This window comes from Nelusetta ayraudi, unplaced genomic scaffold (assembly GCF_046127955.1).
Source record: "Nelusetta ayraudi isolate G7.1 ecotype Tasmania unplaced genomic scaffold, CSIRO-AGI_Nayr_v1 ptg000060l, whole genome shotgun sequence".
Lineage (NCBI taxonomy): Eukaryota > Metazoa > Chordata > Actinopteri > Tetraodontiformes > Monacanthidae > Nelusetta > Nelusetta ayraudi.
The window spans coordinates 6,720,610-6,864,788 of record NW_027466110.1 but is presented as its reverse complement, the minus strand read 5'-3'; the positions used below and the strand labels follow the sequence as shown (position 1 = coordinate 6,864,788).

Sequence of the window (144,179 nt, the reverse complement as noted above, 5' to 3'; positions counted from 1 at the left end):
TAAAAAATCATTATGATTGTTTCATAAACATCTATTGTCATCTTCTGATTTTGATATGTTCACAATACAGCTGTAATAAACAAATGCCCAGATTGGAGTTTATTACTTCCCTTTATATTTTGTCCTTTTGTCTCAAAGAATGTTATCGTGCACGCTCATGACTGTCGATGGCCCGATTTTACTGAATGAAAAACCAAATATAAAGGAAAGCAGTGTTACATTTGCGATATACATATACTTTCAGGGTCGTGTGTGTGTGTGTGTGTGTGTGTGTATATAAATATATGTATATATGTATATATATATATATATATATATATATATATATATATATATATATATATATATATAGATATATATATATATATATACATATATGTATATATATATACGTATATATATATATATATATGTATATATATATATATATATGTACATATATATATATATATATATATATATATATATATATATATATATATATATATATGTATGTATATATATATATACATATATGTATATATATATATATATGTATGTATATATATATATACATATATGTATATATATATATATATATATATGTATATATATATATATATGTATGTATATATATATATACATATATGTATATATATATATATATATATATATATATATATATGTATACATATATGTATATATATATACATATATTTATATATACATAATTTGCAATATAGCATATCTGTTATAATAAATTGTCTCGTGCAGCGCAGCAGTCAAACCTTCTGTCATCCAAAAAAATGTTTTCCAAACCCTGTCATGGTCCAAGAGTGAGTCCATACATCAAACAGGGGTCAGCTCTCTGTGAGAGGTCAATTGGATGTTCAGTAGGTGTTAGTAGACAGCAGCGTATCTAAGACGTAATGACACTGAGAGAAAGCCCGGGGCTTTATCGTGAACAATTAGAAGGGGACCAAGTCTTTCTTTAACTCAATTAACAACTCAGTAATGTGTTCAGCAGAAAGTGCTTTTTTCCAAATCTAGAGTTAATGTACTGAGATAATTTGGCCGGGCATCTTAAATTAGATTTAATAAAGAATTTCTCCACGTCAGTGCAGGTTATTTCAAACATAATTAGTAATTCATTCAACAAATAAATACCGCAGATTTATTTCTGCTTGCAGAATGTCAAAGGTATCTGGTCTACATACTGTAATGTGATCACAATGTCATGACTATAGGGGAAAACTCAGGGTGCTCAAAGGGCATTAAGGTCGTGCTCCACATCCTTTAAAGTTGAGAGTGGAAGCCACTGGATTTCTTAGCTGCTGCTTTTGGGAGCAGCAGCTGAGGAACTGCCAGCGTGCGAAAATGACACTGTACAGAGCTATTACGACAAAGAAAAGTGAGTACTGATTTGCTGTCAGTGTTGATATTAACTGCCAGTGTTGGAAATGATTTGATAATGCTGCTTTTGATTGGACTTGGACAACCTCAGCTATGTAATGTGATTTTGCTTAGGGACGGAACCTCAATCAGAGAGCCAGAATTGTAGTAAAATGAAGCACATGAAGTCGCACGTCACAGGTGAACCGACTGAATGTGAAGTGACTAGCACAGAAGAACTATATTAAGTGTGCCATTGCCATTTCCATGTTTATTTTGGCCTAATCGGATGGATCTTTACTGCGCTATCTTGTTGGCACCCATGGAGAGGCTCGCGGCTCAGATCAGTAACGGCGACTTTAAGCGCATGCAGGTTAGCGTCAAGAGTAAAAAGTCAGCATGATGGTCGGTGGAAAGAGGGGAAGAAAAAATGTTTTTGGAGACATTAAAGTGCTGTGTTCTTCGTTGTCAAAACACATAACGTTAGCGAGGTGGTTTTCTCTCAGCGAAATCATTGTTGCCTGAATGGAAATAAGGTCGGCCTTATCAAGTCATTCCCTGCGGTCTACAGTGTTAGTCTGGAGCAGAGAACTGAGAGCAAAAAGCAATCAGCATTGTCTTATTAAGTATCTCTGTATTAGCCACAGGTCCTATTTGCATTGGCAACATTCCACATGGCAAATTGCATGTTTTCTAATACCCTGTGGCCTTAGTCCGAACCTTATATTGGATTTGCAAATTGACCCTTTACGTGACGCCCTACAAATGCTGCGTCGTAAGAAGGTCTCTGATTTCTTGTCCTCAATGCGACGGAGACAGAATGATTTTGTCATTACGATGAATCATTGTGAATTACTGATTGTGTTTGTTTTTGCCACTGCACTTTCATTAAAATACACTTTAAAATTAAAGTAATTGCTGATGAATCGACATTTGTTGCATTTTTCTTTTGCATCAGGACCAGTGAGAAGAATGACTCACCAAAACTAGGAAAGTTTGTATTAACATAACGGGCATTTGCATTTATTGTTCATGCTCATTTTTTCCCCTTCAAATAGTTGCAAAGATATGAATGGGCTTTTTCTTTTTTGGTGACAGTGATTGATGTTATGGATAGAGATTGGCTGTTTCAGCCTTTTCAGCCAGCACAGCAGTTTCACCTCATCATCATACTTCACCAAAGATGTCTTCAAAGAAGACCATGGCGCACCTCTACATAGTCTATTATAAATTCTCTCAGAAAGTTTCTCTTACTGACACATAGAACGTCCAGGGGGCAGTTCACACATCTGCAGAGAAAACATCATAAGTCCCATGTGGAAGGTAAATGTGCTAAGTTTCGAATACCTCCAACGCTAAAGTACCCGGTACCCTGCCGTGCCCAGTTTGACTGGAAAAGAGTGCATGATCGTTGAGCTCCGCGCCTTTGGGACATGGTGAAGTCTTGTTGCTGCACGGCTGCAGACTTTTAGTCTGTGAGTAATTTTCTCGCTTGCCTTTGAACTTAATCCTTTCTGCAGAGGTTCTGGCCTTAAGGTTCTCACAATTGTATGGGAGATATGAATAAACCAAGAAATATGCATATAAACCACTCTATATTGAAGAATCAAAGGCTTCCTTCTTTTCTCTATTTCTCACCTTTTCTGAGTGTGATTGGTTTTACAGCAGATGTACAGTTGGGGTTTTTTGTGCGTGCACCCATTTCGCTCAAGATCATAAGGACTATTGAAACTATGAAGACAGTTCGAAAAACTAAAAAAAATCGGACAGAAATTCTATCAATACATGCATTTCTGTAATACCTTTATATAAATGAATGAGTACAGACAATTTTGATTAAAATTGTTTTACTGCAGATCTTAATTATTTGGTGATAAACTTGCTGCTTAAATTGTAATAATCATGTTGGTCTGATCATCTCTGACACTCTTGACTGCTTGAACGACTGCTTACAGTTGCCGACACGCTTCTCTTCTCCCTGTGCCTCTGCAGGAGGAGAAAACATTATTACGTTTGTATTTGACAGTAAAAAAACAACCAATCGTTTGTTTTAGGAATATTGACATGCACTTCATGAACTATTAAAAATGAACTTTTTTAAAACACACACTAACTTTTAATAAACCCATGTTATACATTGGCCTTGCGATGCCTCCGTTGTCAGCGCTTGAGTTTTAATTTAGTCAAAAAGGAACCTGATGGCCTTTCAATTTGAGGGCCTTATTTATTTGTTCCTGTTAAGGTTTAATTTACAATAACCTCTTTCTGAAATATGTCCTTGTAGTGAGTTGGAGTGTGCTCTGCTCTGGACCGATTGCCTCCACTTATGTTTCGCATTGCTCACTCACATCTTCTGTGCTCGCAATCAGATTGCTTCTGCATGCTTACATAGTGCCGTTGCAGCCTTGCAGAAACTCCTTCAGCCAGATTTCTGCGCCGGCTCTCAGAATATTGTGAAGAAATCTTGTCAGGATTCACATATGACTGAACAACCAGCCAACTCTTCATTGCTTTGAAGAGTTGGCTGGTTTTTATGCAACTGAATGCATAAAGATGACTGTATTTGTGGGACATTTTGTGAGTTGTGCAGTGCTGACCATGTACGTACGTACGTGCGTGCATAAATTCTGCATGTCATCACTCTTTGCCACAAGAGTTGGGTGGATTAATCGGTGGCATTTTACAATCTCTTTCTATTTGATTAGAGATCTAAGAGCATCAACGCAGATTAACTCTGCCGCTGTGGTGTAAATAACCCCACCAATCCCTTCATGTCCATGGCAGCAACTCACAAGGCATTAAGTTGTGAAGTCTTTATCGATGGCTCTTGTGTTTGGGGGTTTAATTAAAAAACTTGCTCCCCGAGAAGGCAATGATGCTGCGCTGAGATGTTTTTACACCAAAAAAAAGGTCAGGTTTTATCGCCGTGTTCATCACAACCTTGCGTTGATATCAGACGAACTGCCATGCTGGTAAGTCATATTGATGACTGCCATATCTAAATCGTGCACTGACAAGTAATGAATAAACTGCCGGAGAGGCATCAGAATCTTGTTACGACCTCGGTTACTCCCTGGTTTCCTTTGAGGTAACATGGAGTTTGATTTTAAATGTGTTCATTAAAAACTTTATGAGTCAGAATGTGGCAGGAGTAGATTGTCAATTTCTCTTTCTCCTTCGTCTGACTGCTATAATGCAAAGTTTACTCTGGAATCCTTTTTTCCCCTCAACCTATTGCTTTCTTGGGATGGATGTTGTAGGTTTACAAAACGTCTCTCTCTCTCTGCAATTAATGCATATATATGTTATCATATCACTCTCACCATTGATGGTATACGTGAATGTTATGAATGTTATTCAGGTTAATAATACAATTACACAGGCCAATAATAGAGGGAAGGGAATGATATTAATGGAATGTCATGTTGTAGGATAAGCTCACTGAGATGCTTTTGTGGGTTTTTTCTGTATATGTATATGTTTGCACGTTTGAACGTTTCAGGCATCCACTGGAAATCCAGCTTTGCCTCAAAGTAAACAGAAAAGAGTAATGAATTTGTTTCAGATGTTGTCATGTGCACCAACTATTACCGTTTCCTGCTGAGCAAGTAGCCATAGCAACCCTAATTCTGCAGGTGGAGCCAGAAAACCATCGGTAATTGTTTCAAACTGATGCATTCTTTTACCAAATTGACCTTTATCAAAACCTTGAAGCATATTAATCATCAGTTTAGTCTCCATTAAGGATGTGTTCCGTCTTTGTAGAATCATATTGATGTAGCAGCCTGCAGGGAGCCACCAGACAATGGCTTCTCAGATCATGCTAAATGGGGCCATTATATCTTGCATGGCAGGGTGAACGTACAGGTAAATACACGAGAAACATCATAAAAGACTCAACTGCAAAGGCTTTGCTCTTTCCTAGGTTAAATGCATTCTAATAATGGCCATTTCGGTTCAGTTCCATCTTTATTTTTGAGACATTATCGGCTCAGAGCAGTGTTGAATCATCAAAGGCTGCAAGAGAAAACCATCAGAAAAAAATATCCTAATGTCCCTTCTGGCCAGATATTTTATGGTTGACATACACAGTAAATGGTTATTTTGAAGGATGAATTGCATCATTTAGTTTACATAAACACATTGATGGGTGAATGCTCAGCTAATAAAAATAATGCTTTTGTATAAAATGTGTGGGTCAGACTTATTTTCACCCCAGACTAGATCACAGACTGGATACATAAAGTGTCTGCTGTGTGACCATAAAAATCTTTTTATGATAACTTTAGAACACGCATTCACCCTGTCAATTTTATGGCAACTAACCTTGCCCGTTACCTTCAAAGGACTGTCTTTCATTTTTTTCCCTAACAGTAATTAGCTACTTATTCAACTAAGTGTCAAAATTATAGTCCGCCCCCCTCTTCATCTTCTCCATTTTTTCTCTCTTGCGTTCTCTTAAAAAGGCTAGATTAATTTTACGGTTATGTAACCATTTTAACTGACCCATAAATTTGTCATTTACATCCTAATGCGAACTGCTGTCCCGTGTTACGCAGCTCACTGCATGTTCAAACTTAGTAATTCAGGTTCTTTTTTTTCCGGAACGGCATATTCTCATCGACTCGGAACAGACTGTGTTACATCCACCGCTCCTCCCAGTGTGTAATTAGATTCAAATCCTGGTCTCAGATCGTTGACAGCACATTATCCCCTGCGTCAGTCCCACAAGAACCATTAGGGTGAGTGGCCCTGCTTCAGTTCCCTGTTTTTTTTTCTCTCCCTGTGTTTAGCTGTGACCCCAGAGCTGTTTGCAAAGCAAAGCAATGGAGAAAGGATTCACTCAGATGAGATGACAGGCTAATAGCATTTAATGAGCTGTTTTGGCATTGTGTTGTCCTCCTGAGCTTGTTTGCAGATCAGAGTTATCTGACTCTGCCCATCTGCAGTCTCCAACTGGGTCTACGTTCATCTCTAGCGTGCATCTGCGCCTCTGTGGAAAACCTGTGTGTGTGTGTGTGCATTTACCCTTGCTTGTGTGCGTGTGTGTGTGCGTCTGTGAGTGTGTGTGCTTTGTGTGATCACAGAGGCAGGCAGGCAGGCTGACACAACTAATGGAGAGCGATGTACAGTGCAGAGCACAAGAAGCTTTCAGCTCCTTAGCTGTGATTCAGACATTCAGGAAGAGTGATGGTCTGAGAAGATCCCGGCTCTTCGAAAAATGACAGGCAGGAAAAGAACCTTGTTTCAAAGAGAGGGGACATTATTCAACGGAGGGCCGTTATAAACCAAGATGAGACGTGGACATCCAACAAGTCTCAGCGAAAACTATCCGGGCTCCAGATGACTCTGGATTCAGAAGTGTATTTGTCTACCTCAGACTGATGGAGTGGGAGAAGGATCATCCACCCCAATAAGCGCAAATCAATCATTAACGACAACTGGTTAAACATGTAATTTTAAACAATTCCAATTTGTTGATTTTTTCCCTCATCCTCATCATTTCACTCAGTTTAATTGCGTCCACCCTTGTCCCTCTTTTCCTCGAAACCCTGGGTGTTTTGCATTTTAAAATCAATATATTCCCACTGAGACCAAAAAGAGAAGAAAGAAAAAACAGGCATCTGTGAAAAGTGCCCACAGGTCAAAGCTTTCAATTTCCTTTGCCTCCTGACTTCGTGATATATTGACAGAAGGAAGGCCCACATCATAATTCAGTTCACTGATTTTTTTTTAACCTTTGCTTTTATCACCAGTTTGCCATAAACACTGTTGTTATTAAATGGTTCTAAATAGATTTTTGTGCTCACTACTCCATCCATGATTGGCCATTTGATTTGTTTTAACGAGCAAAAAAGGGGGGTAAAAAGGTGTTTCTATATATGGAAGGAAAATGTAGTTTCTTACTGCGTAGCCCAATCAGATTGCTTTATCTGATGTTAATTTTCAAGAACCACTCATCTATTTTTTGAGGCTATTGGACTTGTCCGAGTCCTCAGAAATACACACCTCCGTGTATTAAAAATGTCTGTATTCCCACCAGAGGAAGGAAGACTCGAGTTTTCTGTTTACACTGAAAATACATCAACTTTGTTCTTTTAGACGTACCGCTTTTCCAGAAAAAAGCTTTCTCACTAGGGCACCAAGTAGTTACTGGTTTCAAATAGAGCTATGTTTTTGAGTCATGCGTAAACATTTGTTAGAGACCAAATTCTGGACATTTACTACATTTTAAACAAATAAGTGTGCAAAAAACAAACAACAAAAATAACGTTAGATCTTTTAGAAGTTTAAACCCCGTAAAAGTACATTCCAACTGACGCCATTTGTAGGCTGAAAATGAACTCTTTAAAAAAAACAACGAACTTCCTATTAAATCTTGGAGAAGACAAGAAATAGCATGCAATGGAGATTTTTCCATCGAATACAAATGAGTTTCTAATCTCCAGTAAATCTTCACTGATTATTTTGAGATGCTGTGATTGTTCCTTATTGTTATTTCTAAGAGCCTCTCTCGGTGTTACAGTTCATAAATGAAATAGTCATAATTCAAGGCTTGTATTTTCAATTAGCGTCTATGAATGAGTTATTCTCTTCCGCGCAATTAAGAAAGAGTTACATACCTAAATGCCTGAGAGAGAGGAAGCCCACTGCTTGAAAATTAATTTAGACAGCCACCGTGAATTTTAAATTTAATAAGTCATTATCTCATAATCTGCATCACAGTTAAGTGCAATAACTACTGCAGCGACATACTGGCAAACGGTTGGTCTAATGAGGTTTGCACAACTTATTGTCTGTCTTGCACTCGGCCTCATTTGTTGCCATGGTAAATTGATTTGGAAAATATCATCAAACCTACTCAACCATTCCATCTCTAATTATTACAGAACAACCTCAGCATTTATATTCCTATATATCTGTATCTGTATGTAATACACACACACATAGCATGCATGTGCACACAGTGAAGTCGTTTCATTCTGCAGCCCAACCTAAATCTTTTGAGCCCCCCTCTCTCATCTCTGTGCTGCTACATGCCCAGAATGTTAAACGGCTAAAGAATACAGCCTATTTCTAAGGCCTCCTTCCTCTCCCCTGGTGTTTAAACTGGAAAATCGCCATACACTGGCCTTTAGTTGATGTCTAAGTGTGTGCTGAGCAGCTAAAGGGATAAGGTTCTAACAGCTTAAGCATACACAGCCATTGTGAAAGTTTCCTTCTTTCAAAAATGCTGTCAAAATGACCCCCGGAAAACTGAATGGTAAAATCCTTAGATTAACCAGCACCTTCAGTGAGATCATTGTTTACAATTTGTGTCGTAGCAAGTTGACCTTAACCTTTGATGTTGCACACTCTTGTAAATTAAAATGTAAATGTATATACTGTTACTAAAATACTCCCAACCAAGGTATGTGACGTATGTTAATGTGCCTTTATACTCCGATGTCAATACAAATATATTCACATGGTTACTTACAGTATGTGACATTGCTGGAAAGCAGTGAGGTAGTGGGATTTCTGCTATTTAAATTCTCATACCTTGAAGATCTAAAGAGACAGAAGGTTTATTCAATTACCAGCTGCGCTTTTTTTTTTTTTTTGTGGGACCTCCCTTTTCCAAACCTTCAGTATCGACTGCTTCCCAGATAGATGTGTGAAACATTCCCTCTGAAGTCAGTGATTTGTGCCAATTCCATAATTGCTTTCCAAGCAGTGTCTTCAAAGAAAATATCACCAACCTGTTTTGATGCTGGTCCAATTGTATTCCATTGCTTGAACTGAGCTGGACCTGATGTTGATGTGTGGTGATAGTGGCTGATAAGGCCAAGGTTGGCATGGTAATTTAAGGGGATGGACATTAATTTACACTGAGAGACACTGGCTGTGACTTGTTTCTCTAATCACTAAATTTGGTGTGCACTATAACTGGATCTGGCCATCATTACTGCTGCCATGGAGACAGTAGGGCAAGGTCTCATCCAAATCCGTCAGTGAGTCTGAGTTATACAGTCCTGCCCTGCTGGGAACAGGCTCATACGTACCAAACAAGGGCGTGAGGGCTTCTAAATCATTTTAAATCAGATGGCAGCTTTAGAAAATCAATGCTTCTTTTTTTAATTTTGTCCCCACCTGAAGGTAGAAGAGCATAGGGTGAGGATTTGTGGATACAAATCTGGGAGAAGATGTGGTCTGTCTCAGGGGAGTGGGTGGATGTCATTTTAATTTTAATGAAGATGAAGTGGTCATGAAGGCAGCAGCGTCAGTAAGCAAGAGCCAAGTACAGGTGGCCGAGCCCTCTTTAGCTGCAGTAGTAGCAAGCTTCATGTGGTATATAGCGGTCAGTTACAAGAGAGGGGTCACTCGGATAAAATCTGATCTCCATGACCTCGGGTAAGCAATACAGGCTGTTGGAGAGCTGCAAACACCCACATGACCACATCTGTTAACCTGCTAAAGGGATAAAAACAGATGCCTGTAATACTGGAGCTCAATCTTGTTTCATCCTTGAGTTGAAAATTGACTCTGCAGTAAAGCAGGAACATCCTGCATTTGAAAATGTGAGCAGCCGAGCACAAGAAATGTAAATAAACAACGTTTGATCTGATCCTAAATGTAGTTTCCTGGCATTTTTTTCTCCTCCCTGTAAAAATTGGATCGTATTGTACTGTATTGAGTCTCTAGTGTTAAGTTTAAATGAATCAGCAGAACAGTTTCCCTGGTTGTAATATGAAGCCAGGATTGCATGTGTTTGGAAGGGGTTTTTGATTTAAATTCTGTGTGCTGCCGTGGCTGGATGTACCGTGGGACAGGACTACATGTTTGTTCAACAATTGAGATGTATTGGATCTGGAGCAATGGAGGAGACTGGAATTTTAGCTGTCCATTCTGCAGGACTGCATCACCAGCATCTGTAAGCAGATTGGATTCAGGCTTTGTCCAATCCTTTGTGGGTATTTTTATTTATTTATAAACATTACTAGTCTGTTTGATTTTGCTGTGGATCCTCACATAAATGTACAACTAGGACTCACTGTGCCGTATGAAGCCATGTCTTTCCTGCAAAATGTAAAAGAAACAAAACCTTGAGCTCTGATATCATTGTGTGCCACCACATAAATGAACAGTGGAAAGAATACACTAGTAGTTAATGTCATTAAGTTATAAATTCCGAACAGCTTACAAACAACACATTGAGAATTTATTCTATGAGCATCTGATCAGTGACAAAACGGAGTAAAATGTATTTGTTTGATTATAACCACTGTTATTGCTTATAGATGTAAGTAAATTTGGTTTGTTCAGCTTTTGTGACTAATGTTTTTATCTTTCTATGAATCACCGATACCTTGTGTATAAAACATTGTTTGCTGTTTCTGGACAGTTTCGTGAGATCCATAAAATTGCAAAAGTTTATTGCAGGTCAATGTTTCCCATAAACTCAAAGTAAGACTGCTGTAAGCCAAGTGTTGGGAACGATTCCCACCACTTCCTGTTGCTGTGTTTTTCGGAATCACATTGCTCACTGTGTCCGCTGGAGCCCAGCAGTAGATTTATATCACTGGCCGGCACTCGGTTCTTCTCAGGTGACTAAAGGTAGAATCTATAGCCCTGATAGCCAGGGGAGTAAGCAAGAGAAATACAGGACGGGAAATGGTTTTCTGCATCAGAACATGACTGATAGTAGTTATTCACTGCAAAGACAGGCCTCTACAGTGCCTCTCATACAAATTGTTTTTGCTGTTAAGTTAAAATCTTGGAAAAGGTTGTGGACCAAATCAGCAAAGCCATCCTTCTGAATTGTCTGTGTGATCTAAAGGAGTGTCTTAAGTGCATGCTACTCTAACCTAATAAAAACATTTTGATTGAAGAGCTACAGGCGCCTATTAAACGTACTCCTAAAAGAGCCAGTGGGTTGACTGTTAAATTTGCACCGCATTTCTAGAAGTAAACAGACATCCACTTGGCTTACGCTATGCCAGCAATGCTCTATTATATTTTACCAGGGTCAAAAGATGAACAAGCAGGGCTTTCACAGAGCACTGGATCAGGCGAGTCAACACCATAAACTGTGTCTGTTAATGACATAAATAGGACAAACACATTTGTCAATGCTCCATCAAAGCCATATTCCAAAATCGTGCTGTCATTTTCACAACTTTGAACAAGATCAAATTTTTGATGTTTTTTTTTTTATATAATATATTATCTGGACAAACTGCCACACACCCCATTATTATTATTATTTTTTTTACCATTGAACTCCTGCCTTTGTGAATTTGTATTACTGTTGGTATGCCTGTATAATACGTAAAGGATATTTGCAGAGATACATGATGTTTAATGTGGAATACATGTACACGATACATGTTGACTCCTCACCTCGCTTGGATGTCTTTTTTATTGTTTGCCTGTTGGATGGTTCTTTCCCCAGATGCATAACATGCGTTCACCTCCTCCCCTGTGTTGTCTTAAAAGCTGCACTTGCAGCACAGGTGAATAAATAATTCTCCAAGATCAGACTGCAAAAGATACAGACAAAAAAAAATCACATAATGTAGGGAGTTAATTCATTTTTACTTTATACAAGGAAAACACAGTAATACAACAATCAATGTACTACTTCTCTGTATGCTACATACATATTAAACCTGATAATGTGTACAGGCAACCGACATTGTGGTGAAGTTAGGTGCAGTGTCTGTATCGAGATGAATATCTCTTGTTGTGGTTCTATTTGGAGACCTGGTGTGGTGGTGATATACTGTATATCTAAAGGAAGAACATGACATCATTCTGAGTACGAGCTTCCTTGACCTGTGAGCTTCGTAAACCCTTTGACACACGCTTACAGGAGTTAAATGGGGGCTTCTCGGAGGCGAGAAAACCCTCCTGTCAGCTGCACACATGCCACCATCATAACCTAATTCACAGCCTGATTGATGGCAGCCATCTCATTACGGCCGCAGTGGTCCAACGCCTCCTAAGGTGTTTGAGAAGCACGTATTTCTAGGCTGTTGCACTCCAATTAAATGTGCCATAGAAAGCAACAAGAGACAGAGCAACAGAACAATGTCACGTTTGATGTTTTCATGTGAAGAAGGAGATGGGGGGGGCAAAAGGGGGAAAGGTGGTGGTGGTGGTGGTGGGGGGGGCAGTGGGAAGTAAAGCACATGGCAAATGAGAGAGGTTGGAAGAAATGGTGTTTCCATTATGTGAATGATTTATAGTTAAGCTGGACCCCTAATAATTACTCTGCACATGCACACACATAGATCACTTTTACAATATTTCTGTTAGGTGACGGCCCAAGAATAGAAATGATATGTGATTGATACCAGGAAGCATAGGCCAGGGGGAACTGAGTGCAAGGTCTTACTTATAAAAACATCAATCAGAGAGCACAGTCTGCGAAGCCATGAAAGACCCGGGTCCCCCACCCCCGCCCCCACCCTCAGCTCACAACAAGACTTGCCTCAGAAGGGAAGTGGGATTTCTTCACTTAGCAAATGAACACATGGATGCCACGCTGCTACACGCATCATGCAAGGCAGAGCAACTGCAGTCTGGAGTGGACCCAATACAAGTGTGGCTAAAACAAACAGCTCTTTAAACGTCAGCATTAATGCTAAATTGGGAATGAAAGGGTCTGATCATTAGTTTCAAAGCTAATCTTCCCTCTGTGGTAATGCTCCTTGGTCACACCAGAGGACATTTTATCTGAGGCAGGATGGACGACAGTTCATTAGGCCAATTTTAAATGGGATTGAAGTGAAGTAAATACACCTGCAATGACCCCAGATTTCAACAAAGAAATAAACTCACCGTGTAGTTAGGTTAAATATTTAGACTTTCCAAATGAAGAACCCAAAATCATATACTCAAACGGAAGGTCATGAATTATAGCCTGACACTGGCAATTACATTTTCAAAGAGGGGCGAAAATGATAGTGTTGGATCGGCTGCATTTAAATAAAGAAGGTAGTTCCAGACGATAACGTTTTTCGTTTTTGTGAGTGGGCTCAAAGAAATGTTTGAATTCTTCAAGGCTTTGTACAAGGAATGAATGCATTACAGATCCTTGACTCTGTATTTGGCAACGTTGACAATGCAATCAGCAATATAATTAAAACTGCTGACAGACGACGCTGCGTTCACATCAATCTGAAGCTGCGTCGCAAGCACGGTTGTGCAGAGATTGTGTTACGGGGGTCTCGTGTAATTAAGATAAAGGTACATTAACATAATAGTTGAGTCCAGTAGTTCGCCTGGTGTCAGATTGCGAAGGGAGCGATTGGCAGGCGCTCTGCAACATGGGCCGTGGACCTGAGCAACGCTGAAGTCGTGCAGCCGAAGTGGTGAAAAGTTTTGACTGTGGCTTGAACGCAGTGTGTATCTTCCTCTACAAGGATGTGGGCAATCTACACTTCAAGGTGAACGTTCAGTTTTAGCCTTGGCCTGGACACACCCGAAATCATTAAACTTTTTACTTGTTATTTTTATCACAGCAACTGTTTGGTGGGCAGTCTCCCCCTCATTATTTTTACCCCAAGAAAGGTCATTTATCAAGACTCTTTTAATTGGGTTATTCTTCATCAGACAAATAACCTCTGGACAGAATTCCATTTGTTGTTCCTGTCCATCATTTGTCTGATATTATAGCCATGCAGCTGAAACTCTTAAAATATATACATTTATACACACACGAGTTTTCTTTAAATGTATAAAGAACATTTATATATGTTCTGTTATATATATATATATATACACACACACACACACACCACACACACACACACACACACACACACACACACACACATCTATATGTATATATACATATACATATACAGTATACATGTGTGTGTGTATATATATGTATGCGTGTGTATATATACGTATATGATAATCTGCAATTTAATAATCCATACACATCATTGTTCATGTTGTTCACAAAATACCATAAACTAACTCACTATTGTGTGTGAATCCTAAATCTATTTTAGTTCCCTTATTTCTGCAGCGGTCATTCCATTGGAGACTTGTGCAAGGGAAGTGTGAAAGCACTTGAGTTTCGATGTGCTGCCTATTTGCATCGCATTATAGTGCAGGTGGGAAGGGTCTGGAACCATGCTAATGAACAACCCTGTTTTAATTAACTTCAAGTTAAAATGCCGTGAAATTGAAAATGATTATTGCCAAAGTAAACATGCCTAATTAGGATATAAGGGGTGTGAGTAAATTATTTGATAAGTATTGTTTATTCGGAGCTGTGCATCACCTGGCCTGAGTTGGGAAATAATCTCCCTGCCACATGCATGGTGGCAGACAAACAAGTTTAGTTTAATTTTTTTTTGTGACTGGCAGATGAATTGTCATCTTTGCAGCTCAGTTATTAAAGGTTTTCGGGAACAGTTTGAATCTTCATGAACATTCTCCCCCCTCCTCTCCACGCTGCTGTTTGTAAGGAGTGTTCACAAAAACGTATTTGAGTAAAAATGTAATGTAGAAATGTGAAGTAGCCTTGCAAGAGATAACAGTACGTGCTTATTAACATCAATAGTCTATTTACTCTGAAGGGACATTCAAGGCAGTGAATGGCATTCGTAAACATGTTAGTACTACGGAATAAAACACAAACCCATGACCTTTCTTCACAATCCAACCCAGTGGAAGTCTGTGTTATCCAAGCATGGAGACTGTTTAGAAACAAAAACTCACCTTTCTCATCCAACCATGTCAACTTTTAAAAGTTGCCAGAAAGTATTCGTAGGGAATGCATTTAAGTACGTCTGAGTATGTGGCACTGGGCAGAATTATTTATTTTCCAGACAGTCTCATCACATCCTATTATTGACAACATGGTGACTGCTGAAATGTAAAATATTTAGAGTATGTGTGTGCCTCAGGCTTACTTTTTGAGCCTGTAAAAAAATAAATAAAAAAAAATCTGTGCACCTGCACAAAACAATACTTTTATATTTCAATCAGCGCATCTCCACGGAACAGGTTGAGCAGCTGGCTCTGACAAGGAAGGAATCTGTCATCGGGTGATGAATGAGCCTGTCAGATTAGAGACGGTCTGATCGTGTCTATTGACTCCAGGTTTAATCTCATTGATTGAATCACGAGCAGCGATGCATGAACAGACATATGCTCACTCGTTACAACTTGGTCTGGCATGTCCCTTTTTGTTTGTTTGCACTTTTCATTACGGACAGTAATTACTATTGACGGCGTAGCAGAAAAGCAAGATTCAAAGAATAATGATAAAAGAACGTGTTAACTAAAAATCTAATTTCACTACAGAAAGGTAAGCATTTAGTTGCTATAATATACAATGATTATGTAGTTGCTGTTGCACTGCCCTTTTACTAATCTGATCTGTATGAATTATTATTTTTTTTTTTTAACATTTGGACCCCCGTTCTTGATGTTTCATTTGGTTATTAGCCTCTGTGATTGTCAACATAAACAACTTTGAGTCACAAGTTGTCACTCAAGTTGTCACCTTCGCCGAACAACACATGACGACTGCCTTAAGTACCTGCCGTGGTTTAAAAACAAGCTAACGTATTGTCTCGAGGTCAGGATCCATATTCGAAATGAAATGTTTGTCAGAGCAAAGAAAAAAAACCCAAATACATATTTATACATCAGCACTCAAGTGTTTTAGTCTAATTGGTGGCGCGCAACAGAATGCATTAGAGCGACCTTACAACTATTGTCACGTCAGTGGCACAAAAAAGCTTTTATCACAGGAAAGTAAAGAAGCTGCAAATAGACCGCACTTGAATGGCAACAAGAGGGAAATATGTTGATGGATAAAAAGCTGGATTGCTGTCCTATTAGTTTGAACATCTTCGACAGAAATTCCCCATACATTTTTTCCGTTCCATTGTGAATCTCTTTGAAGATTTGCATTGCAGATCAGCAATACCTTTTTGCAAAGTCCTTGGTGCGTTCGAGCCATTTCACCACTTCAGTTAACGAAATACATTAATTGTGTAATGTTTTTGTACTTTGGATTTCCTTTGAAGCTATTTTTTATTTATTGAATATATATAAACACATGCACGCACATTTATCTATCTATATATCTATATATCTATATGTATGCACATACACATGTACATGTGTATATATATATATGTGTGTGTTTTATTTTTATTTTTCTCTTTATACTCTTAATTCAAAAGTGGATTGAAAGGAATGAAGTGACCTTGAGTTATTATCGATCTTGTCAATCTGGGATGGGCCACATACAATACCTAGTGAACTACCAGGGTATTCAGAATGCTATCTTTACTTAATTGCTCTCTTTACTTGCATTACTTTATTTTGTCAGAGGGAACAGCATTCATAGGCTCACAAACATATAAAAGGGGCAACTGAGTACAAGGAACCATTTGGAGCTCACCAAATGATAAAAATAAATCACAATGGGTTTCAGAAGAGGCCATTACAGAATGTCTCATGGTAGAGACCAGATTGTTATTTCTCTGGCCCAGTAGGAACTATGCAGTCAGTGTTTGTCTCAAATGTAAGGCTAAAAGCTTTTGGACTGTCCATCTTGTCGAGGTTTCACTGCAGCGCTGTGTTGCTGTTTGATAATCCGCAGGTGTTTGTGGGACCTCATAAAGGGCAGACCTCTGTAGAAAATGCTTCAGCAAAATACAAAGACCACTGACCCACAGGAGGAAGTACCTCCAATGTGCAGTAAATTGGGAGAGAGCAAGCCTTCTAATGTTGTTTTTTTTCCCGTGGCACAGGACTATTCTTCAGATAGCAAACTATTTTTGATCAAAAATAGTTAAATACTTGAGCCCAATGTATGTAATGTAATGTAATGTGATCTGTAAGCAAGACACAGTTGCACATCATAATCTCAAGTCCTGCACATTCGACACATCAACCGTATTTGGGCCAATGAAATGGCTGTGAGAACTCCTGCTAGAATTACATTGGGTTTTCAATCCCTAAAATACCTCTTGAGTTTCCGTCTCAAAAATAAACGTTAACAGTGCTTACAAACCCAAAGTGAGAGAAGGGGAAGAATGTCCCATAATGACTTTGCTTGTCTTTTCAAGCAGACATTAGTAATTCATTTATAAACAAATAAATCATTCACAAAGTTGAATCCTCCAGAACCACAAGAACATCTCGTTGGATGCAACCCAGAAGAGATCAGTGGAGCATCCAAAATAGGATCAACTCTAACTCAACTGTTTTGTGCAGAGACTTTTTTCGCCGAGAGAATCTGCTTTGTGTTGTTTGTTTTTCTCCACCCCCAACCCAAACTGATTAGCACTGTACAATATCACACTGTGCTCAAATCAATGATCCCAGTGCCACTGTTAGGAAACAAATCAATTATTGTTAAAACACGTGGTTGTGATGTCCAAGAATCAATAGATTAGATGTATTACATTTCACCCTATAGAAGTCGGGCCTTTTTGTTATTTTCCTCCTATGATGGAGCTCTTTGTCATCTGTGACCCAGTTAGAGTCACTGCTGTTATTTGCTCTCCCATAGAACATAGTCATCAGAAGTGTAAATCATGTTTGGTTAAAGAAAAACACACTGCTTTGTAAGCACTCAGCTTTCCTGGTCTAAAAAGAACAAGATCAGATCCCAAAACAAGTTCAAGTTTATTGAATTTATGATTAAGTTGATCCCAGAGTTTTCCTTTCTCTCATAAGTTGCAGTATTTGAATGATACAATAAAAAGGAAAAGGAAAAATATGTGGTATTATTCCTTCCATGTCTTTGGTGACTGTTGCAGTCAAGTGTAATTTATATATTCCTCATTAGTAATGTATTACATTACTCATCCGCATTCCATCTGCTGTTAATCAAAATGATAATTCATTATGACCTAATCCATAAACTGCAATCTGTTCAGTAACACACAGGGTCTTTCCACAGCCCTTCTTATCCTCAAGTTAATCTTTACCACATTTTTTTCATGCAAAGATGCATGTTGGGTTTTTTTTTTGTGGAAGTTGCGCTCCAATTTTTAGCATGCGTTTTTCAGAATTATTCTTCATAGAAACAATTTTTCATGTTGAACTATTAGGGGAAAATCTGACCTTTCTCAGGACGGTAGATGTTCCATCATACGTCGCGAGTACCGTTACAATTTCTCCACCTCATAGTCTCAGCCATCTACACGACTCTTTCTTCAATCCTGATCTTGCATTGAACCACAGAATTTCATTCGTAGTTACAAGCTGGCCTGGATCAGTGTGAAACATTGTAGGCCTGAGCCTGAAAAGTATCTGCTGATAGGTAAAGTTTTCTTTATATTTTTTTCCTCAACAGTAATTGGACAGTTTTTGTGACGTGTTTGTGTCCAATACCCCGGCCTTATTGCCCCAAACCACAAATTAGATGGCGTTAAACCACCACCTACCTGCACTCACCCACCTGCTAGGGTGAGACTGCAGCACCAGCGGTATCATTTTTGCCACTTCATCTTGAGTTTCTGTGTTGCTGAGTGTGAGCAGGGACTGGTCATCAGCACCGCTGAAAACTCTCTCTCCAACGTGCCGGTCCCTTTAGTCGAGCCTGCTGGGACAGAGGTCTCAGCGCCCTAAGAGCAAATCAGTTTTTGCAACCTCAGCCATCCATAGAAGTGCTACAGCTGCCTCAAGTCTCTGAGACACCACAAGCTAGTGCTTCTCTCATTTCATTCATTATGTCTTGACTTTTCTAGCGCACGCCATGTCACCTTGCTGAAGTTCTGTAGTGGTGAGAAACAATGGCAACATCATGAATTATTTTTTGTCAGTTTGGTGGATTCATTCCTCATGCAGGGCCACTGGGAGACCAAGTATCCTCAGTCATCTTTACTTAGTCCTTCCTATCTGTTGGCCACTGCAGCCAAGATGTGTTTAACTTTGCTCCCTATATTTTCCTTAAACTTCGAGCTATTGACCTTCTCTTTGAAGTCTTTCCAAACTGCCGCGTTGCCACAATGGATAAATCACAAAATTGCCCTTCATGGTATGGTCTGTTAATACTATTAACTTTTCCTCCTATAAATCTGTCTGTTTGCTCAAACTGCTAACACAAACAAGATGAGGACTATCTGGTTCAAACGCAGACTCATTTTGGAAACTGCATTAAAAGCAAGGAAAGGAATGTCCAATTTCAATTTCGTTCAACTAGACTTGAATAAAATGCACAACCAAAATTTCCGATAGCTTCAGTCTGAGTTTTTTTTGCTTTATCGTGCATTACATTTTTGAATACAACGAGATGATGAGCTGCACTTTTGCAGTTATTACTCCACTGTCAGGCTGTCATTCAAATAAATTGCAGCAGAATTATCCATGATTGCATTTGAAATGCAAAACAAGTAAAGCGTATAAAGCAGTTGGCAAGATAGCAGTTGGCAAGGTGTTGCAAATCTTCCAAAGGTCTTGTTTATTTATTTATTTATTTATTTATTTATTTATTCTTGAAAGTATCATCAAATATGAACAGTAGGCAGCCTTCTTTTGTTAACTCCTTATTCCAATCAGAACAAATTTAGTCATACCCTTCATTCCTTTTTTATACATCGATTTTTATAACCAGGGGGTCCACAGCTCAATTGTGATTTATTACACTAAATGAAGGAAGGCACTGAATTATTTTTTTTGCCTTTGGTTCCAGGATTTGTGCGTCGTCATTTATTAAACAGCTGCTACCTGAGATGTAATGTTCCCCGGGAACACAGCAGGAGATGCGGTTGACACCCCGCAACCTCGGTTGAGTCATGCAATGGTGCAGCTGCCCTTCAGCAATTATGGTTATGAAGCCATAAATCAGCCTTAATACAGGGGAGAGCACGGAGTGAATCTAAAAGACATGCACCTCCCCAGTAGGAATGTCGCTCTGTGTATATTATCAGTTCATTTATAAAAACCGCCAGTTCCTTTATTCTCAAAACGCTTTTCTGTTGACCGTTTTTTTTTTTTTTGGCTCTGTTTTAACATTGTGTGCATCCACATCATTAAAAAGTTGTTTGTTTGCTTTTACGCTTGTAATGCGTATTTCAGTCCATTCTTCTAATTTCTAAAGAGTTCTCCTTCTCAACCACTGCACAGTAAGTAGCAAACAGGCTGCAATATTCTGTGTATTGTGGTAATTTACAGTTCTCCTTCCATCTGTGGCTAGTACTTCTCACTGCCAGACAATTATACATTTTCCTTATCGGAGTCTTCATTGACATAGCATTGGTTAATCTGTGATACTTCACCCACCTGAACTGGCCCTACTCCCACTGGAGTGAGACTCAAACACATATGACAGTTGTTTACTGTGGAGGCATTCTAGTCAAATGTGTTGATCTTTTAGGTTCAGCGTTTGTTCTAGTAAGCATTATTCCGTTTCACACCTTCTATTTCAATACGGTGGATGTTTTGCATAAGTTGTCTTGCCTTTCGATTTGAACCTTCATTATGATGATGGTTATCAGTAAAACTACTCTTAGCACTTAGCACTACTTTCACTCACAGCACTGTAGCACAAACATTAAAAGCAACAACACTAATGAAGGTGACGTCTTGGAGATTATATGAGGTGGTTGAAGGTGTGCGGATGAGATACTCAGGGACCTGGTTGGTGATGGAAGATTTCAGGGTGAAGGCAGAGATAAACAAAGGTTAATCCTCTCAGACAGGCAAAGTAGAGCAGCTCTGGTGTGACAGCGCTCCTGTTCATTCAATGCCTCGGATACCTGGAGGCAAAGCCCCGCTTCTCTCTCCATAACGGCTGAAACACAGCGAGACACTTGCTTGACTTGATTAAAACGTGTCGTTGAATTTTACTCTGAAATTTGGGTATTTGTTTTTCTTCAGCTTTTCTCCCTCCACACTATTGTTAGAAAAGGCCTCGCAAGTTTTAAAGTGAGATCACACTGTGTGTGGAATAACTGTCTTCAAATGTCAGTGCTGACTGGTCTGTGCAAAGGGCACTTTGTGGATATGTTTGCCTTATTTTGTTGAAGTTGGGCCACCTTGTTGTCCTTGTGCTTTATTAATGACGGTGGTAGATTAACAAGGTTTAGCAATGGGGCCAGTATGTTGGGTGTAAAATTACTAATGTAAACTGTTTATTCTGAATACAATACATGTTGTTTTATTGCAGCAGCCTGTAAAATATTTTTTTATGTGAGCTTTAAGTTTACAAGAAAGAACAGATATCAAAGATCTCTTTCAAATAAATAAAAAGCAAATTCATATCCTCAATAAAAAAGAAAGGAAGGGGATTTTTGTCATTTATTGGTTCAACAATATATTATAAGTAAAACTGAAATTTATTTATCTCGTCTAAGAACATAAGAAGAATTATTATAAAGACGTTCCTCCATGTTGCTGTGAGCCAAGCTTTTCAAGAAGTGATCATTTGCATTTATTGTGACTCGTCAGCTTGCCAGGAATCAGATGTGTGTATGTGACTTTGAAAATTTTTGCAAACGTGTGAAGAAGCCGTGAGCCAAATCCCAATAGGGTGACTATGAGGTAATGGGAATGATGCTCCCTCACCCCTCCAGGGTGGCAGGAGCAGGTCAAGGGCTCTTATTGTCACTGTTTATTAATGGGCCCTGTGGAGGGGAGTGACAGCAGGGTGATCGCTGTGATGATGATGTCTTATCGCCTTCCATGGGCGCCTCAGGTACATACATATTTATGATTTGCTGCCACCTCGGCGCTGGCCAGAAAATATCTGTTTAACACTGGGCCAGTCAGATGCTTACCAAACCGGAGCTGGAACAGAAATGATGCTTAGGCACTAATAATGCCTGTGGCACAATAACCTTCACCGATCTCAGAGGAATTTTTTTCCACCGTCATTTACATTTAATGGGCAGAAATATGAGAAACGGCCCGGCGGTGTGCAGTCAGGGCATTAAAGTGAAAATGCCATCCTCAAGAAGCCACTGGGACAACATCAACCTTACTGTAGATCCTCCCGTTTTTTCACTGTCAGCACTTCATGTTAATCAAGAGGCTTTTGACCAGCAATTGAATTAATTTGGACTAATTTGTATGACAGATTGATTTTTGACACATACATGTGTTTGAATTAAATATTAATACGAAGCACTTCCCTGGAGACAGCTTGGATTTTAAAGGGCAACTCAAACGTGGTCCTTTAGTTAATTAATAGACAGGGTTTTTTTTTTTTCTCTCTCTCTCTCTCCCTGTCTCTACTTACCTCCCCTTGTATGTTGTGCAGAACACTTTATTTCCTCAGCAACTTGGCATTGTAGTCATCAGAATTCCCTCAGGACAACAAACTGGTGTCACTTCGTGGATCAATTTACCGCCAATACGGCAAGAGTCTTGTTGTCACATGGCTTCCGCACGTAAATTGTAATCAATGAACAGTCATCACGAGCTGGCCCAACAAAAAGGCATCCAGGGAGAGAGGCGGCTGAGACTCTCGGTTGATAAGGTTCACCAGAGCACGAGCAGACACACATCTGTGAGAGCTGCATGACATTCAGTCTGCAAAGCTTCTTGTTTTTTTTGTTCAGGCATTGTAGATATGTTTCTTGGAAAATAGTAATTGAACACAATTATGTTGTGTTGTGAGTGAAATTTAACATCAGCTGCTGCATTGTACTGTTGATGACGCCTACCACACCTGACCACATGTCACATCTGAAAACACAAGACTCACCTTGCAAAACCAATATTTCTTTGGTGAAATGGCAGAAAGTCAGATTGTGCTGCTTCTCTCTCGTGCAGTCCGCAGGGCACTTGGTGCTCTTATCTGTCTGAGGTGGCTTTTTATCTTTTCAAAGTTCCCCTCACAGAGATGTAGGATTTATCCAGGGCGTAGGACCCTGTGATTCATGGTGGCAGGAGTTGAAAATTATGCTGATACTGTATGGCACTGTAAATCCACCGCTTCGTCTCCGCTGCCGCTGTCAAGTGTATTTAAGATACGTTTTAGCCGTGTCCCCTCAGCACCAAGTCCGCTGCATGAAGAAAAAAAAAAAAAAAAAAAAAGAACGCCGTCGAGAGACAATGTCACTTTTACTTTCCATCTTACAATTCTCTCTGTATTATTTTTTTCTCTTGGAGGTTTCTTCTCCACCTCTTCCAATCCCCACTCTCCTCTGCGTCTCTTCTGCCGTCCCCTCAAAGCAGAATCACGCCACACTCTCTGATTTGATTTGCTCGTCTTTACTCCTCTTCCTCCTCTTTCCTAAGCTGCAGCAATGGCATCCTGGGGTTTCTATAGATGGTGTTTTTAGATATATTAGATGAAGTGACATCAACAGCCACGCAGGGAGCACCCAACACGCCGTCTGGGAGTGTTATTTTTTGGAGTTTGTTTCCAGAAATGAATTGATGACTAATCACCGTCTAAGAAATTCTTTGTTGGCACATTTCAAAGCCCGTTCTCTCAGAGAATACACTGACAATCCTGTTGAAAATATGGGAAAAAATACGGTATTCCAAATCTGCAAATCTTCATTCATCAATACCTAGTTAGGGAAGTTAAAAAACAAACAAAAGAAACCGAAACTAAGCACATGTGAAAATCAATTCAATATATTTTTTCTTTTCTTTTATTGAGTTCTTGAGTGCTTCAGTTTGCTCTCTGCGTCTCCTTTGTCTCTATGTCTTCATGCCTTGCTCCATCCGGCTTTCTCCTTTACATCAATAATATTGTACTTGGCTGCTTGCACAAAGCCGCAGCACAGCAGTTTTTCTGGTTTGAACATGCTGACTCATACACTGGCAAGTCCTGCAATCCTTTTTTTTTTTTTTTTTTTTTTTGTTGGTTCCCTTCAAACATTCTCCTTCTGGGGAATATGTAGGTATATGTATATGTGCGCATGCAAGTTTGTTTTTGTGTATTTATACTGCCTATACTGAAACAAAATGGGACATTGATATGAAAATAATAACTTTCCTCCCCCTTCTTCCTCTTTTTCTTCTTATTTTATAAAATTACTTCCCATAGTATTTTTTTAATCTCTCTCGCCGTGGCCTCAAGTTCATTACAGTTGCTCGGAATCATACATGAGGTGGCCTGAAGGCAAATATCTGACTAGATGCTGCCTGTATGGATTTTATAACAAATACAGTTTGTCAAATACGCTGCTACTTCAGCAAGGGATCCAACCAAGTAAAACTTAGCATAAAGCACCTGAGGGTCTCAGTTACTTGGAAAGGGAATATTACATTATTTAGATGCTGTTTTTTGTAGGGTAAAATATAATTTCCTTTTTGAAAGCACTGTGGGTTTTAAAACAAGTGTAAATAAGTCTTCAATGCTTTTCACAATTCATGCTTCCCATCAAACATAGTAGAAATCAGAGTTTGTAACAGACTGGTGGCTGACAACAGTGCTGCACTTGTTTTCTTTCTACATGGTACAATGTACACACTCACATACAGCATACATACATACAAACAATGAACTGGTAATTCTATTCACAAAGCGTGCTCTCAAACAATGACGAGGCCATCGTCTTTCTATGCACTGTGTAAATGCGAGTGAGTGATAACATTCAGAGGCACAAACAAAGGTAATTTAGTTCCTGGCTTATTTTGCTTGTTTTAGTGTAACCCAAGGCTACATGGAAGGGATCCATCCACGGCTCCTAACTTAATCTGCCATTTATAGGCTGAGAGGTTGGGGGTGTGTGAAGACAAGCAGCAAGCTTTGTGATTGGACAAAAAAGTAACCAAGGAAACCGTGCTGCTTTAAGTGTTGTAAATTGGTTCAAACTCATTTATCCGTAATGCGAGTTTCCAGATTGGTGAGATAAACATGATCAATCAGCAACTGTGTCACAACTCAATTTGCTTGGGTGCCGCTGACTGTTCCCACCGTTTTCTGAGCGCTCGCTGCTCCCGTTGTGTGCTTTTAGGATGTTTTGCAGCCTACTGCGGGAGTTTTGTATGCAAATTTGGAACGTAATTAAGAAAAGCATTTCAATGTAGCCTCATAAATAATGCAAATTCTGTGTTAAACATCCCTGACAGCCAGTGCTGGCTCTGCAAAACGTGAGGCACAAGAAAGGCTGAGCTGGTCTATCTACTCATCAGTAGCCCTCCCAGGGTGTGTTGTACATGGACAGAGATGGAATACAGAATAAATGAGACTCTTCGGATGAAATGTGTTCCCATTATGTAGGTGTTTATAGCACAGTGCAAAAAATACTGCATTACTTTCACTTGTACTTTTTTGCACCAAACGATTTAGGATGTCCATCAATGCTTTAATGGCGCAAAACTCACATTCAGCATTGTGCTATTACACTAAACACCATCGCACACTGCATCACACCGTGATGACATTGCGTATAATAGCATAACCTTGAATGCAATATTGCTGTTATTGAAGTGTCTTACAAACTCTACTGAGGGCGAGCAGTGAGCGGTGAGAAAATACATTGTGATTTGGGTGATCATTTAATAATTTGCCAAATGAAATAAATCAGCCTCCGTCCTTTTTAATTGAAAAGTTATATGAAGGGCACGTCTTGCTTTGTTTCTTTGTTAATAAAAACAAAGATGTTTATCGTATGAATATTTTTCTAATTACATGAAAATCATCCTCGAGCCACTGATTTCAATTTTTTTTTAAGCTCCCCCCAACTTCTGAATATGATTCTTTTGAGTGGCGCCTCACTACTGAATGCTCACAGACCAGCAGTCACTGATTACTTAATTACCCGCTGCCTTACTTAATCAGACAGTCATTTCATGCAGTCGGGGAGCACAAGTTAAATGAAAGAGAGTGGCAGAATATTTTTTCCCCCCGGTATGCATAAATCTTGGCCTGGTGTGAAGGGATGGTATCCTCACAAACAGGAACAAAAGGAAATCTTTTCTCTTGCAGTTTTGAATGGTTAAGTCAAGGTAAAGCCCACTGTTAGGTACAAACATGACACGCAGAGTTTATACTCTCATTTAGGTTGTGTAGTTTTCGGCCGAACAATAACAGAAAACCTTGCATTCTACACCACCAGGTGGGATGATAAGGCGGTAATTCTGAGTTTTGGCTTTCGGACTAGATTGATGAGGATTGATTGATGGGTGGGTGTGGCCTCATGACCGGCGACTCTTGAATTTCAAAACACCACAGGGTTTTTCTTCTGCTTCATGAATTTTAAGATTTATTTTCTTCTTCTAAGATGGCTGTGATACCAGCAGGCGTGAGATCTACGGGGTTCGGGAAGCATATTTCATTTCCACTTGACTTGAAGTTAGCTAAAAGTCAAAAAATGTTAGCTAGAGTGCGGCTCAGCTTCTCTAAGTAGTGATTTTTGCCCAGAGGTCTGTGACAGATGTGGCTGATGTCTCTGCCCCAGATCTCCAAGACTGTGTCCCCTTTGATATTCTTTAACTGCAGGGCTCGCATAAGCACATTGAGAGAGAAGTCAAGGTCACTCCCACTCTGTCGCTCAAGCCTCATGAATATTATGATTAATCAGAGTCTTTTGGCTCAGATTATTAACAAACCACGCATTGTTGTGCTCAGCCCATAGATTCAAGGCTGCAGGTTTTGACGCCCTGTTTGTGTTGCCTTCCTCAACGAGCACGCACGCACACACACACACACGCATACACACACCGTCCTTTATTTACCCACCCACTCACCCAGCTAAAGCTCTCCAAAGACTCCTGTTACTCTAAACATTAAAAAAGATTTAACAGTAGCTTTGCCCGATGGCTATGAATAACGCAGCGAGAGGCGAGACGCATCAACTCTTGAAGCTTCATCAAAAGTCGAGTAGTCCTTTTTGAAATACTGTTTTTTAACTTGAAGCAGGCATCACATTGACTCCGCCATCTCATTACTGCTTAACTATCATCTTTATTTTCAAAATTTGACGGCACAGTGATATTCTAGAAGTTTTAGAAACAAACTAGCTGAACAAAACCAGAAACATTCAGATTTAATAACGAGAAACTACAAAAGTCCTTCCCAATTGTTGATTATAACTTGCAAATACAAATGTTTGTTTTTCACGCTTCAAACTTTTACGAATGTTTGAACTAAATGTTGCCCTTTTGTAGAACCGGTGTTGTGATTGAATGAACATGTAAATTTATTTTTGTTTTGGAAGTCGGCAGATCGCTTTGTCCGTCTCAGTTGGGGAAATCTGAGAAGGTCGTGCTCTGCATCTGGTGCCCAACCCCCTCTTTTTTTTTAACTGAATATATTTCTGCATCTTGCACATAGTGCTTTCAAATTGAGTTGTTCCTCCCACTGGTACTCTCTGCTGAGTGGTTGACAGCTCCTGGGATGTCTGGGGAAAAACTTGATGGGCGGCAGACAGACACACACACAGCAGACACATTAATCTACTCAAAAGGTCACTGCTGTAAACAGTTCAAGTAGCTCACCCGCTGGTTTTTGGTGTTAATGCACAAGGTGAGAGCGTAGTAAAATACTGTGGTTTCACACCCAGCGTCTTCCTGCATGCCAGGGTGCCGTATACAGTAAAGTGTCCAGTGAGCGTAAAAATACACACGGTGCTTCAAGGTTGGAGGTGTTGTGCCTTCAGAGATGCTATTTTGCAGATCTTGGTTGAGACCGAGGGTAATGTGGGTAATGTGAGTTCCTGTTTCCAAAAACACTCCAACCAGTCTGCCGATCCTGACTTCCAACCCCTGACATCGACAAGGCTTCTTCCTTCCCGCTCAGTGGATATTTTCCCTTTACTTGTGAACCCCAGAGATGGTTGCGGTGTCATGAAAATCCCAGTAGATCAGCAGCAGATTGTGACCTGCAGCCTGTCTGGAGCCAACAACCACATTCAAAGTCACTTAAATTCCAATTCCTCCCTGATTCTGATGCTCAGCTTGAACTTGAAAGTCTTCTTCACCACATCTAAGTGTGTTTAGTTGTTGCGATGTGATTCTCTGTTTGTGTTTACAAGCAATTGGACTTGAAGAAGTGGCTGGTGATCATTAATATACAGTGATATTTATTCTGTGGTAACCCTCCAGTAACATTTATCTAATCTTGCGCCCTGTCAGCACTGCTCGAGGAGAAACCGCTGATAAACCATCTTTACACTCTAGAAGTCACATCTTTCCCAGTCCCACTAGAACTTTTCCAGCCTTGTTGTGATGCAGACCTTTACCTCCAGTCTTGGACTGTTTTTAGCCCTTTCCCTCAATGCTGAAAAGAAAATGGAAAAGAAAAAAGTTGGTAGGAAGAAACAACAGCTTATCACAAATGCTGACCTTTAATTACAAAACGGTGGCAGCCTTAGACCTCAGCTTTTACTTAAGTTGACATTTATAAATACCGAAATGTCCCTTAGAATTGCTTTTTCTTGAAGTCAGAGTATTGTTGGGCAAGATAGCATCAGTCCATTTGTCAAATAATGTAACTGTTGGCTCAAAGGGCTGGCAGGGTAGAGGACAATCTATAGCTGCCCCGAACTGTCCATGTATGTATAGGACTGACCTGTTAGCAAAGAGGCCGCTCCTATCAGTCACGGCCCTGATGGAAAGTCAAGATAAAGATGGTACTCTGGCCCGCTGCTGTGTTTGTGTGCCCGGGACAAGAAATCGATGCAGCTGGTTTCACAGACTGTTTTACAGTCGAGGCAGCTCTCAGCTTAAATGTTTGTCTCTTTTATTCAATGACACTTCTCGGCAAACTATTACCCATGGGGGGGGGGGGCGTAGAACAAACGCGAAACAAATAAACTAGCCGTCGAGCCATCGCAGTGTTGTTTGCGCTTACAGATGAAACCTGCATGGTGCGGAATTTTCCTTTACTCCGTGTCAAAGCCAAATCTATCACAGCTAAGATCCGTGCCATCATATTACAGCCTCGGAGGAAATATTACTTCTCTGGCTGGCTTGTTTTATCCCTGATCTTTCTGTCCACCCATCATTACAGGGATATGGAGGCAATGGGGACACGCGCCTCCCATTGCCTCTCCTCTGATGAAAGAGGATTTCCTGTCTGATATGCAGTAAAGGTTATCTGGATGGAGTCATGTTTCTGTATAACATGCACTGCCAAGCAAAAACAGGAAAAGCATTTCTCCCCTAAAACTCATTTCAGCCTTTCTTTTCATTATTACCACCACAACAGACCGCACTTATGTGACCATAATTCTCTTTTCAGGGAGCAAAACACAACTCCAGTCCTTTTGGTCTGAAATGAAAGCTGAGCTTCTTGGTTATTCCAAGGAACCTTTAGGGTACCCTTGTACGACTGTATAGAGGAGCATTAACTGGGGAAAAGGCTAATAATTGGAAGCCTGCACAAACCTTCACTTTGATGCTTTTCACAACAGGATTCTCACAGATTTACTGAGGCGAGAGCGGAGCAGCATAAATAGAACAAAAAATCAGGCCGGATTATTTTTCCCTATAATCTGAGCTGATATTTTTCAAGTCGTTTTGCACTTATACATATTATTTTTTGCGAAATTATTGGAGGCAACATCTCACTCCAAAGCTTTTACTTGTGACCGTAGTGCTCGTTTGACAATTTTGTGTAAAGAAAGAGGGGGGACAGGGGGAGAGAAGGGTGCCCACGGCTGAGTCGAGCAGACAAGCAACAGCTTCACATCACTCACCTGAATTCAAAGAGGACAAAAATAGCACTAAAAGCACCCACTCTCACTTTGTAACTGTTCCTTTGTCTGCCTGTCTGCCATGTTAGGTGACTATCCTGGATGCCTGCACGCCCTCATCTCCCAGAGGAACACTTACTGGCACCTTTTAAAGTTGGAGGTCATTCAAACTGTTGCAATTTGCAATCATTTTAAAAGAGTTCATTGTACAAAAAACAATCCTGCCTTTCCCCACACCAAGAAAAAAAGCAAAAACATTTTCTCTATCTTCCAAGTGTAAGATAGGGCCCTTAATCTTTTAGGACTGTCTAATGTTCTCACCTTTTGAATTTCACAGGACAAAATCTGCACGCCATCATTTTATACAAGTAGTAAAAAAAAAAAAAAAAAGATACAATTCTGTAATTGGTCATTTGAACTTTTGGCTGAAAGTTACTACTGCAAGCAGATGGGAACTTCGGGCAACACCTGAATAATTCATCAACATTAGTATGTCTACGTAAGATGAGGTGCAACCAAATGTCATGTATGAAATGTCATATTTTCCCTCAAGGAACACAAGCTTACCTCGTCAGAAGTGACACAACGATGTCGCCTCTGGATGCTTACTAATAATATTAATTGCTACGTGGTTTGCCTTGCTCAGTGTCTTACCACCATTGTTATTTTCAAATGTCAGATAACTTCATTTTGACTCCGGGGTTCGACCTATCCATCAGCCCTTCTAGCTTTCACATTAATAAATGTGTAAACACAGCCGGGGGGCCTCTCAAAAAACCCCAAAACACTTCCGTGAATAAATAAAGTTTTGATGAATAAGACAGCGTGACTCGCTGCTTTTGTGCACTCAGACTTCACTGAGCCATTCGATTTTTAGCTCCTGACAAAAAACAAAGATACGTTTTGTGTGCTGATAGACAACCAGCGTTCTCCAAGGTGATGTACGGCCACCACCCCCCAAAACCTTTTAGCGCAAAGAAATCGCACAGTGTTGTCAAAGACCCAGTGATAATGCAAGCGATCTTTTTCATTCAACACCACACCTACATCTGCTAAGACGTTTTTTGTCAGGTAAGGATGATTATGAGCTGTGAAGAGCCTGACATTCCGCTGGTATTGCAGCTGAGGCAATCACTTGTTGTGACAGGGACACAGAGGCTTCCTTCTCCCTGCAGGAGGCTGATTGATTGGGCAGTCAGGAAGAGGGAAACGCCCTTGACAGTGGGCAGCGAAGGACAAGCGTGCCCAGGATACTTTTGCCCCCCCGCACAAGAACTTTGCGTCTTGCGAAATGAATCACGACTGTTTTGCGTTCCTCAGAAAATACACACTTTCACAAGGAGTTTGCTCTATTCTTCCCACGGACAAAACCCATTCAGGTGTGCTTAATCAACAGCTTGGTACATCCTGTTTTGGGGAAGGAGAGGGAGAGGGGTTAGAACTCGTCAAATACAGCCAAACAGAGGACAGAATGTAATTTTAGAAATTAAAAGAGAGCGAGAGAGAGCAACAGAGCGTGCGTTGCATGTGCCACCGAGTGGATCAGCAACACGGTCACTCCATAAATCTTCTCTGTTCATAATTTGTCACAACCCTGGTTTTGCAGAAGGTATTCCTTCTCACATCCTTCTTCTACCCTTCATTTTTATGACAGGGGAGCAGGTAACTCTCATTTAATTCAGGTTGGGAGGAAAATTGTAGCCTTTCAACATTCTTACATTTAACATATGGATTAGTGTCACTGTGAGTGTGTCTTTGATGTCACTATTGCCTTCATAAAAAGTATCGATTGCTTATTCTGCTTTTCTGTAAACTTAAGAAATTCTTTAAAAAATAACACTAGCTGTAAAACTTGTAGTTACATTGTTTGCAACAAAAACTTGAGGTTGGAGCTTTGTATCACATTCAATTTTTTTTAATGCTCATTTTCATTTTCTATTGCAGTGGGGCCTTACGGTGGATGATATACTCTGTAGTTATTGCAAATCGAAAAGCTCTGGTTTTAAATGTTAATTGTCATCTCTCACATTCTTTCTTTACATTTATTCTTGTCATAATGAGCCTGGAGCGTAGCTGAGATCGTTCACACACATCTACTGCACGTAAGATATATTAGGAAGATAGAACTATAGGTGATTCTGTGTCTATACCGCTGAAGGAGGATGGAGGGGCATAATTTTGTCAGGTTTCACCAGTGACTCAACAATATCTTGCCTTTGGAGTTTCACATTTCATACTTTTTATTTTTTCAGGTCTCAATTTAAGTCTCAGAACCAAGAACTGTATTCAGTATTTAGATTTACAACTCAATCACCTTCTCCCAATACCCAATAATGGTTAAAACATTTTAATATTATCCTAGACCAGCCTCCACGTATGTTACATACCCAGCTCATGGAGGGGAAAGGGAAGTAACACACAGCAACCTGGTGGTTGCAGATTGAATTTAAGTCTGTCAATACAAAAAACTATATTCACGTATTTAGATTTACAACTCAGTCAACAACATCAGATTACAGTTTTTTTCTTCACAACATACATCACCTATGCTTAATGCCGTTAATTTGTAGGCAGAAGAAATGACTGAAATCAAGGTTTTGTTCACATGGACCATGGCCAAACATTATTAACATATTAAGATTGTCGCAATAGACCATTAACTCTTGAGGAGCAAGTACAGAGAGGATGCATCCGTGGTCTGTTAAAGGCACATTTTCTATGCCTTCCAGACTCTGCAATTATAACGCTTTTAATGGCGCCTCTTAATAACCTCTCAGTATTTTAATTGTGTGAGTGGGGTTGGTGTTTCTCCAATCGTCTATCTTAAACAGCCAGACTGGAAAACGCATCTTTGTCGGGATCAGCGCGAGTCTCGCCATGTGTCAGAGTCTTTTCAGGGCAGGCGATTAGTCTGTCAGTCAGTGGAGGCTGAGGCCAGGCGCACTCGTCTTGAAGGGTGGTTGTGACTCTGAGTTGTATGTGCTAACTGACAAGCGGAAGAAGCCTTTACTGTTTTGCTGTGCTTGTGCTCTTTACCTCTCATCGTTTAATTTATGCACGTACGAAAGGGAAGTTTGGTTTTTCGTCTATTTAAAATTGCAAAATTGATTATCCATCAAGACAGAGTTTCGGCCTGCAAAATCTTGGAGTCAATTCGAGTCAGAACTGCAGTTAGAGGCTCGACGGGATCCGTGCCCGGCGGTCGTCTGTTTGTTTGCCGCTCGACTAATGCCAGTCTGCGTCATCCCGGAGCGTTGCCGCTCTGAATGAGCCATCTGAAGATCCCTTGCCTGAGGGGGATCAGCACACTTTCACTTCAGTCAGAACCACTGCAACTGTTCCGGACTGACACCTCCTGTGATCTCTCAGATGTGGCATGGTGGCAGCTTTGATTGGACATAGTGCCTGCCAGGTAGCATACAGTCAAGTGGTTGCCGCATGCATATTTATGGGGCACACCCTCTGTGCCTCTGCATCAGGGCGCAGAGTGCAAGCTAAGAATAATGAGGCTCATTATTGGAATCTCCCCACTTGGCACCGCATACCTTGAGCGTGGTTGTGTGCACTTTTTAAATCTTCGGTAAGTAATTAACCTGGCCGAAATGCTAAAGTTGAAGTGGCAAACACGCAGCATCCTCCTTGTTGCCTTGGAAACATTACATTGAAAGCGCAAAGCAGCAAGCAGCGGAAAACATCATGCAGTAAGAAGCATCGGCTCAACAAGGGGAGAAAGGGAGCAGTTAATTGGTTCTGAGAGTAAACCAAGACTGACCAACAGCAGCTTTTCGAAACGCAGATTAGCGATGCAATATGTGGGGAATGAACATTTTAGAATCTGCATTCACCAGAAAAATGACGACTGGTCGATAGGAATGTGCTGTCTGAGCTTGTGAGGGCTATTCCGAGTGGAAGCTAAAGCCGGCCGCAACGTTCCCACACAATGGCTGGATCTGAGGTCTTGGGGATCTGCTGAGGGAAGCTCTGTCATAACAGAAATCCCCACTACAAAGGAGAGGAGGTGAAAAGGCAGTTATTTAACCAGATGCCCCACTCAGCAGAGAGAGGATTAAAATGCACTACTGCTTATCTGGCATAAAGACTTGACTTTAAAACTGCAGGTTCCCCTTAAAAACATGTTGTGAAGGTCAGTCTTTCATTAGAGGCCCTTGGTGTGCTAATGAGAATGCAGGGGGATTTACGTGTCATTCCTCTGTTCTTCCACTCAAGTCAAGCTTTAATGGGGGGGATAAAGTAAAGAATCACAAGGCTAGGAACAAGTGCTTTTTTGTTTAGCCTGTTAAGGGGGAAAGTGAATTTTGATTGCGAAGGAAACACTCTCAAAGCCAAAGTAGCTCTGCAAGGTTCAACATTTTCAAATGGAAGATATTAGCTGTACCAGAATAAAAGGAAATAAATGAAACATAAGGGCAGATATTTCAACAAACCATATTTGTTGATTTATTTTTTTCCCATTCAACGTCTAACTGTTTTTCGCTTTTACTGTTTCTTTGGGATCAAAGAAAATGTTTGAACTTTAAGCAGAATAACACAGAAGGAGCAGAATCAGTCTCAACTGATTTTGTCACCATTTACAAGGTGCAATATCTTTGCCTTTGTTTTAAAAAGTAAATAGAGATATGATAATTTACTTTATTAATTTAATTTCTCCCTTGCAATGAATTTATTTTGCACGTGTCATCATTAATGCACTGAATCCTCCCTGTGTGCCAAATCTCTAAAACGTCAGCAGACACTGTGTAGAAGTTATATACCCACACATTGTGCAGCTATGGGGACTTTTTTTTCTCCATGCCTTTAATAATGAAATGCATAGGCGTTATTGAACCAGGTGACATTTGGAACAAAGAACCATGAAAGTGTCACCCACCATTACGGCCTTCATGTCAGTGAGCATGGCAAGCCCTTTTCTTTTGTTCTGTGTTGAAGTCATCTCACCTGTCACTCAACACCTTTACATTCTTACCAGCAAAAGCACAGTGCATCAGTCGAATAAGCAGGAGACAAATGATTGAGTTTCCAAAAGTATAAATAACCAAAACGAGCTGCTAATGCCGCAGCTCTGTTTGTGAGGAAGCACAGCGTACCTCCGCTGTGAAAATCGACCATAACATGAATTGCTTACATTTTCTTCCGGCAATGAGAGTGCACGAGAGACAATGTTTACATACTGCATTTATTTAAATACTTATCATTATTTTAGATTTGCCAAAAACGTGGCTAATGGCAGTTTCGGTCCTAATGAAGCATTTGCACTTTTCCCCTCATCACACTTCAAAGCTATCAGGTCCTTGGAGTGACATTAGTATTCCGCTCGCATGCACAATAGCCTGTAAGCAATGGACATTCAATTAGGGGAGAGGTTTATGCTGAAGGTATCGCCATAGAAGACATTAATCTTTAATATTTAGTCGATAACATGTCACAGCTAATGATGAGGGAGATATTAAGCCACAGTAAACACAGCATGTTGAGCAGTCTATAGTGGGACAAGTCTGACAAGGAAACACGACTGTGTTAGTAGGAGTATTAGCAATTGTAGGTTGTGTATTATTATTACTTAAAGTTTGCTGCGGATGCTTTATCAAATTCCAGTGTTAAAGAAATGTGCAGACGTCAGATACTCGCGGTTCATAATTATAGTCTCTGTATGAGTTCCTTTTGTATTCGCAAATCATTATACCTTCCTCTGTTTTGGCGGGAAAGCAATAACCGTTGCAACATTATATTTCGGTACATGGCTATGGGATACTGACGCCTCTCAAGGGGCAGGAAATGAAAAAAAGTCCATGCTCAGGGTCATTTCGGCCTGCTTTGGTTCCCGTATGCTGTGGCATTAGGGTGAAAAAAACATGAGGTTTTCCCACTGGGGCACCCACATATGCCACTGCATAAAGGTTTAAAAATAAGGTACTTAATGCCTCATACAGCACAAATAGCATGAAGACTTTATTCTCATGCCACAGATGGAAAAAAAATATTCCACCAGTCTGGGAGTCTTTGTCTTGCAGAAGTGATGCTACCATTACCAGCACCAGCAGTACGGAGTATTACAGTTTACAGCCACTGGCTGAAAGAAAAGAAATAAGAGCAGCCACACATTTCTTGGTACACATTTAAGTCATTATGAACATCAACACATCAACAGCTCTTATTATTGTTATCATTGTTGATAGATTTTAGATTGAGTGGATAATAACTTCATGTGCAACAACTTAACTGTATGCTGCACCAGCCTTCACCTGCTGCACATTATTCCCATTATACCCATTCTTGAATACTTTTGCATTCTAAGCTGACTTTTTTTTCCTTTTTTTCCCATTGAGACTGATGTTATTTGGAAAATGCCTAAACAATATAAATCCACAAATGTTCAGCTTGGCTAAGAGTAGACAAGATATCAAAGGGGTTTTCTTGACAAACAAGAATAAAACTCAAGCATGGCCAAAAGAAAAACAAATGACTCAAAGCCTACAAATGTTATATAAAAGTATGAAACCAAAGCAATAAATCAAAATTGTTATTTTTGTTGACTTTAATTGGCCGAGCCACCAGCTGCAAGTCGCATCAACTGAGTGAGATGGACCTCACCGCAGTGTATCTGTTTCCCTGTGTTGACATCTGCACACCTGCTTTCAGCCAACTCGCCCTGCATTGATGTCAGTGACGGTTATCTCTTTCCATACAGACCCTCGTGCACTTGACGGCCTTTTATCTTCTCAAAGCTGTGACTTTTAATCAGCATCTACAAGTTAGAGCAAAGCCTTTAATGCTGCACGAGTCACTTCAAAAAGGTTCCACCAGAAATGACAAGACAGGAGACTTGTAATGCCGCGTTAATGCCGTTGACGATAATGAAAACGCTTGTTTGTGATTACACATTTATGTATTTAAAAGAGTCGAGACCTGCCTTTGCGTTACCCCAGGAACCTAATTGAAATTCATTAGAATCTGTGCACTGGCTGTCATCAATGTCAGCCCCCGGGATGGGGAATTTATTTATAAACGTGTTTACAGTTGGTATTTTACGCTTTGTTCTGCAGTATAATGTTCACTGCCCTCAGGTCAGAGTACAGTTTACCTCAGCACATTGGGAAGGGATCCGTGCACATTATTAGGGTAAATGTTGAAATTTGACAAGGCCAAGTGCAGCGACTGAAGCATTTTTTTTTTTTTTTTTAATTTTCTTATTTTTTTATTTCTTATTTATTCTTGCTTTGTTCATCTGTTTTTATCGTTATGGTTCTACAGAACTCTAGTCCCTGGTTCTGAAAAATGTGCCCTGCTGGTGCGCTTGCCCTGTATTTCTTGCCTCCTGAGCACAGAGCATATGGGTGAATATGAGAGGCCGCCTGTGGATGGGGAGAAAATTGGCCATTCATCTGTCACATCCAGGCCATTTTGCCATTACCTGTACAGAGCCATTATAAGTGGGAGCTGTGATTTGTGATTAATGTGGCAAACATGGAGTAAGACAAGTCAACCCTCCGCAGGTGTTGCATTTTCCTCTCTGTGTAAATATCTCTGTGTGGATTTTAAAACTTTATATTGACTACGAAAAAACACAGTCTGTTTTCAAATGTAGAGTTCTCCTGAGATCATAATGCCACAACATATTCACAAACCCCAGAACTCATTCCTTCCGCCCGGCAGTTTCCATCCCCTTTCAAGTGGCGGCCACAGAAGGGGAGCTCATGCAGAAAGGATTTGCCCTATCCACATATTGTACCTTCTGTAAATGATAGATTTAGAGAGAGAGGCCGGAAAATGGGTGGAAAAAAAAATATCTCTTTGACGCGAGACATGACAAGTGAATAGACAGAGAAAAAGAAACTAAGCACACAGAAAATTGGATTTTCAAGAGCGCCTTGTCTCAAAAAAAAATGACCAGTCAGTGGGTGTTAGCGAGGCAGCCTGACTTTCATTAGCCTCGTCATTTGGCGGCGCTGAACCATGAAGATGGTTAAGTGATATTATGTTAACCCTCTGTTTTACATCTGCAGTTAAGATTAAATGTAATTAGGTGGCTTTTGTGCCTCTCACACAGTCTTCAGGGTAAATGATGACTGATTAAAGTCATTTACTGGCTGTCTGCGCCATTGTTCAGATCTCTGCTCTTCTGTCTGCCACTCTCACATGATTAACCAGGACCATATACATCAGCTAGTTTGCCCAGGATTTGACTTTAACTGTGGCCACATTAAAAGGGAAATGGTCCGTCCTGTTCAGCAGTTTATGGTATCGCTGCCCTATTTTTAGCCACGGATTGGCTGAAAAGATGTGATGAATGCTGAAATCCTCCATGCGAGAGAAAATGATCAAATGCATACAGAGAAAAGTGGAGCCGCAAACGGAGGGAATGCACTCTGTGGGTTTGACCTTTTATAAAAAAAAGAAAAGCAACAAAACAAAAAAACCAAAGCTAATCATGACAGCTTTTTCCACAAAGATGGATATTTTCTAAACTTTTCTTGTTGTTATTCATGAATTACCATGAATCTTATAGACGTGTCCAGGGTAAGACAGCTGGGATAGGCTTTAGCAAACCCCCCTGACCCTGACTGCAGGAGAAGGCAAGTATAGAAGTTGGATGAATCTTACATAGATTTCACTACCTATTTAGCGCACGCCATTCAAACGTTACCATTGAGTTTCTCTTGGTGCTACAAAGATGACAAATGTATCGCCAACAAAACAATGTTTTGTTCGAATGCCAGTCAAACATTTTTCGATACTCAGCCATTGTATAGCCTTTGAAGCCTTGTCTTTACTGTAACCTCGCCGCTGTTGCATCAGAAGTCTTTTAATTGCCCGTTAGGCAGTCCGAGTTCACGACTGTGCCGTCAAAGTCAACAGACATTGCAGATACGGTGTTGGCTATGTGTAGTGTTCCAGAAGCTGCAGGCTAATTTCCTCCAATGTTCCTGCCATGCTGGATGATGATGACTGACTTTAAGGGCCAGGCACAGATGGACCCTCATCAGTCCGCTGCTGGTCTGACCTCCACACCCCGTGAAAGCACGATACCTGTGAATACCCCGAATAAGGGCAGGCCTGGCTGCACGGGCCCGCGACCCACGCTGTGCGGGTGAGTGTTGGGAGTGGAGAGAGCATGATTGACTCTCCGAGCAAACCACGCTGGAGAGCTGCATTCCAACTGGGAAAGTCAAAGAGACAGAGGAGAGAGGAGAGAGTGTCTGCCCTGCATTCTCCGGCTAATTAAGTCTTATTATCCCGCACAGCAGGGGGTACCTGCGAAATAATTGGCCGCAGCGATCGCTAAATGTTCCAATCTGGAGGTGAAGCAGAAAGCACTGTAAAAGGTCACATGCCATTATGCATTTTGCTGATCCTATTAGTGGCCAAAAAAAAAGGTTCGGCATTAATTCACAGGGACAGCACCTCCCAGATTAAAACGTTCCCCTTTCCCTTTGATTTTGACGGTGTATTCTATAAGTGCAGGAAATCATTTTTGGTGTGTCTGTTTCTGACCTGCTGATCAGTGGTGGCGCACGACAACTCTGACTTTCAAGCCCACCCACCTGAAAGATGTTGCCTCTTTTTTCTCGTAATGCAGAACTTTCAGGTCTTAATAGAAAAAAAAAAAAAAATCTATGAAAAGTAATTGGGACATTTAAGAACGCAACATTATAGGAATGCTAATTTTCTGTCCATTCAATGTGATGTCCATCCTTTATTAAACAGCTTGCAGTTTCTTATTTTGGGTTTTCTAAAAAGAAAAAAATGCAGCTACCCAACTCCACCATCCAATGAGCACCGTCCGCACTGATGACTCCCAGGTCATTGTGTGTTTTTCTTTATTTTGTCTTTACTTTTCTGTCATTTTGGTGTCTGGTTTTCCATCCGTCTGTTTCGTTCTCTATCTGCTCATGTGTCTTTAGAAGAACTGTCACCAAGGACAAACCCATTAAATTAAAGAGAGGATCAAACAATCCATTACTACTTTGCAGTTCACCTGCTGGGCCAGAGACCACTCAATCGATCCAGAGGAGAATATGTGCTGCTCGGTCCTCCGTGTAGTTCGAAGTAAGGGATATTTATCAATCCCTTTGAACATATCTGGGGCTTTATTTTGAAAATGTGCAAGCCCAGATGATAAATCTAAATTCAACCCACATATTTATCATCCTCAGCTCGCTATCGCTGTCCACGCATGCCGAGTGCGGAGGAAGGAGGGAAACTATGAGGAAATTAAATGACGAGCCATTGTCCGGTGTCCCTCCACCGGTCAAAACAACACGGGATGGCAAGAAATGAAAGAATGCCAGAATGCTGCCACGGAGCTTTTATTTGCTCCTAATGGATTTCCTGTTGAAGCTAATATAAAAAATGCTCTGTTGAAAACGCCTTTAATGTACGATGAGCAGACATCCGGTTGGCAGCAGCAACACATTGCAGCGGATAGTTATCTGCCTCTCCAGTGCCTTTTATTTGTAGCAATGTGCTGAGATCAGTGAGCTCAATCTATAAGAGCATGTAAGATGAGATATGGATTTAATGTAAGGAACCAGCCTACAAACACAACATTTTATAGATACACAGGTGTTAACACCCAAAAAATTGTGTTTATCCAGTGTGGCTTTTTTTTTACATACATATGTATGAATACATTCAATTTAAATCACACACATGAACTGTAATGGAACAAAAAAGTGGAGCCTGGTGATGAAATGTTGCAACTTCAGTTTGATAAATAATGAATCAATAAATTCCTTGGAGTCCCAGGAGTGTCGTTTACCAGTTGAAAGTTTCTTTTTAGTGCGGAAAAGATGCATCAAAGAATATAGATGGAAACATGCAGCTATAGAAGAAAAGACAATCACACATATTTTAAACCCGGGACACTCGGACGAGCTGCTTTGCCAGGCATACAGCTGTTTGGAATTATTACGCTCGGTGACACTGAGGCTCTGCAAACGGAACAAGCCAGCCCACACTGACACCGAACGCCCACACTCAAGTTAAGATACTCAGTCGACTTCTGTGTCTGATGGGAAATTGAAGAAGTTTTAAGAAGTGGAAAGATGTTAATGTTTAGCCAGATAAATTGGCATGGTTTTTGAAAATATTTTCCCTGTGAGAACTGCGCTGGAAGGCGCAGATCAGAGAACTGATTTTTCTTAGTAATGAAATGTTCATGAATTCAGAAACCCAAACAAATGCAGCTGAGGGGTTGAATGATAAAAATAAAAAAAAAACAATGAGCTGTGACCTTGTGACTATCTGCTTGTAGTATAATTTTTTCTTTTTAATTATGCACCCACTTTCTGCCCATACATACGATTAGAGTTGGGCTTAAGTACACACATCTCATGTGTAAGTACAAGACAATAAATTCCACATTTTGTGATATGTTTTTTATGCACTTATTATGCAAAGATACACAAGGCCTATGACTCCTGACTTTATCTTACAAAAGAAAGAGTGCGAAAGTGAAATGTAAATGAAAAAGGGAGTGTGATAATTGGCCAATTCCACTCTGTTTTGACAGCAGTGTTTGACCTGTCAGCAGTATACTACAGCAATTATTGGAATTGCTAAAACTTGTTGTTTTTTGTAGTTTTATCGTGATCTCAGGCCTCTGATGTACATAACCACTCTTGTTTTTCAGGCAGTCCTTCAATGCAAGGGGGAAGGAGGGCATCATGTCACTTGAACAGGATTCCATCCAACTTTACTTAAGGAGAAAGGTTAGTTTATCTACTTTTTATGATCCACCCGTGCCTCTTTTACTTGTTTGTTTATTTCAAAAGTTTACAAATGCTTCTCATTCTACCGTTATCATCACATTTCTTCTGCGCTATCTTTCATGTGAAGCACTCCAACTGGCAGCCCTCCTCTTTTCCAAAAACACTGTGAGTCCTCAGGCGAGAAAATAAAACAAAAAAACAACACAAACAATGAACTCCCGTTTTCATTTGGTTTTTCAGACTTAAAGAAAGGAGAAACAGAATAGAACAGGATCGACCCCACTTGTGCTAATACCTGCTATTATGCATAGAAACACACGTCTTTTGTGCCCCCTTTGAGGTGAGCGCTCATAGAACATGCAGCACCGTATGTTTAATGCATGCTATTGTGAAAACACATTCGCAAAGAGAGGTTCAAGGTCAGGATGTTCCGGCGTGCATGCTGATTTATTCTGAAGCGACTGTTGCATTCTTATAACCCGTCAGACTTGAAGTGGTAAGTAAACGGCGTAAGACTGACTTTTAATAACCAGTACGATAAATAGTATGCCATGGACACAGGACTCCCCCTCAGTCTTTTACACAAACATGCGGCAAAACAAACCAGTGCAGGGGCCTTATTTGCCACCTCTGATTCCCCAGTGACCTCCGTTGTAGCGAGCAGAGGAGAACCGTTTAATGAGTGTCAAACGATGAGGTAAGACCGATATTTTAAAAGATGTTCCTGCCCTTGGCATTTTTTCTGCTGCAAATGAGAATTTAGGCTGCAGTTTTAGGCAGGGAACGTTATCAGGATGCCTATTTGTTGCTTTGTGACACAGTGTCAGGAGTGGGAGGGGCTTAAAATTGCAGGGAAGATGACGAGTATTGCGAACCAATAGAAAGGACTCATAACTGGCGGCTGATTGGTTGGCTTTAATATGACAGAAGGATCCACCCTTCCTAAACACTTTCAAAGGGCTGTTTTCCAGATGGACATGTTCGAGAAAAACAAAGTACTTAATAAAACTTTCCACCCTCCTGTGGCGCCAGAATAACAATTACCTGTAAATAACACCATGTTGCGCAGCCAATTTTCCATGTAATTTAATGTGTATGTGTGCACATTGTGCTGAAGTTGCTCCGTTCTTTTCCATCTGACCTTAAAGGCGCCCAGGACAGAATCTTGACAAATGAAGATGTAAAGATACTTGAGGAACGGAGGCAGTCTGGCGCAGTTAACGTTGTAGCTTTGCTTCGCTTTCATCTTTGCCTTGTCGATCTTGTCTCACTTAGACGATGAAGACGAGAGCACTTTGTGTTGATGCTCGGACAGTTTTGAGGCGCCCATACGCACGTTTCTGAATGCCTCATAGAGAGTCAAAGGGTGACCAACCATCCAATCACTTTCGCATTCATCGCGGCCCTCATGCATTCTTTTTCATTGAGGCAAACAGACACGTTCTCATATCAAAGGATTCTAAACTGGATCTTTCAGAGATGAAATGAAATAAAATGTGAAGAGCAAAGTCTTTGATGCTGCAGCTTGATGAATGTAATGCCGGTCAGTGGTCTGACGTGGTTGTGTTGATGTTTCTATGTAGGACTGTTGGGTGGGCGGGGGAGCTTTCAGCAGTGTGGAAGCTAGACTGAAAAGCACTTCATTGCAATATGAATAAACAAAAATCTGGCAACCGCCTCGAAGGCTTTTGCACCGCTGTGCACACAGGCTTAGTTCCTGGTAACGGTCAATAACGCTGTTTCTTACACTCCACAGCTGTTTGTGTGCACCCAGAAAGCCTTAATAATAAAAGATTCCGTCCTGTTTCCGCTTTTTACGTCATAATCAAAATTTTAAAGTTTAATCCTCCGGCTGCCGGCTGAAAAAAGCTGGGTGTATTTTTCTATGGGTCATTCGTCTCTGTGCTCCGTTACACAGTTTTTGCAGTGGATGGTTATGATTCACTGTTATTAGTCATCCAAGAGCCCAGAAGTGTTAATCACAACGTTAAATATGTCTGAGTTTGTCTTGTGTCATTTCTCTTTTCTCCCACTACATCCCAGAAAGCCACGGCAGTAAGGCTGCATAAGCAATCAGCCGTACAATGAAGCCTGTATTTAAACCCTTTTGTCCACATACGTGTTATCCAGAGTATAAGAGTCGCCGACAATTTCCGGAGAATTAAAAACAAACATCCAATATGTCGTGCATGTGGAAATACATAAAGCTCTGCATGCAGAAACGATGAACCACTGTTTAATTAAAATGTTACCTATTATGGGAGGTGAAATATTCCTGTTGAGCATTTATAGTGGGACTCGCCCCCCCCACTCCCGCTGTGTGGAAGTGTGAGCAGGAATTAATCAGCGAGTCACAGCACAGTATGTTGTTATTTCACAAAGCGCTTTGATGAACTGAAGGAGCCGCAGCAACACTTTTAATGCTGAGGATTATTGCTTTCTTTATCTTTTGCTGCGTGGAACAGCTGAAATGGACGTGGTTTCATAAGTCGAGTGAATAATATCAGGTGCCGTCAGATAGCCCGGCGTCAAGCTGCGACGAGCCAGATTTTGTTTTGAACAGCTGATGTGAAGGATTGTTTGCCTGTGTGCTAAATGATAGCAGTGAGTTCACAATTTGTCTCTCAAAGTACCAGTTGCTTTTGAGAGTGGTTGTTTTTTCAGTTTTTTGTTTCTTTTTTTTTTTGCATGTTATCTAACATGCACACCTGTACGTTGTCTTGATATCTGTGTCATCTGGCGAACCTGTCGGTGCCCCCGAGGTTTCACCTGATGCAAAAGGTCACTGAAAAACTTTGGCACAAAGGTCAGTCACTGGCCAAAACTTGATTTGGCTCAGGAGGGGAAGCACAATGCATCATTGGTTATCAAAAGATTAAAGAAGTTCTTTTCCCCTCTTGTTCAAGTTTGACCTGTCACACAATCCTGGCCCTTTCAGAACTTTCCTCTAATATTTACACTGAAGCCTGGACATTGTCACTCCTCCCTCCCCCCCACCAGCTTCTGGATAAGCTTGGGTGGGGGCGTGGGGAGGGCGGCGTTGACAAATTGTCGATAAGTGACGAGCTGGGCCCGCTCTTCTTTCCCTCTTTTGTCAGCCGATAATTCACCTGATGCTAATGACCAGGTAGCACCTCTACTGTCCCTCACATATCATGCCAGGAGACTGATGTATTGATTTGGGGAAATTGAGCAGCAAAGGGATGATACAGCAACATCAGGTGATTAATTCAAGACCTAATACAGCTGGTCGCGACTACCTTGCGGGACTCGGGCTTGTAGACTCTGTTTGCTCATCATCATTGTAGTGTCTTAAAAATAATTGTAGTAAAATAAGACCACAAAGGGAATGGTTCATGGTTCTTTACTGAAACAAACTTAGAACTGGCCAGCTCGTGACGTAGCACGTACCTATAACAATAAAGTGTGCACAGAGACTCTTAAAGGGACATGCACCATAACAATCATCATCATCATCATCATCACCATCATCATCGTCACCATAACCACCACCACCACCATCATCATCATCATCATCGTCACCATCATCCTTTCAGACCATTTCTCCTTAAACGAAGAGGTAGTGTCAGCTGCTGCTGTGGCCATACTAATAGATCCAACAACAACTTGAAAACTTGTTTTTCTGATTGGGCTGTCAGCAGAAGTCTATTTTTCCCTCCCTTGGATCGCGCTCCGCTGATGGAAAATGCCAGAAGCAATTGAACGAGCTCCAACTCCCCTAAAACAAGCCAATTTTGCTAAATACCTAAATTACATTAGATCACACAGAGCACAAAAATTATAATCCACATGCACATGGTAATTGTGCCATTTGTGTGCAAACTCGCACAAAGTATACAGTGCATAAAAGTAAACTCTCCAAAAGTAACCAGGCTTCAGGGGAGTGGCGAGGCAGTGCTGCTCGCTCACTGGAAAGTTTCCGATGTACCGTCCATCCACGATCTCGTGGTCGTCGTCTCACAAGTGTGAGTGTTTTACTCTTCACAGGATTTGTTAATGCAGTTTTTTTATTCTATCAAGTAAATCACAGGGCTTTCACATGGACTTTATCAATGAGGATTTAATATCAAACATTTAAAAAAAAAAAAAAAAAAGCCCAATTAAGAATCGCTGAATTATTAATCAGTCAAAAGAGTTGTAAATCCTTCACTGCCTGTGGAAACCGTTGTTTTACGTCATCAATAATATCGGTGCTGGTGTCTCTGATATTCTGCCACTTCAAACGCCTCAACACCATCAGGGTACTAACTAAGCGTAAAGACTGCACTTTGAGTAAACGAGCTGCGAGTCTCCATGGTGTGCGACCCAGCGGGGCAGCGTGCGGTGCTGTTTCACCCCGCGCCGCCTGCAGGCAGAGTGGGCGTGCCGGCTCTTTACGCTCATGCAGTTTTTATAGACAAAAACAGAGGCAAGAGTGTGTGTTTGAGTCCTCTCTGCTGCCGCTGTTGTCAAAATGTGCCGTTGTTTATTCTTACATAAGTGAGGTTGGGGTGAAACCTGAGGAAAAAAGCAGCGTGTCCAGACAGAAGCCCTGCTTTGCTAATAACGGCACAACACGCCTCCAGTTTGTCTGGACGTCGGAGGTTCTCTCTAAAATGAACTGAGCGAAAAAAGAAAACACCTCCCCTGCCGTATGAGACTTGAAAACCATTTGCCCTTGAATCAGGGTCGTACCTGACACCTCAGTGGGGAACTACAGTCCCCCTCCACGCAAACAGCTCCCTCCATCTGTTGCTCTAATTATGACTCGATCCATACAACAACAAAAACAAAAGGTGGACTAATTCTCAATCCTCACCACAAGGTTCAGCCCTGCTTTATTTATCCGTGCGTCCATTCATTTTCTGTCACCGCGCATCCTGCACGAGGGCTTGCAGTGGGTGCCGCAGCCAATCCCAGCCTGGCTCGAGGGGAAAGGTGCTACTCAGGTCAGTTTTATTTGTTCGTCAAGTTATTATTATTATTTTTTTAATGCGAGTAATGCTGTCAGCAAAGTTTAAGTTTCAAATTTATTCACATATAAAGAGAAAACATTATGAGGAGTCAGACATACAAAGGACGTGTAAAATGGGGTCACCCCACAAAGCTAATGAAAGCTTATAAGAGGGGATCCCTACATAAAACAAGTCACAACACGGATACACAAAGAACAAACAATACAACACAACATAGTCCCCCAAAAAATCTCACAACAGTCATTTCAGAGTCGGAAATAATAAAATAAAAGCCCTGCACTACAGGCTGTGATATACTATATATACTGTGTGATTAACTAGCAAAACTTGGGCTTTGCAGTGAGATCATCTCACCGCCGCTCACTCTGAAGTAGGATCGCTACTCCGGTGCCTTGTTTTCAAAAGCGTTTTTTGTTAAATTTATCCCACCCCAGCCCCCTAAGCAACAGTCATCTGTGCTGCCTTTGTCGGGTGGGAGGCGGGGGCGAACAGGAAAGGTCCCTTTGGCTTGGGGAAATTGTGGATGCTCCAGGGAGCCAGCGGTGGAGGGCTGACACATCTGGCAGGGGCAGAGCGGCCTGTCGTACCAGGAGGTCTGGACCGAGGGCAGCTGAGGCTCTGTCACAGGAGGGGATGGCTGAGGCCCCCTGATGCATGTGGCATGTTGTTGGTGCAGCTGATGGGGAGGGGAAGAGGGTCAATGGTACCTCCTAGCACCCACCCCCCACCCTCACAAATACAATCACACACACACACACACGCACGCACCCCATCTGTCAGCCGCTGAGTGATGAGGATGTGCGCGGAATAACAAATCAGCATCTGTCCACTAACGAGGAGACCGTTCGGCATCAAGATATCAAATGTTAGCAGGTGCAGGAGGCTGATGCTAAAGTCCCGTCTGTAGTCAGTGGACATGGCGATGTGGCGGCGATGTGGTTGTATTTTGATGACGAGCGTTCCAAATATATTCACAAAGTAGCCTTTACAATTTGAAGTTCAGGCTTGTCATCTGGCTCTGAGTCACCGCTTCATTCGCTCATTATTTGCCCTTTTTTTTATGTGTGACCTGTGCGAGGTCGGAGCAGGCTAAAGTCTCACTTTCCACCTCCGTGAGGCTTTTCTGAGGATAAAAACGGCCCAGCCAAAGTTCTGCCTCCAGCTAATTAAAGTCAGTCTTCTTTGTAAAGGAGTAAAAAAAAAATGGAGCATTCTTAGATTGTCCATCGCTTTGCGACAGGTTGAACACCAACACTCGGCAGCTACACACGCTGCCCAAATAATCTATATTCCACGTCAGTAATCATCACAATCACAGGCCAGCGTCGTGCACCACGATTACACAACTCAGACATCGCTGAGTGATCCTCACCGACAGCTCCACAGGCTTTCTCTGTCGCCTTTATCAAATTCATTTTAAACTAAATAAAAAAAAAAAAACCCAACAGATTAATGAATGGCTCACTGTGCAAATTAAGTGCTTGTGTCAAAGCTCATTACGTCAGCAGAATTTATAATTAAGACATTGTTTTACCTCAATGCAGCAATATGCAACGGCTGCCTCAGCTGAGATGAAATAAACAGTAGCAAGAAGCAATTTCTAGAATATTGATACACGTGATTGCTCAGTTTACTGTCACATCAAGTTGTGAAACTCTATTGTCTGACTCTAGCGTAGTCCTCTCTTTTGAAAAAAAACAAAATCAAAAACAACTCAACAATATGAACTCTTGAAAGAGAGAATAACTGTGCGTTTCTGTCAGCAGCGGCCGCCAAAGTGAACGTATTATTTAAAGCAGTTGTTGATGTTTGTTATCCGAAGGGGAATGAGTCGGTGACATTTAGCTTTTGTTCCACTCGCTGATGGAAAAGAGGGGGAGTTTCTTTTATTTTTCACACAGGGGTCACTTGAAAGGACCAGAAATGCACTTTAGACGGAGAAAGCAAAGGCTCGGCTCAGTCACCTGCTTTGCCGCTATGACCTTCAGCCACAAAGGCAGATCCCTGCTATTTTGCAAGTCGATTATCGGGTGCCCTTTGTCAACAGCCAACTTTTTTTTCTTTTTTAAAAAAATTCAGCCTTCAGATCAATAATTTTACATTTGTCCCCATTTCTTTTGTTTGTATGGGACGATGGCGGTCGCCAGTCATTTGGGAGAAAGCGCTGCCGTACATCTGCTGACTGGAAGTCGGGGCCAAAAATCTGTTCTCGTCGTGTTTTTAATCTGAAGCCTTTTATGCTCTCTGCAAAAATTTTTGACCTTGCGGCGAACGACATATTGGCCACACCAACTGTTTTTGCCTATGTTGAGCATGCTTAAGGGTAATATATTGAACGTCCTCAGAAGCCAAAGTGCTGTGTGTTGACCTGGAGAGTCCTCAGGGCTTTGGGAAAAAAAAAAAAAAAAGGAAAAGAAGGGAACTGTGCCCTGCTCTTTTCACTCTCCTGCTCATGTGCAGAGCATGGCAATTCCTCAGTCCGCTGCACAAGCGTCCCATCTTTTTTTTTCTGTTTCCTTTGAGCAATGCGTTCCCATAGAGAAAAACGACGGGGGCCGCGCTGCCCTTCAAAAGATAGCACAACTTTAATAATAAGCTCCCATTGAGTCCCGGGACCTCACACTTTCATCTACTGTTCCATCCCACTAGCTGAATTTTCTGCTCACAAAGGCTGAACTAAGCCAGTGAACCTCACCATGTCCAATGGTGGCGCTAATGCATGCTAATATGTTACCTAGCAGGTTACACCAGCCAGTTCAGCATTTTCATGGTGATTAAAGCCACGTCAAGTCTTGAAAGTCAAGCCTTCCTGTCTCCCTCTGCGTTTTCACAGCGCAGTCGAGTGAATCTAAATTCACAAATGACCCGGTGTTTTCGACACTGCGGATTCACTTTAGCACAGTGGGCCCATCGTTGTGTTTTGCGATGCAGTCAAATGGCTTCAGCTAGCCCTCTCATTCAGTGCCATTTTTCCCCCCCAAGTTCTTCTAATACCATTTCTGTTCGCCTGCTGCCTCAGACTGAAAACATGCTGCGTTTCTGCCAAAAGGACCTTTTTATGTACTGTATACCTTGCCACCTTGTGCACTTAACTCAGTAGTTTATTTGTTCTGCATCTATCTTTTTGGGCTGAAATGCTTATTATATCGCACATTGTACAATACTGTGTGCATTGCAGGTTTCTTTTACATATGTTGTGGTTGACTCACATCGGTAGTTTATTGATGTTATTTCTGTGTTGCTGCTGCTGCAGTATGTGAATAGAAAGGGACAAATCTTCTGCCTGAGTCAGCTCTGCACTGCACTTGTACGGTAAGGCCACAGCAGAGCTGACAACCTCAGTGGGTTACAGCTACATGCTCTCTGTGTGCAATAAATGCATACTGGAAGAGAGTTTAATGTACCATTACCGCAGCGATGCTGTGATCGGCCAGCGGTTTGGGGAAACAGAAGAAAAGACACTATACTGGATGAAACTGGACACAGCTGCTGCCTCTCGCCCGGATGCGGTGTTATCATTACCCCGCCGGGTCCTTTTCTTATTTTTGCGTGGGCGTAATATGACCGTCAAATAGACCACTGAGAAAAATAGAAGGGTAAAGGGAAGGTTGGCACTGCAGCTCAGAGATGAATAATATAACAAATGGGCACCTTTTGGCAAGTGTCCTCCATAAATTAATATTACAAACGGCATCGGGTTGAAGGTGAGTGTTTTTTTGCAGGTGCACGGCGCCCTGTAATTCCTTGTTTGATGTGCAGCGATACACAACAAACAATTTACGGTAAATGTGTAATTACATTTAGAACTTACAGGTGTTTAAAAACAAACATCTTGCAGGATGAATACATTTTTGTGCGCCCGCTCGATAGAGTTCTGGATTACTTTCTGACAGTTTATTGCAACAGCCGACTGCTATCGAGCCAAGAGGAAGAAAAAAGCAGCGCAAATATTGGCCTGCTGTCTGCAGCCTCCCCAGCTCCACACCTTCAAACACCAGGCATCAAGAAAAAACTAGAAATACAATATTTAGTGGCTTTTATGCAAATATGACATTTTCCCCCACCGGTTCCGGGGAGCCAGGTTCTCTGTTGACCACAGATACCTGCCTGCGTTACTGCTGAGGCAGCAGCAGCAGCAGCAGCGGCAGCAGCAGCCGCTGCCTCTGTTGCATCGACTCTTCGTTATTTGTTATCAACAAGCAAGCAAGTCTAAAAGTTGAGCTGCGCCTCTACCAAATCTACCGCAGCCGTGCCAGATGTCAAACCCATCAGCGCGCAGGCCTATCTCCTGGCTGCACCTTCGGGATTGAATTGTAGTGCATAGCTGGGTTTTTTTTTTGTTATTAGTATTACTCGGTGTTACTGAAGAGAGAGATTAAGAGCAAGATACAACAATTCCAGTATACAAAACAGAACATTTCTGTGTTTTTTCCCCCCGCTTGAACTTTCCACTTTGTATACAGAGAGCGTGTTGATTTTTCTTCTTCTGTTTTATTGATGCCAGCAAATCAGTCAAATCCATAAAAAAAAAAACAACTGCTGATTTAATTCTCGGTTTTGATTTAAATTCAGAGCAGAAGCTCAGCCAACAGATGCAGCCTCATACGTCTTTCATCAGCTGCGTAAATGCCTTCAACGGCACAATATACATGGTACAGATTCAATTCTTGATGTTTTCCTGCATGACTCAAAAAAGCACATTAACACTATGAAATCAGCCGCATATTAAAATGTGGTGTGAATACATCACCATCCTTATTTGCTATGTAATAATCAAAACAGTTTTTTCATGCAGCAGCATGATAATAATAATGATGATAGGATGAGCCACCTAGTTTTGGTGTCCACATTCCACTGTGTAAGAAATGTTGTGGACTCCTGAGTTAAGGCTGCTGCTATTAAGTCTAAAAAGATCAGCAAGAGAAAGTGTTGCTAATGCATACTAAGTATCTCCAACTATCTTCTTTTTCCTTCTTAAACTTCCTGACAAGTTAGTTCTCTTCTGTGCTCTCAAGTGTGTTAACCCATTTGCTTTTTAAACATCCCATTTTTGCTGGATCCAAGTTTTATTGTGTGTTATGAGGAGTTTAGCCCCTAGAGGCTGCTATTGAGGCTTTCTTAAAATTGCTGTATTAGTATTATTATTGTACTTAGTTTATGTAATTGGAATACCAGTATCTGTTCCCCTTCCTCTACTTATAATTTTTAAGGTGTCCTTTCTGTTTAAATGTTTTTTTTTTTTTTTTTTTAAAGACCATTCACTTGTATTTTGTCTTCTTATAAACATGGACAAATAGTGACCTGTAGTTTGGGATCGGGTTAGATTGGGAGGATTATTCCTCCATTTCTACTCTCTAATGTTTCCAGTCAAGTCCAGAACAGTGGTACAGCGATACGTCACATCTAGTCGTTGCTTTTTTTCTTTATAACACAGACTTGAGTGAAGCAGATTCCCTGATTGGGAAAAGATAACAAAAACATACAGCTCTCAGTTGTGTTCATGATCAAATGCGCATTGTCAGGTGTGATTTGCACTCCACATTTCAGTTTAAGGTTGCTTTTCTGACTTAAAATAGTGGCTAGAAGCTCCTTTTCTGGTGCAGTTCCTGATGAAGAGCAAAGAGACTTTACGAATCAAGCAACTCAACTTGCTGTGCAAATGGAGTGAAAATCTGGAATAATTTGTGAGGCTGTGAAGGCGTGTCGGTGGAGCGCAGTGAAACAGAGATCTCCTGGGGAAAACGCAACCCAAAGCGAGCTGCGATGCTGGAAGGGTCGGCATGTGCATGAGGGGGAAGAGGAACCTTCCAGTTCCTCTGGGTGCTTTTTTTTCTTTTCTTTTTTTGTAATTCCATGTACAATTTAAAACATTGCAAGTCAACCGAGTTAGGAAAGCGCAGGTGCACTCGTGAACCCGAGTGTCCACACAGCCGTGTGACAGACTGGAGACCTGTCCACAGGGCGTTTGACTGATGTCAGCTGCAGCCCCCCAGGCGTGGAACAAGCTGTGATATACGGTCGGATGATAAAAACGTCAGTCTGTTCTGTCACAAATTGCATCATGTAGCCACACCCTTCTATTTTTTCTTACAAGCACCGCTGAAATTGAGCGAATAGACTCAATTTATGGCAATAATAGTAAAGGATTTTCCACTGCCTTGGATCTCTAAGCCTTTTTAAAGAGCATTGAGCCAGTTGCATTTCCAACATATGGAAACTCCAAATTTGAAGCCAGATTTGTGAACTAAAAGCTCCATCTATTCTTTTTTTTCTTTCTTTTTCTTCATGTCTGTTATCCAGTTGCAGGACTGATTTTATTTCTGCAACTACAAACAGAGTCCTGCCGCCTCTCGACAGTCTGTATTGAAAAACCCTGAGTGTCTGTCAGAGCTTAATATCACAAAAATCTCCGTTTATCCCTCCGTCCAAGTCTGACCAAAACTGAGATTTGCTTTGCTGGCTAGAGATTACTTCCATAGCCTTAATCTGATTAAAATCAGATTTCTCTTAACCTTTAGTGTTTGCCGGTGATTGATTTCTCCCATTTTTCCCATAGAAACAGCCTTACTCCATCGTTTAATATTAGCTAAACGGATGCATTGAAAGATAAGGAGAGGCACATTTATTTTGCCCCTTTATTCATCCCTCGTCTTTTAATAATCCCTTCCCGTGTGATGCTCCCTTGGAGTCCCTCGGCTTGGCTCCTTGTGTTTTGTAGCAGCTGAATTCACTTTTAAATATGCCTTTTCTCCCGAGGTCCCAGCACCCCCCTACCCCCACCCCACCCCACCCCCCCCATGATGTGACCTGCATGACTAATTCCATTTAAAGGGGAATAACAAGCATTAGGACTCACTTTTCCGCCTGGTATTTGCATAATTTTGTTTGGCAACTTGGAAAAGGGCCATTAACGGCGCACAGACACCCCATGTGAAGCGCCGGGACGGCGCCCCGATCGATACCCGGTTTCAACATCTTAAGCTGCGCCCGGGTCTCGCAGATCAGGACGACGTCCGCTAATTCAGATTCGTGCAGGAGTCTTGTGATGCTCCCATTAGTTCCTGATAAGAGAGCACTGTCGCACCCTAATCTCTGACGGACACGTCCGCTCGATCGATAGTCTGTTACTTTTTTGTTGCGGGGGGACAAGATTGATCACCGGCAAACTCGCTCGTGCTCAATTCCACTTCTTACTGCTCCTCATTACTGTTTCAATTAGGCACTCTCCGGAGAGCGCGCGTCGCATCAGGGCACAGCGGCTGCTGAACAGAAGAAAAAGCCGCTGACCCTCCCACCGTCCTCTCCCACCCGCTGATTTAAATCAAGCGTTGAAATGTTTCGGCAGGGCAACCTTTGACACCAACTTTATGCAGGTCAAGAAGTCGAAGCGTGGTCCAGACAAGTGGATGAAGCAGGCGGTGGGGGGCGAGGAAGGAAGGGGGGGAGGGGGGGGGGGTGGAGCGAGCGGGGTGAGTGGGGGAGGAGGGGGGCAGTTACGGCTCGCGCCAGTGAGGAGGAAATAATCACAATGTTACCTTCTCATGAATTATTAAGCACCCTGTGCCTATTTTAGTCTGACTCAAAAAAATGCTGCATTTTCATGTGTGAGTCTGAAGCAGCCCTGCGATGCTGTGGTTTTTTCCCCCGCCTCCCGTTTGTTTTGTTTGTTTAGTTTTTTTTTTTTTTGACGGCTGTATTACCACTGATAAGCGAGGCAGCGTGAGCCGATCAAGTAGGGAGACAAGCGTTCAGAGCAGCGGCGGCACGGCAGCAGCGCTCTCAGTCAGTAGGAGCCGCGGCGGCAGAGAGCAGCAGAGGAAGCAGCAGCAGCAGCAGGAGCAGCTTCACTCTCAGTCACGGCGCAGGCAGCAGCAGCAGCAGTAGCAACAGAAAACTCTCCCGTCTTTTCCTCTCTCTCTCTCTTTCTCGCTCTCTCTCTCTCTCCTCTCTTCCGGAGTTGTTCGCCGCTCGCAGGACTAAAGCCGGGGAAGTAGGTGGGAAGTGATCCAGGGCTGAGAGCTGCCTGCCGTCAAGGGAACAAAACCAAACAAACAAACAACAACAACAACAAAAAGAACTAAACGCAGACCTGGCTGCCCCCATGCCTATCGAATTTGTTTGCAAAATCAAATTTGCAGAGGAGGACGAGAAGCGGAAGAGCCAGCAGGATGGGGACAAGGAGAGCCTGATCGAGGAGAGCTGCACACCTCCGGCCAAGGACCTGGCCGCCTTCGCCGACTCCTGCTCCCTCCATGGGATTAACCACATCTTCGTCTCGGGTCGCCTGGGCATCCGGCAGACTCTGTGGGCTCTCGCCTTCCTGACGTCGCTGGCGCTCTTCCTGTACCAGGCGGCCAAGTGTGCCATCTCCTACCTGGAGCACCCACACGTCACAGCGCTGAACGAGGAGGCCACGCCGGAGATGGTTTTCCCCGCCGTCACCATCTGCAACATCAACCGCTTCCGCTTCTCGGCGCTCACCGATGCCGACATCTACCACCTGGCTAACTTGACGGGTCTGCCGCCCAAAAACCGGGACGGGCACAAGCCCACTGATTTGATGTACCCCGCCCCCGACATGCAGGACATCTTCAACAGGACCGGCCACCAGTTGGAGGAGATGCTCATGAGCTGCAACTTCAGCGGGCAGAACTGCTCAGTCGAGGACTTTTCTGTGGTAAGTAAATGAGAACAAAAAGTTTCTTAAAGTTGTGTCCGTGCGCAAGTCTGTGCCAGTTCCAATCTGTCTCCCCTGTGTGGGTATTAAAAAAATAAATAAATAAAAAAAGACCTCATGAGTAAGGAGAAAGTAAAACTCTGCTCTGCTCCACAAATCACAGAGTGGCTGAAACTGAACTTGTTTGTGCAAAAGTAGTTGAAAAGAATCACAGAGAAAACGCTTGTACTCATCGCGGGGCGGCCACGCGGTTCCCACGATGCATTTCTGCATGCAAGATTTATGGCTGGGACTCAGTCATTGAGCCGCTCATCCGTCAGTCTGAGTTTGGGAGCAGCAGCGGCGTTTCCCCTGCAGCCGGGCGTCTGAGCCGTGGCCGGGAGCCGCCTTATCGCGGATCAGAGTAGGGGAGAGGAGCATCAGCGCTCGTATGTGGTTGCACTCTTTTCTTTTTTGTCAACAAACTGCGCTTTAATGCTGCCTTCAACTCCAGCAGCAGAGTGCATGGCAACAAAACTGTCATCCGAAATAGCGAGAGTCTCTTTTGGCTCTCTCCCTTCCATCTCTCGCTGTCGCTCCGCATCGCTCCTCCTGACATCGCTGTGCGGTCGCAGCGTCTCTCTCACCCTTTTTCTTTTTTTCCCACTCTTCCTCCCTTCCTCTCTCTCTCTCTCTCGCTCGCTCGCTCGCTCGCTCACTCTTTCTTTTCGCTCTTCACTCTCTTTCTCTCTGCGAGCTCTTGTACCTTTCAGGAGGGAAGGGGGTAATGCTTCTCCAGCGTTGTATTTCAATCTTGCCGCTGTTGAGATTAAATATTTAAAGACAGACATACATGATTCTTGCATTAGCCAGATTGACTAAAAGGAATGAAACAATTTCCATCAGAGGAGGGGAAAGAGGGCGCGTGAGAGAGAGAGCAAAAAGAGAGAAAGGGAGAGAGGGCAAAAGAATGAGAGAGAGAGAGAGAGAGAGAGAGAGAGAGAGAGAGAGAGAGAGAGATATCAGGTGAAATGGGGAGTTTGTGCCGTGGTTCTATGCACTATTTATTAAAGGCACTGCCCTTGTAGGAGATGGATATCTCCATCTCTTTGGCAGCAATAGGAATATGCAATTTCTTTAGCGATGATAAAGTGCAGGTGTCAAGTCTTAATAGGTGATGTTGAACATTGATGGGCTCACCTTCCTGAGACCTGGAGATTGTGTCTTATTGCGACAGCGAGCTCTGACGTGCCGAATTACTGACGGGAAAATAATCACGTTTCAGCGCTCGTGCTTTAGATTGTCTCTCCTGCTCAGTTATCTTTATGACATATCTTCACACTTATAAATAACTCATAATTAAAAAATTAAAAATAGGCCATCTGTCTTTTTTTAAAAATTAAGAAAAGGCAGGCAGAGTAAAATAATAATGTCGGGCTCCTCACGGACGCTGACAAGTAGCATTCTACCAATACAGACTAAAGTATCAACACGGCTTTTAAAGTTTATAAGTAGCTCTCGGCTGGTTCGGCGGTGATGCGGTCTGACATTTCACGCTCGCTCCTCACACGCTGCATTCATTTGCAGACAATCCCGGCGTCCAGGAACACTCGCCCGTCCTCCGACTTCTTATCCTCCAGGTCTCTTTGGACGTTTTGAGGTGACTTCATCACAGATTAAGATCCCGGGTGAAAGTTCCCTAAGCTGCTGTTTCCTCTCTGTCGGCTATGCGATCTGCATTTTCCGGGGCCTGTCAGTTAGATTTGTTACAGGCTACTTGCTGCCTCCACGCATGACAGATCTCTTACTCGCAGTCCTGGCGGGGGAGTGCGAACGGCGAGGAAGGACACGCCGCTGTGGGACTGAGTGCAAATGAAACGTACGTGCGAGCTCCCGTTGGTGTGTGTGAACCAGGGAGTGTTTTGTCCAAAGAAACAAAAAAAAACAATTGCAACGTCATTTATTACAAAGAAGAAGCCATTATTACAGGTGGCTCGCATACAAAAGTCCCTAGCACGCTCTCGTGGGGACCCCTTCAGGATCGACTCCTCCTTATGTGTTTGCTCCCGATTGATCATCCGGGAGCTCCATGCGTTTCATTTTGGTAATAGCTGCCTCGATGAGTGTAGGACTCTGGGGAAAATTGCACGATGAAGTGTAATTCCAATATTTTTCTCACATTAAACACGAACGTCGTCAGTCCAATCTCTGCTTACTTTTTTTATAAAGTCGGCCAGCAAATGACCGCAAATAGATGGATTTAAATGGTTTTGCATTAAGTGGTGAGGTTGCTGCAAACACACACTGTGGCGTTGGTGTGCGTTTAGATCTACAATAAACTGCGAGAAAAGTGATTTTTTTTCTCCCTGTTTAAAGACGATCCGTCGCTGCATTAAATAATCTTAAATGAACCTGCTTTTATGCGTTCCCAACAGAACGGTTCTATAAGTGAATCCTCTGGCTGCTCTGATTTGTCGCTGGAAAATGCATCATAACGAGGCAGAGAAATGATGTTTTCTGCTCTCTGGGGCTGTGGACTGGCACAACGATTTGACGTAGGGAATAAGTCCATCCTTTATAATTAAAGATTACATTATTGACTGGGATTAATTTTAGACGATGAAACTGATTCAACAAGCCATGAATAAATAGATTTTTTTTTTTCTTTCAGCTCGGCACCAAATAATTGTTTGTCTATTGTCTGATGCTGTTGTTGCCGAGATGAGTTGAAGCCCTTTGGCTTTTTTTTCCCTTTTCTTTTCTGTTGTTGTTGTTGTTTTTTTCCGGTAAACTGAGGTCTGAATTGGTTCTCTCTCACTCTCAGCTTTGTTTGCCGCTGAATTATCAGATTTTGCTCTCAGCAAGGACGGGGCCCTTTTGCATATATTCATGGAGATAACTAAACAGCTATAGGGTGGCGTGTGCAGTGATCTATAAAAACCCAGTGTTTGCAGGGTGGCCGCTGAAGAGCTTCTCCTCCTGCAATCTATCACCGGTCTGACTGAGGCCCCTATTGTGTGTTTTATAGATAATTGAATGTTTAATAGTGCCGGCCACAGATGGCGCTCCCCTCTCTTGGCCTATCCTTCACTGGGTTCCTGGAGACCAGGCCATGTAAAGAAATGGCAGGAGGGAAAAAAATACATTAAAGTGAGATGAAAATTCTGATCTGATCAGCATCTCCTTCGCATGGTGATAGGACCGATTATACTGGTGACAAAAAGAAAATCATAAACATGTGATGGGAAAATTGTAATTGCCGTTCGTTTCTCTCGGACTCCCCTCTTCACTTCGCCGCCACCATTATGGTCTCAGACTCGGCCGGGTATTGAGCCGCTGTAATAGGCAGCCACGTCGTCCTTGGCTCATATTCACTGTGAGTGCATTCAGCGCACTGGTGAAGTGTGACGATGCGGTCTGGTGGCAATGCCTCGGTCTTGAACCACAACAAGCCTGGACAAAAAAAGGCCTAACTTCTTCCCCCTGAGCGACTAAACCAGGATCAGGGAGACGTGAGAGCGCAGCAGCCTCGTTCGGCGCCGGCCCACTTGCGGTTCTGGTCGCTCCAGCCCGAGTCTGCGATGCTGTGACAGTGAAATAAAGCCGCTAATGGGCGGCGGCGGTGAGAACTGACCGCCACTCACAGGATGACGACTTCATTGCCCCGAGTAGCCTCGAGGAGCGGCCGCCACCGCTGCCATCAACAGCACAACGCGCTATGAGTGACACTTTAACAGGATTCCACAAAGGTGCCACAGAAGAGCATCTTTTGTGTTGGGCTCCCTTTATCCCCAAACTAATTTTCAAGCACTGTGAGCAACAACCATTGAAAGAAAAGAGAGTTTTTCCCTTTACATGGATCGTTCCAAGCGTCATTTATCTGGAAGGTTGCTGGTGCTGAAGCTGGCGTCGTCTCTCCGATCCCACTCATTTACTGGAAGATCGTATTCAAATGTCTGCGCTTCAATCGGAAGCCTTGTCCCCGTCGTCCAGGGATGGAGGAGGAGCGGCGGCCGATCCACCTGCTCACGCTCACTCTTTGACAGTGAAGTTCACCCCCGGTAGTGGCGGTGTCTCGGTGCCTCACCTCTTCGGTCTAAGCAGAGTTGGTTTGCAGCCGTGCGCTTCGTCCAAATGTCAGACCAAAACGCAGAGTTGCTGGGTTCCTCGGAGGGAAAAGTCACTTGGCTGGTGGCTCCCGCTGCTCTGACAGTCGCGTCCAGCCCCCCTTCCTGACACACAGACAAGCTCTTTGTCTGCTCCACCGAGGACGGCCAGGCTGAAGACCTTATCAAAGGGCGCCTGGACAACGGCTGAGTGCACCTGTAAAGAACACGGCTGTCCTGAGAGGGAAAGAAGTTGCTCCAGTTGATGCACTGGCACCTGAAAAAACCCCCAACATTTTTCTTGTCTTTTTGTCTCTATTGCCGGGATGTCACATCGTGTGTGTGCGTCTCCCGGGTGACTTTGCGTTGGGTCCAACGACACTGTGTCCTCATGTTGACGGCCCGGTTGCCAAGCCCAGGTAATTACGCCTGGGCTGTAATTTTCTCCCATTTACCTTAAGCGATGATTGAAATGAAAGGTAAGTGAGTCGCAGCGGTGACCTCTGGCGCTTCACTCGAGATCGAGGTCGGCACACGTCTGTAACTACAGAGCGCAAATCTACCGGCTCGTCTCAGCCGTGACGTCGGTGTCGCTGTGTCTTCAGCAGCGTAACACGGCTTGGAGTGCACGTCTCTATAGAATCAAAATGCACGGTAATAACAGTGTCATGGAGGAGTGGCTGCAGCTTCCTTTTCTCTCTGTCCCACTATTAATATTGTATTTTGTAAATATTTGTTAATCATTATAATTTGTGTGTCACAGAAATCCCCCTGGCATTGTCTGCAAAATCCCTCTATTCATATATATATATATGTGTGTATATATATTTATATATGTGTGTGTGTGTGTGTACAAATATATTTCTAGATATATATGTATTTATATGTTAATGTATTTGTGTGAACGTGTGCTGTCTGCATGTGCGGACGGGTGTGACAGTGACAACCACTTTCCGCGAGTTGATCGAGCGACCCCCACTTCTCCAAACTCGTACACACGCTCACGCGCACACACGCTGCAACTCTGGACTCTCATCCCCATACACACGCGTCCACGCATCAGCACGCCACCCACCTTCCCCCTGCTGGAGAGCCAGCAGAGGAGAGGAGAGGAGAGGAGAGGAGTGTGGGAGCGTGAAAGTGACTGACTATCTGGACCGGCTTTGGTCTCCCAACAGCCTGTCAATTAGCAGTCTCCGGTTCCACTGCTGTGGGTGTCCCGGCAGCTTAGCATGCCGTCTGATATCTGATCCACACCCAGCACCTTGGAGGCCACCCCCAGACAAACAGACACGCAGGCACACACACACACACACTACTGCATTTCCATTACATTTCTTCGCAAAATAAAAAAGGACATTTCTAAAATTTTGACAAAGTACAATTGCGATTTGGCGGTGTTTCCAATGAATGGTGCAAAGCCCATAAGCCGTAATTCCCTTAAAATCTGGTCCTGCGAGAACATTCGTAATTCTCGTGAGACGAGATTCTCGTAAAATCTCGTACGGCAAAATTTACGAGAATTAGGTTTGCTTTTGTTTGTTTATGGTCGTTTGCCGTCTCCTCCAACGTCCAAACAAAACGCACCATTTGCACTTGTAGTGAACTGGTCACGTGACGCCGTACGTCACGTCCGCTGACGTGTAACTTCGAAAAAGTGTTTCCATAACACTTTTGCAATATACCCCTTATATCAATATGTCTGAAAAACCTCCTCATGAGAGCGTCAAAACCTTTTAGCCATACTTGAGAGGTTTTTGGAACTTTAGGTGTTTCCATTACCAGTTTTTTATTGCAATATTTAGGTGTTTTTTTTTTTGCAATTTTAGGGGTAATGGAAACACAGTAAGTCACACACACACACACACACACACACACACACACACACACACATCTGCATGCACAAGTGTGTGTGCGCAATTCATAAACAAAACAACTTCTTGCACTTTCTTTTTTTTTTTTTGTCGTGTACTGCTGTTACCCAAAATGCAAATGATCTGGTAGTGGCTGGGAATGACTGGACACTGATTTCATATCCTCCCAGGCTGAAGAGGAGGACTGCTGCTTGTGCAAGCCGCTACAGTCCCACAGCGCCCCCTCCCTCCCCACCTCCTGCCACCCCACTCCCCACCGTCCCTGGCGTATGAGAGCAAGATGAATTACAGTGCAATCGGTCGGCTGCTCCTCCCGAGCCGCACCACCACTGTATAATAAGTTTGAATCGGCCCACCTGCGACCAGCTCCTGGGTAACGTCATTATGCAAACAGTTTATGTTTGTGAGGATTTACATTTTCTATCATAACCCGCCCCAAATCGGGTTTAAAAAACAAACTAACAAAAATAAAACGACCTTTGGTCGTGGCCGCGGTTTGGAGCGGCGCCGTGTCGATGAGGGCGAAGCGGCTCTGAAGCGGCTGATAAAGGCTTCCTATGTCGGTGCACCTCTGAAGCCCTTCCTCCAACCCCAGGGAGTCTTTTAGCCACACGGACATTTGTCTCCTTCTGACAAGTCATACGCCAAGCCGTTGCCAGTGTTAATGTGGTTGTGTGCGCACACACATACACACACGCGCATGCACGCTCGCTCACACTCACACCTACGTGTATGGTGCAGATAGAACGCTTCCCTGTACAAACACTCGCAGGCTCCGCTGCAGATCGAGGGAGTTGGCTGGCAAGATTGATCATGACTCCTGACTGGACGCCCCTCCCCTCCGCCCCCCAGTCCCCATACCCCCCCCCTCACCGCTCACCCCCCACCCCCACCCCCCAGCAGATCAATACATCCTTCAGTCAGATTGCTTCCCTGGCCTTCCTACTCCAAGCCTGGTGTGACTAATTATCTCGTGCCTGTGTTTTGGGCCCAGTCCGAGTCGCATTTGTTAATGCCACCAGAGTTGGTAGAGAATTTGATCTTCCGAGCAAGATGTATGTTTGTCTTAGTATGCAGCCGGGGCCGGAATCAATCAGCGCTCACTGTCTCACACTTCCCCAAAGGCACGTGAATGATCGGGGCGCAGGATGAGAATGAGAATTTGTGCATCTTTAAGCTTACAGCTAATACAGGTCAAATCAAATAGTCAAAGTGGAAGTAATCAGAAGATTTGTCTGCTCAGGCTCAGTTAGCAAATGTCTATTATAGAGCAGGAGGTAACTTTGCACCTATGGGCCTGATTTCATTACTTTCTTTTAACTTGCAGATAAGTCAGTTTGAATCATAGTGTAAATGTAAAGAGGGTGTCATTACCTTTTGAGATTTGTGAGGGAGTTGGGGTTCTGTTTTTAAACGAGACAGCAGACAAAAAATTATGATCCCAAAAAATAATAAACGAGAAACACCTTTGTCTGAGTAAATTCTTTGTACCCTGCAGCTTTTCATCAAGTTAACAATTTTAGATTCACTTTTGTTTTAATCGGCGACATTCTGTCACAGCATTTCAATTGTAAATTCAGAATTTAATTAGATAATCCAGCATTAGCACACAGCCATCATTATAAAGCTTTTATTTTATTTTCAGTTCAGTTTTTTATGGTTTCCCAGTAATGGGAAAATAATTTAGTTTCTAGATAGCTATGAAATTAAAAGCCTGCGGCCGAGGATGCTTTAAATGCACCCATTTCTTCTCGGCTGCCAATGTAAGCTTTTTATTTTGTCATGTCTCAGAGTCTCTGAATACATCAGTGGGAATTCCACTGAAAAATTAACCAAGCTTGCTTTTAGGCACCCGCCACATAATGGGTTTGTGCTTCTTCATTTTCCTCACTGGTGCGGTTCAAATGCTTGGCCACAGTTGGCTCATGCAGGAGGTGAACAGGAAAATCCAGACGCCTCACAATAAAACCCAGTTTAATGTAAATGGGTTTAATTGGAGGCTGAACGTGCATGAAAACACTGACAGCTGCAGCGTTTGCAGGGCTACAGTGGTCTCTTCTCACTATCGCATATTTACTGCTTGGCTCCGGCTAATATGACTCACATTTTGAGGTTGTGGAGCGAAGCCACAAAATTAAAGCTTTTTCAATGTGAGTGAGGCAAGTGTGTGGGATCGGTTTGGAGTACGGAGCAGAAAGTGTCAGCAACCTCAGCGCTTGAAAAGTTCTGGCAGTGGGTTGGGCTCGAGGTCAGCTGGGTCTCTCGGCCTTTAGTCAGACAACATCAATACACAACTGTGGACAAAAAGATGTGCTAAAACATTTTTAGGACCAGCGTTTCAGAAAATGTGGGGTGGGGTCTGGAGGGAGACAGAGGGTGGGGGGCATCATCCAATAGCGTCACGCCATGCTTCAGCGAGTCGGAACTGATCTCTGCAGAATGAAAAGCAGGAGAAGCAGACTTCCCATGTTAAATCAGAGCAGAGCTACAGCATGTGAAGCACTTGCCTCATAGAGTACTAAGTGGAATATTGTACAGGCCTGCAGTGTTATGACTCACAGTGGACAAATTAGCTAAAATCCAAAACATGCATATCTGTTTTACAAACGTGCTCTCTCATTTCACTTACTGTGGACACATCTAATACGTATACATATATATATATATATATATACATATATACATTTTTTTTTTTTTACATGAATTAAAATGAAGGCCAGCCCAGTGTGACTTGTATAAAAATGCCAGTTGGCTGTAATTCAGCCGATGAAAATAGCAAACAGCAGAAATGTCACAGTGGATATTTACCCCTGGCGCAGTCCAAACATGAGGGGCTCATCTGTGCGCTTGGCTGGACATTTGGCCCTTATTCTGAACGATGTCTAATGTCATACACTTGCCTGCGCCCCTCTGCGCCTTTTTCTTGTCTTTTTCTTTTATTTTCTTTTTTTCAAGCGTTAACGCACACATTTCACATGACATTGGCTCAGCGAAGGCGCTTTTTAACCTCCCTATTCCGTCTGGTTTCTTCGCCGGGCCGGGAACGTTACTTCAGGCTTCAGTTAGTCAAACTGGCTCTCAGCTGCGGGGCGCAAACGCTAAGGTGGCGTGACAGGTGTGATATTGTCTGCGTGAGGTTTATTGCTCCATATGACTGTGCGGGGGTGCTGCACCTGAACAGGCCTCTCTGTGTTCTGGTATTTGGCATACCTCACAGACTCCTCCTGGGACACGTAGGCAGTGATTTAATTTGATTTGATTTTTTTTTTTCCAAACGACTCCGACATTGGGTCAGCTGCAGTAAATGCCTGTTTTGTTTTCTCTACCCCCACTTACCCCTCACACACACACACACACACACACAGTATAGCGTTCATACTGTGCAGCATTGTGTATGCTTAATAATGTAGGACCACTGTGTAGTTCTGCAACAGTAAGCTATCATATAGAATGCTGAATTATTCAGGTAAATGCCTCCTTATTGGTCGTTCTGACTTGCCTTCAACATGAACATTTGCAGCCGCACCTGTTTGTGTCTCTGTGGTAAAGGTTAAAGGCTGAAGGGTGCAAAAGAAATATCTCTTTATCGCCTGAGTGCAGGTGAATTAGTGATGGATGGATGGGTGGGTGAATGGATCGATGGGTCGAATAACAAAAACAATTTTATGCTGTTTTTGCGTTTAACAATCGGTTTTTGCTGATGAGAGGAAGCAGTTTAGCAAGTAGCTTTTTATGAAAACTGCAAGTTTTTTTTTCAGCCAATTCCAACACAATTAATTGCTTTACCGTTCTACCTCTAAACTCACGTGAACGTTTGCCGTTCACCTTCTAAACACTTCAGTGAGCAGTGGTGCAGAGCTTCCTTTTTCCCTTCTGCACGCGACAAACACTTATTTATCATTTGTGCTCCTCTCTACTTTGTTCACATCTTGTTTGGCCATCTCACCTTGTAAATCTCTCAGCCGACGTTTGCCACCTCACTCAGCCGCCGTCCACGTTGACAAAACACTTGACCTTCAGGCGCGGTGAAATGCCATCTGATTTAACGCACCCACTTGGAATTGCCACCACTCATTTTGTCACCGCAGCGATGCGTTTTGGTTAGGAAATTGTCAGGCAAAAACGCATTAAAGGATAATGGGCTCGCCTAAAGCGTCAAATCATACACGTAATGGCTCCTATAATAGCCTTTTTTTTTTGCATGTGCCTGTCCATGTGCAGGCGTGAGCTGTGCAAAGCTGCTCTTTAGCCTTCATCGTAGTTTGTTGCTCAGGTGTATTGGAAACATCGAGACCTACATTTTAATCTCAAAAGACAGAGTTACAGACTCGTATGCAATAATAAATGATGAGTCCCAGCAACAACAAAAAAAACAATAGCGGATTGCTTTCTCTTCTCATCCCTCTTTCTCTTCCCGCACAGAAGCGTCTGTCAGACCGTGTTTACTTGAACCTGCCCCCACGTACATGCCCTCACGTCCTGTTAGGCTAAGCCACGGTTAGGCGTGTTTGTTTAAACAGCCGTGTAACCCGAGCCATGTTCCCCGATGGTGTTGTCGGAATTAATTCCTTGTTTTTCTAATGCATGCTAATGAGAAAGTTGTGCGCATTTGATTGTCAGCAACGTGAAATACGGCCCTGCTCCCTAAATGCTGGCCGCCGCTCAATAACCTATTAAAGTTGAATCACAGATAACTTGGCGCGCATCAGGAAAGCAATCTGAAATTTGTGCTGACATTGATCCAGCAGGAAGGAGACCTATTGCTCCGATTAACACCGCTGCCCTGGGAGAGGAGTCCCTTGGCCATTAACAGCCCACTGTCCCAGATTCTACTTAGACCATATAAAATGCTATTATTTATGAGACACACAGGGGTTCAGAGCATCATGAGCATGGACCACTGCCAACTCTCCCTGAGCAGCTTGGACGATGGCACGGTTTGATTTCCACCTTATTTTCTCCCCTGCATGTTTGTAGTTCTCTCTGCAAAAAAATAATTCATCTTTTTGCTTTATTGTTTTGGTCCTGCTGCAACCATTGCAGTCTAATTCTCTGGAGAATTTCTGACTTACAAGAGCAAATATGTTTCTTTTGCACAACCCTCCTCCCTCACCCCGGCACCACCAACCCCCTCCGCATTAATTTTGGGGCAGAAAATATCATACACATAGGCATATTTCTCTTGTTTTATATCCTCTCTTGTACAATAGAAACATAACTACTTGCAGGAACAAACGCCTAATTAAAGTTTTTATTGGTACACCGAGGCAGCACAAGTACTTAGACGAGGGTTGGGGAGAGATTGTGGCTCTGATTAAATGTTATTAAGGTAAACATCATGGGTCTCACGTCTTTCTTGATTTAATAATATTCAATAAACCTGGCGAGGAGTCGAGATAAAAAATCCATGTGTAGCGTCGACGGTCTTGTAACCACTTTCATCTCTGCTGCCGGAGTAGCCTGTGGCTTTGTTTTTTCGCACCTTTTAACAGAATCTCTTTTTGAGACATGTTTTTTGGCCAAGCAACCTTGCAGAACATAATTTGTAATTATACTCTTCACGTGACAGTCTTAATGACACAGCAATAGCGTCTGATCTCCAGTCGGCTCTTTCAGATGTTACTTTCCAAGCTCAAACTGTCTTCTTCGCTGCTGGTGCGTCATATTTTCTGAACCATTTGATAATTTGAAATCTGTGTTGGGTGGTAGTGGGGGCTGCTGTACTTGTGGCACCTCTGACAACATGATTCATCATCCCAAGTCGCGACATTCAAAGATTCGCAGTTATATCTTCTTCTGGCACTTTGGGTGCCATCTTAGATCCGGCTAATGGGTGTTGCGGCACGTTTTGCACAGTGCACGGGAACATCTGTAAAATGCCATGGACGCCTTTCCAAGCGCGCCAATTATTCCAATAACAGATGCCTCGGCACCGCTTTGGTTTAATGCCAGCTCATGGAAGGTGGCTATAATTAGACCCAGTAAAAACTGCGACGGTCTGATCTTACAACAAGATGAAAAGCACATAACATGCATCACGGCTGGATGAGACAAAACGCTCATCTATTAAACAGCCCTCGCAGGATCTTGAAGGGGGCGGGAAAAAAAGTGACAGATCTTTTCAAAAGCGCGGTCTCATCCATTTAATTACAAACCCTGTGATAAGGGCATCTCCTCAGAATAAATATGGCTAGTAATGAGCTGTGGCATCTCTGTTTATGTGTGTCCTTGACATTCTCTGTGAGAAGAGGGAAACGGGATAACCACATCCTTCTAAACAGATCTTAAAAGTGCAGGGGAGGGGATAAATGCCAGCAGGCTTCCCCTCACAAATGAGTGCCCTCCTCTTTTCTTCCCGTCTGACCGTAACTGTGTCGATTCCAAAAAGGCCGTAGCTGGATTTTAACAAGTGGAAAATGCATAAAATGATGAAAGTTATCCCCCGAGCCTCTTTCATAAAAGCACACCCCTGAACCAACAATTAATTAGTGTGCTTAGGTGATGATAAATAATTAATTAGCCTGACATTGAGGAACTTCAGTGGCCACCGGCCTGATGAGACCGCCGCCTCACCTCCAGTCCGCTGTGTGTTTGGAGTCTCTGCGCTATCTAATTGCTGTCATTGTATCCGCCCAGGCAAGTACTCTGCCTGAGGAAACCATTTGGCCCACCTCAGCGCAAGTGTTGTTAACAGATCAATAGACGTCGTGGGCACGATTATGTTATGATTCTACACTGGAGTGGGATCATCATGGAACTCAGAGAGAAAAGGTGATTTGCGGAGTTCTTGGCAGGCTTCCGTCGCTGGAATAAGCTCGGCGGGGAGGCAGAGCGGACGGTGGGATCGGCTGAAGCCCGTCTTCTGGACCAGCTGGCTGGAGGAGCAGCACTAGGAGCTCCCTCCTCCCCCTCCATGTTTCCATCTGCGCTTAGCGCTGTTCAAGTCTTCCAAATCGAGCCATTATTTGCCTCATTTCCTTGCTGACTGACTCAGCTTTGCCTGTACTGGAGAGGAAGATGGTCCACGGCTCCAAAATGATACATTGCTGTCGCTCGAGCCAATAGGCTCTTCGGATGAGACAAATTGCGGGCAGATGCGGATTAGCGAGAGCAAAACCAAAACGAGAGCAGAGTCAACAAAATTTCAAAACGTGCTTTCGAACGCATCGTAGGAAACAAACCCAGAGCTTTCAGGGCTTCTGATGATGCTCCTCCATCCAGGTCACCTTTAACTGCACGGCTTTGTCACGCGGGCTACCCAGGCCTTTGACCTGATTGCTACAGACGTCGCCTGTGTCGAGCGAGGATGTCGCTGAATAAATAAAAACCCTCAACCCTCCCAAACGCCGGAGCAAGACGCCGGGATTAGCATCTCATTAGATCATTGCAGCTCGCACCGGTGGTGGCGCCCGGACGACAGGGCAAGAGGCCGAGTAAAAAAAAACATGGCCGGTCCTTTGACTGCATGTTGGAGAGATTAAGCTGTCGCTCTCCCGAGAGTTTATTTGCATGCAGAAAACACGGCTGTCTCCTTAATAGAAAAGCAGCACACACTGATATTTTGTGGAGGGACTCGTCGGTCGCTCTGCTCCTGACCGCAGAACAACGTGGAGGATGTCGGCCTCGGATCAGCACCGGCTTATAGGCAGATTCACCCGTTCGATTTCTTTCCTTTTTCATCACCACACGCGGGCCGACCCGTAATCCAGGTATCTGGTACTCCTCTGGAGAACTCGCGCTGACAGTTCGGCTCCCGGGACAAATTGAACTCGGCAAAAAGGGTCTCTCGCCGGCTGGCCAGCCACCATGTCGTCCGTGCCACAAGCATGCAATTTGCTCCCTGATTGTGCTCCCCCGCGGTTAAGTAAATACATGGCGCAGAGCGGCAAACTGCAAAAGACAAGAGCCCAAAAGACAGTAGTAATAATCTGTCTGAAGAGACAAATTCAAAGCTTAATCCGAGGGGATCCCGAGGATTTCAGATATTTAGATTGTCAGCCTGCGGTAAGCATGTGATCTCTTTGCAGAGGACCCATTTATTGAGATAAAACTTGAATGTCAGCTCGTTGTTTTTTTTTTGTCTCTCTCTATTTTTCCATTGCATGCTTCCAGAATACAAAACAGGTACCTTGTACATCCGCTTGGATTTCCATGCCGTCTGTGGGGGACTGAACCAAAACTGACACACCTGAATGAAATACGGAGTGTCTGGCCAGCGTTCGCTCCCAGGAGACTCATGTCGTTTGCAGCACTTTTCCACGTCGGACGGCCGAGCTAATGTTATGGACACGGAGCAAATTTCACAATATGTGATGGTGATAGTGGTGTGTCAGTAGTGTGTCCAGGGTGCCTCAGACAGGTGAGACTTCACCGGGCTCGGGATGCATTATGATCAGGCTCCATGAAACTTTTCTGAGGGTCTGGCCGGGCGATTGAAATGCAAGTTGTGTGTTTATTCCGAGCCGCCGATAGCAACATTATCTGTCCGTGAGCTCAGGAGTGATTCTCGTTAGCGCGCTGCGCTATCTTGAGCATCTCCAACGCAGCCACAGGCATCGCCAGAAATCGGGCTGGAAATGCTTCTTGGAGTCGAGCTGTGCCTCGTCACCGCGTCATGTTGGCAGCATCTGAAATTAACGTTCTTAGCTCGCTGCCAAGGGCTCTAAACGCAAAAAAAAAAATGACTTGCCAAGAATGCCAAACCTTATCAGTCCAAATAATTAATATATTTTCACAGGCATATGTAATGCTACACGCTCAGCCCTTTTTCTTTTTTTTTTTCCTGGACTTGAGTTGAGTGAGCTGCTGCATGTGGATGAGGCTCAATACTTACCTGATTATGTTCCTGTGCTCTTTTAATCTTTTAGGCCCCGGTGTGTGCAGAATAATGACTGTGGGCAGGATTTCACTGCAAGAAATATTATGCCTCTCTCTCCACTTAGAGGTGCAAAGTGAGCAATTCAATAAAGCTTCTGCAAACCAATGAGGCCCATAAAACCACCATGTGCATTGATTGAGTGAGGAGATTTAGATAAAATGAACTTTCTTAAGTTGACTCATCATTGTTTACTGTTTTTAATTAGTAAATTGAGCAAAGCAAGACGCAAAGCCTTGTGTTTGTAAAATGTTAAACGGGAGTGTTGGATTTTTTGTTGTTCCCCTGCAGTCAGTGCATGGGACAGAACACAAAGAGAGAACTGGTTGTCCTTGAGGCCTTTTTTCCCCCATTGTTAGGTTACTGTGACCTATCAGAAATCGAGAAAAGGTGAACTTGCATGGACCGGTAGGGCCATTCTCATCAGCACCGCACCGACCTGCAGGGAGGGGGCGGGGTCAGAATGCTGTTTGTTTTGGTGACAGATTGAAGGTCAAGGAGCACTTTGCTGTGCCCCGAGTCGTTATCCATCTTCTGTAATGTCACAAAGTACTCATGAAAAGGTGGTCATGGGTGTTATTAATGGACACTGCAGCCAGACTGCACAAATCAAAAATAATGATGGCCGTTTAAAAACAACCGTGTCCTCAACTGATGGGGGCAAATGATTTTATTCTTATTAATTCTCTCACACGCACTGCAACATTTGATCCTTTGGTGGCATCCAAAAGAGTGGTGGTTGGTGGTTGAGAGGGGATTCCTCATCAGTGAAATAACAGATCTTGTCTTAAATGTCAACCCGCAGCCATTGGTATCACACAGCGGGAGGAGGAGACATCCACATAGGAGCGCACAGCTGAAAGAGAAGCACTGTGGGAGGTGGAGACTGGGACAGGAAGTTGGCCCTGGCATTTTAGCCCTTGTGTGCAATGGTCTTGCAAGCTCTGTGGAGATAGGCCCAGGCACCTGCACTCTACTGTTGTCGGTGTTTATACACTGTTTGTGAGCTCAGACGGGGGAGACGAAAGTCAGGGACTGACCTTAAAACCTAGTGTGTCTTTTCCAAGTGCTCAAAGGTCACCTATTATACAAATTTCCAGGCCTTTGTATTTGATTTCTGGCCCCTCCAGAGTAGCAACACACGGTTACCCGCACTAAAAGCTTTGTAGATCTGTGTATCTCGCTGCTCGTTTCCTCGTGTTTCCTGCATCCCGCGAAAACGGTCTGGTTTACTTCACTCCACCCCCCGCCACCTCCGTGTACGCCTCCCGCCCAGCCCACTCCGCTGTGATTGGTCACACTCTTCATCGCTGCTGAGCCTCACTTCCTCAGTGTGCCGGTGCGGGAATTGAGAGTAAACGGCAAACTTTACGAAACCGGCACAATTTAAACACTTACCGTCGTGAAGGCTTCACTCTTTAGCAGCTGTTTACCGGCTAATCCAGCTTCGTACGGACCCAGCGCAGGCTGAGTTACGGCCGCAAGGCGGACCCTTTTGTGCCTTCCGTGTCCCCGGAAATATATTTTACTTTGTGTACTGACCGTGTTTTTTTATTGTATTTTTGTGAGACATTTTAATAGGGCTTAGAATGATTTGGTTTCATACTGTTGACTTGTATCAAAACACTGTCCTAGCAGAGAAAATATGTACGCTGAAACAATCACTTCAGTCATAGAGTCGTTGATTATTAGACAAGAATATCTGCACAACTTAAGTCCACACCAAGCACAAAGCAGGAAGAGCTCTATACAACCGATGTTACCATGCTGGCAGCGTGAACATCGCTATAAGGAGTGAAACTTGCCGTGGCCGTCGAGCCCGTCTCACTCCCGTTGCCGACCAGACCGACCGGTCCATCGCATCCGCATTAGGCTGAACAAACCTCCGACATTTTCTCTGTTCGTTCCACTCTGACCGTTGTGGTCCTTGGTGCTTCGGTAGTCGTTCAGTATTTTTTTTATTTTAGATTTTTTTATTTCCCTGACACCGAAAAACATTTTCTTGGAGCAGCGGGGAAGGAGATCCGGAACCCAGTGTTAAAAAAAAAACTCTGTGAACTGAGCGTTTAGAACCATACCCAACAACTTGCAGGGCTCACATCCAAACGCATGAACCTTATTATTTGACGATTTCGGATCGTTTGGCGATAGGGTTCAACATTATAACAGTATTTAGAGCTCAGAAAAGTGGAAAAGCATCATAGGTGCCCTTTAACAAAACCTAAGAAAACTCAGTCATTTCTTATGGAGGGTTATTGTTTACTTTCTTTTTTCCAAAGGTATCCTCGGTGGTTATATGACAGGGAAGTCACATAAAATATCATCTAACACCAAAAGGTAGAAATGCTCAGACAGCTGAAACTGGTCTCAAAATGTAAAGTGCTTCCAAGCGACATTCAGTCTGAATGTGTTGATTTTAGTTCCGGATTGACGACTTCACTGCAGTGTGACAACAGTGTGCTGTTGACTCTTTCTCAGTCAGATCTGTCCCTGCTGCTGTTTTTTGTTTTGACAAATGGCAGCAGAATGCATAAGTTATTTGTCAGATTGAACAAAATGACTCATGCTGGTGGTGAGTGGTCAAAGTCGCGCAGCAGATAACTGAGACCATGATCACTTGGTACCAGGACCGAGCTGCTTCAAACGCCGGCTGTCTTTCTTTTGCAGCAGTTGTCCTGCGCTCGGTCCGCCCAGACGCAGAAGGAAACTGTTCTTTTGATTATTTTGATTACCAGTCCTGGCGAAATGCTTGATCATCCTGAACCATTGTCCCTTTTACCCGCGATGGCGGCTGCCGTTAGCGCCTCCGACATGAGCGCTTTTTCATGCGACGCTTTTTTTGAAAATTGTTTTTCATCTTTTGGCACAATGCGGAAGAGTTTGAACGGTTGCCAGTCACTTTGATTTTCTGTACATGGGAAACCCCGGCGAAGAAGACACAGCATTGATTTTCGTGTTTGCGGCCGAGGCTGGAGAATGATGCTGCTGTTTCATCACTGTGCGAGGCGAGATGTAATAATTGCTGTTTGGGGTTGTAAACAAGAAGGCTGCCACCCTTCCGAATCATTTTGTTCTTTCAGCGTTCGTTCATTCGCTTGTGGAAATGGAGACAACGTTTTTGTTAGCATCTTAAAAGAAAAAAAAAAACTTGGCTGCCACAGAATGCATTGTATTTGAAAAAAAAAAAAAAAAAAAGGAAGGGGAAGGACGTGGAGTCCGATGCGGCCGCGGTGGTGGTGAGCACTCTCCCTTTTTTTTCCCGAGGCTGGTCGTGTAATTTCTTTTTTAGATTCACAGACACCGAGAAGAAATGATCAAACAGAGCAGAACTGAAGCTGAGGGGAGGAGGAAAAAAAAGCCACAATCGCTCAGCACAGCCTCGCAGTGCAAAAAGCACAGAGGTTTTAATGCCGCGGCTTTGTGTAGGCTGAATAATGCGGCGACTCTCCGGGCCGTTGTATCACTTTGATGTAAATGACGGACGGTGCATGAAAACCTGCAGAAGGAAAGAGTGAGAACTTGTTGCGACTTTATATTGATTGTCTGAGCAATTGATGTCTTTCAGAAATCTTTTGCAACTCGTGGGCATGAAGTGTGTGTTGTCGTCAATGTTGTCTTGCACTTGGTGTGGCATCTCAGACAAAACAATAAGTTGCAAATAATCATTGGTCTTAAAATCTGAACATTGTTGTTTCAAATTAAAGCACTTAAAGCCAGCACATTACTGTTTCTTTTAGACGTACACTGAAATGAATAATGCCTGGAACTCGGGTTGCCGCGAGGACTCTCGAAACGTGTTTCAAACCGTCTCACAAGCTCGCAACTCCTGCGAAATGCAGATAAGTGTGTCTGGGAACGGAACCGCTCCAGCCGTCCTCCTGCGCTGCAGAGTTAAGACCATTTGATCACCTGCCTCAGAGACATCTGCGGCGCTGATTCATTCGCTGCATTTCACTTTTATATTTCATCGAGCCGACCATCAGGCTCGGCCCTGGCACCACAGGCAGGATTTTTGCCCCGTGTCCCCCCCCCCCCCCCCCCCCCACGGCTTCTTCTTTCCTTTTTTTTCCTCCTTCCACATTACAAGAGGTTCGTCAACCTGTCCGCCCTCAGCCGGAACCTTTTGTTAGGGCCTGCGAGACACGACTCAGTGCCCCACCGTCCCGAGATGTTGCTGCTGGTTTAATCCTCACTCGCTGAGAAATGAGCTTCCCCTGCGCTCCCTCTTGCTTTTTGTGCAACTTTGATCAAGCCCTAATGTGATTAGGCAGTGACCCTGACATGACCGGCCCAGGAACGCAAAAGTGTGTGTGTGTGTGTGTGTGAGCGCGTGCATGCATACACAGTGTGTGGGCACATATGTGTGTGTGTGTGTGTGTGTGTGTGTGTTTGAGCGGGGGGGTACAGGGAGGGGAGGAAGCACCAGCGGAGACTCCTGATCTGACCAGTAAACCCGAAGAAGAAAGGAATTATTCTGGAGGTGTCTTCCCTCTGTTGCTCCCACTGCCTTGTGGGTAATAAAGGTTTCATGTATTCGTTTTACCCCGGCAAATACCGCGATCTATAATGACCTGACATTTCTTTTTTAAAACTAGCCAAGAGGCTCATGATTTGAATGTTAACCAGGACGCTCTCTACTTGGTGTTAAGCAGGACGCTCTCTTCTACCCCCCCCCCACCACCCCCTACCACCCCCCACCGGCCCACTCCACCCACCCCCACCCTCGACTTTCCGCGGGATCTCAGCGGCTCAGTTCAGCGATCGTGCTAAATTAACGGACGTCTTTCACGGAGGAGGAAACAATTTCCGCACGCATCCCATCCCAGCTGCAGATCAACATAGAAATCACCCACTATATATGTTTCTTCACATGGGGCTGTTGTCCCTCACAAGCGCTGGTACGACACACACACACACACACACACACACACACACACACACACACACACTCTGGACGGCACATTTTTCTCGGCGTCAGCCGGCCGAAAGATGTGTGGGGTGAAAGGCAGCGCTTTAACTTCAGAGGCCAAACGTGTCGACTCTCGACACTTCACTCTAATGGACTTTATCAGCCACAGTGCAGAGAGTCACGGAGATTAGAGCAGGAGGGAGCGGATGTTTGATTATTTTTGCATTCCGTTTGGTTCCCAGCGCCGCGCCAGCTGCTGCTGCTGCTGCGGATACTTTGAATGGCCTTTTCAGAGCCGTCGAGGGCGGCGTCATATTTCAGGGTCCGCTACCTGCATTTGTCACGGACTGCGCTCCTAAACTTCCGCTCACAAACAAAGAAATAAAAAAAAAAGCGAGGCATTAATTGACTTGAACTTTTACAATTTTCCCCACTGACATGGTCTCAGCCTTGTAATCCTCAGGTGTAATGACTTTGTGTCGTTTTGTGAGGGTTTTTTCCTTCCCTCTCCCGCTGCACTGAGATTTATTTCCTGCTTTCAACAATAAATGATGTTCAGGCATCGGGGAGAAAATACAAATATGTCTGCACCCAGAATTGAGCAATTATTTAGATACTCATGTTGTGTTTCTCAGTCCGAGGCTGCCGTCTGAAGCTCACCTACTTACTTTGTATTTCTGGGGCCCGCTCCGGCGGCCCAGAAGGGACAGTGTCAAAGCAGAGACGGAATGTGAAAGATGTCCTGTCCAATTGGCAGCGAGATGGAAAAAGACGCCGCCCCACAAGGGATCCCTCGCCATTAGTCTGGAATGAGGGAGACGGTGTAGAATGAAAATGGACTGATTTACACGCATGACGGGCCTTGGTAGTGCGCAAAGTTGTGAATGGCACTCGTTCAAACGAAAAAAAACTGTGAACGTTTGTGATTAAATCAACGTTTGGTTCAGTCAGCGGTACATTACGCAGCAGCAGACATTGAACGTGTTCGTATAGACATAATTAGACAGGGTACAGTAACAGCAAGTACAAACACATTGCATCTGAGTTCCTCAAGTGGTGGAGTAGCACTCAGTGTGTCTTTCCTTCATAACCTTCCTTTCACATTGATTTTGAAAAGTACTATTTCATTTATCTGTGTGGAATTGAGAGGAAACAAATGAAAGGCCATGCATGAAACTCCTTTGTATTCTTTACATGCTTTTTTTCTCATCTTTTTTCCTCCCAGTACTTAGCGAAGCAGCTTGGAAGTGCTAATCATCAAAAATAAAAACAAGGTTAGCCCTCTGTTTACTGTTACCCCCCGAAGAGCTGGAGACACATTTCATTGTTGCTGAAGTGAATTTTACTCAAGGTGGGACCTTTAAAGGTGAACAGCCCCCTTTACTGATCAACAATCTTGTGTTGTAAAGGCAGGACACAGATATTGATGCTGTGTTCGAGTTCAGATGCAAATTCTTTCTTCGCACAAGGCGTCCTACTTTTATGTGTTTTTCACTCAATACACATTTTCAGGAAAACTTTGAGCTTGGTTCAAACTACGAGCTCTGTATTATTATCTTCCTGTAATAGCAAAGCTCCAACACACTCAGTCAACTGGCAGCCACAGCGTAATGTCTTTAATCCTTCCCCATCTCAGGGTGTCATTCCGGGCAGTTCAAGAGCGGGCAGGGACATAAAGTGAGTTGCTGGCGCGGTGGCCCTGATAGATCAGTCAATAACTACCACCATCCTGAGGCCTCATTTATTTTTCTCTGCTATATTACAATTGTTGTTGTCCCCTCATCAGTAAATGTGAGTGCCATGGATCGAGTCGATTCTAATGAACGCCGCCGCCGGCTTCACGGAGGTAGTGCTGAAGTCATCACGCTGCGAGGCGATGGCCGAGCATTTTTCAGAATGATCTCATCGTCTAGCACTCCCTGTATTGGCTGTTTGCTCCTGACTCTGGATGAATGGCCAAACAGGAGAAAAAGGGAACATAATGGCAAAAACCAACAGAAGACGAGGAACATGAGAGTGGTTAAGATCATATCACAAGATGCAACTGACAAATTACCAAAAGACTGCCAGCTGAAGCTGATCTCAATCTGCTGTCAGACCATTATCTACTCTGCAAAAATCATTCGGAGATGCAAACCAGAGAAGGAGAAGCGCAGAGTGACCGGATAAAACAGATTTCTTCTTCAAAATTGGTCAGACTTGTGCGTCAGTGACAGCCTTCCTTCTTTGTACCCCGTGCACAACTCACTACACCACAACTGCAACTGCAACGTTTCCACCGTTCACGTTGGAGTCCTCGCCTCGAAAAACAAGCCGCAGCTACTTTCCACTTTCCTCCCCTAAAATAGAAAACAACCCACACAGAGTGGGCCAGACATCCCAACTTTGCCTTTGTTGACCATTTATTACTCCTGTTCCTCTGTATCGCACACACTTGCGCACAGGAGTGCGATCATGCTGGAGTGCATCAACAGAAACTGCGAGGTAGAGCTTTTCCTCCCTCCCACCCTCTCCCACCAGCCCCCCCCTGGGGGAAGTCCATCAGAGCCTCCCCAGCGGCGGGCCATCTCTCCGGGGCCCAAGCTGATCATTTTCCCTCTGATATCCACCGTCCCGCCGGCTCCCAGGCTGATCAATGCTGTTGACGACAGGAAAGGGCCTGTTCTCTCCGGGAGCAGCCGAGCAAGTGGAAGACACACTGACTTGATGACTTTGTGAGAGGAGGCCTGTGCAGATTTCCTAACAGCCCCCCCCCCACGCTGCCCGGCCCCCAAACACATGCCCTGTCGCTCTCATCACGCGCGAATTAGCAATTCAGAGCGCGGCCTGGCTGTTGCTGAATGTTTACGTGGACGCCCGGCGCGATGAAGGCTCGCATTTGTCTCCTGTCAGCCGGGGCCGTCACTCACTGACCATTACAGCCCAGGGAAGTGTTGATTTCAGCCTCAAACATTGGAAATTGGCTGCGACCGTTGAGGGGAGAGCGGAGGGAGGGGGCAAACGGAGGTGGCGGGGGGGCTTTTCTGAAGCATCAATAGCAACGTCAAACAAAGCCGGCGTTAATGCGTCAAAGCTTTCGGGGGGGTAAATGTCCTTCACAAAAGTGGTGCGCGGCCGTGCTCAATTCTCACATTCGATTATGTGGTGGAAGACAGGTCGCTGTTTTTTGGTTGGTTTTTTTTTTTAACATCATTATATGGGATCAGTGTGTGTAATTAACATTTCTAAAGCGGTCGAGTACCAGGTTCCTGGAGTGATTTCCAAAATGTGGCTCAATTAGCCGTGCCGGGTGTCGCCCTCCCTCGCTCCTGCTGTAATTTTCACACTGCGGCCGTCACAGACTGGGGGGGGGGGGGGCGCCACCTTCTCCGGGTTGAACCGAGTCGGACTGAGATGCAATTTACAGTCAATGTGAAAAGCTGAAAGAGATTTTCTCAACCCCCCCCACCCCCACCCCCCAAAAAGAAAAAAAAACACACCTCAACATTCTGTAATGCAGATTAGCAGCAAATCTCATTACATTTAAATGATGTTTAGCGCTGCACATCGTGGCGGAACCAAAATACCGACAGCAGGTGTTGAATGAGATTCAGTGCGAGGAATTCTAGCAGCTTGATTAAGACAGGCGAGAGAGGCAGGGGTTTGTCATACTCCTCAGCAGACTGTGCAACGCGGATGCTGCTGTTGGAGTTTGTCGCTGTTTTCTTTTCATTCTTTTTATATAGATTTCTGTGTGTGAGAGAGAGACAGAAATCCGCCATGTCAACACATCTGCGATGTGTCTTTTGTCCTCTACCTCCGAACAATAGCAAAGCGGGGAGTTATCTGTAATTTCAAACATTTTTTTGGTAGTTGGAGCTTCTACATTACACACAAGAATTCTGTCCTTAAAAGGAGAAGCAGACACACTGCTTTAACACACTGCTAATTCACATTTGTGCCCAGCAGAGTATTGCTGAGCCCCGACTCGCACATTCTAACATGAGACACACATAAACTGGCGCTCTGCCTTTCAAAAGTGCCTGACAAACAAGAGCCGATATGTTTTGGAGAATTACTGTCAGACTGTTTACCAGCTGCTGAATTCACAATGGTTAGGAAGACCCACATTAACGGCACGCAGCGCATCTAGATTTTAATAAGAGAGACAAGCTCCCTAAATGAAACTAATCATCGTGTTATTTCCAGCCTCATTTTTATCCGCCGGCTCCACATTGCTGCATTGTGGCTGCGCAGCCTTATTAAATGCAACAAGCCGGCATGTCGGCGTAGGTTTTTATATATGTGCTGTTTGTCCACCGCTGACCCTAATTATTTAAACGTCGCATTAATCCTGGGAATCCAGGGGATTGTGCAGCTGAATTAGGGTCAGCCAGAGGTTAATGACGGTCAGAATCGTCTGGGTGCTTCGCCGCCGTCTTTCAAATGCTTGAATTGAATGTGGCCGCTGTGTAATTATAGTGTGCTGACAAAACTTTTGCATTTTTTTTTTTTTTAATTAGAATATGAAACCTTCACATTTTCATTTTTTTTTTTCCTTTTGTTGTTTTTTTTTCCCTCATTTTTGCATTTGACATGAATGTCATCTACAGAATTTCCCGTCACATTGAGTTGTTTGAAGGTTGGGAAGCCAGTGGGATCCGTGTCAAGGCAGGGCTGCTTTTCATTCCTTTCAACGGATCGCAGCCATCTGTTCCTCCAGAGCGCCGTCGCCTGATCAATACCGGCTCGGGTGGCCACTTACATGTTCTGCATGAAAACATTCAGCCGGGCACGGTTTCTACACAAGCACAGCGGAGAGGCGATTGAGTCAGCGGAAGGATTATCGAAGGGCTTCTGGTGAAAAATGTTTCCAGTCCGCGAGAAAACACACCGCTGACTCTCTGTTGTTCTGCAGAAAGAGATCTCGTGGGTTGGGGCTTTTGTGCTTATTTGTTGACTTGCTGATGAAGTGCAGATGTGAGGTTAGTAGCATTAAAACAATTCATGTTTAGCAATGCAGTAAAACTCTTGAAGACTCGAGTTTTATCCCCGGCAGGGTCGTACTCAGGAGAAAAAGAAGCTCAACTCACAAGCAGGAGCAGAATACTGGGACTTTAACCTTTAAAGTGTGTAAAGGGTGCTGTTTTTTCTTAGAATTCATAGTTTTAAAGATGCTTGTTTTATATTATATTCATCATTTTATTATTCCAGGAAAAAACGTTCACAACAGCATATTAACAGTAGAAGGATCCTTGAAATTAGATGTCGGTCAACTGCCCAGAACGTAGTCCTTTGCTGGTTGTGCACTGATGGATCCTGCCGCCTCACCCGCTCGTGAGTCCAGGCTGCCTGACAAGAAGGGCCTCGACCTAATTAACAGCGCGTCACGTCTGCGCCGCCGTACATTCAGTCAACGGACGGCCAGCAGCTCCGGTCAGGTCCGACACGACTGCGCTGGCCGTCCGTGATTTGGCATAAAGCAGCATCTAAAGGGAGCGCCCGGGGACCCGGGGGTGCACTTGATTTGGTCTTCAACATAATGAGGTAATTTTAAACAGATTGCCGCTGAGACACATAATAGGCACATCATCAGTGCGCCGCGCTGACCTTTACTAACAAAGCATAACTGCCGTGCGTGGCCTCCGTGTTTCACACTCTCCAGGAATCACCGCGTTGAGCAGTCACATTAGGTAATGAATTTTCTAGACACTTTTTATTTGTTTAAACTGCAGCGGCGGCGCTGAAATTATGCTAATGTGCCGGCGTGTTTATTAAGTCGCAGCCCCGGTTGATCACTGCCGTCCTTTTTTTTGTTCCTTTTTTTTTTTTTTTTCATTTTGCACAAATAATTTTCTGGAACGCCGACGTCTGAACCAAATGTAATCAGACCGCTGTGCACCAGCTCACTCACCAGTAATACACTCCAAAGTGCCACTGTGACTTCTCCAGCTGGGCTTCTGAAACAGTGACTAAGACGTCAGTGACTAAGTCGGATGTCATAAAAGTAAAACTGCGTGCAGAGTATATCCAAAAATATATTATATATTAAGTTAGATACGAAAGGCTCTGTTGTGTTGTTTCCTAGTGTACGACAAAGATTAGCAGCAATGAAACAAATTAGTGCAGCTACTCGGAAAATTGCAAAAATGAAACAAAACAAAAATATTGAAAAATGACTCAAAAAACCCAGACATCCTGATTTTTGTCAAACCTGTGTGCGCTGCGAGTGTCCACAGTAGGTCTTGGAGGAGGAATCCACTTTACATTAACCAGCTGCACCTTCAATGGAGGGACTGGCTGTGCACGCTCGCTATTTACTTGGCACAAAGTGACAGCCCTGAACAGGAGCTGCGGTCAGACTGATGTTCTCATCTTCCTGTGCCGCTCAGTGAGAGGCGCTCGCTTCATCCTCACTCTGTGAGAAATTGCGAGATGCTCTTGAGTAGATACGACGACTTGTATGCAGCGCAGGACCCGGACTGATCTGTGGTGCCAGCTTTAATTTTGAGCTGCGTGCGTGCGCGCATGTGTGTGTGAGAGAGAGAGAGGGAGAGGGAGAAGGAGTCTCTACTGCTGGTGAGATGAACCTCTAGATATGCTCTACTAAAAAGAAATGTCACCCTGAGTTTATGTGTGAAAAGTGCAACAATCTAAAGATTCTGCTCAGCTCTCAGTTTGCCCTCATTCTGCTTTTATTTTGGTGTGATTTATGGAAATTGGCTGACTTCAGTTTGATCCTGTTTTCCCGCCTTGCTTTAACACTGTGACAGCTTGTATTTTCCATATTTTCCAGCGTGCAAGAAGAGTTGGCCCTGGATGATGCCCAAGTCGTGAAATAATCCACGTATAAGGAGGAAATGTATTTTAGCAGTGGTTTCTTAGAGGCAGTGTTTTTTCCTGTGGTGTTGACACATCGTCATCCTCCTGAAAAGAGACATAACAGATCTAAACCCTCGAGATGCACAGACATGAATGCAGTGCTTATACAGATATTCCCATATCCATCTCTATCCATTGACGTCCCTTTGAACTTCAGTACATTTGTGTTTGCGGTGCATTTTTCTGTCTTCCGAGTTCTAATTGTTTGCGATGTGTTTGGCAGCGCGTGTTAAATCCTCCTTTCCCCTGCTCGGTTCCCTTACCCCACAGATCGCAGCCCCGGATTTTTCTATTTGTTTGTGTCAGAGATGTTTGCGGCAAACACTGCCTACCTAATTTGGTTTTGTTAGTATGCATTTGATTTTTTTTTTTTTTTTTTGCTTTGTTTTGTTTTTCCGCTGCAGCGCATCGAGCTGACTGTCTGACAATCAGCCTTGACTTGGAGAGTAAATGTGGAGTATTTTGCATCGCAAAAACAAGAGAAAGAGCTCTTTTCTCAAGAACAAATGTATGTCTTCACAATGCAGCGGGGCTGGTCACACGTATCGGCGGCCGTTAGTCATCGTGGAAAAACACTCGCTGGCACCAGACGTGAGAGAGGAGAGTGGCACTGACGGCCGACGCGTCATCCATTCTCCTCCCACAGCCAAATTCTGTGAGGGTCATGTGTCTCGTTTGTCTGGCTTGTGCCCATTTGAGCCTCCTGCAAATTCAATGAGCTAAAAACCTTTATTTTCCCATCTTATTCTGGTATTTGAACAGAACAAAACGTCTCCGGTGCCGGTGCTGGTGCAGTGGGTGCACGCAGGATTCAAAGAGTCTCTCCTGCTGAATGTCAGAGAGAAAACACCCGCCCGAACATCTCACACACACACACACACACACACACACACACACACACACACACACACAGAGCGTACGTGACTGTGTTGCCTCGGCTCCTGACATGACGATACACTCTAATCTCTGCCGGGGTTCGGCCGTCACGCAGCGCGCTGCGCTCTTAAATACGGTTCCTCCGGAGCCTCGCCGACCTTTGACTTGTTTACACAGATTAGAGATGTGATGCAGAAACGTGGGCGAGACAAAAACGCCGCTCCGCCGCTCGCGTAATAAACGTCGACGCGATCAGGGCGAGGAGGACACCCGATGCCGCGTCGTCAGGCGGACAGTGGGGGGGACGCAGAGACAGACACGCGTTCAGACATTCCCACCTGTCTGCACCTGTGTGTTTGGGCCAGTTGGGGGGTGGGGGTGCAATGTGTTTAGCCGGGAGGGTGTGTGGGGATGAGTCAGGCAATCCAATCTGAGGATGTTTGCCGGGGTGACGAGGTGGAAGCGGTGAGTGGACGTGGCAACGCTCAGTTTGGCCCCCAGAGGGGTTTTTTTTTTTCCTTCTACCTGCCGCCGCCGCGGCTGCTGCCAGGGAGGATCTGCAGGAGCATGCTGGGTGGGGGGAGGGGTGTCTGGGTGGGGGTGGGGTTGCTGGGGAGGTCACTAGCACAGGAGGGGACAGGTGTCACCAGGTGTATCATGGGTTAAGAGTCGCCAAATGATGTTGACATCAGCGAGCACAATGGGAATGTATCTACAGAACAGGAGTGTCGTGCACACACACACACACACACACACACACACACACGCACCCTCCTCCTCGCCCCTCTGGGGGCTGCAGAGGTGATGTCATGTCTCGGTTCGTCCACTTGAGGCTTGTTTCCTATTTCAGTTTTGAAACTCTGGCCGTTTAGATGCTAATTTTTCCTGCTGGACTTGGAATCAGCAAATTGAAACAAGTCGCCGGTCGGTTAAATACTCGCACTACATACTACATACTCAACTAAAAATACAGGTTTACTGCATGTGCAGGATCTTCCTTCTGCTATTTGCAACACCAGCAGTTTGTGTTTGGTTGTGAAGAATACGTTGTTTTTTTTTTATAGAATGACTGATTTTGGATATTTTGCTAAAGGCCGTCCGTCGTGCTGTTGTCGACCCATTCGATCATAAACATTTAGAAATGAAACGTTGCGTCTAATTCAAATTGCGTGTAATTTTTACTTCCCTCTGAAGTTCTTATGCCTTTATCTACGTTCAAGTGCTTTTTCTCCCGATCAGTTTAGTTCAGTAACCGATTTAAACTGGTAAAATATCATGACTGAGCGGCAGGGTGCAGGAAGTTGAGACCGCAGCTGCGGGTCCGTTTGCTCTTGTTCAGCATCTGAATGCATGTCAACAATGTAAGATGGCAAAGGCTTGTGTGAGATATTTCGTCTTTTCTCTTGGTCCAGTGGGAAGAACTGGAGCGACATCGTTTGTCTTCATTCCCGCCTGTCGGGAAGTCTTAGTATAGAAAGGACGAGAGCAATGCAAGTGAACTATTAAATCATAGAATCCATGAATATCAGTTTTCCCATCTAACATGTCTGTAAAAGTCATCCGTCAGAAAGGACTCTGAGTCAACAACAATTACATTGACGCTGGGATTTAGAAAAATGGATCACATGGTTTTATCAATAGTGATCGAGGTTGAAGACCTTTGCTGTGCTGCGGACCAGCAAATACCACCGTGGATGGAGAGGAGGGGGAAAAAAACAAAAGATCATTGGATCATGTCAGTCTCACATTTCTAAGAGGATGACGGGCTCTGGTTTAAAGATGTAAAATAATTACAATACAGCACGCTGACCTTTTCTCTGACCCCTTTTTAAAGGCTGCTGCGCTGACAGGCTCTAATTAACATTAGCCCGCAGCAGCTGTCGGCTGTCTTCTGGGAGGCACAGAACAATCATTGCCGGGGCTGCAGTCCTGTAAAGCAAGGCGAAAGGCCATCAGTTCATCTGTTAAACACCCTCCCCTCCATGTCAACACACTCTCGTCTCCATGGCCTCCGCCCCTGGCTCCGCCCACCTCCATCCAGAGGAAGCCGCTGCGATTCCAGCCGCTAAAGCTGCTACAGACAATATTCACCGTATTAGTGTGTGTGTGTGTGTGTGTGTGTGTGTGTGTGTGTGTGTGTGTGTGTGTGTGTGTGTGTGTGTGTGTGTTCTCCAGCTTTCTGTTTGATGACATTGAGGACCTTTTAATGTTGAAATTAGAAATACACCATTACAAAAGTGAAATAACCCACATATTAGCATGGCTGAAATGTTTAAATTGACATTGACATTACAGGCACCCTGATATCCAGACATGTACTGTATAGTCATGCAAATTTTAAACACGCCCGGTCAAATGAACAGTGTGTTCATTGTAGGCCCTCAGTTTTTACTTCAGTTTGGCTTGGAAATTGTTTCTTTATCAGTCCTTTGCGTCACTACACACTTAAAATGTGCACCACCATCGTCATGGAACGTTTGTAATGTCTCGGTTAGTTTTAGTGAAAATCTTTTTTCTGTCAGGACCACGCGTGGTGAATCCCCGGTGAAATTCAGGGTCTTTTCTCGACTTGTTTTTTTCTTCAGTGTCACTCAGGAGTGATGTTCAGTGGGATTATTAGCTGCCTGGCAACACCACACTTGTTAGCCAATCGATTTGAAGATAAGGGATCCTATTACACGGTGGTCGTGTTGAAAATGCAGAAGTCGTTCAAAATAATCTTCATTAATTATAGTTTTTTTTTTGTTGTTGTTATTTTTTTTTACAGGCTGCAGGTCGGTTAAAAAAAAAAAAAAAACATTTTCGTTGCAAATGTTTTTCGCTGCATTTTATTCCCCGCTATCACAATCCTACAGGGGGCAGATTTTAATGACTGCACATCACCCAGCTGCTGCTTTGCTGTTGAATTCATTTAGACCTTTTAACCGTTTTGTTGGCTGCAATATTTATTGATCTCATGTGGTCAATCTTTGCAGGAGCTGCGTGGCTGCCTGTCGCGCTCCTCTGCAGCACCTCCATTAATTTATTTTTTTTTCTAATCTGCCAGAACTCATGATTTTCTGACATTTTATTTACTTATTTTGCAAGGGAAAATGGATATCGTAATCTTCGTCTGAAAAAAAAAAAGTTTGCAACAAGGTCAAATCACTTCTTGGTTTTTTTTGGAACTTACTTTTTATTTATCATTTATATTAACACAGGCAAACACTCAGGAGATGCTTTCATACATACACATACATACATTCTCCAGTCCTTATGTATCCGGTGGAAGTTGCACACACCGACATACAAAAATTCAGGGAACAGGTGTGTGTGAGATTGACAAACAAAAAAAAAGACTCAAAATCCAACCACTTCATATAATGTAGAAACATGTTTCAATAAATAAAAGAAAATAGCTCACACTGACTGGACTGAAATCACTTGCTGAGATGCTCGATCCACTCGACACAGTCACCTTTAACTGAAATATTGTCCACACTCTTAATGTGTGATATTCAGTTTCGCGCTTGGCTTCGGCGATCAGCCGTTTTAGCATTCATACACGTGGCTAACGCACGCTCACTCGTACACACTGGAACCTTTACATTTAACGTTTCACCCCACCTCATGGTGGGTGTAATGGCTTTACTCTAATTCCTCACGACTTGGCGAACGCATGGCATAACTCCGCACGTCCATGACCGAAGTCTTTCTCTTGCTTATGTGTAAAGAAAAACATAGAAGAAGAACAAAAAGAAGCAGAAGAACTCCGTGACTCAGACCCGGCGGAACAATAGACTGCCGCCTGGTGGCAGCCGTCCATCCACAATGACACAATAAAATATAACGGAGAAGAATAGGTTTACCACCCGGTTACACTTACAACTCTACCATGGCGTTATTGTTCACTAGTTCAGCACAAAAATTCTTAAATCAGCTATGTCTGTTACCTTTAAACAATACTACATCAACTGCGTCAAAAATATAGCTGCACATACTTACATAATCCCAACACTACGCAGTTGTTACCAAAACAGTATCTTCAAGAAGGTCAAATCCCTTTGAGTGGCCACGCCCTCCCAGGTGAATCACAGAAAGCGTGAAAACGATTCTCGCCACCCACCACCACGACCCACCGTTTGTGTAACGTCGACTAGTATTCCCAGCGCACCTGCCATTTTTCACCGGGAAAAAAAAATCAATCAGCTGCATCGAGGGAAGGCTCATTTTCATCATCACTTCATTGACTTCCTCCCCGGCTAAATGTTCTTTACAAGCACCTCGTGATGCAGCCGCAGGCCTGGCGAATCACAGGAAGTCCTAATGAGCTTGTGCGTCTGCGCCCCTCGTCTCCCCGCGACCTTGTTACCTGACATTTTGGTAAAAGTGCTCGCACGCCGCTCGTCAAGCACGTCCCCCCCTCACCACCACCACCACCACCCGCCGTAATGCTTTTTGACAGCGAGTGACTTTTTTCCCTTGTTCTTTGCTGCGGGATCGTCACAGTCTGAGGGCTGAACACGGGGCGACAAAGGCGCACGCTGGTGTGACTCGACATTGATTTTTCCAAATTCATGAGCAACTCCCGTGGTCCCGTCGGTACCCAGGATGGGTGGAGCTGCACAAAGAGTCGAGATAACCTTGCAGCGGAGAGGAGAATCTGCAAGCGTGTGTTTGTTGCAGCAGTGTGTGTATTGTTGGTCCCTGTGAGCAATATAAATATGTTGCGTTTAAAAAATGTTGTTTGTGTTTGACCGTACTTTAAAAAATCTCGAGTTTAATCCACGCATCCAACTTTCCAACCTACCACTGAAAATGACGAATCAATGAAGTTAATACGGAACAGCGATATGAAGGTAACACACACACGTTTTACAATATTTAGTCAATGTGTTACGGCAGAAGGTGTGGAATTGCATCAGTTTGACATTCTGGGAGGCTACTAGTGAGAAAACAACCTGATCATTTTCAATGAGGAGAGACTTTCCCTCGGTGAGAGGCAGCTGCGCTTCTCTACAAACTCTGGCGTCCTCGTAGCCACGAAGGTCTGACGTGCGTTTTCAGAAGCTGACCTTATTCCCACTATGCTTGACGTGATCCAACATGGCATTCAAGTGCTGTGTGCCGTCTTAAGAGGCCCGGCTGGCTGGTTCCTCCCACCGTCCTACAGGGGGATGTTCTGCTCCTCACTCCCTTTTTTTCTAAATGGACCTTCGATTCTGCTGTGAGGCAGTAAGAGCTCCCTGAGTTTTCTGGAAAGGAAAAAAAAAAGAATGTCAGAAAGAGCGCACCCGTTTTGCATTCCTCCTTGTTCAGTACCCAGTGCCGGATAGCGCCGCTCGGATAAAGAAACCCGGCCTGAGCTGCTCCAGAAGGCCACGGTAGCCGCAATCATGTGTAAATGCGCTGAAGTGTGTTCAACACTCTTGGTGTTTCAAGTGTTCTGACCCACACAGCTCGCCGCTCGCAGCACACGGCCTGCTCCCAGGAGGTATGAGCCGCTGTAATGGAAATCAATGGAACTACTGGCATTTCAAATGTTACTTGATGAGATTTGTGCGTTTGGCGACAGAAAAGGGGACTCAAAAAATAAAAATATTTTAAAGAATAAATAAAATGCGGGCCGGAATGATGTTCAGCGTATTGTAAAAGAAAATATTTCTCAAGGAGATAGAAAATGAGCCAAACATCAGTCTAAAAAAAAAAAACGCTCTGTCTTCCTTTATATATAAATATTACTGTAAACAGTAGTAGTGCTGAGGCCCAGGGGCCGATCGCCGGCACTCGCTAGTCTAAACAAAGCTTTGGGGCGGGAAGTGAGAAACGTTTGCAGTGTTCGTGGATGAGGTGCAGGTTATGTGGAGTTATGTGGGAGTTGGCTGTGTTTTAAAACAATCCCCCACTGGAGTCACACACAGCAGCTGTTGGTTGCCAAAAGGAAGAGGGAGAGCTGAGATGCGTTCTTACCTCTTTTCTCTGCGGTTCAAAGGTGCTGCGCCAGCCTCCTCATCTCCCCATCTCATTATTTCTGAACAGAACTGCCTCCTCGCCGTGTCAAACGCAACAAAAAAAAAGAGACATGTTTCCGCTGCAAAGCAAAGCTGCCGATCCAAATGCAGAAAAAAAAACGACAATAAAAAAAAGCAGAGGCCGCTTCCTGTTTATCCACCTCGTTTCAGGAGATTACCAGGACCATTTACAGCCATTTGTTGTTCATATGTTGACTCGAGAGACGCACGCATGGATCCCAAATGTAAATATTTAATATGTGCGTCGGCACATTAGAGAACTGTAATCTTGCTGTCTGATGGCTTATTAGGGGCAGTCATTTGATAAAGGTGACTGTTATCAGCGGGTTCCCTCTGAATCAGACTCTCGTTGATTATTAAGGGAGTTAATAGATGATATTAGCTTAATGACTGAATGATCTTCCCTTTGTCTTTCATCCATGCGCCATGCTTCTTGAGCTATTCACAGTGGGATGTGGGAGCTCAGAGTCAAAGTCAAGAAATCCCTCAGGGGAATTTCCTACTTTTCCTTTTTTTTTCTTTTTTCTTTTTTCTTTTCTTAGTCATTGTTCAAAAACCAAAACAAAAGCTATCATTCAAGTCGGTGAGGAAAAAAAAAAAAATTATTCCCAAACAGATTTATTCCATCTCCGGGGAGAGAGAGCAAGACGATACGATTCCGTTAAATTTGTGTGCCGATTTCAAAGAAGAACCCCCGTGGACGGGGACGCAGATGTACTCGGTTAAAGCAGTACGTAGTTCAGTCGCAAAAATTGAAAGAAAGAAGTCAAAGAGAGAGCGGGGCGAGCGTTGACGGCAGAAAGCTGTCCATTTGGCAGACGGGCAGCTGCGGCAGCTCCCAGCAGCTTTTCAGCAGTCTGCCTTTGACAGCCAGGGATAAGTGGCCATTAAAATCCCATGATCACTTAATACAGCGGTCATTAGCCGTCAACTGTGCATTAAAACTGCTAGCTGGGACTCGGCGCTGAAGGAGGAGGAGGAGCACAGCACTGCTACATAGCAAACGTATGTATTGAAATGGAGGAATTTCTTTTCATTGGGGAGGCAGAAGGGGGTCGGAAGAAATCTTCACAGGCAAACCCTCCAGAAATCACAGCCAGTTTGCTGGAGAGATTATCTTTGTTGGTCGCCATTCGCTAATACAAACCATCAGTTTTCAGGCTCGGAAATGGACGGAAAATTGTTGTTGTTGAAAAATTACTAAATGATTTTATCAAATAAAAACATCCCTATGAATACGCATCAATGTTTTATGTTTTATTTATCAGTGCTGAAAGGACTTCCTTTTGACTGCTGAAGGCAGAGTCCATGTTCATGCATGTTCTGTCTGTCAACAACTTATTAAAATGCTCAGCCCAAATAGAATAAATAGATAATTGAATAATACATTTGCTGAATACCAGAGAGGAACATTTCAAGACTGTTTTGCCCTGTTGGAGTTTGTTGAAAGAAAAAAAAAATCAATCTACCAAAGTGAAAAAATAAAGGAACAGCTGTGTGCTGAGTGGTGAGTGGCTCGAGCTGCTGTTGAAGGAACCTGAGCCGCCGTCACAGCTTGTTGAACATGTTCTGATGTTCACGTCAGTGTAGATAAACAGTCTACAACACTGTGTGTGTAAACAGCCATGAGTGGAGTTCACTCATATCGCCATGTTGCTTGGATTTATTAGACCGTTTCGATGGCTAATAACTACGTGTGTGATGTAACATAGAAACAAAGAAAAAAAAAACATTGTTGACTAAATCTGCAAAGCAACACATCAGAAAACAGCGGAGGCAACGGCGAAAGGAGCTCAAATTAGCGGGAGGATCACACACTCCGAGACCTCCGGTGTCGATATCACTGACTTTGAGGCGGCTGCCGCCCACCTTGACCTGCCTGCTAAGATGTTTTATGGACGTGTCAATACTTCAGACGCCCGCTGCTGTCGCAGCTTGAAAGAGAGCGGTGGTGTAATTTCGCCGATAAGGACGGCCCTTCCTCCGGAGGCAGCTGTCCCCGCTTCCCCTCCGTCTTTCATCTTGCTCGGCCACCTGCAGGGTTTTCCCGTCCCCAGAGCCATTAAAAAAAATGTTGTTTAGCCGGCGCCACCGTGACATTTGGCTGCTTTTAAATCCGACGTCAGTCTAGTTTGGACAATCTCAGATCAGTAGGAAGCGAACTAATGGACTGGAGTTCCGTGTCCACGTGGTCCTCGTGTTCCTGGAGATATTTTCTGAGGTTGATGACAGTAGATTCCCAGAGAGAATAAGATTGTGGAAGGGAAACCTCTGGCTTTTTAAACATGTTTCGATTCACGTTTTCACCAAAATCTGTATGAACTTGTCTTTGTAAAATTTCCTGATATTTAGATGTTGTCGATGAAACCTCACTAAAGTTAAAGTCCCAGTGATTGTCACATCCCGAAGGATGCAAAATTTTCCCATCCCCTGATGGAGCAGCGGTGGGCAGCAGCGGTGCCGCAACTGGAAATCATTGTGTGGTCTTACCCCCGAATTCCAACGCTGAATACTGAGTGCCAAGCAGGGAGGCAATGGGTGCCATTTGTACAGTCTTTGGTATAACCCGGCCGGGGATCAAACCCACAACCTACCAGTCTCAGCATGGACACTCTACCGCTAGACCACTAAGCTGCTCTGTCAAGGTTAGAGGTTGCAACCTTTGTCTTTTTGCCGGATAAGAGGGAAAAGAAAGGTGGTGAACTTGACCATTCAGCGTTGTCATTAATAGAGTCATTAAAAGAGTAGGAAGCTGTGTATGTATAAATGGATTTTCTGGTAATTGTTTTTGTAGCCTGAGGCTTGTGATGCCAATTTGTTTTGTTGGCCTGCTGATTTTTTTTTATTTATTTATCTTCCTTTTTTTGTCACTATCATGGCGAGCGGCCGCTCATTTTCTGCAAGAAAAGTGCAGCTGCGGGGTCATTATAATCTGGTCCAACGGTCCGGAACAGGCCAACGTGTCTCCGGACAGCACTTGCGAGTCTTTATCGCGCGTCATCGAAAACCAAACATGACTAAGACAAACTGCCATCGAGCATCTTTGGGGGGGTAAGAGGCTCCGACTAGCAGGGGGATCAGGTGCTCCAGTTGACTCCTAGAAATCAAATGTTCCAGACTCTTATGTTGCTTGGAACACGAAATTATCACAATTTATTTTTGCTTTTGGCAAATTCTTTTTTTCCATGTTTGCTTCCATGTAATCAGCTGATCGCCCTCCACTTCAGTTCCAGTCAAGGCTCTCCTTGAACGGAGCCCTTCAGAAACACTTGCTGTCTTCAAGGCTGGTGGCAGGAAGGTCAAGTTGAAGTCATTAAACAATATTTTAAGGGTTTTTTTTACACTCACTCTGGTAGTGGGTTGTTTATTTTGTGCTTCGTGCTCCGCAGGCCTGTGTGTACACACCGCCATCCAGTCATCCGCCATGAGCTCTCAGGAAGAAGCGGCTTCTCCAAACACGTGAATATCAGGGTTTCTGCTTCGCAATGAATTAGGAAAAAATGAAAAGGCAAAGCTAAAACTTATGCCCATATGGGATTTTCCTCATTTCCTAGCTGCCAGAGGCTAGTTGAAAGCTGTTCTGTTTGCCAACAGACTTGTCTGATTGGAGTCCAATGAGTTCCGGGATTTCTTCCCTCATCAAATTGAACCCAAACAGATATGCAAATTCCGTTTCTCAGCACGAACTCCCAGCGTTGCTGCTGCAGTGTTGCTGTCACCAAGTGTCTCGACAGCACGCGCATGTGTGTGTGTGTGTGTTTGTTTGTTCGTGCGTGTGTGTGTGTGTTGGTGCGCTGAACTTTTCCCGGATAGCAGCGGCACCTCGCGTAGTGCAGCTAACTTGCCTCCGCTCCCGCCTTTCACCTCCACGCACTCCCCCACCACCGCCGCCTTCAGCCCGGACCTGAGTGATGTCAGGCGGACCGGCTGCTGAAGGAGAGCAGCAGGCAGCGGAGATAAGAGCCACCACACCTCCACAGATTAAACAGCAGGATTAACCTCTCTACTCCACCACTGCCACCACGGTGTCTTTCACCCCCTTATCTGCTACCGCGCCCCCCCCACACACACCCACACCCCCTTTTTCTCTTCCAACATTCGCTGCTATACATTTGTGCCGTTGACATGCTGTGGGAAATTGCTTTTTAACCCTATGAGGCTTAGCTCTGTCCTTGGCAATTGAAACATAAGAAAATTGTGCAGCGATGGGCCGGCAAGAGAACAAAATAAGATAATAATAAAATAATAAATAAAGGCAGAGCTGTTTATCAAAACATGCTTTCTGCTCTCGTCCCAAACCAGCATCCATTGACTGAGCATGTCCTCACGCATCAGAAGAAAATGGAAAATTTTTGTCTTTGTGTGTGTGTGTGTGTGTGTGTACGTGCGTGTGTGCGTGCATGCGTGCATTCGTGCATATGTGTGTGCGTGTTTGTGTGTCTTTCCGGTTTGATTTGTTGTGCTTGCAAGATTTAACTTAAAGATTTGGTTTGACTATGGGACGTACTGTGGTTGTGTTGTCATGTTAAAAAGTGTCAGGTAGCGCAGGCACTAATTAATAGTCCGAACAGATAATGTCCCTGACTCTGCCACCGTGGAGCCGCGGCATGGGAAAGGACTTGTGGTTCTGTGATTTTCACCGCAACCACAGTGGGAATGTTCTCTTCTTTGTGTTCTCAGCAATAATATAGCCATAAAAGAAATGTGTTTAGTAAGTGAGTTGCAATGCAGAATGTATGTGCTCCCACATAGTGTATATTTGCATACATTGGAATGATGCAACATTGCCACAGTCCACAGCCTCAGTTAAGAAGTTGGCCCAGGGCTCACAAAACCTCCTGTTACTCAAACTACATTTTAAACCAGTGTGTAAGTGCTGTGTAAATTGTAAGATTTCAGCCTCTTTTTTTTACATCCCGGTTAAATTTTATTGGCAATATAAAAGTTGAAACATTGCTTTTTTTTCTTCCTGTGCCCAGAATAGATTTCTCTGCCTCACCAATAATTGCCCTTACAAGGATAGTTTATCCGAAATTCCCATTTCTGCCATGTAGCTCCTCACCCATGTGCCAGTGGAGTCTCTGGTGACATTTTGTGATCCACTGAAGGGCTCTAAAGTTTAGAAGGCAGAAAGACGCCCACCCAATGGGAACAGGAAAAAGGTAAAAAGCGTAGCACGCCACCGCAGTGCACGTGTGGAGTCACTGGAGCGTCTGGAAGTCGTGGCATTTTGACAGCGAAGTTAACATCCTGTTCAGTTTCTCTGCCGTCCACGGCCTTTCAGGCCGGGGAGGGGTCAGCGAGCCTGCAGCCCGGACGGCACTTCTCTCCTGTGTTGAAGTTGTCTGACATTTACTTACTTTACTTTCTTGGCCACTGTAGCGTGCGAAACAACTTCCTGTCTCTCTGAAGTAGTCGATGCACACTTGACCAGAAGGCTGCAGTGAATAATTTGGCTAAAAATGTGGAGTTGACGTTCCAAGATTCAGACTGTCTTGCCTTGAGCAAGCTATATCTGTGTTGTAGAAACAGCTTAAATTCATAATGAATGTGTTTTGTCGTAAAAAAGTGTTGTGCAGTAAATAGGGGAAATATACATTTTCATCTTCCCCTGGGATTTCAATGCGACTCGATAACGGTTTGTCTCGGCGTGTAGCAGCCAAGTTTAGTTCGGGCCACGAGGCTGAGATGCACTAAGATCCTCAGGCAATTAGCGTAGCATTTCCTTTCCCCCCCCCCGCGTGTTCGGCACTCATGATAAGAGGGCTAGTGACCAAGTGAGCTATGACATTCCATTGATCCAGAAAATTGCTGCAGAGCCAGCCTTGAAATTAGTTTAAATTGCTGAATCAAAAAATGTTATCCAGGATTCTGGCAAGGCCAGCGTAAACCTTATGCGTCTAATCCCCAGCCTGATGCGGAAGGTTGTCAGGGATCGTGTCCACCCTTCCACCCTCCAACCCTCCAACCCTCCACCCGTCCTGGATTGATGGGGAGGGGGTCAGACTGCGTGTGGCACAGAGAGAGAGAGAGACGCATGTGACCAGCATGGATTTGACTTGGATGATGCTTACAGGCGACCGGGGTCGTGACTTGATTTCAAATGTTTAGGCTCTGGGCTTTTTCCGGCCAATCTACCAGTGGCTTTGTGCTTTTCAATTCAATTACAAGCTGAGTCTTTTTCTCCCTGACAACGTCAGATGTTGGGATCTCTCATATGTGAGCCGAGTCGTAAATCTGAGCTTTGACACGCCGTCGAGAATCGTCAGGGGGAAAATAATTCACCGTCAGTCAGGTGCCTCGTGCCTTATCCTCTTTGGATCCTCGCGAAAGAAAAAAGAAAAAATAGCAACAAATAGTTTGGAGATGGATGGCGGGGGAGGGGAGAGCGGGCAGGAATATGTCAACCTAAATACCCTTAATGTGAAATAAGTTCCAGTAAGAAGATCAGTGAAGCGAGCGCGGCGGTGGATTAAAGTCAAATATAGTCCATTACGAGCAGAATCACTGCTCTGTCTCAGAGTTCTGCTCCAGCGCCTTGATAGTTTGTGGGCCACGTCTCGGCTGTTTGGACAAGAAATTGAAAATGGCTTCTTCTTCTTCTTCTTCTTCTTCTTCTTCTTCTTCTTCTTCTTCTTCTTCTTCTTCTTCTTCTTCTTCTTCCTCCTCCTCCTCTTTTTCTTCTTCTTCTTCTCCTTCTTCTTCTTCTTCTTCTTCTTCCTCCTCCTCTTTTTCTTCTTCTTCTTCCTCCTCTGTGACCTAAACAACAGCGTGTCCAACTCACGCAGAGGTTTGTAATATGACCTTTAAGCACATCCACGTGCACCAGCCACCGCATCACGTCTGATGGCAATTGAAAAGCAGCAACAGATCCGACACCTCTGAGCCACTGAGCCTGTGTGAGCTGAGCAGACTGCTGCTGCTGCTGCTGCGGCTCAGTAATGAACAGATGAAATATGGGTTTTAGCGCTGGCGCCCAGCGGTGTGCCGCCACCAGTGCCGTCGGAGCCGCCGATGACGCTTCCACCTGTTCAAAGAGCCGCAAGGTGACTGTTGAAACCTGCTCGGCGAGTGGTGTTTACGCTACCACATCGGCCGGCCCCACCCCCTCTGACCTAGTCCACGTCCTCGCCGCCTAGTTTTCGCTGTCATCTTCAAAGACTTTCCTCTGTCCTTGGCTCAGTGTTGGGTGGAGTGTCAACGAGTGGCAGCAGCAGAAAACAGGAGGAGGAAAATCCTCCAGAAAGTCTTCCAGGTCTTCCAGTTTGACGGTGAAAGCAAACTTTGCAAGGAATAAAAAACCTTTTTTTAAGTTGTTGTGCCACAACGTTGGCACCCATTTAAATTGAGTCTGCTTTCTGCTTTCTCCTTTTGCCTCGCGTGGCAAAAAAAGTTCATAAGTGTGTGAAACTTTTAAGTACGTAACATAATCCCCTCCTGCTACTGACAGGAATAACGAACTTGCCCCGAAGACCACTCGACGGATTTTTAAGTTAGTGTGTGAAAATCCAGCCGGATAAGAGGAGCCCCACTGGATAGGCCGGGATTAGTCCATCTATTGATTTGTGTCATCGGCGGGAAGACACAGTATATTACAAGCGCATTAGAAGACAGTATCTCTCCAAATTAGAATGTGGTGAAGCGGCGGATGGACGGAGACGATGCACTTCAAACAGCTGCTTAGCTGCCCCGGCTGATTTGTTGAGTCCCCCCCCCCCCCCCCTCCCCGCCACCAATAGGTACATTATGCAAAAATAAAGTACTCATTAGAGCAGAAACACCAGAGACATTAAGAAAAAAAATCGACAGCGGCTTCACTATAGGTTCAAATCAACAACGTGTCCCCCCCCGACGGTCGTCACTGCTTTGTCTGCTGAAGGTCCTTGGTCGACCAGCCGCAAGAGAAAAACCACCCGGCCTGACAGTGTGTTGACACTCTGTGTCACACCTGCACAGATGTTGAAGCGGGGCAAAAATAGCCGACCGTGGCACAGCCGCCGTCCAGCAAAGCTAAATCATTTCTATCCTCATCACAGCGTTTCCTACAGCTTAACGTGCAGGTTAAAGGAAGCGCACAGCGCACAGGGGGACCTGCATTTACAAATCCAACGCCCCCTGACCCCCCTGCGCACACACTTCCACTGGTCCCCCCCGGTCCCCCCCCCCCACCGCAGATTCACCGCACTGAATCAAGCCAGGAGAGAATACACACTTTGTGCAGAGACGAGGCGTCATTTATTTGAATTCCAGTCACTCTGACGCACTTTCACTCACATGACTAAGTGGTGGGAGACTGCTGACGCCAGCCAGCTCAGTATTATTAAACTCACATCCGAGGTGCATTCAGCCTCTTCCTTTATAGCCGTGCCTGATTTGTAGTGCATCTTCGCCATAAACCACAAGGATAAAATCAGAGATGCTCACAAGTGGAAGTCAGCGGCGCTATTAGCAGCAGCGCTAATTATTATTTTCTTTGCGGAACTGTACGTGCAGATAAACAGTGGCGCGATACGACATTACACACTTTAGCACCGTTCCCGTATAGAATCCCATATGTGCCTCCGTTTGCACAGCAGAGGGGGAATATTTATTGTGGGACACCACGAAGCGCACCGCTGTGTGATGAAGAGGACGCGTCCCCACTCGCTCTCGGTCCAGGAAAGAACAGAGGACAACCGGAGTGGAAATGGAAGAGTGAGGAGCCCGGTCACGGCCAGATGGACATACAACAGTGAGTTTAACAAGAGATCGCACTGTTAAAAGTCAATGGAAGAGCAGGTGAAGTACGAGATGAGGGGTGGTGAGTGGTGGGGGCTACGTTTTATAAACTGAGTGACTTGAACGATCTTGAAACTCAGAAACACTTTAGCCATACAAATAAACTGTAATTAAGCTCTTTGTTAAAAGGCCTTGACAAAAGAACAATGCTGAATCGAGTCACTGCTCCCTTTGGGGACGGGTTTACTGCAAAAGTTTGTCATCGTGTGGAGCTTTTATCCACACTCTACTGCGTTTTGGGAGCCAGAACATAAACATTTTTGAAACTGGATCCCAGAGTGATAAAGTCTCTCGTCTTTCCATAGACAATGACATCATAGCCAACCTTAACCAGGATGCACTATGTCCCGCTAGGCTAGCCACTGTTTGAAGATTATTTCTGTGGCTGCCTTGGCATTGGTGGACCACTTTTTCAAAGTAACAAGTGTTCTGCTCTCCTTCACTTCACAGCTGATTAACAGGAACATTGCTCACTAGCCCCTAGAAAGCTTTTGGATGCTACTGGTCAGACCTAAACCAATTAGGAGAACGAAGCATGTGCGTCATCTAAAGTGGCATGCAAATGTCAACAGACTACAGGCAACAAAAAGGATGGGGAGATGCAAAGGGATGATTAGGCACAGCTGCGGATGGCTTTTTTCTGTTTAGTCCGTCATTTTTTTTTTAGGCAGCGTATAGCCAAAAACTGTGTTTGAACCATGTTAAAAAAGACCTCAGAACATTCTGGCTGAGCGGAAATAATTCTGAGCAGGAGAGGGACCAGACGTACGTGCTGGAGCAAATGCAATAAGCTAGCAGATTGCTCTGGGTCTGCGGCTCATCAAAAGTAAAATCCAAGAAAGTCTGGAGCCCAACCAATCACTTTTATAGCCATCAGATCTACAGACGATACACGCGCTACTCCCCGGCACTGTGAGAACAGACAGACTGAAGACAACTCAGCTTCTCAAGGAAATTCAAGACAGAAAAAAATCCCATGCAATGTTGTTTGTCAACTTCTAAAAAGATGTGAAATACATTTGCATACATATGTATATGTATGTATGTATGTATATATGTGTGTGTGTGTACATATACATACATATATGTATATATGCATATATATGTATACACACATTAAAATATTGGAACGATATGCGAGACGTGATAACTAGAGCAACAGGAGTGCACGTCTACACACTGCAGCTCAATCAGTGGGTTGTCTGTGCATGAGTCATGAGGTCCGGATCTTCTGCTGCCACACAGCTCCACGTTCAGCTGCTTAATGTCGACATGCATATAACCACCAATTCTACAAAATGAACCATTTATTATGACCACAACCATTGCGTGGTAAAAAAAAAAAAGTAAAAAAAAAAAAGTAAAAGCAATCACACAAGGTTTAAAGGGCCGGTGTTTAAGATTTAGCTGCACCGTGTGGCAAGAAAGCAGATTGCAAACAAATGAATAGCTGTTAATTTGCCAGGGGGAAAGATTGTCAGACAATCAAACAGACTGCACCCTTACTCGTTGGCCCAACCCGCCGCTCTTGCAGAAAGCAGGTGGTTTCAATGTGATTTTGCAAACTTGTTTATCATCTGCAAACTGTTTGAGGAAGGACCAGTCTTTTTTTAATGCCCCAGTTGTTGTCACATCTTTCTTCGACCAGCTCTGCTGTCAGAGTAAAGTTACAAAACCCTGAGCAGCCTCATGCACCCGGCCCGCCTCATGGCTGCATGATCGAAGATGTGGTCATGATGCCACATTCTTTACTCTTATTATTGGTGAATGGAAACACATTTGGACGATTTGTACTTAGCTAGACAATATAATTAAACACATACATATAATTTATATTTCTTTCTATGCCGCTAAATCCTTGTAAATTGTTGCTTTGTTACAAAGAATGCCCTATTGAATTCCCACACTGGAATTAATAAAATTCCATTTCTCAGTCTGTTTTCATTAGCAAAGTGACAGACTTGTGTCAAGGAGGGCGTTGCTCTCTTTTGTACCACGTAGACATGAGACTAGTGGCAAAACAGGGAACTCGGCAAGTTGAGCCCCTTTTTGAGCGACACTGACAGGGCATCTGTTAAACTGGAGCCCGCCGGGGGGCTGCAGGAGCCCGGTTCCCGTCGGATGCAGGAACAGCTGATGGATGCCTCCTGTGACCGGAGAAGATGAAGTGTGCAGACTGAAGCAACACTGGTGCAGTGACCATGCTGGGGGAAATATGTCCGTAATGAAGCCTCATCCGCCGGATAGAAGTTCCTCTGTGAAGCGTTGGCCTCAGCTCTGGCCCAGACGGAGACGCAGCAGGATTATTGCTGAGGAAGGGCTGAAGTAAAGCTGCGGTTGGAGATAAACAAACAAATCACTCTCATTAATCTGTGACCTTTATATTGAAGGATGCAAACCTATTAGTTTAAGAAATATGTCACCGTTGCATTTGCAACTGAGCAGGTAAAGTGATTTTCTTTAAGTCAAAGACTTTGACTTGACGTTATTATTAAAGTATTTGATGTTAATAGGAAGGCCTCTGGAACATACCAACAATATAAACCAACACTCTCACACGCACACACACACACACACACATCCCCCACCCCCATGTAAGGAAAGATTATGGCATGTCCTGAAATTTTTAATCGTTATGCAAAACCTGTTTGCTGCTGAAAAGTTATTATATGATTGTCAGTGATGGAATCAAAGTCCCGTCACACATGGCAGTTCTCATTTTCAATTTCAAAAGGCGCCGGGTCTTACAAATAACTTCCAAAAGAGTTTCGAAACCAAATAATTGATTTCCGTCATCAAACGCTCCCGGGTTGCTTTGTTTTTGTTTGCAACAAAAAAGTGAAACATTTTTCGACCTCTTTGTCAATATTGCACCTCGCGGGCCCTATTCTTTTACAGATTAATTAAATTTGAAAATCCAATTATGGCATAATTAAAGGACAAAGAAGTAAGAAACAGAGTTAGTGGCATTTCAGAGATTAAAACAGATTAAAACATCGCAGACATTTCCATCTGGCCAAAGCAAAGTTGCGGCAGTCCGATCCACCAGCAGCCCATTATTCCTCATCCCGGGGGCCAAAAAATGAAAAATAGGTTGCATGGTTGAATAAAAGAGGACTATGCAAGCAGGGAAGAGTATTTCATGTGTGAGGCAGTCACATGACAAAAGTAAAAAGGAGCATACCTTTTAGTTTCATTCTGCAAAGCTGCTCCGTCGTTAAATAGTTGCTGTGCAGGACCTCCAGGGAAATTAAAAACATATTGTGCCACCATTTCCCTGTGACTCAGTGCGTCCCTGGGGAGAACACTTTTAAAATTTCTAATAAAGGAGACTTCAAATTACAGTGAGGGGACCTGGCATTAATTAAACTGGGGATTACAGCCGGGTCAGCCTCTCATATTTATCTGTTTATACCCAGGCTTTGGTCCTCAGTAAAGACTGCCTGGTGAGTCCAGGTCGCCGCTCACGGGTAAAACAAACATGCGCTTGTTCTCGGGTACGATATGCTGATAATTTATGTGTTGCAATAAACTCAAAGGTGAGGTTCGGGTTTTCAGACGGGCCTCGGTGCAGGCAGCTGGAGGTGGCCTGACCAGGTTTGTTTGTCTCTCCATCCTGATGGTGTTCTGCTCTCTTTGTCCGCTACACTGCTACTTTTAAATTAAAACTTCTCACACAAGGACACTTTTGAAACAGATCACTGCACCTCTACAAGGTAGTGTTTAGAGTCATAATTAGAATTGACAATAAATGAAAATAAAATACACATAGCATCAGTCCAGAAAGAGACATCGGCCAACTTTTCCTTCAACTAGTCATATGTTCAATGACAACCCAATATGCTGTCTTAACATTAGCTATGCTTTTCTGGAACATTTCAATTCTAAAATATTTAATTTAGATGTACCAAGTTCTGGAAAGACAAAAGCAAAACAGAAAAGTCTTTACAGCGACTGTTCCTCTCGGGGGTTTTGAGAGAAGAAAAATATAAAATGTTGCTTTATTATTTAAAAAACGCAGAAGTACACACAATATTAGTTTTTTTTTTTCATATTTATAAGTGTTCCCCAAACTGTTTGTCTAATTAACTGCTTTTGTTAAGAAAATTTGGGAACATCTTTTTTTTTTTTTTTTACATCATCCTCGTTTTCTGACTTTTGTTTTTGTGCGAAAGAAAAAAAAAACATTGTCATTTACCTCGCTTGTTCCTAGTTGCGCAAAAAAACAAAAAACAAAACTACAAGCTTTTGTTTCTTATTCAGAGGACAAACAAAAATAGATCCTCTTTAGCTCCCTTGTGATAGAACGCCGGTTTGAATGTTTCACGAACGTTTCGCTTTAGGAACGAGCTAAAATCAATGTCAGTGTCGTCAGCCGAGCGTCCCGAGGAGAAGGACAAGGCTGCGTGTGCCCGAGTCGCAGTGTGTGGGCCATGGTTGCATGACTTTAATCACATTGTCTGTTTGGCAGAGTGGAGGCGCATCAATCTTATCTGCTTAGCTGCATGCAACACCTCTCAGAAACCCCTCGGCCGACGCGGTGTCGGTCATCGGGATCCGACCACAGCGACCTGCTGCCGCGCGCTCACGTTATTCCACCGCTTCTGCGGATACAATTACATTTACACAGCAGTAAAAAATTAATAACCCAGTCGATAACGATCCGCTTGTAAGCTGGCGGCAGCATTTCTGTAACAGACGCTATCATCTGGAATGTGAGTGATATATTTAAGTCCAGGTTTTTTTTTTTATCAGTGCGGCGCTCCTGTCCGCCCGTTACAACCGTCATCGCCGCATAATTAATTTGCAATTTCCCAGCCGTCAGTCTGACAAAGTCCTTTATCCCCCCCCGACGAGCCTCTTTTGTTTGTTTTGGTGCAGCATCGCAGATTGGGGCCGTGTGTTTGATTAAGCCTAATTGAAGATAGGGGCCAACTTTATCTCTGGCTCGACAAACAGCGGGGTAGAGCCAAGTGGGAGTGATGGATGGTCCCTCCCGGCCTCTCCCCGTTGTTTGTTCTGTCCCTCGCTGTGCTTAAAAATGACCCTTCAAAACGGCACCAAGGGTGGAAACTCGTGTTCTCGGCGGCGGCGCCGGAGGAGGACACGCTTGCTTGGGTAATCCTTTAGCATGGCTTTTTACATGAGCTGCCCCCCCACCCCCTTTTCCTGGCACCGAGGCAGCCCTTCAAATATCAATAGCGGCTGTGCGCTATTCCCTTCGGGCAGGTTCACTCGATGGCTTTCAGTGCCTGTATGAGGCCTCGCCTTGGCAGAGATGGAAGAGGCGCGAGAGAGTGCGCTGACATTGATTTCTTCATCCCGGCGCACACGCTGATGCATCGACTCGCCGTGCCGATCAGTGAGAAACATTCTGTTTGGGGCCCCCCGAATCTGAGGGAAAAAGAATTCCGTCACGCCGGAACGCCGCCACCGCCGCCAGGGGCCGGAACAAACGCTGTCCTCTGCTCCACCTGCTTTTTTTTTTTTTTTCACTTTTGAGTCTTTCTGCCCGTTCAAGCTGCCAGGGTGGGTTGTGGAAGTAGCTCGGTGTAAGCTGTTTTGACAAGCAGCGTAGTGATGCTAAGGGGTGTCAGTCCACATCCTCAACCCCCCTCCCTCCACCGACAGTCGGACGGAAAGCCCCGGGTTCGGTCAGCAGGTCTTCCTTCCGCTGCCACAACAGTCGCAGACGGTATCGAACGGCCGCGCCGTCCTGATTTAGTCGTCTCGCTCGCATCATTTGCTCGATAATGACAAAAGTCGCGCACGCCGGCAGCGCGTCGAGGCATCTGGCGCCGTCGTCGTCGGAGGAGGAGGTGAAAGCCGCGTGACGCCTCGTTGTCGACAAAATAAACACGACGCCTCCCTGACATGTTGTCAGAATGAATTATATGGTTTTGAAAAAGAGAGTTGCAGAAGTCGCAGTTCTTCTTCCTGGTTTACAGCTTCACCGTTTGTTATGATAAGTCATGCGTTTTTAGTGCTTGACTGCAGTCGGGGGCCCTGATACGACACATGCTCCAGAGGCAGAACAGAGGGAGAGCAGAGCGCACTCTGCAGCTGCTTCCCACCTTCAGGTAACAGAGCTGATTGCGTGTGTGTGTGTGTGAGTGAGGGGAGAGCGAGAGAGAGAGAGAGAGAGTGTGAAAGAGGGAGCGATGGAACCGAATGACCTTGTAGTACAAGAAACTAATCCTGCATTCTTGATGATGCCACACAGATCAATTCTGTCTTCACGCGTAACCCCCTAAACCTATTAAAAACCTGAATTTCAAATAGATGCCTCGCCATGATTTGAATTGCGCTCATTTTCAGATATGATCGATGTGTAAAGTGTGAGGGGCGGACAAAAAAATAAAAAAAGGAAGAAAGTCTCATCACCGGGAGCATCCAGGTCGGCTTTGTGTCTGCTAAATGCGGCAAAATTGCTCAGAGTTGCATTAATGAAACTCTGCCTGAATCCGAGCAGCTGTGGCCGAGGTCAAACCGGAGGATGCCACCTCCGAAATGGATTTGACACAGATTCATCCGCGCGTAGCAAATGCGCGTTAAAAAATGCATGCAGCCTGATTCCTTCATATTATGAATGTTGAAACTATTCGGCTTTGGTACTGGGGTGTGCCGGGGGGCAGATCAACCCTGCAAATATCTTGGCTTTTTGTTTTCACAGGGCTCTTTTCATACATCCTGGCCAAATATCATTTGCTTTGGTTAAACATTACCTGCCAATCATAGCGCAATGATACCATTAGTTGAATTTGCATGGAGGCGTGGACACTTCCCATGTCCATGCTTCCTCTTTTCCATTCCATCCTAAGGTTATGTACATTTCCTATCAAGAGAACACGTTTTGTTTGCTTCGGACAGTTTTGGAAGGCTGCAGAAGTTTTTCACAGTTCATTTGCTTCCCATAAGTTTGGAGTTTAGCTACTAGAGTTTTCCCAGCCTACAAATGGCACAGAGGTTCATCTGCCCCCCTGTTGGACTTTCTGATTGTCGCTCATTTGGTTAACAGCGAAGGAAAAAAATATCTCCAATAATATAATATCAAATAAATGTCTCCAACGTTTTAATCATAAAGATATGTACTGTAAATACTTTTCATCCACTCGTCTTAAACTGAAATGAAACAGTTTGTAGGGATTCAGCACAGAGCAACCTAGCAGTATACTTCTATCTGAACCCCAGCGACTGTGACCGCTGACTTTGTGTCATGCTGTTATTGTTGCCATGGTTACAGCCTGTTTATAATGATTACACATGTGTGTGATGTTCAGTGCACCAAAATAGCAGTGTGTTATGAGGGCTAGTGTTTTGTTTTTTCACCAGCAGGTTGTAGGATAGGATATTGTTTATTTCTACTCTGTTTTGACCAAGAGCTGACCGATCACATCTTAAACCGAACATGAATTAAAAATCCAAACCGGTCTGACTCGCTGGGTGTCAGCTGTTCAGAAGCTGACACCCAGGGACCATGTTGTTCACACAACACTGCGCATCGTGTTAAGTTTGTCACTTCCTTGTTTTTCTTAGTCTCTTACCCTTTTTCAAAACACCACATTAAGCAGATGAATGATCTTTTTTTTTTTCTGTTGTCTCCCAAACAGCAACAGCAGCCAAAAACATTGAGTCACTAACTGCCACGTCGCTCTGGCTCTGTATTATCTGTCACCGGCTCATCTTCATTCTCCTTCTGGCTGCCACCTGATGATCCTTCATTCTCTTCCACACTCTTTACATGCTCTTCCTACCTTGTTCTTCAGCACCATTATAATGATGACTGGGCGTTTTAAAGAAACTTGGGACACTCAGCTACGCTGCCATTTTGCATCCTGACAGTAAGAACTGCAAAGCAGATTGACACCAAATAGACAGTGACAGAGAGAGAGATGAAAGACAACCTTCAATTTCACTTTCAATTAAAAAAAAAAAAAAAAAAAACACCAGTGCGAAAAAAAGAAATTTGGCTCAGGAAGCCTTGTTCTGGTTAAACATGCATTGAAAGGTTTGCTCTTTCACTCCTTGAAACGAGGGTCATTTCCGGGAACTTTTTTGTCTTTCTTGCATGGAGTGGCAAAAGTTTGGTCAGATTTATTTTTTTCTTTTTTTTCTTTCTTTCTTTATTTATTTATTTTCCCGGCTTGAAATGGCTTCTTCCATGCCCGAATGACCTTTGTGTTGTGTTGATTTTAGCACTTGTGCTTCGGTTTCTTCCAGCATCTCAACCGGGTCTGTGCTTGTTGTTCCAGGATTGATTTGCACTTTTCGTCCACAGACTTTGCACTCATTTAAAAGGCAGAAGATGTCTCTTTCCCTCGGCAGCTTAAAGGTTGTGGGGTAGTTTACATGCTTTCTAACCATCTTATTTGAATACGTAATGCACCCTGTACACTCACTGACTTGGAACAGAGGTTACAAGCAAATCAACTTCGAGATGTCCTCTCACTTCCTTGTAAATACCCCAAAGCTCCTCCACAGAGACCAGTCAGCCCAGTCAAGAACAGTAATATCATGGTCTTAAAGTTAATAGTTAATGTATAATATCTCTACGATTGTGAACGGGGGGATAAAGTCCTGCTGTACAAGTAGTACGATCTCCATCAGGCTTGTCAGCAGATAGAAGCAGGAAGTGCCCCGAGCTCCCCCATGGACGGCTGCTCTGACTGTGTGCTTGATCAAACTCACTGGCAGACGACCACGTCCTCTCTGACTGCCGAACCTTCACGCCGGACTTCACGCAGCTTGAGTCCTGCGGCCCTGCTCTTCTTCTCCTCCTCCTCCTCCTCCTCGTCCTCCTCCACCTCCCGTCCTCAGGGAGCTGGATTTCCAGTGAAATTCAAAATTTGCTTTGATCTGGAACGAAGACTTTGGAACCTCTCCGTCCAGTTCTTTATTCTCTTTCCCCAAGTGAGTCTAGTGTCGCTGCTCACGGAGCAGCTTGAGCTGGGAATGAAACACTTCCAGCTCATCTCCTGGATACGTCTGAGCTCAGCGGTCACCACAGTGCTCCTTGTGAAACCCCCCACCCGCCCCCGGCGTCTTGAATTGTCTTTTGCTTGACAGTCTCCTCCAGGTCGCAGTTTCCGGTCTGCACTTTGCCTTCATGATTAAGTTTTCCTCTGACTCTCTCCGACAAAAAAATGGAATTCAATTCAAATTTTTACTGTCTCGTTATAATGTAGGATAAACACAAGCCAGCGCATGTTTTTTTTTCTTGATTTGTGACGTTTTCCACTCAGTGAGGCCATTTCATCGCTTTTCTTTGGACCGAGTGTAGCTGTTGACCTTTGTGTCATAACTGTGACACTGAGTAGTGTGTCCCAGCGACGGGTCACACAGATGACCTCGGCGAGGAGCTCAGTCGAGCGTGCAGCGACGCGCTGGGCAGCTCTGGCCGTAAATAATAATAGCAAAACAACTTCAGTGTAAGTAACCTCGAGGAGATTAAATGCGCACAGACAGTCGGGGCTGCGACCACAGGAAGCCTTCCAATATTTTGAGGCCTTATTACCGGCAGGTTATTGAAGTGACAGTCGGAGAGGCCGGGCGGCGGGCCCGAGGTTGCCGTGACCGAACCCGACTCCCTCGAATGGCGCGGTGGTGTATCTGATGCAGAATGTTGGTGAAAAATTCCGATTCATGAGCGTCGCAGCTGCGCCATCGACCCCTGATGGGTTTGTGAGACCCGCCCAGACCTGCAAGGTGGCAACTTGATCTTAAAAAAAACTGAGTTGTGAAACACAGGGGCAGCAACAATGACAATGTTTTGCACTGTGAATTTGCACCGTGAGTTTCGATTTTCAATAAATGTTAGAAATAAAAAATGTTTTTTTTAATTTTGTGACTTGATTCATCAAAAAAGAATCCACCAATTAATCGATTGTAAAAATAATTGCTATGTAAAACCTCGACGTGGTCTGCATTGCAAATTCTGAATATACAGCAGATCTGTGAAGTCTTTTTGAAGTTCTTTTTTTTTTAAATTCTGTCCTTGAAGTTCGGGAGCTTCTCATGCTTGGTGGAAACCATCCCCGCACTCTCACGATTCCCATTTGGCAGCCCCGGGGTCCACATGCCAAACATCTGGACGGGTGGCGTCCAGCCACTGGGCTAATGGCAGGCCAGACATCTCGCCAGTCTTTGATGTGCAGACAGGGATTACGCTGCTCCTCTGCTTTCACTCTTAATAACTGGTATTAACTGAGAATCAAATCATCTATAATCTTTATCGACCTCCATTGGCGGCGAATGGCAGGAGTTGCTGGGACTGTGATGGATGAGCCGACTTAGTGTGGGAGAGAGGGTGAGGGGGAGAGAGAGAGACAGGAGGACTAACTCTTAAGAGAACCACCGGAGCGTCGAGAGAAGAAGTCATGTGTCACTGTGCAAATGTCTTGTTCGTAGCTGAGATCCCAAGCAGGTTTCTGGAGTGTAAGACAGCGCTGAGGGGATTTCTTGTGTGCGCTGGGGCCGATGAAACAGACTTCCAGCACAGCCGACACGGGGGGGGGGAGTTTCTTATGCCGTCAAAACCACGACTGGAAATCAGCAAATTAATCATCACAACTCCATCAACCTCCTGCAGATAAATCCAGCCAAATTATGGCCATTCAGTCCCATTTCTTCATTTTCATCATCTGTCCTCTGATCAGAATCATTCAAGGACAGAGTCCGTCCGAGGATGTCAATTCCCTTTCGTCTGGCTCCTTTGTCCCATTGCTGCATTTATCTCGCTCTCTAACGGAGGGGAAGCTTTGATTAGGGACCAAATTAAAATTGCCCTGTTTAGGTTTTTGGTGTGAAAGTCGCTTTCTGCTCAGACTTCCTTGGGTTTTAAAAGCCAGTCAGATTTGGCTACTGAATGAATCCACGTTGCCAGCGAGAGACGGGTCCCTGCGCAGCACTGTGCCGCTCTGCTGGAAGGTCGTCATCTACGACTCTCACATTCCCCAAAGCAAAAAGGATTTTGGGAGGTCAGGAACTGGCCGCGTATGTGAACTTATTGCACCATCTTGTGAATAAACCAAGTGTTGCACATGGCTGCGAGTCCCAGTGCCCCTCCTGTCGCACTGGGATGCACACAACTATCAGGTTACCTGATCGGTATTTGCATAGGTTACGTGTGCACCGTTGTGACATCAACTTTTTCCGCAGGATGACAAGAGCCACCCGTCAACGTTCATTTGCATCCGCGTGTCTCTCGCGGCCCTGGGGGGGGACACAATATTTTATACCGATGATTAATGTCAAGAGATAGAAGATCCCTCCCTACTTTCATCAACCCGCGCACGTGGCTCCAGCCCAACTGATAGCGTTTCCCCAGAGCTCCCTGGAAAAGAAAAACAAGCGTGCAGGTGTCTGGGTTATGATGAATACTAAATAAACACTCTGGCCAAGGAGCTGCGGCGCCGCTTCTTTTCCGGTGGCACTCGGGTGTGGGAGTGTTTGTGTTTTTGGACGCAGTGCCAGAGCCGGAGAGAGGCAAGTGTGGGATTGGGAGCTCAAGAAATGAAATCCTGTGTTAATGACGGGGGGTACTTTAATTAAAGCCGAAACATCTTAATGACTGCGGAAAAACAGAGTTGACAGTTAGACAAACGCCCAAGGCGACGCCGTTTTGGCCGCGCGGCGCCCCAGGCGACTGTTACCTCGGCCGTATCAGTGTTCGCACGCGCAGAATAACTGATCGGAAACGTGGGCGAAGTGAGGTGAAGCGGAAAAGTAAAGCGCACTTGGCTTATGTGAACCAGACAATATGTTCCGCTGCTATCTTTGGAGCCCCTTTAGCCCGTCTGTTGACGATGACTGTGCCGTACTTCCCTCTTCTGAGACATGATCTCAGGCTGACGGCTGGGCCTGAAACAGCCCTGAAATTGCTCCCAACCCACCAAAGGGCAAAATAATATAATTTTTTTTTGTTTTTTGGGGTTTTTTTGCCTGAAGCGTCTGGTTGTTCACGCTGTTCCGAGTGTTGACAGAGCTCTTTAAACATGGCAACATCTTTTTTTTATTTATTTATTTTTTTTATTTAGATCAGCTCTTGAGATTGAGATCGGGGCTAATGACGGCGAAACGTGAAAATCACAGAACAGGTGGATTATATGAGGTGCCATAGTACATGGCCACCCAGAGCACAATCACAGCTCCTTCTCCATACCGTTAACTGGTCTGAAGCACTAACCAGCCCGGCTGGATGAAGGAAGTGATTCATCACAACTACAGGCAGAGGGAAATTGGAGATTCACGGTTCTCTAAATGAATTACCTGCATTATGACAGTTTCTTCATTTAGAAGCAGCCATACAGGCCCGTGACTGTGATTTTTTTTTTTTTTTTTTTTTTTTGTTGTTGTTTGTTAGTTGTTTTTAGCCCGGGCTGTCCTCAAAGGAAGCTTTCACATCTCTGAGTGCAGAACGAGTGGGCCATTCTATTTGTGAGTGGCTGAATTGGGCAGGGGAGCCTGTCCATTTCCAAACCTGTTTTTCAAGAGCATCTCTCTCTGCACCATTAGCCGAGTATGCTCTGATGCACAGGGAATTGCAGCGCCGGGAGGGTATATGGTGGGGGGGTGGGAAAAAATAGGAATACTAACATTTGAAAAGCGAGAGGTTTGCTGAGTGCACTGTTCTGACTTTGGTGCCCCACTTATTTGTGACGCTCCGTCGGAGGAAACCAGAGAGCCGGTGCTGCAAAGGAGGAGAAGCGATGAGTCAGAACTCCCACACTAATCACTGAAGCAAAGGCCCCGCAGGTAGCTGTCAGAGGTCTGTGTTTCAGATGCGTGGAATTTAGTCAAATGAGTGTAAAGACAAGTTGTTTTAAAAAAAAAAAAAAAAGAAAAACGGGAGAGCGTGAAAAGCCTGCCTTTGTATTTGAGGCCACACTGGGCTGATGTGACGTGCACCTTTTTTTCCTGCCCCGCTTTAATTAATCAGAACGACGGCTCATTATGAGCGGTGTTTATTTCACGAGCGACTGCCATGACTGCCTGCAGAGCGCTGAGAGTGTTTATCTCACTTAAATGGCTCCACGGGGCTGCCATCGAGACCTCGACCTTGAAGGTTGGGACCCGTAGAAGAACAACTGGTGCTGAATGCTGTTCTGGGTTTTCAAACCCAATTCCGGTTTCCATGGCTGAAATTCTTCTTTGTCTACCCAAAATGCTCTCTTTTTTCCTGAATATATCCTGAGATCCTGAGGTTGTGACACGACACAGATTGCACTCTCTGCTGGAGAAATATTTAGATACTAGATGACGCAATGTCGTGGCTGCAGCAGCACCGAATGTGCATTTGCTCAAGGTTTCGTGTTTTTACACTGACATCAGAAACGGGGGGGTTGACATTGAGGGCAGAAATTTCAAAATCGCACACATACTCGGACTTCAAGCTGCGTGAATGGAGTTGTAGCTATTCTGAACTGCGCTGGTCTCCCCAGGATTTTTTTTAATAGGTGATGTTGTTGTTTGGTAATAAATATAGAAACTTTAGAAAGCAAAGCTTGTGGTTCAGGTTTTTTGGTACAAAGCGCAAGGATAAATGGAAGAGCTGCACCATGACCTCAAAGGTTTCTCTTTGAAAATGTAGTTTAAAAATTTTTTTTTTTTTCTATAGGTGTGGACGTTTTCTGGTCTGCGTTTAGAAGTTGTAGGAATAAAACTTCTCAGCCTTTTTGTTTCAACCTTCTTGCTTTTGTCTGGTTGCCTGCGACTATGTCGCCTGCAGAGTGGAGGCGCCTCCCTCTGCACTGTCCTCTGTCACACTCTGTCCTCTTTGTCCTCCAGTTCAGTTCTGGAGAAGCGATGACACTCTCACTGATGCATTATGCAGGATTTATGCATTGTCATGGCAGTGCTGATTTATTTATTTGTTGCGGGAGTTTCGCTGGCACATTTGGGCCTTAAATTACAAACTGCGTGTTCTGCGTGTGTGTCCGTGCAAATCAAGATCCAAGTGGCTGACAGCACCCCCACGCCCAACCCCCCACCACCACCACCAACATCCCTTTATTGTTATCATGCTATAATTCCATGCTTTCCTTTTGCTGGTCTTTTTAAACATTTGTCACATAAGACAAATTGCATTTATTTGCTCACACAGTGAAGCTGGGAACTGGAAACTCAGATGGACCATCATGTCCATTTTTATAAATCACTGATCGGCTGAAAACATTTGGACACTTGCTGTTATTTTCCACTGCAACACAGAAAACTCTTGACGAAAAGCTGCTCCAGTCCTCCAGCTGAGAGCTTGTCATGACAACGCTCACAAATACAAGCGGTGGGAGCCAGCCTAAATGGTTTTAACCACCAATCAGTGCTTTGACATATTGTGCCACCTACTGTAAATGGATTTAAATCCCCCTCCCCTTAATCAAGCGTCCCAATTGGTGCCCAGCAGCTGCCCTCCAACGAGGCGGCGACTCCTGCAGGTTACATAAAAGGAAACGCGCAGTGGGATTGTCAGACCAGTCATGAGCAGGATGTGTAAAGGTCCACTCACTCCGCCGGGGCTTTTAACTTCTGTGCAACAGTGTGTGTGTGAGGGTGGTGGGGGTGGGGGTTCTTCATGTATTTAGCATGGAGAGACAGTATGAACAAGGACTTATGTATAAAAAAAAAATTGCAGCGCTCAGTGTAAATTGGCCTTTAAATGCTAAATGAGAGCCCGACCTCTTTAACAGATGAATAAAGCTGCCTTGCCTTTAACAGCTTTACATTGTAAGCCTGCACTCACACCAGATCCAGTGTCATGACAACGGTGACGCATTGACAATCCTGTTTCTGACCCAACTGAGGAAAATTATGCAGGGAGTTTGTGCGTGTCCATCAGAACAGAATCCAGGGTGAATAAATGATGTGCTCTTCTTCAGCCAATAACTTTCAAAAGGTTGTCGGAAACATATTAGTTCAACTCCATTAGCTTTTCTGCTGCAGGTAAAACCAGGCAAGGAAGAAAAAAAACAACAACTTTGTTTTTCTGCCGCAGGTGAGGATTTTTGCAGAGAGCTCCACAGCCTCTCATCCAACGAACTCAGTGTTTCTATTTGTTCTTCTCCTTCTTGTTAAGGTACCAACATCGCTCGACTTGGATTCTATTAAACAGATTAAATCTAACGACCGTTCTCAGTAATTACACACTTTAACCTCAGCGTGGTGATCATTTATCTCTGGTGCAGCTCACAACGCGAACGTGAACGTGAAAACAAACCCGATCTCCAAAGCAGGTTCCGCTCTCCATGATCTCGCTCTGAACCATCAGAAGTTTGCGACAGAGAACCCACGCACATGTTTACATCCGTCAGTGTCGAGGATTCTGACATCCGCATGACAACTAAGCCAACAATACCTCTTTAAGTGCTGCAGGAATTAGCTCTTGTAAACAACTTGAGCGACTCGGCGGAGAACAAAACGCCTTTTCATTCGGTTCGTGGTGCCACGCTGCCGCCGCCGCCGCCGCTGCTCTGTTTCAGCTTGTCAACGGCGGCGCCAAGTTCCCACTTGGGAATTGCCCAAGTCAGCCCGTTACCTTTTGCTAAATTTGGTGCAACTTGTAACAAGAGAAAAATGCTCCATCAATCAAGTGGTAGATGCAGGAAGAGAGGAGTGGCGGCGGCGGATAAATAAATGGGCGGAAACTCTGCCAGTAACCATTTCCTGGGTGAGACGATGGAGAAAACTTTTCCGCGCTCTCCGGGGACATCATTTGTGAAGACGTCGGCGTCCTGCAGAGCCCCGAAAGTTTCCGAGTGGAAAACTAAGGCACTCGGTCGGGGCGGGGGTTTTTGGGGGGGGTTGGAGCGTTTCTAAAGCAGAAATCCTCCCTTCCCTCTGTTGCCTGCTCATCATCAGATAAAGTCCGCCTGCCAAGGCTTAAGTGTGTCAATGAGCGGGGGAAGGAGGATCAATGATAAAGTGCAGCGCACCTCCTCGACTAGCTCCATCTCACCCAGCCGGGAAGAGATTAAACCATTTCAGCCTAATAGCACATGTCAGTCAAAAGTCACGCTTCAGCCACACAATCCCTCCCACCACTACCCTCGCCTCCCCCCTCCTCCCCACCGGCCTCCCACATACCCCTCCCCTTGGGCAACAATCATCACACTGGATGGATAAATGCTGGAATTTGCAAGTAGCAGAAACTCCTAGACCAGCGGTTCTCAGCTGGTGCAGTCTCAGGACCCACATTTTTTTCCTTATCATGAAGTCACAACCCAATTTATTCCACAGCGCCCAAATTTTTTACACAAAAATAAAATCGCTAGCCCCATTTCTATCATGTCAAGTAAATAAATTATTGAAATTGTTGAATTGAATTGGGTGACACGGTGACACAGTGGTTAGCGACGCTGCCTCATGACAAGAAGGTCGTGGGTTTGATTCCGGGCCTGGGACCACCCTGTATCTGTGTGGGTTTTCTGCGGGTTCTCCGGCTTCCTCCCACGGTCCAAAAACATGCATGTGGTGAATTGGGAACTCTAAATTGTCCGTAGGTGTGTATGTGAGTGCCAATGGTTGTTTGTCCCTATGTGGCCCTGCGATGAACTGCCGACTTGTCCAGGGTGTCACCCTGCCTTCGCCCTATGACAGCTGGGAGAGGCTCCAGCAGAGCCCCGAGACCCTGGGCTCAGGATGAATTGTGTGTCCTGCAAAAATAAATGCCCCAAATTTTCTCTATAAATATATATCTGGTAAAATCCCTTTTTTTAAAAGAAAAAAAAGGCAAAGTGCCCACGAAGCCGCAACCCAATCTAAACAGTTCCCCGACCCACTAGTTGAGAAACACTGTCCGAGACAAACTGTAATTTACAATTGCGTAGATCCTTGCCCCGACTCCCCAAACCCTCCCCGAGCTCTCCACCGACTCACTTTGAGGGCTGCTATTCACTGGCATCGAGAGACACGCCCTCCCTCCATCCCAACAAACACATGCGCCTCATGTAGATCAAAGGCCCGGCTTGTTATTGCTCTTATTGCATGAAAACACAAGCAGCGAAGCCGCTCGTTGAGAATGACCCTCCTCTTTCTTGACCATAATCACTGTTGTGGGCATGTTGAATTTGCCCACCGACCGGGGAAAACCGCTCGCCTCAACCTCAGCCGGCGCCTCGCCTTTGATTCGCCCGCCGCAATCATCTCGGATGCGGATACACCCCGCGGTCGGTAAATGAGAGCTTGTGTTGTTCCACCAGTGTCCCTCATTTAGACATCACAGCTCTCATTAGGCGGATCAAGCCCATATCAAAGTCGGGGGAAACAGACGTCGGTGTTCTCTGTGCGAGATGCCGCTCCGCTCTAATGACACGTCTGCCGCGTGTTGTTTGCCGTTCCTTCTCTCTCTCTCACTCTGCGGCCTCTCCACCGGTTGACCTCGCCCACCTCTCCATTTCCTCGGCTGTAATGCTTTTCATTGGGATGTTGTTTGCTAAGTGAACCCTGCGCTTGATGTATATGTTTATTGTGGCCCGTGCGCGGAGAGACGTGTTTGAGTCGAATGCGTCGCACATCAACACACACACACAAACACCCACACACACACAGACACACACACCAGGAGGAGGCGTCGTCCTTGGGTTTGGCAGCTGCAGCTGTGGGACACGTAACTGCTGCTGCAGCTGCCCGAACTCATCAGTGTTCCGTTCCCTAAAGCCCTCTTCCCTCCGAGCTGGCCGTAACTTTCACAAAGTGTCTGTCGTTTTTCTTTTTTTAATCCCTTCTTACCCTTTTTTTTTTTTTTTTACAGCCAGCCACTTTAACTCTGACACGCTAACTGTCACCAGCAGACATTATCCACTTTGGAATTACCCAGAAAGATGATTAATTTTTCACCTACTTTGCTTTTTTTTAAGTTTCCTTCTCTATTAAGGTTTACATGATCCTCCTCAATTGTCACACGGCACCAAGCAAATTAGACTTGAGGCAACGTGTGAAAACATTTTATCCAACATGATAAAATTATTGAATAATTGCAAGCAAATCAATTCAGAAGTTGAATTTGTAAACAGTGTAAACAGAGAACAAATTAATTTCATCTCACAGCTGCTTTGCAACTGAATTCTGCTCTATTCATTATGTTTCTTATTTGCAATTAGTTTTTTGTTTTTTTTACAGCAGACACAAAAACAAGATAATGATCAGGACATACTGAAAGAAATATACATTTTAAAGAGGGAAATAAAGTGGAATCCCTGAAATGCAGGGCATTGATCTTGCTAATCAACAACAGCAGCAGCAGGTTGTCACAGTGTCAGTCCAGAATTGAAATAGCATTTCTCTCATAACTCACCTGCATTCTCCCATGATTTTGCTTCACATATCATATTTCACTGTTTCGGACAGTGGATTCCTGGCCTTCATGCTGGTTTTGCCACACGCCAGGTTTTTAGATTTAAGAGGGAGAATAATGATGAGAATCTTGTAAATGGGCAAAATGGAAGAGAAAGAGCAGTTGAGACAGACAGTTTTACTCTCTTGCCTGCCTGATGTCATTTAGTGATATATTCCTAGTCTGTCTAGTCTCCCACTCGCTGATCGTGGACACAACAGGCCGGATGCTGACTTCCCAACCCCATAAATATATCACCACCCACCCCAGAGATGTTGACGCACCAAAGCAGTTTGAGTGTGCAGGTGTAGAGTTAGCTTGTAAACGCAACATTAGCTCATCTGTACATCAACGCTTCAACTGGATCATCTAGATGGAACACTTTCACTCTCTACAGCTGCAGCAGCCAAGACCTCGTCTCTGTCTCCCCGCCTGGACAACACGAGCTAAATGAAAAACAATTTGTTTAGTCCTGTGTGCATCTGTTGATGTTTCTAATTGCATAGTTTGGGCAATATGTCAAATGGGCTCCAAAGCTCAGTGTTCTTCCCGCACCCATGACTGCTCACTTATGACCGCCGTTATCGCTGCTCTGGGTTTCAAATAAACGACTGTTGGTTGGATAATTGAAAAGACACATTTCGCTGGGCTAGTTTTTTTGTTTTTTTTTTCTACAGCTGAATCAAAATTTAGCTCTCGTGCAAATGTATTAATTTGTCATGTTAATCTTCCTTTTGTCACTTTGGGAGCGACTGCCGATTCCCTTCCTTTTTACAGCAGGGTTTTCTTTATTTTCCCGCGGTATCCCCGAGGACCCTTCTGTTTACATACATCACGTCTCGGCCTTTTCACAACTATCACAAGAGGAGCGACTTTTGTCAGCGCGCCACTTTAGACGAGAAGAATACGGCGGGATGATGCAGCGTCCGCCGAGACGACTCCCCCTGTTAGATGGCGACGTGATAGCTCATTCAGAGCAGAGACCCTTTTCTTATTGTCTTTTGTTATCTTCTGAAGGAAGATTAAAGCGTCCATTATTCCAATTCCACTCGGTATTTCTATGGGTTGCTTGTAACGTTTTCTTTTTTCCGCTGCGCAGCATAGAGGCTGTGCGGTGAGTGTTGGGAGCTCATTCAAATGCGGCTTATCAGAGTCCATGGGGGACCGAGCCTGGAGACGCCTTCCAAGGGTTTTGCTGGGTAGAAAAATCAGTTCTTTGCCCGGGAACAACACACAGCGTGTTTATTTTATTCATTTATCCGCGACCCCCCAATGCTCCCTACCACATCCAGCCGACGGACTGTCATGTTTATTCTGATGGTCACGATACCAATGCGTTCTCTTCCAGGTTTACACCAGATATGGGAAATGCTACACCTTTAATGGTAACAAGACCACCTCCAGAAAAACCAAGCAGGGCGGAATGGGGAACGGGCTGGAGATCATGTTGGATATCCAGCAGGACGAGTATCTGCCAATCTGGAGGGAGACAAGTAAGCCTGCAAACTATTTGTCCGACGTAATGTAATCCCACGCTACAGTGCCGAGATACTGCCCGGGCCTTATCTGGGAATAAATACAACATGTGTCTGCTTCTCGGGGGCCATGTACAGCAAATAATGCATTCTTTTTTTCCATTACCGCTCACACTTATGATGTGATTTGGAGAAGGATTCTCCTGTACTGCACGGTCAGAAGCCCCCCGGCAGCCGTGCAATTATTTTCACTTCTTTACTTTAATGTTACGTTTTCTTTGCGGTAACTACTGTATTCATTTACTTCGTTTCATTTTCTTAATAAGAATGGAAAAATTGTTTCCATGTGACAGTCATCCAGCACCAAGTGCAGACCTTGGATCCCTGGCGGCAGGTTCAGGTGACCCCATCGTTCCTGATCGCTGCCTTGCTGCTGACAGCGAGTGCTCCACATTTCTCGAGATCATTATCCAGTATTCTGTTGTACGGAGATATGGGAAACAACAGATAGATAGATAGATAGATAGATAGATAGATAGATAGATAGACAGATAGATAGATAGACAGATAGATAGATGGTTAGATAGATAGATAGATAGATAGATAGATAGATAGATAGATAGATAGATGGTTAGATAGATAGATAGATAGATAGATAGATGGTTAGATAGATAAATAGATAGATAGATAGATAGATAGATAGATGGTTAGATAGATAGATAGATAGATAGATAAATAGATGGTTAGATAGATGGATGGATGATAGATAGATAGATAGATAGATAGATAGATAGATAGATAAACGTTATTGTCTGTTTTTCAGTTAAAAAAAAACAAAAAAAACAGAAATTTGTCTTTGACACAGCTTTACATATTAAAAAAAAATACACTCAAACACATTCACACAGATAAAAGAGTGCAGATTATTTTTTGCTATTCAGAGCAGTTATTGCTCTGTTGTTGTTATTGTTATTGTTCTGTATCGTTTGCCTGATGGCAGCAGCGTGAAGGAGTGGTGCAGGGGATGGCAGGCTTGTCTCACCAATGAGCGCCTGTAAAGTTCTGTCAGAGGTAGCAAATAATAAGTAGTTATCATAAGAAACCATCAATAGAATAAAAAAAAAAAAACAAACACTCGGCCGTTGTGCTTGCGTAACAGCGGTTGCGTGATATCGATCCTCCACGCCGGCCTTCTGCTTCAAACGTGACGGAAACACGGCTCCTCGCCGTCAGCCTCAAAGTGAGCCCACGCTGACGGATGACGGAGCGGCGTTTTCTGAAATTCTCTTGTTCTTACCCCTCCCTCCCCCGCTACCAACAACGCTCCCCCGCTGCTCCGCGCACCGTTTCATCCTGAAGACGAGACGTCCCTGGAGGCCGGCATCCGAGTCCAGATCCACAGTCAGGACGAGCCGCCCTACATCCACCAGCTGGGCTTCGGCGTCTCTCCGGGCTTCCAGACCTTTGTTTCCTGTCAGGAGCAGAGGGTAGGTCCTCTTCATCTCCACCTTCCACAATTACACCTCCACCGCCTGCCTCCCCCTCTCTCCCTGCCCTCTCCCTACCCCCCGTCTCCACTGGGCTCCAACCCGGGCTCTAACAAACCCCTGTGTTTAGCTGACCTACCTGCCCCAGCCCTGGGGGAACTGCCGCTCCACCAGCAAGGAGAAGTTCCCCGGCTACGACACGTACAGCATCAGCGCCTGCCGCCTGCTCTGCGAGACCAACCAGGTGCTGCGACTGTGCAACTGCCGCATGGTGCACATGCCCGGTGAGTTCGCAACCTCGGGTCGGAACCGAGCCCGGCGGTTTGGGGGGGGAGGGGTGGGAGCGGCGGAATAATGCAAGCGTTCGCACACACACACAAACACAGAGAACATAGAGGTGTTCTGCAAGGCCCTCACACCTGTGAGGCCACTCAGAAAGGGGCCGGGATAAAATCCGATTCGATGTGCACGACAACATTTCCTCCCTTTTCCAACTGATGGTTTCTGGTGGATGAGTGAGACACCTGCCCGCTGTTTTTCATGCTGTTCATTATTTTTGACCCACTTGAATTATCCAAACGCTGATACAATTTGCTCTGCCACTCAGCCGACCTTCATGCTTGATGTTTGCCACTCTTCGCCGGCGCCGCGGGCTCTCGGCCCAATTACGCCAAATTCCGCTGCAGTCACTTTTTTTGCTGAAATTTTTGCGATCCAGTCAAACAGTTTTTCCCCTTCTGAACCAGCCTTGGTCGCTCGTCTGTTTAATGGAGTTAATGATAGATGAAGATTTTATGATCGATGAAGATTTCATGACAGATGACAGATAAACAACAACGTTGTTATCACTACCTCAGTACACATTGTCAGAACACTTGCAGGCTGTAAATAATGCTGCATAAAGCCTAGTGAAAGGTAAATACCAGGAACAAGATGTTAGGACTCAGGACAAACATTTTACATTTGTTAATGCACTTCAAATATAGTATACATATATACATACATATGTGTGAGTATATACAAATATACATATGTATATATATATATACATACACATATATTTTAACATTTTAAAATTTTAGTGATAAATCTTTGTGCAGTGAACAGACAAATACACAATTCTCTCCTCTTCCTGTCTCCCTTTATTCCACCATTTGCTTGTTTCCTCTGCACCTGAGTTATTTCTGATGATGTTGGGTCTGATGGACGCAGAAAATTCAATGCTTCGGAACATTGGGCTTGTGCGTCATCGGGGCCCGAGTCGCAGGAAGATGACTCACCCAACGCCAGCCAGTCTAACGAGCGGTCAAGAAGAGAAACGGGCAGCGGCGGTGTTTGGCAGTCGCCCTCATTTGCATTTTTACACAACACGGCTGACATTTGAAGCTTTGTGCGGCTCGGCTGACAAACGTGAGGGATTTAATCAGCGCGAAAAAAAACACAGCAGGGTGATGGGCGCTTTATATGCGTTTTCCACTTTTTATGATAAATTTGCTGTTTTGAAGCCCACTTCAATCTGCGTTACGTTGCAGAGTTTTGACAAAGAGGAATTTCACCTCGCAGCTTTATGGATGAATTAAAAAAAAAAAAAAAGAAAAGAAAAGAAAATGCTCTTCTTACCATGTCACGATCCTCACTCGCACCTTTCTGGCTTTCTCTCTCAGGCCTCGGCAGCCAGTGGAGGAGGCTCGCACATCTGCGGTGCAATCCGCCGCTAATCATTTGATCTGGCCCGGCGGCCATCAGGACACGTTTCTAATTAGCCTGCGCGCTCGGCGGGGCCACGGGTCGCGCCTCGCACATTGTGTTAATACCGGCTCGTGATTAGGCGACGACCGCCACCGCCGCTGTTGACATCCTGCTTTTTATTAAGCCTCGCATTTATCTGGCCTCATCGCATGCGCAGGGGAGGAGGGAACCTGAGTGTCTGTGTCACCTCTCAGCCGTGGAGAGGAGCGAAGGCAGCGCTCGCACCTCCGCCGGAAATAGTGGAATTGTGTCGAATGAAACACGCAAGTAAAAGGAAGGTGTGAAACTTTAAGTGGCTCTCCTGGAACCCGGGCTAGCCGTGGTCCCTCCTGTCCTGCCAGCAAACTTATCTCGTCACGGTTTCAAGGAAACAACTTTCTTCCAAAGCCACTTCAAAAATGTACATTGTAACGTTCAAGGGGATCATTGGCTGGAAGTTGGCTGAAGAGGGAAATAACGTGACGACAAAGAACTTCTGAAATCACGCCGAAGCTCTGTTGTTTTTTTTGTAGTTGTTGTTGTTGTTGTTTTTTACACAAATCACAGTCACAGTGGCTCTGCAGACACTCAAGCACTGACAGCTAATGTTGCACACGCTGCTAAGTGCATATCAGCAAAAAGTACAAGTGTCTGCAGCTGTTTTCAATCTTCAATGGACTGCACTAATTATTTAAAAACATTTTTATTGTCAAATTTAAATTTGAAAATATTTTTTAACTTATTATATGGACTATATGCACACTGAGTACTGACTGTGTGTGTGTGTGTGTGTGTGTGTGTGTGTGTGTGTGTTTCGCGTTCACCTCCTTTCACTGACAGTTTTATGAAAAAAAGGCTAAAATTTTGGCGCGTTATATTTAGAAATCCACCTGTAAAGTGTTTCATCCTTTTTCTTCAGGCCTCCTAAACTGCCGCTGAAGAAGCAAAACTGTGTTTTCCTGGATTACTCGGTCCAAGATGAATATTTCAGTATTTTGGCCTATTTCCGTATTTGGATGACCACACCAAAGACTGAGCTGCGGACAGCAGGCGCAGGCGCTTCACAGCGATGGCCTTCACTCCAGATAGACAAATGAAATATGCACGATGGGTTCTCGCTCAATTATTCATATTTAAAGATGATTTATTTGGCGCCAAATTGCCGCACCTTATCGAGAAAAGTATGTGGAGACTGAAAAACAGAGAAAGAGAGAAGACACGTTGGATCCTCAGATGTTAATGTGTGTAATGTACACGTGTCATTAAATTATGTACAGCTAATTTGACATTTTCCAAGACAAGACTTTTTTTAATGGCATCTTTTTCCATTTGCCTCCGCTCCGCAACTGCTGTGTGTGTTTTCTGATGTTTCACACATATTTTCTTATCATCAAGGATGCATGCACTCGATCACATGTTGGGTTTATTATCCCTATGATTATAATTATTATTATTATTGTTGTTGTTGTTGTGCTTCCAGAGGTTTTCCGTTCATCGAGTCTCTCTGGGCGACTGTAGAAAGAAACAAACCGACACAAAAAAAGCACAAAAAAAATCATTAAAGGCAGAAACGCGTTGCTAACAGACACCACTTTGCCAGTTAATTGTGCTCCTGATGAATACCTGCCATTAATGACCTGCATGAGCAATACGTGTGTTATTGATTGTTTTTTAAAGACTCTCTAAATATGCCCTGCGGGGTGGAAGTGGGTTGCACGCTCCATTTCTCCATGCAGTGGAGGCGAGACGTGCGGGTCGGGCCCCAGACGCTGCTGCTGCTGCTGCTGCTCCTCGTCCTCGTCCTGCCCGCCTTCATTTGGGAGATGAACAATAAGGCGTTGCAGTGTTATTTTTGTGCGCGGACACAGGTCAGCGATCATTTTGTTTCTGATTGATCAGACTCATTTTCTGTTCTCCGCCTTCCCTCCTCCTCCTCCTCTTCCCCAGGAACCGCTGATATCTGCCCTCCCAGTAAAATCAACTGTGTGGACAAAGCGCTCGGTAAGAAACAATCCCGCTTCATTTCTTTTCTCATTACAAAAGCCCCCCGTCACCCCACCACCACCACCACCACCACCCCTGAAGGGAAATGGAAACGCAATCAGTAAATATGATAAGGATTCTTTTTCTGTAATGCAAATACCTGGAGGTGGACTTGATATGTCCAAATGGCTTTTCCCCCACTGCCTTTTTAGTCTCTTTGCTGCTGCGCCGCCTCCATTGTGGCACCGTCACTATCAGACGGACAGTCCGGTCCTGCAGACGTGAGGAAGGACACAAGCACACACACCTTTGGCTCTTGCTACCCACCCAACCCCCACCCTCCCCTCCTACAAGGTGCTGCCCCAAGAAAGATCCATACAGAAAGAACAATCCTCCGCCCACAGCCAAATATGCCGGAAATTTAATCATCTCCCTCTTTTGTTGAGTTTGAACCTCATTTACATTGCGGCTGGATGAAATATATATGAGATATTTGAGATATATCTGACAAGAATGGGCCACATTCGAGCGAGTGCTATTCTTTAGTCAAAGGGGGGGTGAATAAATACGTCCTCCATGGAAGGTAATAAATTAGAAAATTAGTCATGTGTCTTTTGCCGCCGCGTGAGACAAAGATGAAGGGCCGCCGTGTGGCTGCATTCCAATAATCTTACCTAAACGATGGCCTGTGTATGAAAAATAGTGATGCACACGGCGTTCCCGAGGCCCTGCATTTTTTTCATGCTTGGGTTGAATGAATGCAATGTTTAGAAATAAAGCTACACTGCAGTGCACTGTGTTGTTTTAGAGTGATGACTCTGACTGTACTGTAGTGTACAGTCAACATGGAAACTATTTTTGCACGCGTGTTCTGTGTGAACACAATCATTGAGTTTTGGGTTCGGAAACATTCAACGGTGGATTATCAGTGTAATTCAAGGTTATTGTGATTATCAATCATAGCCAGGCGCAGTGAGAGAGAGGCAGTGTTTTAAGAGTAAAGAAGCTGTAGGATGACAGAAATCTGCAGAATGTGCAGTTTGCTGTTGGCCTCAACAAGCAGCTGTTCTTACTGCTCGTTTACCTTCCTCAAACTTTTTCTTTTATTTTTGCGACTGTAGCGTGCAGCTGTTCTCTACACAAACGATGCAGACGTCCCACAGCGCTGCACTTGCACACATTAGATGACTCGTCTGTGGAGTGATTGGCCAAACAGCCAGACTCCTCCTTAGCTGCAACTATTTTTGCAATACCAGGTTCACCCCACTGTCACCAAATGGTCCAAATACACTGCATGAGAAACACACATCCTTGCCCCCCTATTTGCTTGGTGTGTGTTTTGTTAGTTGTCTGTTCCAGATGCAGTCTTGCTGGACGTGTCCATGATGTTTCCACGGGAGAGCGACCGGCAAGAAAGTCGAGGCCGAAACGGCTCCCTTTTTTTTATTTCATTTTTTTTGCCATTGTGTTGCAGCGCAGCAACAGAAGAACACGGCCGATACCTGTCCGTGCGAGACGCCCTGTAATCTCACCCGCTACGGTAAAGAGCTCTCCATGGTCAAGATCCCCAGCAAGGGCTCGGCTCGCTATCTCTCCAGGAAGTACGACAAGTCCGAGGACTACATCAGGTACGACGACTGAGTTCCTGCCCGAGCGCTGATGCAGCACGCCATTAAAAAAAAAAAAAAAAAAGTGGTGGGGTGGGGCGGCCGTAAACTACGACCTCTAGCTTGTAGTCGCTAATAAACACCCATAAATATAAACAAAACTTAATTGTATTTTCCATGCGGGCTTCACTTTAAGATTGGGTTCCGCTGACTACCTGTCGCTCAGTAGTAAAGATGACGTTATATATTCAAATGTAAAAAACATACCTGGCTGAATGTTAAGGGTGCAAGGCATGAAGGTCACAGGTTCAAAGCCGCAGTGCCTTTCTGTGTAGAGTGCCGGGATGGATGGATGGATGGATGGATGGATGGTGGAGCAGATGGTGGAGCAGATGGACAGTTTGTTCTTTGGAAATACGGCGCGTTTGTAAAACGCAACCCCAACGGAATTCTGAGGAAACATTACGACATTTCAAACTGAATTCTGGAGTACAAATCCGTCCGTCCGTCCGTTTTCTATCAGCTGTTCTGTTCATGATTTGCCTCGAGGTTCTCACTCTCTCTCTCTTCGCTCTCTACATTATTGCTGCAAGTGGAAGGGCATGTAGAGGACAAGTGAGATTTCCTTCAAGTGGGTCCAACGGTGGAAATGCACTCAGACGTTTCGGTCCGTGAGATAGAAAACCGCTGGTAGAAACTTTTTCCAAGTGGCCTCATTTTGACTGCAGCTTTTCTGCTGGTACCCTCTGCCTGCTTATTATTCATGATAAGGAGGTCGATTTGTGATTATTATTCATTATAAGCAAGCAGATTTGTTAGATATCTGCCTTGCGCTCATGCAACTCGTGAAAAAAAAAACATCCTTGAAGTTTGTCCAGGAGTTCCACACAAACCCTCTTGAGCGGACCTCATGCTAACTAACGCTGCTCATTTCCACCCTGTCGGAGTCTTAAACTGCGACGCGTGGCGAACACAACAGCAACTTCCAGCAACTTGAAACTTTTTTAAAGTGTATAACGCCGCGCAGCACGTCTTCGTAATGATATTCGTGAAAAACAGAAGAGCTTCTCTTGACGCCTCGTGAAGCTAAAACACCGGCAGGCTCTCTGAACGCGGAGCGACGAGAGCGGCGCCAGCGAGTCGCGCTGTCGCCGCTCGTTCTGCTCCTCTGGGTTAAACCCTGAAACTCCTCATTATCTCCCAATCACTTGTTAGATCTGTGTAAAGTGCCGCGGGCCTGACAAGCGACATCACAGCAATTTACAATGTGAATAAAGGTGATTTAGGACGGTTGCTTTTTGTCTTCTTTTTTTAGATACTGATTCAAGTCTTCCATCTGAAGATTTTCAGCTAATTGTAATAAAAAAAAAAAAAAAGATTTTTTTTTTTTTTTTTTTTTTTTGCCCCCATCCTCCCTGTTGATTTCTTTCTTGCTTTGTTCTGTTTTCAGAGACAACTTCCTGGTCCTCGACATCTTCTTTGAGGCTCTGAACTACGAAACAATCGAGCAGAAGAAAGCCTACGACGTCGCAGGTTTATTAGGTGAGATTTAATGCCCCCCTGTTTTCCGGTGGTATAAATGAACTAACTAAGTCTCTCTCCGCATGAAAGGTGTTTTGTTAGCGGCTGCACTCACTTGCCATTCCGCTCGCCGTCCTTTCATTAAAACCAAACGCAAAAGCGGCCCCGGCTCACCTCCCTTTGTGCCGCCTTCTTCTCAGGCGACATCGGCGGGCAGATGGGTTTGTTCATCGGCGCCAGCATCCTGACGGTGCTCGAGATACTGGATTACATCTATGAGGTACACAATCCTCACAGACACACACACACACACACACACACACACGCACATCGCAGTGTGAGACGGGGCCTAGCCGGGAGAAAACTTGCACCAATTAACAGCTGGACTGACTGCAGTGAGAGATGCACCGCAGCTGACACCAGCTGAAGGCAGCAGCGCATTCATTGCTAATTTAGGCTTCACATACCATTGTTTTCTGTTCTTGTGTGGGTTTTGTTTTGTTTTTTTCAAAAGTTTGCATGTCTGTAAATCAGAGAAGAAAAAAAAACACAAGGTGAGAGGTAGATTGTGTGTATTTGTAGTATATGCACGGACTTTCTTTTGATATCGAGACTGGAGATAAAATCTCTGAGTCTCCACTCGGGTCAGTGCAGCTGAAAAAAGATCACTTCATGTCTCAGCTGGGTCCCTCCTGACGACTGGAGCCGGACCGCCTGCCTGCCCGCCTGCTGGCCACCTGCTGGCCGTCAGACACGTTCAAATCAGGGCAAAAATCAAAGGGGCGGACTTTTAACGCAGACGTCACAGTGGCTGACCCGCTCGCTCCGACGCCTTTCTTGTCTCCTTACCTCACTTCTTCTGCTCTTTTACCCCGTTGCCGCCGCCACCACTGCTGCTGCTGCTGCTGCTGCTGTTCGACGGGTGAAACCAGGTGATCAAGCACCGGCTACAGCGTCTGCTGAGGCCGCGGAAGGAGGAGAGGAAGAGCAAGCCGCCGACCAGCACCGTCGCCACTGTGGGTCTCGAGGAAATGAAAACAAAGGTAGCGGAACTCAGTGTGACAGCCGAGTCGGCCGCTTCCCCCCACAGCACAAATTACAAGGGAATAATTCATATGGAAAGCAAATTAATTTCTCGACTTTCTCAGTCATGGCAAAACGTATTGTTCCTAATTAGTCTTAACCATCGTGCGAAGCTCATCTCCTCCCCCTCCCCGGCTCTCCCACCGCCACCCCCAACCCTCCCGGAGCTGGATGGCTGCCGTGGTTGCGTAACTCCATTGTGTAGCTGCTCGTATCTGAATGATCAGATTTAAGCGCCGCTGCGTTTCAGTCTTAGACTCTTCTTTGTTTAAACGAGTCAGCCGAGGGTTTTCCAATACGGACGTCGACGTCAAATTGGTTTACAGTTTGTGCCCCCCACCCCAAAATAGATAAATAAATAAATCCAGCGTGGAGGAAAATTAAATCGCAATTTGCAGAAAACGCATTTGAGATAAACGGGAACTGGGCCCCCTGATGTAATAACGGCAACTTGATATGCAGCGTGTACGTACGGGGCGTTTAGAGCAATCTCTTCCCCCTGACTGCAGACCAAGCGGAACATCAGCGAGAACAGCGTATTAAAGCGCCGACATCCAAAAGTTGGATTTGTCACCTGGCCTTCTCTTAATTCCGCCGCGGCGCTGCATCACTTCCAGCGTTTCTAGACGCAACAGCATCACCTCGCTGATTCACCTCCTGCTGAAAGTCAGTACGCAACACAATTTAAGGATTTCTTTTTTGTTTTCTCGACCACGTGCAAATTGTGCGCCTTCAAAGGCCGCTTGTGGCCACGAGTAGCGCAGTAACAACGTCCTCACAGTGGGCTGGCAGGCCGAGAGTTCAGCACCGGCGTGTCGACAATTGACACCTGGTAAACGGCAGCCGCAGAGGAAGCGCGGAGGAAGCGCGGAGCCTCCCAGTAAGAACTAAATTGAAACCACCTGCGCATCGTAAAATGTGTGGTGGGAGTTTTAGGTTTCAAAGGTCCCGTCGTTGCTTGTGCCATTTTCTCATCTTTAGTCTTGATGACATGCTCCAGTGCAGCAGCATTGCACAATTAATGTCAAGAAAAAACAAACAAGACATAAAGTAGACAACAGGGTCTTAAGTCCTTACGCAAATTGCAGCTTTGGCTTCCTGCTAAAATAAATGTTCCAAATGTAGCTGCAGACTTTTGGGTCGCGGTGCTCCGGCGCTCAGACTCTAGGAGAGGATTCTAGCAGGCCACACACACACACACACACACACACGCACGCACACACACACACACACACACACACACACACTGGAATAGAATTACGCCTTATGCCTTTCACACCATTCTATGGAAACACCTGCAAATCGCAATTATACTTTGTCGAAATTTATTTAATATCACTTTTATTTTGTGAAACACTGTAATGGAAACGCAACTAGGCAGTCTTTAGGGGGCGGAGCGACCTATAAAATAAATGATCATATTATGTGATTGTGCATTGTTAGCTCTTGTTTATTTATGTCTTTGTGTGTGTGTGTGTGTGTGTGTGTGCGTGTGTGTGTGTGCGCGTGCGTGTGTGTGTGTGTGTGTGTGTGTGCACGCGTGCCACGACAGGAGCCAAACGACACGACGAGGAATCACCCGGAAGGGGCGTACGCCAACACCATCCTGCCCAACCATCATCACCCTGTGCCCCTCCCCCACCCACACCCTCAGCCCCTCCCTCACCCCCACCCCCACCCCCACCCCCACCCTCAGCGCCACCACGGCGGACACCACGGCGTGTTCGAGGACTTTGCTTGCTAGAGCTGACCAGCCCCGGTGAGGCCGAGAGGAAGGCGAGAGGCGCCTGTGTGCAGAGCCTCTTGTCGTCCCGCCCCTCGCTGTCACCGGTGAAAAGCTACAGCCAAAGTTGAACACCAGACTCGTGCTGCTAACAAGGCACGCATATACGTACGAGTATGTAGGCACAAACCAGACACCGCGTTCTGCTTTTGTTTTTTTTTGGGTTTTTTTCTCTGTCCGGACGGGACCCCCAGAACCTCCCCCATCCCCTCCCCCCCAGGTCTTTTTCCAGCTACACAGGCACTTTTCAGGAACCGACTTTTAGTCGATGCTCACTAAAAGGAATTCAAGAGGAGGACCGCATGTCACCTTCATTCAGTTTATTCTCCAAAGAAGGGAAAATATATATTTATTTAGCTAGCATCTCCAGGTTTTTCTGTCTGTATCCCTCTATTTATCTCTCATCAAACTAGCCGACTTCATTCCAACACACAGTGTACCATAGCAAGAAGCCATCACGCGACAGATTTTGTAATTACTTAAAAAATAAATTATATATATATATATATATATTTATATATATATATATATATATACATACATATATATATATATATAAGAAGAAGAAGACGCTATTATTTATATGTTATAATGTATATTGTATACAGAGGGGGAAATCATCAGTAGGTGGATCCGACTCCTAATACACCCCTCCCCACCCCCCAGTATGATTGGGAGGTTTTTTTTAGGCTGACCTCTGTGACCTTGGCTCAGAAGATCCAGCGGCATCCACGCATAGCATTCCACACTTTCATACACTTTGTCTGCTTTGTGGCTAAAGGTGTTAGAGCGTAGCAGTGTTACTTGTACATAAAGTCCAACTTGAAAAGAGGACGCGTTCCGTTCAATGGCTGTTGTTTACATTTGGTTCATATTCTATATTAACCCATGTACGATCAATTTTACTTATTTATATATTTGAGGGATTAAAAATAGAACTTTTATATGACAAATACTGATCACGATTGTAGCAATTTGCCGAACACGCCATCCCAGCCGGTGCACTGACCAACGTCGGTCAGAAACTGATGACTGCGACGGTTGAGACCATCATCTCCCGTTTGCCCGCAATGCTTTGAAACATGGGAATCCTGCGCATCCTGGATTGTGTCTGCAGTTCTGAACTGATTGTGTCTTCTTTGCCTTCCTCTCTTTGTCTTGAGTGAGCGTCACGACTCCAACCTGACATAAGCAATAAGGGACACACTTTTTCTTTATCCAGACCTCAACTTTGTCTCAGTTTTCGGGCCACTTCACTGTAAAAGTGTTGCAGCTCTATTTACAGTGCAGGAGAAACCCAAAACAGGCATTGCGTGAATGTTGTATGTGTGTTTGTGTGTGTGTGTGTGTGTGTGTGTGCGCGCGCATGCTTGCTTGCATGTGCACTCTGACATTGTTCCCGCATCACTGAGCCTGTTTGGGATGATGTGACTCGGTTGAACTGATCCATGAAGAGAAGAACGTCTGAAAATGGGGATAGTTTGGAGCTTTGTTGCCGCAGTGAAGGTTTTTTATTTATTTATTTTCAAAATCAGATATAGGGAATTAAAGCGTCTTGTTATACAACAGTCGATTCGTATCACGAAAGAGAAGATTTAATTAAACACGTACGCGGCGCGTAGGCTGACATTCCCTCCGCTGCTCGTCCAAGTCAGCAGGTGGGACAAACGTGCAACACTTTCCAGGAGCTCGAGTCAGCAAAGACCGAATAAAAATGTGAAAATGAAGAAATTTATTATACGGTTGATTGTCACGGCGGAAGGTCACCGTCCTCTTTTGACTTTTAACAGCTCCTGTCCTCAGGTTTCTCCTTTAAGAGGTGAGACATTTTGGATTAACACAGTAAAAGTCCACCACCAGAGCGCCTGCAAGGTTATTTGACTTCTCCAGTGTGGTTTCCTGCTCGGCATCATCAGTTCACTGCCACTGAACATGCAGTCAAAGGCAGACAGCTCTGATTCCTGATGCATTTTAGCAACAGGAGTGAACAGAGAATAAGCAGTGGACCAGCAGACATGAACATTTTCCCTCGTCTTTCATTCACACTATCTTCAATTTACTTTGACAGCAATGTTTGTGACAGATGCAGAGTCTTCTTGTCGGTTGTTTGTTTTAACGGGTGCTTCATTATTTATTTTTTTACAGCACTCAAAGACGTAAAGATATCAAATACCAGATGCAGATGGTCGACAACATCAGGGTTCTCAAAAAGTGAAGATCAAGTCTTGCCTATATCGCATGGTCAGCCTCAGTGGAGCTCCCTCAGTGTGAGTTGATATGACAGGGTGAGCCAACCAACATCAGATCAGATCAGATTGATTTATTTATTTTTATTTTTTAATGAATTTGGGTTTTAGTTATTTGTTGTTCAATGTGCTGGAATCAGAACGTAATCCCGCTTTGCTTCAAGATCCATTCTTCTGGCAGGTAGATCATCTACATTGAAACATAGCATCATTGCATGGAGGAACCGAAGGACTGTCAAACTGCTCTACTTTTGGCACTGTTTCTTTCCTCAATATGTTTTTTGAAATAGTCTTTTCAATATTTTATAGCTAAGGCTTCATTTCAGGTCTTTTACTCAACCACGTCGACATCTGATCGACTTGATTTACAGCTTGTCGTCTTGCTTTTTCCCCTTTTCACCCGCCGCCTTTATCGCCGAGGTTTACTGGGGCGTGAGTGACAACATGCTTTGGTGTTTTCTATTTTGCTGAACTTTGCAATGTGCCGTCTATGGGAAAATACTCGGGCCGCAAGAAAATGCATATTCTGTTTCATGATCAGATCAGAACACGGATGACGCTCGCGATCTCAACTCGGAGATAAATCCTTTAATCCTCGAACATTTCACGGCTCTCGTGCAGTATTTTGTGTAGACATATTTAGAAACTCTGAGAACCGGATTCGGTTGCTAATAAAGAATATTTTTAGACGCATTTGCAGTCCAAGCAGAGCAAAGTAAAGCCTGTTTTCAACTCCAGACAGATTGTTCAGTGTCTAATTCATAATTGACGGGGAGGAAAATCACACTCACAAATTACGACATCACTTTTCTTTTTTTTTTCTTTTTCTATTGCAATATTTGATTGGTGCATTTAACCGGCCCAATATCCTCATGCATCATTCCGGCTCGCAATGAGATTCCGCTCTCCCGCATCTGTCAAATCCCCTCCCCCTGTCAAGTAATCATGGGCTATACATGGCTGTTTAATATTCATAATCATGTGTGACTGACATTTTCAAAAGGTTCCCAATCACAGTCTCGGATGGCATCCTGTACTGGCTGTGCATAACAATCCTGTCTGTCATCAAGGCGTGTGGCAATCCTCAGACGAGTCACACGGGGGCCACAGTGTGGAGATGAATGCAGGGTCGCCTCGCTGCATTAATGCTGGAGCCATGCCCCCCCCCCCCCCAAGTTTTGCTTAGATACAATATAACTCTGAAATTGTGTGCACTTCAAAATGTTTTTTGGTTTCTCTCTGTGATGCCAGAGTCTAGTAGGTCTCCATCACAGCAAGATGGGAAAGTTTTGTAGCTTCCATTCCTCAGATTCCTCCTGCACAGCTCTGTGAAACAGCCTCTTCATAGTCTGTTTTTGTTTATAACGTTATCAAAAAAAAATAATACAAATTTAATCCAACATGCCATCGATGTCGAGCTGTAAATGTGTTCACTGGAAACCTGGCTGTCCCCCACTTGCTTGAAAGCCAAAAAAGACTGAAGGATCAGGGTCCAGGAGGACATCCAGGGGAGGTCAAAGGAAAAGAGGAGTTGAGGGGGGAAGAAAGGGAAAAAAAAAAAATCATGCATTCACTCACCGTCACTGCGAGGACAAAAAACAGGAAAGGCTTAATTTTGTACAGATGTGTGATGTCGTGATTATTTCCTCTGTTAGAACACGTTTTTATAAATGTTAAATATGCTAAATAAACTATTAAAGTTTAGATTGGTTAACCCGGAGCCCTGTTCACTTTTGTTACCCACGTTGATTTTCTATTATGATGTAAATGTGTGTGTTTTTATTTTATTTCATATTATTTTATGTATTAATTTGGTCTGCAAAACCCTGAAAAAATAAACCAACGACAGAAGAATTACTGACAGGGGCCACAGGAAGACTGGCGGCATTTCAAAGGTGCGTTTTTAACAAATGAGGCGTTCAAGGGAACCACGAGAAAGTGAAATTGCGTGATCACTAACGTCCCTGCAAATTGTCTCTCCACTCCACTTCCAGGTGAGCTTCAGCCCTTCGGCCAACATGAAAACAGCCGTAAGCCGCATAACTTTCTGCAGAACAACTGCGTCCGTGTGGGAGGAGAAAGTCCTGGACCTGAACGTAAACCAAAAATACGAAATAATGACTGACAATTAACTCCCAGCTGCTCTGTACTTATGTGTTTTTTTTTTTTTTTTTTTTTTTTTACAGCCAGCCTCGGGGAAGCGCATACGCGCTCTTGAAATAACTACAGCTATGTAATTAAGGTCACAGCCTTTTCCCCGTGTTTTTACCAGGCCCAGACGCGGGGACATACCTCGGCTTCAACCCAGCCAGGAATGTAAACTGCAGACCCGCTCGCAGGTTGACAACGCAGAGGAGACAACCGCAGGTCCTTGTCTTAGAAATCTGATTTCTTGTACGCTCAGTATAGTGTCTAGCAGCAGCATCAGTGCTGGTTCCAGGAGCTGCTGCTGCTGCGGCTGCTCCACCACTGCGCTCTTCTGCTGACACCTAAAGGACAAAGTGGATTCTGTAGCCCATCACACTCATCACACCTCCTGAAGACAGGGTGCCGCGACACCAGGAGAGAAACGTCTGTACTCAAACATCCTTTATTTAAAAATTACAATATTTCACAGTTCATTTTTGGAAGTACCGCAAACATTACAATGTAGTAGTGTTGGTTCATTAAAAACATATTGCTTTGGTTACACACGTGTTCGCACGCAAAAGGAAAATAATAATAATAATAATAATAGTACAAAAAAAATCGCAACCCAAACGCGATGTTGAACTTTAAAGAACAAGCTTGTTTATTTTCTGCTCTTTGAAATGAAATACTTGACTAAAGGTGAAACATTTTGGAATATATGACACGTGATTTTCAAAGAAAATACAAAGATACAGTATGTGCGTCACTTTGACACACGCAAATGGTCATTAAATATTGGTTGTGAAAATAGAACTACAATTTTCTTTTAAAAAATAGAGTCTCTAAAATATTTCTACATGGACAGAGAGCATCGTGAGAGCCTCTCTTAGTGCAGAAGTCTTCAGAATCTGCATATTTCATTACAAAATGACAGATAAATAAGTTATGGACAAATACACTGAGACTTGGCTCAGCGGCATTGGCTTTGTTAAACACACACGGGGAATGGATTTTGCCAAGCTTGCCTACATTTAAGCTTTTCACATCCAGGCAGAGGCCACGCGTCAACTTCATTTTGTCATCACAGCCCTCCGTCTTTCACAGTGGTTTTTGAAAAAAAAAACAAAAAAAACAAAGAAAACAAAATAACAGAAACAAGTTCCGATTCAAAACTGTGCCCGTGATTAGAGTCGCACTCTCTTCTGAGGATCGAGGAGAACATTCATGTCACGTCATGCCGTCGCTGTGTGAAACTGCTCTCATGGAAGAAAGAGATGCGTTAAGGAACTGAATGCAAAATACGCTCAGCGAGACCTGACCTGAATACTCTGAGCTCACGAGGAGGCAGAGTGTACAGCAAAGACTGCAGAAGACCGCCTCGTGATCCCGACACACTCAGAATAGATTCAAATTAAACACACACACCTACCGTAATCTCATGTATGATCAAGCTCAAGTTGATAATGAAAAGTGTCTAGTGACAGCAAAAAACACAATAGAAAAGGTCTTGTCGATGCAAATTACAGTGTATTTACCCCTAAAAGAACAGAGAGCCTCGTTCATATTTGCTCTAAATATAAAACGCATTCTGAACGCACACACTGCCGTACCGCTTACGAAATGTCCCCGGATGTCATCAGTCGTCTTTGAAAATGTGATCGCTACAATATTGCACATTGTGTCTTACTAACAATGATTTTGGTGTGGAGTACGGCCTCGCAGTAACGTAGAAACAGTCTCCCTCGAGACTGGAATGTAACCGCTCTAGCTAATTAGCTCATAATTACCTAATTTTTGAAAAAATAATAATATCATCACTATACAGTCAAAATACTTTGGAATATCTTAAAGGGTATAAATAAAAATATTTGCTATTCAAAAAGATGTCACATTCTTGACTTCAATCACAACTCTGAGTTTGTTACTTTGTACCGCTAGCTTGAGGACAGCAACCACTTCGCACATCTCCTTTTTCTGCTCCTTTGCCTCTTCCACCTACATTTTCTTGCAACTCTGATTTCAAGGAGGGGCGTCACTCTCAACTTAATCCCAGAATTCTCAACTCCTATTCCAACTACCGCACCTAGGCAAAAAAACAACAACCTGTGGCGTCATACTCTCTTTCAGGAAGAATTGAGCGTAACTGACAACTGATTTCATTTTTCCCAGTTTGCGCAACATTTTTTTTTTTATCTTTACAGTGAAGCATAAAAGAATCCGCCCACTGAGAAAAAATGTTCATGTTGTAACAACAGCAAGATCCCAGTGAGACTCATCAGCCTTGCATTCGAGGGTGTCACAGAGATTCATTGTGTGTTGAGACAATGTCAAGGCACATTGGTAAAGATGCACTTTTGTAAATGCGAAGTGTGGTTCGTACCAAAAGCTTTGTGATTGAAAGTTGTGTGTATTTCAATGTATAACTATTGCTACACTTCAGAAGGTTGATTTTTGTGTGACAGCATTTACCAATGCTTCGTATCAAACACAAAATGGGATTGGAATTAGATATCCTAACATTACACTGTATTGCAAGTTCTGTGTGTGGTAGTTCTTGTTGTAATCTTTAATAAAAACAAGGGAGGAGAAAAAGGCAGCACTACTTTGAGGCGCTACCCATCTGTGTTTGATCGTTAAAGAAGCAAAGAAATAAGGTTTTGGTCACTCGTCTGTACGGACAAGTGTTGTAAACATGCACATGTACAAACATGTTGGGAATGTACTGCATTCAGTTTTGTTTTGTTTTTAAACTAACTAAAACCTGATGCCACACTAAAAGACAAAACATCAGGTAGCTCGACGTGTCACCACGGCCCAATCCACTCGACTTCTGGGCAGAGTGAGAAGTGCTGCCAGAGTCACTCGCCAATAAAAGACACAGCTTTTAGCAGCGTGTGCACGAGCAACACGGCATTGCAGTTATCAAATGCTGTTTCCTTGCTCTTGCTCGAACAGCAGCATGGCGAGCTGGGAGCGCGAGCCAAGGCCTTCCAAGTTGCTCTGAACACACCTGTGGTAGACGTCTTCGCTGAGCCGCGGGTTGCAGTCTTGGTAGTTGTACCTCTGGTGCAGCGCCGGCTCCACTGCCCTGAACACGTGCAAGCTGGAGTACTTTACAAACATGTCGTAGATGTCCAGGGTCTCCAGGATCTCCTCGTTCTCCTGGACGTCCGCCACCATACGCGTGCGCGTTGCCATGTAGTCCGAGTTGTAGAAGCAAGCTTCATCAAAGAGCTGGCGGTCAAAGTGGCCGGCGTCCTTGACCAGGTCGGCTGTGACAGGAGCTGGTGGGTTCTGGTTGGCGACCTCAGCTTTGTAGTCTTGAAAGTGGACGGGGAAGAACACCTGCCAGTTGTTGATAGAATTCATTCGGCAGCGGTTCATAAATTCTGAATTGACGTTGGTGTTGGCGTCGGCCAAAAGGAACAGAGTGTCGACGGGATGTTTCTTAGAGATGATGTCCATAAATTTGATCTGGAAGGGTGTTTCAGTCTTGACACTGATCCACGGGATCTTCACTGTGGGGTATTTGCGCTCGTAAGTGTTTATCTGCGTCTTCACGCCAGCAAATATGTCATTCTGGTTGACCTGTTGCGCCTCCATGGGGTCGTAAATGAACAAGAACGTGAGGACGGCATTTTCACTGGTCTCGAAAGCGTTGGAGGCAAAGACCTCCAGGAAGTGGTTGACACGGTCTCTGTCCTGCAGAGTCAAGGGTATGATGATGTGAACCCTGGTGGCCTCTGTGACGTACGGCATGGGAATGATCTCGGTCCGACTCAAGGGTCGCATCAGGTGTACCCGCTTAACGATGGAGCGACTGTGACCTTTTTGGTTGAACGCCTCCAGCTGCAGATCCAACGTGTACTCCATGCCCCTGGTGGGGTCAAAGCGTCTGTAGCCATTGATCAGCTGCTGCTTCTTCAAGTGTAGGACAGGCTTGTACTTTCTGTTCAGCTCGCCCATGGCCGTGTCTATGATATCAACAACGTCCAAGCGGTCGATGCCGCTCAGCTCGCACTTTGGAGAGCCGTCGATGCATGAATAAATCTCTTCCTCTGTAAAGTATTCCCACTTGAGGACTTCAAATCTGGATTTTGGCTCAAATGGTGGATTTATTCCGACAGGCCACTGAGCAGTTCGGTTGCCCTCAAAGGCAACCACACTCACATTCTTTATTTCCCCCTGCAGAAACACAAGAAGCATTCTGATTTTGACAGGTGCCAGGCGGAAAGCCAATTTTTCATCCAGGATAACGCTGCATGAGACCTTTACAAGATGCGGTTTCACTTTATTGTTGTTGTAAGACTTTAGAAAAAAACGGTTTACCTGCAGCTTAGCAATCTCATCATATGTCTTCTGGAGTTCAAGCTCGGTGAAGTATCTGTGCAGCCGGTACATCTGTTCAGGGTCAGACACTGGATGGACAGTTAATGCTTGCTTCAACTCTTCACTCGGCTCCTTACTGGGATCGGCGTTTTTTCCAAGCTCATAATGGTGGTAGGAAAGCCCCTGTCAAAGACACAGAGGTTCTTTTCATAAGCTGTTGGAAAAGCAGCAGGACAGACGTTGCAGCGTCATTGTCTTGCGCCTCTTTCTCGGGAAACAGTTTTGCAACCGTTGGGATCCGTTGTGCAACAGCTGAGAAAAGTTACACATTGGGAACTTTGTTCATTTTCAAGAACTGAATGTGCTCAAGGTAACACAAGATAGAGATGTTTTAATCTGAATTAACGTGGCCTCATTTTTTTTAATGAATGAACTATATAATCAGGTCGGACACAGCTATCAAGACATGAAATGTAATTCCCAAAATACAATAGGCCGACGCCGGCTGGCTCCCTGAATCCTACTTAATGCTTACGGACATTCAAGCTGAAAACAGAGTAATGACCTAAGGAGCTTGAGTGATTAAAAAAAAGTGAATCCAATCTGATAAAGCTATTAAAAGAACAAAGGATGGAGGCAGTACTTAAATGAGTAGTGAGGACAGCCTCCAGTTTGCAGTGGCACACTCGGTAAGATATGCGCGGTTCCAGAGTATCATCAGTGGTCTTCAGTAATGTGAAAATTGATGCTAGGCTCTGTTCACTGCACAGATACCAGGCTATTTAACATTCCTCTCACTTGTCTGCACTTATCTGCCGAGGCTCAGCTGGAGGTCTTGCTGGACGGGCCACTTCACTTGGCCGTGACACTCTCTTAACAGCGTGATAAAATAGTTTTCTGCTTTAGGCCACGGCGAGGGGAAGAGAATGTGGCGAAGGACAGTGGCAATGTCTACTGGCAGGCAAAGTTCATTAGCACGAAGGACACGCTAATACCGATAACCTTCTCAGAAACAAGACCACATCTTTAGCATGCGCTGGGCAAACTGTGCCAAATGTCGACCATCGCCTGAGAGTGCACTAGGACAGATCAGTGCTCCACAGAGCTTGTTTGACCTTAAATGCTAATGACATTAGCGGAGCAGAGCATGTTGACCCACAGGGGATTTTCACACCATTGAACCCAGGCAAGGGTGAGCTCAGCTGTGTTCTGCTTGCCTGTTTTTCCAAGTCCATGTTGTTGCTGGAGCTGAAGTGGGGGGGGGGGGATGAGGCTAAGGAGTATTAGCAAGCTACTCTGTAATATAAATACCACCCCTGTGCAAGCATGGTAATTACAGTTTTATAAAGCTGTCTGTCAGCTTTAAGTGCCGTCCCAGAGGCACATGCCTGATCGTCGCCTGCCAGACAAGTGTTCAGTCCTTACCCACTGTGACTGCAAACAAACAACAATGATTAAGAGCTCAAGGATAATTTCTTGATCTACCAGTCAAGAATACAGTCCACCTACCTCTTGCTCGCTAACGCAGTTTGTGTTTGTGTAATCGATGATGCATCTCCCAAGCCACTCATCCGGCCTCGCACTCAAGATGTCATTCCGACAGTTTTCCAGGTAGGGCTGCAGTCGAAGGAGCAAGGTACGCGACAGGACGTAGCCGAAGCCCCCATAGCAGTATTTCCCCTCCATCTCCCCGCCGATGAACTCCTCGGGACTACCCATGTAGAGCGCTCGATCCATGCTGAGGTGATCCACCAGGGATCTGATCCTGTCCGCTTCTGTGTAGGTGTCATCTTGGACTAAGTAAAACCAGTCATATTCATTGACGTGGTGGTCTAGAATATATTTGATGCTTTGAAACATGTTCCAGATCGGCCTCTCGTCCCCATGGGAGACCACGAACATGGCGTGAGGGACTTTGCGATTTCTCGTGCCAGTGAAGAAGATGACGTTGTCCAAGTGATGGCTTATGGTGCGATTGACGGCCACGCCTAAGGTGTTGATGCTGTTTTTGGATGTCATGACGCCCACAAGCAGGCGCTCCCGCATCCCCAACTCTGTACTAATATATTTTGACCTGAAAAGAAGACACAAAAATATTCACTGAGGAAATTCTCTTTCTGATAAAATAGAGAACTGTATAACACTCAAATATATTGTTACATTAGCAGCAACCATGATCGGCTTCAACTAAAACCAGTGAACAAGGCGTCACTTATAATTAGCAAACATTAGGTTTCCAGTGCGCGCCTGTGGTTGTCACCACCATACCTTATGGAATTTCTGGATAATTTTAAAACATCCAGACATGCTAACTTGCTTCCAAAACCACAAGCTCTTCCTTAACGAAACATGCTGTGACATAAACTCAGCTTTATTGCTGCAACGAGGATGTACAGCAACCTTTCCCTTGTAAAAGGCATCATGGTTCTGTGCTGTAACATCTTCACTGTTGGGTGAGTATGACAGGACATGAAATCAAACATGCAAAAGATCATCTTGCATTAAATGTGTAACGCTACCGTCACACCTGAAGTTAGGCAATAAACAAGTATTTGACATCTGACCGCGCAGTCATTGCCCTTCCATAAACGTAAAGTAATGACCATAAAATTGAGAAACTAGTTAGCGTGACCATTACAAATAATTACTTGTTGCAGTCTCAACCCACAGGCAGCTTTTGCAGCTGGAGACTTGACCACTCACAACCTCCGAGCTCAGTGCAGCCTCTCCACTGGGAAAAGCTTCTTTCTCAGAAATGCATTGCAATGCAACCACTTTGGGTGCGAGGGCTGACGTTAGGACAAGGTCTCTATCCAGAAAAATCCTGGAAATGTCTGCGTGCTTCCAAAGAGTGTGTGGCAGCGTGGAGACAGGGCCCAAAAGTATGCTGGCAGGGAATGTCCTTACTGTGAGAGGAGGTGCTGTGGATTTTTTTTCTTTTCTTTTCTTTTCTTTTAAATCAGATGAAAATTATTTTCTAAATATTAGAAAGTCAACAAGGTGAGTTTGCGGGTGGGGCCGAACAGACAAAAAGCTACCTCTCATTTTGCAATTAGTTTTATCACCGTAAATCTGCTTCAATAAGTTGTCAGAGTACATTGTTATTTACACTTGGGAAAAACTAAGTAAATTTTTAGAGCAAAATCAGTGGGAAAACAGAGGATGCTACACTGCGGAAACACTTAACTGCTTACACATAATCCAACCACCACACTTAATGTAATAATCCCACACAAGTATAAACACTCAAGTAAAAGTAAATTGCATCCACGCCCTCACCTGAAGATTTTCTTTGGGGCGCTCTGGACTTGTTTGTAAGGAACTATTCGCGGCTCAAAATCCTCCTCGGACTCGGCATCGTTGGCGGTGGATATGGAGTTGGGCTTTCGGGCTCCTTTGAGCAGCCCGTCCGGACCCTGAGTCACCAGCTCGGCCTCGTTGCCGTCCGCATAGCAGGCGTCCTCCGTCCAGTTGACGCTCAACAAGCTCAAGGTGAAGCCGAGAGAGATCCCGATCACCACCGGGCCGAGCGAGCGGACGACAGAAATAAACGCCGAGAATCTCATGGTGGCGAACCGAGATCTCATCCACCGCCGAAACAACACAGCCCAGTAACCGCCGCTTCAGCGAGCCGTGCTCCGGGCCTCCGCTCCGGGACTGGTGGTCAGCTCCACATCGAGTCTGCGCTCAACACCTGTACTCACGTTCAACTTCGGTGGTGGTGGGGAGGGGGAGCAAAATATGAAACTTGCGCGTCGGAAAATGTTAGCGGGATTTTCTTACGTGTCAGTAGTATCGGCGAGAGGCCTGGCTCCTCCCTCCCCTGCCCGTGCGAGGCGGCTCTACTTTCCAGGCTGCTGCTGCTGCTGCTGCTGCTGCTCGACTGCACGGCGCGGAGGGATACAACAGGGACGGCGTAAATTGTAAACTCGACACGAAAATGTCGTCAGATACTTTATTTCTGATGAATACATTTTAGTAGAATGATTGCAATTCGTCTGTATTGTTTATATATTTTTTGTTTTTTTTTAAAAAAGGTTAAGTTTGAAGTTTTAACACTGTGTTTCAGATCAGATAGAGCTTTGGTCCATATGACATTGAAGTATTTTGCTTGATTTAGAAAATAAAACGATTTACTTCATTTATTATTATTACTCAGTAATACAAATATGTTCATTTCTATCTTATTTTTATTGCTAATTATATAGGAATACAATTTTCTCATATGTATATTTGCTTTTGCCAATGAACTTTAAAACACTATCTGCTTCTAGCATGTTAACGAAAGAATGAACTCCACAGAAAGGACAAAAGTCCAGGCTTTACTCTCTGGCTCAACTTTTCAGACTATGACAAGCAGTTTGGGGGACTTGTTTTGAGGAAATGACTCTCCTAGATCAGTGGCAACACTTTCAGCCATCTGTTTGTGTCATCTGGACCATCTCAGAACCAGTGCCAATACCAAGCCACAAACAATCAGTTTTAACAGGAGGTCAAGCCAAGCTTTTGATCAGAGGCTGTAATGTCTTGCTAATGACGGTTTTTGACACCAAAATGCAACCGTACACTCCCTAGCATACTTCCACACAGTAGAAGTGTTTGCTGTAAAATAACTTTGCACAACCCTTGTCATGCCATGTTTATAGAAGTACTTCTACGTCTGTATGTTCGGAATATGCACACGTGCAGCAAAGCAGTAATACAGTTGCGCTGCTGGCTTATGTGTGCTCTTTAGTAATGACCAGTGCTGCCATCAGCCCATCTGCTGTCGCTGTTTTCCATTTGGCCTCCTTTGTCATTACCCAGATGTGAGGCAGTGTGCTTCATGGTCAGCTCACTCAATCCTTCCACTGAATCTTTTTAAATCCTCCCCTGAAACTCGCTGACCCCATGCTCGCCCATCTCGCTGCCTGCAGAGACCTACATTCAGCCGTGAGGCAGTGGCACAGCGGTTGCAGGCTGATCCTCTCGGCATGGCACAAAACGGTCAGTTAGTAAAATAGGACAATCTTCACCACAGAGAGCACAGTCCGGAAACTTCACCTTCAGACAAGTACATCTGTCTTAAAAATGTGCGACAACCACATTTGAAACACATTTTCTTCCAATTGTTTGAACTTTGTGGATGAATGCAAGATGTGCTCTGTCATGTAGTTCTTTCAGAAGCTGCCTCTCTCACCTCGTCATTGTCTGCGCATTAAAAGATGCCTTTCATCAAAGAGAGAAGTGATCTGTTCTGTCCTTTACTTTCCCTGTGAATGCAACTGCTGGTGGGCTCGTGTAACTGCCAAAAAGTGTGAATTATGAAATGATATACACTCCCCGTCTCCGAAGTGGGAACGGTTGTGTCTCGTGCCATAACCACTGGATATTTTTAACACAGACACATCTCTGAGGGCAGTTGCTAAATTCAAGGTTTAACTGCACATTCACCCTGTATGCTTATATTTACTTGATACATTTGCTCACTATAAATCCTGCAAACCTTTGCATGAATATGGAAAATCTTTGGAGGATTTATGTTGACCTCATTTCAAAATAATTTTTGCTGAAGGTGCTGAAGGTGCTGTAGATGCTGAAGAGCCCGTTCATTTTCTACCAATTGTACATTTTGCAGATCTACGGAGAAACATGCAGCACCCAGATCATCTTTAATTCAGATGTCAATGCTCACTGTAAACTCCTATACTTTCACTATTTACTTTCAGTGAATTTAAAAACGAATTTAAGGTTACAATTAGTTAATGTAATCCTGATTCAGAAGAAGAACTGTCTTTACACATTTCATGATATACATTTTTGGTACATTGGTACACTGTTAGTTCTTAAATAAAAATAAATAAATAAATAAGCAATATGGAACTCATTAATTGTGTTGTGATGGTGAAAGAAACAAAGTAAACATTAAGCCGATAGTGTTTGAACTATAATATTTAATCAGAAGTCACTAAAGTTTATGACCACATGTAATTTCTGAAAAGTGTTTACATTTGTGGTCAAGGCGCCAAATAATCGCCCAGTGTGGACCGGTGTCACGCCGAGTTCTGCATGCCTGCGGGGATTTGCATTCAATTCGCGGGAGTGCGCGTCGCTGTAGCTTCGTCGCGCCTCGGCATCACTGTCTGTCGTTTAACAGGCATCAGTGATTTTGACCCTGCTGTGACGTTCACGTCTAATTGTTTTATTGTTATATTGTGACACTTGGTCACAAAGTTTAACTTTCCACCACCACACTCAGGCATGACATTTCAAGTGAGCCAGATAAACACAATGACGAAATAAGTGTATTATGCTTTATTTCATGACAGATCACATTTCAAACATCAAAATCAAATCTGTGTATTTCATAAACACAAGTCGCCCTGTTTTTCAGATCACCGCGATAAACTGAATGCTTCTGAGTTGAATTAAACTGTGATGAGTAATTAATCAAACGATCTCTCTCTCTCTCTCTCTCTCTCTCTCTCTCTCTCTCTCTCTCTCTCTCTCTCTCTCTCTCTCTCTCTCTCTCTTGCCGAAGCGGCGCGCGCTCCAGCGAAGTAAACGCACGTCTAGGCACGCGGGCAGAACTCGGCATGACACCCCTTCCTGGACTTTACCAATGGGCGGAGTGGTGACGACACCCACGTGACACAGACACCGGAAACAATTCACCAGTTACTGTCGTTACGTTGGATTCTGGGTACCCGGCGAAAAGGTGCTTTCACGTCGCGGTAACGCGCACATCTTAATCCAAAACGCTCGATTTAAACCGTTTTTTTTTTTTTTGTTTTTTTTTTTAAAGTAATTTGATTTTGATTTTAATCATTTCATGGTAAATGCACCGACCCATTACATTGTTGTTAGATTTAGAACATTAAACAGATTTACTGAATTCTGGCTCGTCTCA

General features: G+C 44.2%; 2 protein-coding genes across 2 annotated transcripts; one reads left to right on the top strand and one right to left on the bottom strand.

Annotated features, from left to right (window-relative positions):
* Window positions 1-54,295: 54,295 nt before the first annotated feature.
* asic4a (acid-sensing (proton-gated) ion channel family member 4a) lies at window positions 54,296-129,095 on the top strand. Its single transcript, XM_076040107.1, has 10 exons — window positions 54,296-55,324; window positions 117,267-117,411; window positions 118,753-118,880; window positions 119,011-119,164; window positions 122,556-122,609; window positions 124,066-124,219; window positions 125,649-125,740; window positions 125,920-125,999; window positions 126,652-126,762; window positions 128,355-129,095. Exons 1-10 carry the CDS (start codon window positions 54,749-54,751, stop codon window positions 128,544-128,546), a joined length of 1,686 nt encoding a protein of 561 aa, XP_075896222.1. The 5' UTR covers window positions 54,296-54,748; the 3' UTR covers window positions 128,547-129,095.
* A 4,312-nt stretch (window positions 129,096-133,407) lies between these two features.
* On the bottom strand, window positions 133,408-141,133 carry chpfa (chondroitin polymerizing factor a). Its single transcript, XM_076039783.1, has 4 exons — window positions 140,570-141,133; window positions 138,800-139,364; window positions 137,291-137,473; window positions 133,408-137,146 (listed from the first exon to the last, which is right to left on the bottom strand). Exons 1-4 carry the CDS (start codon window positions 140,875-140,877, stop codon window positions 135,884-135,886), a joined length of 2,319 nt encoding a protein of 772 aa, XP_075895898.1. The 5' UTR covers window positions 140,878-141,133; the 3' UTR covers window positions 133,408-135,883.
* Window positions 141,134-144,179: the final 3,046 nt, after the last annotated feature.

What these genes read in the sequence shown, in the direction of transcription:
- chpfa (XM_076039783.1), bottom strand. Translation starts at nt 140,877, where the DNA reads ATGAGATCTCGGTTCGCCACCATGAGATTCTCGGCGTTTATTTCTGTC. An exon ending in GCCCCAAAGAAAATCTTCAG is followed by an intron (nt 139,365 to 140,569) that starts GTGAGGGCGTGG and finishes TCTTCTTTTCAG; the next exon opens with GTCAAAATATATTAGTACAG. An exon ending in ATGAGATTGCTAAGCTGCAG is followed by an intron (nt 137,147 to 137,290) that starts GTAAACCGTTTT and finishes GTGTTTCTGCAG; the next exon opens with GGGGAAATAAAGAATGTGAG.
- asic4a (XM_076040107.1), top strand. Translation starts at nt 54,749, where the DNA reads ATGCCTATCGAATTTGTTTGCAAAATCAAATTTGCAGAGGAGGACGAG. An exon ending in CAGTCGAGGACTTTTCTGTG is followed by an intron (nt 55,325 to 117,266) that starts GTAAGTAAATGA and finishes GTTCTCTTCCAG; the next exon opens with GTTTACACCAGATATGGGAA. An exon ending in TACTGGATTACATCTATGAG is followed by an intron (nt 126,000 to 126,651) that starts GTACACAATCCT and finishes GGGTGAAACCAG; the next exon opens with GTGATCAAGCACCGGCTACA.